This window comes from Gossypium hirsutum, chromosome A07 (assembly GCF_007990345.1).
Source record: "Gossypium hirsutum isolate 1008001.06 chromosome A07, Gossypium_hirsutum_v2.1, whole genome shotgun sequence".
Taxonomy (NCBI): domain Eukaryota; kingdom Viridiplantae; phylum Streptophyta; class Magnoliopsida; order Malvales; family Malvaceae; genus Gossypium; species Gossypium hirsutum.
The window spans coordinates 939,312-1,083,490 of record NC_053430.1 but is presented as its reverse complement, the minus strand read 5'-3'; the positions used below and the strand labels follow the sequence as shown (position 1 = coordinate 1,083,490).

Below are 144,179 nucleotides of genomic sequence, written 5' to 3'. Positions count from 1 at the left end.
GATGATACAAAAGTCATTGTGTTCATATTAGTAGTATTTGAAATTCAAAACCAGAGAAAAGGGAATAAAAATTATAAAATACTGCCATCACATTGGGAGAAACTGCATTACATGACAAAAACATGCCTCTGAAAGATTCAGAGGGTCTTAAAAGGAAAACATAAATTATTAATAATTATAATGTAATTATAATGTGATTAATACTCCAAAAAGAGTTCATTTTTAATATATTGATTGTAAAAAAGAAGAATTAAGAGCTCCAATGGGAAACCAATGTTTGAGGTTAGTTTGGGTTTGGCAAGAAAATAAAACAAAATAAAACGGTGTCTTAGCAGTGTGAAAAACAGACATATAAACACAAAGATGCCTTTAGGGACCTCAGCTTCTGACAATCTCGTGAAACCTATGTGCTTACGCTTTCTTCTTTACCTATTTGCAATTTTTTTTTTCAATATCATGGCATCCATAGTTGATGGTAGGAATTTCTCGTAAAAATAAAACGGCTGATTATTAGATATATCTTATTCTTATAAACAAGGATTGAGTCTTGATCTCATGATTAAAGGGTAACAAATCTTTGCATTTGTTTTTATTTTTGTAACAACATAAAATGTAAAGGTGGCTTCTTATGGAAGTTCACATCGTTAAGAGCATGAAAAATTGCTATAACGAGAGTAATTTATATGGTTAGGGGTATAGAAAACCACTATTTATAGTGATAAAAGTATGTTGTGTATCTATAAAAGTGGACTTTTTCCATTTTTTATTTATCTTTATTCCTTTACAGGGTTGAAGCCAAAAAATTATTTTAGCGAGATAAAAAGTCAAAATGTAAATTTATCATCATATTAACTTGTAATTTTTTAAGCTTTGAAATGGCTACAAGACAATTTTACCATTTTTGAATGAGCTAACAAAGTTTTTATAGATGAAGAAGGGTTGAAAGTGGGTCCTTCTTTCATGATGGTCACTTTATAAAGTCTGATTTTAGGTATTTACTGTGTGAACTGGGTTTGATTATGAATCAAATGAATTGGTAAGTCTAATGAGGTGGGATTATTAAATGAGATTGAACTTTATATCACAGTTGTCCTTAATTGGGCCATAACAACATTGCCTCCATTTGTAAAATATAAAAATGTTTCGACTTAAAAATATAATAACTCTTTTTAATTTTTTTTTAACCCTAGCAAATAAATTATATATTTAGTTAAAAGAATTTCATTACCATTAATGAGAATAAACTCATTCATTTTGGTAATAAATAGCCTCATTTCAAACACTAATAATGATCTTCCATCCATTGATGGTATCTCATGGACAACCTCATTCTTACCTTTTATGGCCCTAGGTTTTTAGAATTACATGAAAGCATAACTTTAATTTTAAATTCTAATTTTTTTTCACTCAAGTCCAATTAAATTTGAACAATTACAATTTTAAAATTTCGGTTCATTTCAATTTGAGTTAATTACAAATTTGGATTAATTTAAGATTTTGTCAATTTTTTTGTTCAAGTTATCTCGAATTTTGCTCACTTCAAGTTTAGATTATTTCTTATTACTTATTCACGTTATTTTTAATTAATATCCTTTTCAAGATGATGATTTTTTGTAAAGATATATCAACCTCATATTCAAATTTATCAAATTGAGTTTTCAAATTCAAGTATGTCGGGTTTGTGAAATTGAACTTTTATGATCAAATTGAGTTTGAATCAGAATTCACAAATATACTCAAATCAATAAAGATTTTAACTAGAATGTAAATTGTTTGATGGAAGTGAAAACAAAAAAAAGCCAAATGATATGTCAGTGTAAAACTTCACAGCATGAAAACAGTAAAAAACAAACACAGCCAATGAAATTGGGTAGCATTCTGGTGAATAGTTTTTGTTCTTCTTAATTCCCTCTGTAACGTTGACCCTATTATATATTTATATAAACCCCCCCAATGTATACACTATAATATATAGCTATACTGCCCCTTGGCTGCAAAATTCAGCCCTTTCTTGCTTTTGGGGGGGGGGGGGTTTGGGAAACATTTCTCTCAATTGCTGCAATTCCCAGCATCTATAACTGTGAATTTTGCAGGAAAAAAAGAATTATTTTTCACTGTTTTATTTCATTTATGGATAAAACAACATGTAGTCCCTAAATTAGTTATTTTTCTTCAATTTGTTCCCTTAATTTTCTTTGATCCACGAAAGTCCCGAAATTTGACGATGTTTTCCAATTTGATCATTGAACTTGAATTCCGTTCAGATGTAATGACTTGGAACTCTAAGATTGTGGTTAGGGATGGCAAGGGAGCAAGGCGGGGGAATATTACTAAATTCACCATTGCTCTAAAGTTGGCACACTCTCCTTTACCACCCACCTTGCTCCATTATGGATGTATAATCTTGAATATCACTATCACTTCCATGGATGTTGAATGTATCTATCACTTGCCGTGCTCTGCTCCACCCCACCCTACTCTACTTCAATTTAATTTTTACTACTTATCTTTAATATTTTCAATGTTTTTATAGTCAAGTAAATATTTAAACTAGAATATATAATTTTTTTTCTATATCATGTTATTACAAATTTATCATTTTAATAATAAGATAAAATAATAATTTTATATAGTAGAACGAGTCAAGAAAAGAAAAATAATTTAAATTTTATTTGTGGGCGACACACTACTTCACCCCTTTCATTTATTTGTGCTCTAAATTTAAATTTCTTTTGAATGTTTATATTTCTTTTGGACACCCAAATTGTGACCCATGCTTAAAGGATATGTACAACAAAGATCATTATACTGTTCATGTACCTTTTTAAAAAAATTTAAACCCTATGTTCTCAGTCTTTTCACAATCATGAAAGAATCCAAATAAAAATTTTAAAAATTCAATATAAAAAGAATTTGATAGCTAATGCTGAATCTTTATGAATTTTCCTGACTCTTTTACTGCTACCACTTTACTGATTGTAACCAGACAAAATGAAAAACAAATGACGTCCCTTAGATATCAAATTCAACTCCATTAATTTAAATTTAAATTCCTTTCAATTTAAAGGGTTAAATTAGGTTTTGAACAAACTACTCATAATTAATTAAATTAGGTTAAAATATTTTTTTATAATTTTTAAAATTGATTGAGCCGATTAAACTAAAAATTAATAGTTTAACTGATTCGATTATTTTTTTAAAATATTAATTTTATTATAAATGATCTAGTTTAAAAGTTTGAGTAAAATACGTGAATAACTTCAACTTTAAATGATATAACTTAAAATAATCTTAAAATTTTTAATACAAATTAATCTGTAACGCAAGTTGTACATGTTCAATTGATGTATCTAATTTCTTTTTATACTAAACTGGTGCAAAAGATTGGGATGCTATGGATGAAAAAAATTAAGAGCGTAAATGAGAAATTAGTATTTGTAGGGTATTTAATTACGGATAAATTTAATTGAGATTGAATACGAAACTTAATAAATAAGTTTAATCGAATTCAAGTAATTAGATTATGTCTTAAGCCGAGTTGAAACTTAAAAATTGATGTTCAATGGAGTTCGAGTTAACTATTGAACTCCAAATTTTAAATCGAATTTAACTTTGCCACTTATTCAAATTTGGCTTGATTTAATTACACCCCTAAAAACAATCCGGAGCTAAGAGAAAGGGTAGGATTGTAACTTGGTGGATGATACGAGATCTAGTTTCTGAGCTGGCCTTAGTCTGATGGCAATGGCGGATCTCAGACAATTCAGAGACAATATCCAAAATGAGGTCTGGCATATTTGTTTCTAATCTTTTTTACACAAAACTCATTTTCGTACGGATTTACGGAAAAAAAAAGAAGAAAATAAAGACTTCATATTGGGCTGTCTAAGATGACAGCGGAGAAATTGAAATTGTCTCTTGAATACATATTTGATTAAAGGGCAACATTGAAATAATTGTGTTTCAAATTTACTCCCACTTCAAAATCGAGGATCAACTATTTTGTCAAAAGAATATTTGAGAAGGAACAACCATGATTGCAAGACCGATGAACTGGTATCCATATTCACTGCAAAAAATAAAATAAAATTTACCCACCCGCCTTGCCCTGCCTCATCCCTCACCATTCATTAAAAAAAAAAATACTCACTCCATTCAATGGGAATTAATTCAAAATCCGTCAAGTGATTCAAAAATTGTTATCTCTACACATAATTAAAGCTATCCATTTCATTATCTTATAGTAGGTAAAAGTATTTAGATTATATTTTATCTCTTCCGTTAAAAAAAAGTAAATTAATTATTATACGTTATATTAAAAAGCAAACTAATTTTTTATTAAATTTTCGTCCATCTTTACTGTTAAAATTTAGTTTCTATACATCAGTAAGAGGTGCACGTGGCATACCACGTGTAATTGCTCGATTATTTCATTTGCTATACCCTCTTGTAACAGTAGAAATAAATGAAAATTTTAATTGAAATGACTAATTTACTTATTAATTTAACGTATATGAATTAATTTATTTATTTTTTAAATAAAAAAATTAAAATATAGTCATACTCTCTATAGTTTTACCTCCAATAATATTTTTATTAAAGAGAATATCCTTAAAGCACAAATTTCGATGTCCAAAAATACCTTCAAGTTATTTTCAATAATCATACAATAATTCATCTCCTCGGAGAGGAAAAAGTACCCAAATTGATATGAAAGGTGAACTACTACAACAACAACAATAATACTCCCAAGGTGGAGGAGTTAATAATTGCTGTAAATGACACATTTCATGACACCATAAAGTCTTACAAACTTAAGGAGGTTTTCATACAAAAGTAGAGGGGAAGGAGATGGCTAGTCAATTACAACTTCTCAAACTAGTTTTAAAGCAGAACCTACACAGCTACTTCATCCACAATTTTCAGACCATTATTTAGAATGTTTTTAACACAATATTCTTTTCACTTTCTGCCAGAAAAAAATCATCCTTCTCCTTATCTGCCAAAAATAATGCTTTAATTTTTCTTTTTAAATATTTGAGACTTATAAATGAAGTAAAAGTATGAAGGAGGTATTTGTATTAAGAGTTGGATTATATTTTGCCTTTTTTACTAAAAAAATGGGGCAAATTAACCCTATATATTAGATCAAAGAGCAAATTAATCATTTTATTAAAAATTACACCTATTGTTAATGTTAAAAAATGATTTTGTACGTCAACATGAAGTACACGTGACATGCCATGTGTCACCATTTAGTTATTCTGTCAGCTACGTCAGTTTTTAATAATAAAATAGTGAAATTTTAATATAAATAACCAATTTACTCTTTGATTTAATATACATAGACTAATTTGTTCATTTTTTAAATAGAGACTTTACTTTTATCCTGATTTATGCAGAGATAACCCAATTTGTAGTAATTTATGAATGTAGAGTGCGAAATATGGTTCCTAGGAACCTAGGAATAATGGTAGTTTTTGTAGATGAAGTATAGTTGGACATTGTTACAAAATTTGTCTCGTCTTCATCTGGCAACCTGTGCTGTTCAGAAGCCATTGTCTTGTAAGAAAAACATTTAGAACTGCCAAAACCATTTATGTGTACAACATTTCATTTATTTTAGGGTAAGGTATGAAAGAATCTGAAACTTATCACGAACTTCAAGTAACAATCCATATTTGTTTAATGATAGTGATATTGGACCATTTTGTTCAAAGCTTATCTTATGAAATTCCATCTCAATAAAATGATGGGGTCATCCCCCCTACCAACCAAGCCAGGCACTATTATCCTTCTAAGAAAGTTAAATCGGAATATGGGTTACATTGGTTGGGTTAAAAAATTTCGAAAATTAATTTAAATGGTCTTGCAAAAATAAAAGTTGATAATTGAATCCATTTTTTAAAAATTAAAATAACCAAACCGGCTTAAGTTCATCAATTCCATTAATCGATTGACTTAATTGAAAAAGAAAACTTGAAATTTTGGTTAAAATATTGGTGATAAGTAATTGAATTTGGGTTTGGGATGTTATAATTTGAAACAAAGATTTTGGTTAGAGTTATAAGAGGGTAACAAATATATGTTCGAGTAAGTATAAAGTAGAATCTAAGTTAACAAAATATTAATAGATGAATTGAGATGTAAAAAATTTACCTATATGAAAAATCGCACATGTTGAGATTAAAATCCCACATATGGAAATTACATATAATGGGAATTAAGCCTAATTACTCCAAGACCTAAGGTTTTAGCCTTTGTCAACAATGTCAATGTGTTGTTAGCTAATTGGATTTGAGATTTAAGTAATGAGTGTATTTATTTGGGTTTGGAGAATATTATAATGGATTTGAGTTTAGGAATTATATTTTAAAAATATATAAATTGTCGAAATCATTTTTAACTTAAAAGTAGTTTTGACGACATTTGAAAAAACATGTAAAAATTCGTTACAATAATGGATGTTATTAAGAGAATAAGAGTCGCCACTAATCTTTTTGATGAGATATGATCGGTCACATAATAATTACCTTTTAAAAAAGAATAAGATAATTTTGGATCCACGTTAAAAAACTAGAGTAAAATGAGTTTGGGTTCGAGAGTAGATTACATGTAAATAGTGTATTAGCACCCTCACAAGACCAAAAAATTAGTATCTTGACTAATACATGTTTTCAAATTGGGAAAAAGTTCAATATTTAAACATAATCTCGTAAAAATTTGATATGGACATAAAATTATATAATTGAGTGAATTTGATTTTAGAACTTGATAATTTGTGAAGCGTGACATTTTTTATTATAAAACAAATTTTTTCTTTATTTGTGTTTGAAAAGAGTATTTTAATAATTAAAAAAAACAATGAAATCATGGTTAAATACATACATGCTTCACTAATGTAGGCATGAATTATACAAACATAAAGTAGCCACAAAATCTATAAAAAAAAGATGATGAAATGAAAAGGTGTAGGAACCAAGTATTTTCTCACATATTACATAAATAACTAATTATAACATGACAGCATTATGAGCAAATTATGAGACATGGAGCAACCCAGCATCGAAATTTCTCAAAGATATCGAACAACTAAGCTATGACCATGCTAAAAGTATATGAAAGGTAAATGATTAACTCGAGGTATTTGTTTGCCAACAAACTCATCACTTTGAGTTGCTCCCGCTTCTCTACAGAGTCATCAACGCTCGAAAGTCTAAAGCCATCTTGCTTTGCCATTCAAAGTCCACATAGCCAGCGAATGAGTATATCTTCTTGTTCTTCTGTATCTTAATGGTTCGGTTAAAGGGCATGACTTGAATCGAGTGCGGCAGCAAGTCTTCGATTGGGAGAATGATCTCAAAAATTGGGCTGCTGAATATCCCTATTGGACAAAGGTTTATTATCAGGCCTAGGGCTCATAGTTCAATCCAGTCCAAAATATGACCCAAGTCTTTGTCTGAAATTAATTTTCTAAATAAATATAGAGTTAATTGCACCATATCTACAAACAACAAACTATGACCCTCATTTTAAATTGATCTCTGAACTTCAAAATATTTTAATTATATCATAAACTATCTGTGTTATATCAATCATATTCTTTCATTAAAATTATTATTTAATTATTAAATGACATGTCAAATCTTGTATGGCATTCTTTAAACTGAAAATTTTAAAGAAAATTAAAATGTTGCATAACTTTAAAAATTCAAATGTAAAAATAAGGTAAAATAGAAAAAAAGAAAGATTCAGTATTCGATAAAGCTGTAAATGCTTCAAAAACCTCAAAACTAAAACTTTTACATCTATTTTTATTATATTCAATTTTTTTTAAATTTTCACTTTAAATTATAGCATATAGGATTTGACGTCTCATTTAACAGTTAAATTAATGATTTTAGTAATGTAAAAGTCTTATGGATATAACCTCGATAGTTTGAGGATGAAATTAGAATGTTTTAAAGTTTGGAGACCAATTTAAAATGAGTGTAATTGTTTAGGGATGTCCGGTGCAATTAACTAATAAATATATACAAATGTTGTGAATCTCAAAAGACTAGACATGTACAAACATAAAAAAAAATCTAGTATATTACACTCCACACCCGACACTATTGTTGAATCCAAATGTGTGACATTACATTACACTATTGGAGCAACTCATATCAAATCAATCTCAGACAACAATTATTTTAACATTCAAGCAGTTCATAATATTCATTCATTCTTATAATACTCACAAATTAATTAGAGGTTGTACCGGGTCATTATGAGATTAGGATTTACATCCACTCTTTTTATCAAACTTCAACATTGTGTCTCCAAACAGGATTTTCATGTCTTGAGACAGGCCTCATTTTATTGTTTGTATTTTTGTTTCGATAATATCATGTCTCGAGACATTAAAATTCATGTCTCGACACAATACTTTTCAAGTCTCGAAACTGGAGATAAATTTTTCTCTATTTTCTTATTTTAATTTCGATGTTTATATATGTTGAAATTTGAGGTTGTTATTTCAAAACCTCTAACAGAGCAAAATTATTTTAGCCATTTGATTATGAAATTTCATAACTGATATGTCAAATGCTGATCGTCAACAAGAAAAGACAACACTCACGTTTGGGTTTTCCTTAGAGCCTGTTATGCCCATATTCATTGTTCCTACTTTTATCCATTTCATATAAAGAATCCCCTAACTAAATCAATAGTATGCTTTTCGATCCCTTAACGAAAATTCAATAAAGTGGGGTTCCAAAGTTGACGTTTGCAAGCTATTCATGATATTGTCCTCATCAATATCTACACCCATCAATTGGGTAATTCGAATTAATTTAGAGGGATCATTAAATAATCATATCAGTTTGAATTAATTTTAAATTTGAATTATTTAAATTTAAAGTTTTAATTCTTCAAGTTTATTTATTATAAACTAGGATAATTTCAGATTTTGATAGCCAGTTTGAATTGTATCCGGTTTATTTATTTTTGCGGTCAAATTAAGTTGGATTGGATTTAAAATTAGATTGATTAAATAAAAAAATTTTGAGATTTTTACAAGTATATATACAATAAACAATCACAAATACATACTTGAATAATTATAATTTAAAATCAAAATAAACAAAAAAAAAAGTAAACGAAGAATGAAAATATAATCGAACAAAGCTTACGACAATCATACGCGATAAATTTTGAATTTGAATAGTAAAAAACTTATATTCTCTACCTTATTAACAATTACAAACAGTAAGTTTCTCATTATAATTATCATAAAAGAAATTGCTTGTGACGTGAAAGGAGAAGCTACTTTTAGCCATTTTGAATTTGGTTTCTATGGCTGCATACGCCAAGTAGGCTTCTGTTTGAATATTCAAACAAATCAAACCCCTGTAATTTTCACATTGAACAAGTTTTAATGTAGTAGCTTATAACGTTGATAGTTTAGGCATGAAATTAACCGTAATTGTATTGTCGGTGAATAACCTAAATATCTTTAAATAGTTGAAAAAAAGAATATACGTCAAAGATTGTATCTTTCAAATGTCAAAACACCTTGTCTTGACGATTCCCTAATCAAGTCTTGATTGGTAACTTTCTAAATAATTGGTCTCTTTCCTTTCCCATCCCACCGCCATTCTCATGTATGCAATATTTATGGACTAATATAAATATAAAAACTATACCAACGAGTGTCCCTTGAAATGGGGGATTACTTACTTACCAAATTGAAATTATGGTTAAAATGGTGCTTCATATTGTAATCGCAATTTCAATTATGAAATAGAAAGTGCAGAAAAAGTAAAAATGTAAAAATAAAAATCGAAATTGTTTATGCAGTTCGTTTGCAGTCTACATTTGTGGGCATTGCCTAGAACAATGATTCACTACTTTTCTCATAGTACAACTAATGATTTAAGTCCTAAGACTGGCCTAATACTCACCAATTTAGCAACCTAATCGTTGGACAAAGACTAGATCACTCTCCGTCTAAGCTCCCCCTCAAAAGCTTAGTTTTGAAACTCAAGAGACTCGTTGATTGCTTACAAAAACAATACACACATACCCGTTCCTAACTTGAACAAATGTGTACTATCTCAAAGTCTTTTTTCACTCTTGGTTAACTTAAGTTTATATACGACTTAAGTTTTATTTACATAAAGAGTTATAATCTAATAACTTTTTTATAAAGTAAGGTTAAAAATCAGCATAAGATAATACTTCCACAAGAGTCTCAGTGCAATCCAAAGTTTTCAACTATAAAAAGTGGCTTTACTTAATCTACAAGTAATCTGACCTAATCTGCAAGTAATTTGACTTAATATGCAAGAAACCAATAAGTTAGTCTTCATGTGTTGGGTTTTATTCGTTCAAATATGTCCAAAATAATTAGCTCAATACTTTTATTCTAAAATTTATTATCTCTGAAAATAGATAAATAAAAAAATAAAATAGTGCCTAAACTCATAGTCACCATTTCATCACAGATATTTTTTATCATAAAATATGTCAACGATATCAAAAAGGATTAATTCAGCAATCAATGAATATGCTTCAAGCAGTCCGAACACTAAATATAAACACTCGTCTATGACCCTTTCTCTCATTGTCTTATGTGCCTAAACTATTTTCTTTACTTCAACAACACTTTTTACTGACTTAATTAAGTATGAGAGATTGTCACGTTTTGTATTTGCCAATACATTGAATTTCCATCACCGTCGACCACCACCACCATGAAATTTGGTTAGGTCTATAAAAACTTTTGCTTTCTTGCTAGACCCACTTGGACAATAATAATGTAGCAATATTTTTTAGGTAGGGATGGGACCAAATTTCATAGAAACCCTCCAAATTTAACTGTAACATGAAATTAATATACCATTGGCTTACCTATTGTGCCTGATAGAAGTCAACACAAATGATGTTTTAGCATCTATGGTTTTCAAATCAAAATTTCAACCCTAAAACTTTTGGTTGCCTTTTTGGGGTAATAAGCTATTCACCTCTTCTTTAATTTTAAATGAAAAAACATACTACTTTTTTGGCTAAATCTTGCCTTGTGATGCCTATTGAATGACTCTAAAGTGCCTTTGTCTCTAGTTTGCTCTACAAATATCAAAATTACTCGTCTTGTCTCAATCTTTGAAACATTTACCTTCATTTCTCCTTTTTTTTTCTTAACCTCTTTTTAATTTAATTTATTATATGAATATTATTAATTTAATCCATTATTATCTCAATTAAGTCAATTAATTATTGAATCAATCAACTTAATTTGACTAAATATATATATGTATGTTATATATAATTGAAGTAATTTTTTATAATATATAAAAAGTAAGTGAATTAATCGATTTAACTGATCGAACTAACTACACTAAATTTTTAAAAAAAATTGATTAAACAAATCGGAAAAAAAAATGCTAACCTTTATTCATATAGGAAATGTTGTATTTTCTTTTAAATAATTAAAATTTCTATAGTAATGTTTTCTCTTGAGGATGGTTAAGAAAAATAACCTCAAGATGTAAGAACGAACTTATTATTTTCTTTAAAATAACTTATGAGGTAAATGAGATACTTGTGCGTTAATGTTATTTGAGTTTGATTTAATTATTTTTTTAAGCGAGTTTAATTTGAACAATTTGAGCTATTGAATGATTTAAATTAAGTTTTTTATTTATAAATATATTTTTACTATTTTGATATTAATTTATTAATTTATCGAAATATATATATGAAATGAGCTCAAGTTCGAGTTTAGATATATAAATTTTGTAAACAAATTTATAATCGAGTTCAGTTTGAATAGTTCGATTTTTTTTTAATCAAACTCAACCTTAGATAATAATATCATATTGAGTTCAGCCCCGAATTTCAAATAGCAAATTTTGAAACTTGCTTAATTTGGATCATGAACTTCTTTTTTTTTTTCTTCATTCAAGCTACTCTGTAGTCAAAAAAAGAACAGAGCTGTATCCAAACAAGAAAATTACAGTAGATAAACAAAAAACATAGTTCCAGCAACAAGAAAACACTACTCTAAGCCAAAATCATCACCATGTGGCCTATTCACACCAACCAATGCCAATTGGAACGCCATGTCATTTCCATTCCTATCCGCCAAAGAGAAGACAATGAATCCGATCTTACACTTAGCAGTTTCAATATCTGAAAAAGTTGCATGAAGCGTCCAAGGTCTCAATTCCTATTTGATACACCAAGAAAACAGCACCGAAGAACCTACTTTAATAACCAAAGAATTAGAAGACTTCCAGTTCATAGATGCAAACATTTCGAGAGCAAACTTCACCGCTCCAATCTCAGCTTCCTCAGCAACATTTGTACCAACAACACCAGAGAAAATCCCTCTTGCAATCCCCTCCATATCTCTCAATATTCCTCCACCGCCTTGTCCTCTTTCGCTAACCACATGCATTTGAATTTTAGTGTTTTTGACAAGAATGGACCCGAAGGCCACTACCTCAGTTAAAGAGAATAAAAAATTATACAACTATGGATATTGCTTGGATACTTCATATCAAAAGATGATTTGACTCGATTATTATTGTAATCACAAAAGGAAGGAATTTAAAAGAGAACAAAAAATCTATTTTATTTTTGACAAATAAGCATCGCAAAAATAACAAAATAATTCACAAAAATAGAAAAAAAAAAGTAGAAAACACTAAAATAAATAAATAAAGGGAGTATCATATAATCCTCTAATAATTTGTTTTACTACTAAACTTGGTTAATTAAGCAGCCCGAAGTCACCATGATACGAATCCAACGGCTCTTGTTCATCACCCTTACTCTCATCACAATCATCTAACAGCTTTGTATCTACACACGTCAGCATCTGGGCCCTCTTCGCTTGTAGGTCCCAATCAGTAGATCCCACAACATACAACATAAGCCCGGCACAACAAACTTGGGCCGAAAGTAAGCCCAACCAAAGCCCCGAGAACCCGAATCCGAGATAAAATCCGAGTCCAACCGCAACGGGCATGCCCACTAGATAAAATGCACCAAGGTTCACGTTTGCTGCGGTGGAAGGACGTGCGCTTCCTCTAAGGACCCCACATCCAACGGTCTGCGGGCAGTTCCCGAGCTCGCAGAGCCCTAGGATGGGAAGGGCAATGGATGTCAAACGTAGGATCTCAGAATCTGATGTGAACATCATGGCCCACTTATCTTTCATGGATGATGCGAAGGTGGATGCTGATAGGCCCGTCATGGTAGATACAAACACCGCCACCACAGCGGATAACCGCGCTTTGTAAGGACGGTTAGCCCCTAGCTCGTTCCCAACGCGCGTTGAGACCGCGAAACTGAGTGAAGAAGGGAGAACGTAAATAAGCGACGTGGCTTGAATCAAAATCCCCATTGAAGCAACCGTCGCTTTTGGATTTACCAAAAGTCCACACAGAACAATCATAATCTCATACCACCACCATTCTAAACAAACCGAAACACAGCTCGGCGCAGCTAGCTTAAGCAGCGGCCTCCAGCCGGTCAAACATTCGAAACTCGGTTTTTCCCACGTGGGTTCATGTAAACCGGCGGTCCAAACGTAGACAACAAGTGAAACAAGGACGAAGAAGTTTGATATAGAAGCGGAAGCCGCTACGCCGGCGACGCCGAACCCGAACTGGGAAACGAGTAATAAATTGATGGGCAAATGAAGGACGGTGGAGATGAGTGTTGATAAAGTTACCGGATGGGTAATACCTTGTGCACGAAGGTAAATGCGGATGGGATGAAACAATGATTGTGTAAATAAATCCGGTAAGGCAAAAAACAAATAATTTTGACCAATACGAGTAATATTAGGATCTTGATGAAGATAAACAAAGATATTAAACATGTTCACCCAAAGAAATGATATTAAAATCGATATAAATAATAAAAAAACAATGTAACGATGAAGGGTTAATGATAAAAGTTTGGGTTTTTGAGCACCGAAAGCTTGTGAACAAAGTGGTTCCATCCCTAACGCGAGACCTGATAGAACTGAATAACCAGTAATGTTGGCAAATGCTATGGCTAATGAACCGGCGGCGAGTTCTATGTCGCCGAGATGACCGAGGAAAAGCATGGAAATGATTGAACGTGAATAGAGAATGAGACCTGTTAAGATTATAGGAAAAGCTAACCGCAAGAGTGATTTAGTTTCATTAATGATCTCTGATACTGAAAGATAGTGTTTTTTTGGGTCTAGAAGATGGAAATAAAGGTGGGTTTGTTGAGTTTGGTTACACATGGTGACGATCAAAGGGTTATTTTGAGGGTTTGTTTTTTGAGCTGAGATTATACATACATATATATAAACGTATGGAGTTGAATTTTAATGGGGGGTAATCAAATAGGTAAAGGACTGATTTTGTGTAAAAATATAAAATTGTTTACTTTTTTATTAGTGGTTTTGTCAGATTGGTTCAATTTCCGATATGTGAAATGCTGTAATTTTACGAGATATTGCTCTGTTTTTTTTTTTTGGGGGGGGGGGGGAGGAGGGGGTGATTTTATGATTATTTCTCTGTTTTTACTACATAACATTATTACTACAACTAGTATTTTACTCTCTTTTTTAAATACTGGATGGTAATTTCGATTAACTGAAGCTCTATTGTAGTGAAAATGGCATGTTAAAAGCTTAAGAGGGGCGTGGACTAGGGTTACGAGGGAGGATGAAGAACCAAAAACAGAGTAGGGATGGAAATGGCTAATGTAGTTTTGGATATTTATATATATGTTTTTATAAATTTGGATGATATTTTAATTTGATTAAAGATTTCTATACCTTTCACAAATTTTAAATTTTATTTCTGTATTTTTATTTTGAAGAATTTAATCATTTTATTTTTTAAATTTCAAAATTAAAATTCAATTATTAAATTTGGTTAGTTGATTTCTCGATGCATATAGGGTTAACCTCAATGTTTCGTATTGAAGCATGAGCTTTGTATGAGGAGTTCAAGATTGCTTGGGACAAGGGATTTTGAGAGGTAGAGATTGAGATTGATAATTGTTTGCTTGTTGAATCAGTTCATATTAAAGGTGTGATAGGTAGCTAGTTACTTCAGTTGCGGTTAATTTATCTGATTCTTCGATGTAATTAGTGCACTTAGTTGAGATTGGTTCCAGAAGATGTTAATAAAGCGGTTGACCACATGGCAAGGGTCCAAGAGTTTACTCTGGATTGGTTAGTTCCTTTTGAAACGCCACCGGTTGATCAACGATATCTTAGAAGAGAATCGAGCTTTAGTGCAAGTTAAGGAGCATATTGTGTGGTTGTTCAATAAAATATAATGATAGTAAATTAACATAAAAAGTCACTTAATTTTAACAGTGTTTGTAGTTGAACTTAAATTTTAAAATATAAAAAGTAAAGAAACTAAATTCTAAATTTATAAAGAATATAACAACCTATAACATATTTTAACCTTTTTATTATTATCTACCAAATTTATTATCCATTTATTCTTTACGCTTATCAAACTCGATATTTAGTAGATTCAAATACTCGACGGCAAAGGCGAATCTAGGACGCAACAGCAGCCTTGCCCCCCTCAAGTGGAAAAATTATTGTTTAGTCCCCTTGGAAATGATGTAATTATAAATTAATAACATTTTGACTCTCAAAAATGAAAAAAATTTGTTAAATCCCTTAAAACACGATAAAATCATAAATAAATATATGATAAAATAATACTTTAATCTCCTACAAAAATTATTATTCAATTGGGTCCAAAAGTTTTAACTTTCATTTTTTGGGGGGTTATTAACGCTGTCTAGTATTAATTACCCACAAATTAAGGACAAAGGTATCCCAAAAATTACGAACTTTATATTAACTGTTGAAATGGAATGTTGGTATTTAGGTTATTAATTGATTCATTTAATTCTTTTTGAACTAAATGACCATTAAATTAAGGTTTGAATTTAGGAAAAAATTGAACTTTTAACCTACGTTTTAAATTAGGAATCGCCATGAATGATGGTTAACGACAAGCTTTGGGCTAATTCTCTGTTCAGTCCCTATACTTTTTTTATATACATTTGAAATTTAATCTATCTATTTTCAATTTCACTAATATAATCTCCCAACAATTTTAATTTGATAATTGAATTTCAATTGACAATATCATCAAAAACTTACATTGAATGTGATTACGTGTCGTTTTTAAAATAAAAAAAAATACCAACTTTCACTTAGCTTCTCTGAAATAGCATTGAAGAACCTTGCAACTTTGTATTCAAAATAGAGAACCTTACAACTCGATTCAATATTTTTATTTACTTATTTGACCTTTCACACTTGAATTATTGACCACTTAAGCAAATTATTTTATTTTAAAAATACCACATAATTGAATTCAATTGAAATCCTTTGACAGTGTTCTTAGTTGGACTTCAAATTACTAAATCAAAAGAGTAGAAGTTGTAAATCCCTGTGAACTAGAAGTAGAGGGACTAAATTTTAAAAGTATGAAGAGTATAGTATTGAAAGCATAATTAGACCACTAGATTTTTACATGCACTCAAAGAGAGAGCTGGATATATGTAATAACTACGTGATCAACGGAGGACAAAGAGGCAGCGTAAAGATTAAAAAAAAAAGTTGACATTCATCCCCCTTTTATAAATTTTTACTTCACCCCCATAATATGCACAAATTCTTTTATATATATATACATATATATATATGATAGAGTTACCGGATTGTTTCAAAAAGTTATATACATGACAAATATAAATATTTTGATAAAGTTAACAGTTAAATTATTAAAATATTAATCATACAAAAGTATATAGAATGATGTGAAACTACTTTAGTTTAGTTTCAGACTGATATAAATGGGTCAATATATATATATATTGTACTTGTCATGCATGTAATATTCTAAACCTATCTAATATCCCTATCATATCAATTTAAAATATTATTTATATTAATATATATTTACTGGTTAAAAGCTTTTTACATAAAATAAATAGTTCAAAAATTTTAATTTATGACAACCTTGATATGCATTATCTACATTAATAGAGCATAAAATATAACGGTTCAATTATTCAAATATTAAACGTATAAAAAATTACAAAAAGATTACATCTGTGTAAGCGAATCTCTTCTATCTATATATATGGTGGAATAATAAACGTTATATATGCGGCAAATCATTGATGTTTGAAGGAGAGGCTAATGATAAACTTGGAAGATGGTGTATAGAAGGCTAATATTCTCATATTATTTTCCTTTTGGAGTTTACAATTATAGTACAAATTTAATATATGTACAACCAATTAAAATTAAATTTAATTCAAGATAAATAATAACAAAGTAAAAATTAAAATATATACAAATCATAACAGAATAAATTTAAATAAGATTCATACATGATGAGACTTAGATTATAAATAATCATAATGATTGTTATACTATTGATATGGTCATTTGGTGCACGATGACAAGTGATCGATGATCATTTCATGAGTTTTACAAAGTCAACAACCTAAATTCATTCAACCTAAATTTGAAAATGACTTGAACCCAATTTTGAAATGACACGACCATAAAATAATTTGAACCAGTAGCATGAAATGATATGAACCAACTGTCAAACTTGAATAATAAAACCTAAAATGACCTAAGTCAAAAATGATCGGACCCTACCAACAAGTGATTGGAAGAAGTGGAAGTAGACTTCTTTCCAAGGTATTTGAATCAACCCAGACTCAATATTGTTGGGAGGACATTACCTGAATACCATCTCCGGTCCAAGCATGACTAGGCTCAAACCGTAAAACATATGATGACAATTGTGGTTATACCAAAAAAAAATGATCCAGCCCTAAAAACCCGATTGATAAACTCGACCGAACCCAAAATGACCTAAACCCAAATTATCTCAATCTCGAAACAATTTGAATTTAAAAATGATTCAAACCTAAAATAATTTTAAATTTTTAAAATCAAAATTAACATGATATAAATGAATTTGAATCCGAATGAATTCAAACCCACTATATATATATGGTTGTTTTTAGTCCAAAATTTTGTGTCATTGAGCATGTATTGTTATGAGAGTTTCTCTCATTACCAAACTTAGAGAAAATCAAGAGTTTATTTCTCTTTTTTTGCTGTCCTAAAAGCGCAAAACACTGTTTTCAATTGCTTCTTGAATGGTTGGAACATTGAAATTTAAGTGGGGGCTGCCCCATTTGATAATAATAGCTTTCTAACTGATCCAACTTACTAAAACTACTACATTTTCCTAATCTTGTGCTTGAAAACGGTTTTCCAAATAATGCTCCAATTTTATAGTTAATTTAGATATGTTTTTTTTTTATATTTTAAGTGAAGGAACAAATTTGCTTAAGGTTAAATATGAAATTATAAGGTTTTCAGAATTGGATTTGTAGTTGAATTGGTCTTATCGATTCAATCGGTTTGTTCGATTCGATTAAATAAATCATTATAAATTTGTAAAAAATAAAGTATTAATTCGGTTCAACCGCCCGATTTAATTGATCCATATCAGTTCTTGAGTTAACCAATTTAAAATCTCTTTCCAGATTGGTATTCCAGCCAATTTCTAGTCCAGTCGATCAGTTCAATCCAGTCCAAACAACCTTGACAAAAAATGATGATATAATTGTTATCTAAAGGGAAAAAAAACATTTTATATATCCTAAATTATATCATATCATGTGGGTAAAAAATATGTAAAATTCATAATTTAAATTAAGCTTTAATTCAAATTATATTTTAATTTATAGTGTTTTAGGTTCTAGATTTTTATTTTATTTAGATAAAAGATAAAAAAGATAAAAATACTCTCATAATAATATAATTTAATAAAAATATTAAATTTTGATAATTTTTCAATTGAATTAATACTTGATTTAACTCGTAGCACCAAAATAAGGAATTGAATAATAATATCGACGTTAAAAAGAAAAGTTTAAAGTATACTAAAATATTTTTATATTTGTCTTGACTTGTATGGAATAATGATTAAAATTCCTATTAGACATCCGTTCGATACGTGTTTGAACTCTATTACCTTTTACCATCCGTATTGTATAAAAAAATGCTTTTCTATAATGTATACCCATATAATTTTTTATGTAATTGAATTAAAACGTTAAAAAAAATAAAAATTGAAGACCACACTAAATTGTTTCCCTTTCCCCATCTGCTATGTGCATGGGTCCCTTGTGCATTATTTCCAACATAATTTAGCAGATAACTTAAAAAAACATCTTCAAAATTAAATATCTTAAATTGACTTTCTTTTTTATCACTATGTGATGCCAATAATCACTTCAAACTTCACTTTGAATATGAAAGAAAATTAAAATATATACTTTGTCTCCAACATTCCCTCTCTCCCCATCAACAATCACCATTATTTGCTTGGAAATAAATTTCTAATACAACCTTATTATTTTGGTACTTTAATTATGAAAAATTATAAATTAATCATTAATTTTATCGAAATCGATACTACTCATCTTTTAATTTTTTAACGGAATGTAGACATGGGTAATTTATTTTAAGTTAAATTGTACAACAGATTTCTATGCTACGCATTTGATTTCTAATCAATCATTTTTTTCAAATGTTTTGTTTTCTTTCATTTTTTTTTTGACTCTACTAAGCAATTTTTTTCTTCAAAATTTTCATATTTCTTACCAAGCATATTTATGGAAAGAAATTTTTATTTTTCTACCCCTTTAGTTTTTCATCTTTTCAATTTTCTTCCATTCTATTAAGCAAAGCCTAAATCCGTAAAATGCAAGTATTGGGACCTTTTGTATGATTTGACCTTAAAGGTATGCTTGGTTGAGTGGAAAAGTGGAATGATTGATAGAATGAGAGAACAAAAAAGTGAAAAAAAATAAATTTTGAGTATTTTTAGTAGGACAGAAAAGCCAAAGGAAAAAAGAGAGGAGAGAGAACAATTTTCTATCATAATGCATAAATTGAAATGATAAGATGAGAGAGAGCAACGTATATTAGTTCGAAATTATACATTTTTCGAATGTTTTATTTTATTTATTTTCGTTTTTATATTTTACCAAACAATAGATAGAAATGAAATTACTTTTTCTTTCAACTTTTTCATCTTTCCTTCCATACGAAAAAAAAAATATACTTTTCACATTTCTATCTTTCTATCCCTTTAATTTTTCACATTTTTAAATTTTTTCACTCTATAAAAAAAAGCCTAAATCCCAAAAGTGCATAGTACAAGACCTTGTGTACAATTTGACTTTAAATGAACAATCCACGTCAGGCATTGTGAGTGACTAAAGAATTAATATCCATAACATTAATGATCAATTTATAACTTTTTATAATTAATTAACTAAAATAACAATTTATCAATAATTAAGTAGGTGACCCTGATATAGTTTACATACCCTTCTATTAATGTTTTATAATTACAATGGTAAAAAGATAGATATCACTACAACTTACGACGATTTGCTTCTAGATTTCCATTTCTTCATACAAACATACATGCTTGCATGCATGCTATTGAGAGAAAAATATATATAAGGTAAACTACATATAAGGTCGTTAAATTATTAGTAAGTTACAAAATGATTATTAAATTAATTGAAAATTTTCATTTAAGTAATTAGGTTGTTAAACTCGTTACTGTATGGTCTTCTCTATTCGCACCACCTGTACCAATCAAGAGCTCTCTTTCCCCTTCTCTTCTACTGTTTAGTTTTTTTTTTATGAAACAACTTTGAACATTACGGATCTACAAATTGAAATTCAAACAACTTTCTTCTCCGATCTCTTACACTAATTATTAGATCAATTTGGACTTAAGGTATGTTCTTCCATTCGTTGATAGGGTATTAATCTATTATACTAATCGTGAAATCGTCGCTTAGAGCTCACTAGCTAGACTTTTTTTTAAAGAAAAACCCTTAACAACCTAATGACTTAATTAAAAAACTTTCAAATGGCTAAAGACTTTTGAATAGTTTAGTAGCCATTTTATAACTTTTTAAAGTTGAGTGACCAAAACACAAATTTACTAATAGTTTAATGACCTTAAATGTATAATTTACCCAAAAATTTATATTCATATAGGATAGAAGAGCAGGCACGAGCATAAAGCCAACTGCAGCATATCAGTTGAACATAAATAAACCCAACCTTAATCTCTGATCAGATTTTTCCTTTTACTTTTCTTTAAGTAATGATAACAACTCAACAACTTGATCAAGACAATGCAGCCTTTGGTTAGTCTTCTGCAGTACCATTACTTACACCCTATACATACATTGCATGTTGTAACTGTTGAAAAGTCAATTAAGGGGGTGTTGAAAAGTCAAAAATGGGAGGTGCAATTGGCACCGAAAGAAAAAGTGATAGGCAAGTTGTTTAAAGTTGAATGGGATAATTGCAATTTTGGTCCCTAATTTTTTAGGCCATTTGCAAGTTGGTCCCTGAACCTCAACTATAAATAGACCTAATCTTTCTCTCTTAGTTTTCTCTCTTCTCCCATTTGATAATTCTTAAGGAATTCTATTTGTTTGTAATATTTTGGAGATAATAAAGTTATCATCTGGTGTTAGTGCCCGATGACGTAGGTATAATTTACCGAACCTCGTTAAAACTCTTGTGTTTTTTTCTTGTCCTATTTTTCTTTCAATAGTTGAGGGTATAATAATAGTATTTAATTGTACTATTAAATTACGATAGAAGGGATGTTCTGACTAAGGAAAGACTTGGTACTTAAGAGATCCTTGTGATCCACCTCTCTTTCCTGGGAATCGAACTTTGTGTGATTTTTTAGTACAATAATTTACACGCTTCCGACCCTATTGTAATAACAAGTCGTATCAAGAGCCGAAGGTTAATCGTAGTATGCTCTGTGGTTGTAGTTTAAACTGATCTTCCACATCAGAAAAGATTTCCTTAAGTATATTGAAAGATTATGGAGAAAACGGTCAGTTTAGGAGCTTCAACATTGTCCATATGGACAAGACCGACAATTGCAAATTCAAGATTGGCCGTGAAGATCTTTGATGGCACAGGCCATTTTGGTATGTGGCAAAGTGAGGTTCTAGATGCCCTTTTTCAGCAGGGTCTAGACATTGCCATTGATGAAGAGAAACCAGATGATGTACAAGAGAAAGATTGGAAGGCGATCAATCGGTTGGCATGTGGCACAATTCGATCATGCCTTTCTCGAGAGCAGAGGTATGCTTTTTCAAAGGAGACTTCTGCAAATAAGTTGTGGGTGGCACTTGAAGAAATTTTTTTAAAGAAAAACAGTCAAAATAAGCTCCACTTGAAGAAAAGACTGTTTCGCTTCACTTACGTCCCAAGTACCACAATGAATGATCACATCACCAAATTTAATCAGTTAGTCACTGATTTGCTAAATATGGATGAGACATTCAAAGATGAAGATTTGGCTTTGATGCTGTTGGGGTCACTTTCTGAGGAGTTTGAGTTCCTAGAAACTACTCTACTTCATGGCAGGAGTGATATATCTCTGAGCGAAGTCTGTGCGGCCTTATACAGTTATGAACAGAGAAAGAAGGACAAACAGAAAAACTCAATCAGAGATACAGAAGCTTTAGTAGTCCGAGGTCGTTCGTACACTCGGAAGAAAACTCAGAAGAGGAGATCAAAGTCAAAGTCCAGACTTGGGAAAGATGAATGTGCCTTTTGTCATGAGAAAGACCACTAGAAGAAAAATTGTCCAAAGCTGAAGAACAAGGGAAAAGCTGCTGTAAATGCTTGTGTTGCAAAGCATGATACTAGTGACTCTGAACTATCACTGGTTGCATCATCATCGTCGTTCCATTCAGATGAGTGGATTTTGGATTCGGGTTGTACCTATCATATGTCCCCTAACTCGGAGTGGTTCTCTGATTTAGTAGAACTAAATGGAGGAGTTGTTTATATGGGCAATGACAATGCCTGTAAAACTGTTGGGATAAGTTCAATCTAATTAATGAATCAAGATGGATCAACCAGAGTTCTGACTGATGTTCGGTACGTGCCCAGTTTGAAGAAAAATCTCATCTCATTGGGAGCCTTGGAATCCAATGGTTCAGTTGTTACTATGAGAGATAGGGTTTTGAAAGTGACATCTGGCGCACTTGTGATATTGAAGGGCATCAGGAAAAATAACTTGTATTACTACCAAGGTAGTACAGTTATTGGAGCAGTCGCTGCAGCTTCCGATAACAAAGAATTAGACTCAATGCAGTTGTGGCATATGAAGTTGGGACATGCCAGTGAAAAATCCTTGCAAATTCTGGCAATGCAAGGATTGTTGAAAGGTGCAAAGGCTTGCAAATTAAAATTTTGCGAGCATTGTGTTCTGGGAAAGCAAAAGAAAGTGAAATTCGGTACTGCTATCCATAATACAAAAGGTATTTTGGAATATGTTCACTCAGATGTGTGGGGGCCTTCCAAAACACCTTCGTTGGGAGGAAAACACTATTTTGTTACTTTTGTTGATGAATTTTTCAAAAGAGTTTGGGTGTATACCATGAGAACTAAGGATGAAGTGCTTGGAGTTTTTCTTAAATGGAAAACTATGATCGAAAACCAGACTGGCAAGAAAATCAAGTGGCTTAGGACGGACAATGGAGGGGAATATAAAAGTGATCCGTTCTTCGATGTGTGCCAAGAGTATGTTATTGTTCGACACTTCACAGTTAGGGATACACCACAGCAGAATGGAGTGGCAGAGCGTATGAATCGAACATTGCTGGAGAAAGTTCGATGTATGTTGTCCAATGCTGGGTTGGGCAAGAATTTTTGGGCTGAGGCTGTGACATACGCTGGCCATCTTGTTAATCGTTTGCCATCATCTGCATTAGAAAGAAAAACTCCTATGGAGGTATGGTCTGGAAAACCGGCTACAGATTATGATTCCTTACATGTGTTTGGATCCACTGCATATTACCATATGAAGGAGTCAAAGTTAGATCCGAAGGCAAAGAAAGCTCTCTTTATGGGAATCACTTCTGGAGTGAAGGGATTTTGTCTTTGGTGCTTAGACACAAATAAAATGATCTGTAGCAGAGATGTTACCTTTGATGAATCTGCCACATTGAAAAAGGTAGCAGATAAAGATATTCAGACGAGCGATACTCCACAGCAGGTGGAGTGTACTTCAAAACAGGTAGAGTTTGAGCAGATGGGGATTTGCCCAGTTAATAAGTCTAATTCTCCAGCCGCAATGGAGGAATTAGAGGTTGAAGAGGTTCTGACCCAAGAACCGTTAAGTACACCAGAACTAGTTGCAGTTGCAAGGCCACGGAGGGAATTCCGAAATCAATCTGACATTGTCTCATAAAAATTCAAATTCATACCAAATTATTCAAATCCTATTTTATACCATAACCAAACCTTAAATTTATTTATTTCATCCTTACATTTACAATTTCAAAATGACACACACATAAGACATCCTAGGTACATGCCATTACCCATAATTAACACACTTTACCTCATTGAATTTAGGATCGGCCTGGGATACTGATTCAACGTTCTATCTTTACTTAACCTGTGCACGGAAACAAACCGCACGCTGAGTATGGTATACTCAGTGGTATTTCCATAATCCGAACACTTAATAATATAACAATTAAACTTAAAATCACAATAGCAATTTAAGTATTCATTTATTTATTTTATAGATGAATTTCATTTACTTACCATATAAATTCTATACAATATATTCACAATTCACTTGTATTCACACTTTACTTCTTAACAATATACCATTTTAATTCATTCTAACATCAATCATCATCCATTTGAACTTCACTCATTTCATGAACCTTTTGGTTCATGTTTTCAATCTCATATCTCAATTTCAATTCTCAATTCAATTTCTCATTTCATTCCAATAGCTCAATCAATCAAATTCACTCGATTTATCTTTTCACTTATTTACCCCTATTAACAAGACTCAGACTCTGATAGATACGCGGATTCCTTCCAAACACACCAGAATATCCAACCCAAACACACCCGGAATATTATAAATCCTCCATAACACACCAGTATATCATATCCTCCCAAACACACCAATAAGGCATTAAATGCCTCTTCGAATAAACCGAAGTATATAATAACAGAAACATCTTCTCGGCCGAACTACAAATCTCCTCATCACATCACAAACCCAATGGCATGCCATTTGTATCCAATCTGGTCCAATACTGTTAATAGGGTATTTGATTCACTTTCTCAATTTAATGAATCTTTCATCAATATACCATTCTAATAATCACATATATTCACACATTTTCACAATTTCATACATTTTCATTCAATTCAACAAATATATTTCAATTATTCACATCAATTCATAATCCAATACAACTTAATTCACTTTTCAATATCAAATATTCAATTATCACAAATCTCATATATTCATATCAATTCCCTCATATTTCCAATCAATATAATTTTTCAATATAACATTCATTCAATATTCAAATTTTTACATAGATCATATATATATATATATATTATAATTTCAATCAATATAAATTCAATCAAAATAATTTCAATCAATATAAATTTGATAAATTCATCACATACCAAAATCAATCCATTTCAATTGTAAAACATTATAATTCTAACACTAACAATTGTCATATGTATATAAATATAACAAATAATGACTGAGTTCGGATTATAGAAATACAAACCGTATTTTTCGAGCTTTTCCAAGCTTTTCCTCGTCGACTTTGCTATTTCCTTACTTAGCCGAAACTTCTCGAGACAACGTTAGCTATGGAAATTAAAACAATTCATATTTATTAATTCACTACTAATTTATATCTAATTAATTGAATTTTCTATTCAATTTTCTACTTTAATTTCAATTTAATCTTAACTAATTTTCACTTACGTTTCTAATTCAATTCACATTCTATTTCTATTCAAATTTCATCCATACTCTCATTTAAATATTAAATTTCCAGCATATTTTCCTAATTTCAAAATTTCATCAATTTAGTTCCTACAACATAAAACTTATAACTTACTTTACAATTTGATCCTATTATCAATTCTAACTTGAAATTCACTCAATTAAACCCTTAATTCACTATTTTATTCAACATGAACTATACTTAAAAATCTATAAACTCTCAAAATATCAACTTAATTTCAATAAAACCTTGTTTTAAAGCTTCTAAAACATCAAATTTAAGAGGAAATGACTTAATTGACTTACCAAATTAAACTTCAAGCTTCAAACCTTAAATTTTCCCTTTTTTTTCTTTCTTTCCTTCCTTCCCTCTCTGTTTCGTTTCTACTATTCTGGTTCTTCCCTTCTCTTTTTTTTTTCTTTTGTTTTATATATATATACATATATATAATATTATTTATACTTAAATAATAAGTAATACTTATTTATTATTTATATATGTGTATATTATTAATACATGTGTATCTATTTAAAACCATACATTTGTCACTTTTCTTTTTTTAATTTATTTAATAATAATAGTTAATAATAATTTATAATTTATAATTCAACAATAATCTAGAAAAATCTTTAGATTTTTCATTGTTTGCCGCCTCAACTATACTAAATGGTCTATTTTCCATTTTGGTCCTTTTATTTTCTTTTAATCTACAATTCAACTTTTATCCTTTATTCAATTTAGTCATTTTCCTAATTACTCTTAATTAAGCTAAATTCACTTAATTAAACTCTAATTAACCACTCTACTAACTTCATAAATATATATATATTTACTAATCAATTTTTCAAAAACGGAGACCCGAAAATACATTTTTCGATAACTTTAAAGTTCGGGTCGTTACAGAAAAATCGTAGATGTTGGTTTAATTTTTAAACAGGATGAAGCACTTGGTCAGTTTGTAGTTGGATATGCTGATTCCGACTTTGCTGATGATTTAGATAAACGTGTTCAACTACGGGGTATCTGTTTACTCTTGCGAAAGCCCCAGTGAGTTGGAAGTCTACCTTACAGTCTACAGTAGCAGTGTCTACTACAGAGGCAGAATATATGGCAGTTACAGAAGCTATTAAGGAGGCTATTTGGCTTAATGGATTGTTGAAAGACTTGGGAGTTGTTCAAAGTCACATTAGTCTATATTGTGACAATTAGAGCGCTATTCATTTAGCGAAAAATCAAGTCTATCATTCAAGAACCAAGCATATCGACGTAAGATATCACTTTGTACGGGAAGTCTTTGAAAAAGGAAAAATTCTATTTCAGAAGATTCCGACAGCAGATAATCCCGCAGATATGATGACCAAGGTGGTAACAACAATCAAGTTTAATCATTGTTTGAACTTGATTAACATCCTGATAATTTGAGCACCTCCAGGTGTATGGCGCTCGAGAGCGCATTTGGAGGCACTACAAAAGATAACTTTATCGAATATGGGGAGTTGAAGGAAGTGTGTGAAGATGTGATTATCCTAATCAAATCTTCGAGGTGGAGATTGTTGAAAAGTCAATTAAGGGGGTGTTGAAAAGTCAAAAATGGGAGGTGCAATTGGCACCGAAAGAAAAAAGTGATAGGCAAGTTGTTTAAAGTTGAATGGGATAATTACAATTTTGGTCCCTAATTTTTTAAGCCATTTGCAAGTTGGTCCATGAACCTCAATGATAAATAGGCCTAATCATTTTTCATTTCAACCATCCCAACCAATCTTTCTCTCTTAGTTTTCTCTCTTCTCCCATTTGATAATTCTTAAGGAATTCTATTTGTTTGTAATATTTTGGAGATAATAAAGTTATCATCTGGTGTTAATGCCCGAGGATGTAGGTATAATTTACCGAACCTCGTTAAAACTCTTGTATTTTTTTCTTGTCCTATTTTTCTTTCAATATTTGAGGGTATAATAGTAGTATTTAATTGTACTATTAAATTACGATAGAAGGGATGTTTTGACTAAGGAAAGACTTGGTACTTAAGAGATCCTTGTGATCCACCTCTCTTTCCTGGGAATTGAACTTTGTGTGATTTTTTAGTACAATAATTTACACGCTTCCGACCCTATTGTAATAACAGTAACTTGCTAGATTAACATTACCTTTTAGGGTTGCCTAGGGTTACTTATACACATAAATATATATTTTTAGGATTGTCTAAAGCTGACCTTGATAATTAAAATTTAAACTAATCTAACACTTTAAGTTAATTTATATAAACTTTAGCTATGAATCTCAACCTGATTCAATACAATTTGAATTTATTTAATTTAAATTTAAAAATATCAAAATTTAAAATGAGTTAATCTTATAATGAATTGAATATGAGCGTCACTCGTCAAATCCTACTGATGAAATCTGAAATGATCGATAAAAGTATCATGAAGGCCCTTATACTATAGTTAAATTACATTTTGTCTCATCTACTCAAAAAATAAGTAAATTAGTCTCTATACATTAGATCAAAGAGTAAACTAGTCCTTCTATTAAAAATTAGCCCATGTACGAAAATATGAATCACACATGACACATCACGTGTAACATTTCTGGTTATTTCATCATCCACAACAGTTTTTAACAATAAAAATAGATGAAATTTTAATAGAAATGACCAATTTACTCTTTAATCTAACGTACAAGATCTAATTTATTCATTTTTTCAATAAAAAGAGTAAAATATTATTTAACTCTTAATATAAAAATATCTATAATACTTTTATCGAAATGATATGAACTTAAAATAACTTAAACTCGAATTAATTCGATCTAGAATGATAAAAAAAACCCAACCCGACTTTATGTCTAAAAGTGTAAGTAATGGTCTACAAATAAGAATCTGATTAAGATACTGACATCACAAATGGAAAAGCTAAATGTTGCAGATGGTGTGGGTAGGTCCCATGGACGAAGTTGCGGCTGCAGATGGAATGGTTGAAGGAGAGTTTAAGGAAATTAAGCAAAATACTTGAAATGGAAAACTATACTTTTATATATTAGAGAGAGATTCACTTACACATGTATAAAATTAAATATTTATTTATATAATTTATATTTTAATAATTAATTATTAAATTTATTAATATAATTGTACTTGTTTATATATAAATTTTTATAACGATCTGATATATTTATCATATTAATCTAAAGTATTGCATAAATTAATATTTATTGAATGGTTAAAAATTTATACATAAAATAAATAGTAAAAAAATTTAATTTATATTAAATTTAATATGCATAATATATATAAATAAAATATAAAATATAAGAATTAAATTATTAAAATATTAATTATATAAATATATAAAAAAAACTACTTTAATTTTAGGTTGATATAATTATATATCTCCTTTTATATATATATATATATGTGCGCTTGCTTTAACAGCGCAATTTGCATTAATGAAAAGTGCAGTTTAATATTGGATGTTGACGCCAAACCAAATACAATTGTTTCCTGGCTCTTCCGGGCAATTAACTTGTCTTGACTCGAGAAAGCTGACCCAAAATACATGATAAATTAAATTATTTCCTTTCAAGAAAAAATGGGTTAAATTACGGATTTAAACTCTCTTTGAGATTTAGATTTTATGTTTTTATTAATATCATCTACTTTTATTATATCATTAGTTAATTTAAATAGTTATCATGTTAACTATCATTAGTTAATCAAAACTCTAACTTAGATTTAAAAACATACACAAAAAGAATTCATGTCAATGTGATGTGTTGGAAGGGTGTTTTTATTAAAACTAAAGATAGTTAACAATATTAACTATTTGTAATGATGTTAAAATTAAATCAGAATAATTGATTGAATTAGAAATTGATAGTTCAACCGATTGAACTAGATATAAATCAAATCATTGTGAATATGTAAAAAACTAGAAATTTGTACCAAAAAACCGATGGTTCTATCAGTTGAATTGGTTTATGGATTTTTTTTTATAATTTTTTCCTAAACTTTTTTTTTAATCATCGTTGAATCGGTCTAACCAAAAATTGTAATTTGATAGATTTAACTACCAGTCCACTTTCGACAATGTTAGAATGGTTGTTAAAATCTCTAGTGCTTCTATGATTCCCCTTTTGTCCTTGTTTTTTACCATTTTGACTATTAGGACTAACTAATGAGATCATAAAAAGCAATTAAATCAATTTGTGACAATTATAGAGACTAGACTCACTTTTGAGCAGAATAAAAGGACCAAAATCATAATTTGACCAAAAAAAGTAATATAATACATATGAAGATTGAATCATGCTCAAAAGCCGAACTTTTTTGAACACCTTTTATTTTTTCTGAATAAACTTTTGAAACAGCTATATCAGGCATTATCCTTTTGAGGGGGGAGGATTCCTGGTTCATAATATATATCAAAAACTCAAAAGTTAAAATTTGCAGCCCTTGCTGGTTCTACTATCAAAAGCTATATACATACATATATAAACACAATAGGCACGTGGATATGTATAAAAGGTTTTATATAGGTGCTTGCCTAATACGCACTGGCAAAGCTTATATATATATATATTCCACCATTTGCAAATTATTTTAATGATGCAGTGAACCTGTAATATTCGTATTGTTATTTGCATGCAGACATTGATACGAAACGCAACATGGAAAAGAAAAAAAAAACAAAGGCCCTTATGAGTATGAACAATAAGCTTTGCTTTGCTTTATAAGGCAATATGTATTTATATTAGATATATGATTTTCCTAGTATGTATTCGAATATCCTTTGTGTATGGGACTTGAAATCCTATCCTTATTGGTGTTTTCTTCATTGAACTGGAACCTTCTAAAAACAGGTCCCCCAAAAAAGAATATTAAAACCAAACAGGACCAATTTGTAAGAGACCCACACGCATGCCCATAGCCCACGTGGGGCGCATTTTCTGCACATGGTTTGTGAAACATTCTGGTCTTTCTTAAATCCCCCCACCTTTATATTTTTCTCACTTATTCTAGTTTAATTGGTAAAATTATTATGGAAGCCCTTTATGAGGAGTAGAATTACATTTTACTTTCTTTTGTTCTTAATCTAATAAACAAAAATTAATTAATCCATTTTTTGAGTAGAGGAGGTAAAATGTAATTTGACTCCTAGTACAAGGGCCTCTATGGTATTTTATCACATACTATTATTTCCATCCCAGACCGACAAAAGTACCATAGAGGTCCTTGTACTAGAAGTCAATTGCATTTTGCCCCCTCTACTAAAATAATTGGTAATTTAGTCCCTATACATTAAATCAAATAGTAAATTGATCATTTTGTTAAAAATTTTATTCATTTCTACTGTTAAAATTAGTCATTGTATGTCAACATAATATACACATGGCATGCCACGTATTATATCTGGTTATTCCATTAGTTATACTAATTTTTAACACTACAAGTAAATAAAATTTTTAAAAAAAATGATCAATATACTCTTTGAACTAAAGTACATAAACTAATTTTTTTATTTTTTATATAAAAAAGATAAAAAATAATCTAACTTTTAATATAAAAATTTCTATAATATTTTTATTCTTGGATGGCATCCACTTCATCTTTATGTTCAGCCTTTTTGAATAATAATTATAATAATTAATAAAAAAACAGCTTTAATTTGATTTTTAGTAAGTTATTTTAATAACTAGTTGATCATCACACCACCTTGGACTAGGAGCCTAGGACCTTCACTTCACAATCACCCACAATGTTTGACCCACTTCGTCTCGTTTCTTCAATGACTCTCTCTCAATAAGATGAGAAAGCAAACAAGAGAGCAAATTGGCAAATGGGGTTTGCTTTATAATATTGAATTTAGAATTTTAGACCCTCTTTGGAGAGAGGAATTACAGTCATACATTGTTTTTGGTGTTCCACAAAGTGAGCACATTCTCCTCTATTGTGCTTTGAATTTCCTTTTAACTTGTAATTATGTTTAGAGGTTGTATTTAATAATTTTAAAATTCATACTTTAAATCTCAAATTGTAATTTATTGATCGAGTATTTATTTTTTTAAAAATAATTTAAGTTTAAATCATAGTTCTACCCTAACATTTATGTTTTAAGTGTATAATTGATTTATGCCTAGTTATTGACCAAACCGAATTTTTGTATTTAACAACTGGCGAACCCAAAAGGAAGGTATTGATCTTGGTCTTTAGAATGGTATAATTATTTTCTAAGTCCCTTAAAATTAATAAATTTACCTAAAAAATTATAATCCAATTTTCATCTCCTAAAAGTAATTTTTTTCTTACACCCTATATTTAACCCAAATTAAATTTCGATTGATTAATCCGGTCAAAACAAAATAATGAATACTACCATGTGATTATAGAGAATTGCAAATCCCTCTCATCATGTCATTAGTGGCCCTAGCTCACACTCCAATTAATTACCAGCTGAAATCTTCCATTAAAGAAAGAATATATATATATAAACATATCTTCATCGTACAATTGAGATTCTTGCCTTTATATTCATGTCAAATATAAAGGAAAAAAGAAAAAGTATACAAGTCAACAAAAATATATTAGTTTACGACTATTTTGAATGAAACAAAAGAGAGATTAGATCCCCCTCCCATTTCACATAGATGATAGAAGGCATGTTCGCCATTAATATACCAAAAAGAAAGAAAAAAACCTATGGGAATGATGAGAATTAGATATGATAGGATTTGGGGGGTCTCACCAAAGATGTTGGAAAAATGCCATAGATAACGTTTTGTTCTTTGGGAGTTACAAGCATCATTTTTTTTAGTTAAATCTATAGATCCCTTCCCACCATTTGGTCACTAACTTTTCCCACCAAAATCAAAGGACACACAATCCATATATATATATATAATATTTGTCGTCAAGGTCATGTGCCTCACCTTTGTGAATTGATTCCGTTGTTTCCGTCAAAAAGTTGTTTTTTACAATTTGGGAGATTATATTTGCCCTTGTTTTGGGAGGAGATGATAACAACAGGGTTTAAACCTATAATCTTTAGGGTGCCACCCGCTGCTCCTTCTATTAGCCAAAATATGATTAAAACTCAATGCAATGCTTTCATTTCTTTCTTTCGAATAAGGAGCTAGAAATGTTATGGTCTAGAGGTTGAGGTAATATTGTAAAATTTTGGAAGAGGTTAAAGCTAAGGCTTTTGGGTGTAAAAAGGTCTTAGGTTGAATTATGAATTTTTTGTAGGACCAAAAATGGAATTTTTCATTTAATAAAAAAGATAAATAGGACTTGAATTGAATTTTTTTAGAGCGGTTAAAATTGTAATTTTCCGTTTGCAAAGGGCCAAGGCTAACATCTCTTCTAGTTACAAGTGCAGATGCAATCACAATTATACTTACAAATAATAAGTATCCAAATAACTATATCCATAATCAACCATTATAAAGCATAACCGGATTGAAACTAGAATAATATTATGATTTAGAATAGAATAAATCTAGATAAAACCTACACATAGTAAGATTTAAACTAAACTAAAATATGGATAAAACTTACAAATTATTTACATGGGTGGTACTCAAACCTAAGTTTTTAAAGTTCTGAAAGCTTGAATCTTGCCATTAAACTAAATCCTCATAGACCTATATTTTTAAACGATGATGTTTTTCATTTGAATTTTAAATGGATGATTTGTCAAAGTTTTCGGTCTTTGAAATTTAATCCATGTGATTAAAAACTTAAATATATTTTTTAAAATTAAAGAGCTTGATCTAATTATTGTCAAAATTTAACTAATTATTGTCAAAATTTACTTACTATAAGATATACTTATTGAGTTCATAATGGTTTATTGAAGTTCGTCCAATTGTATAGGTGTAAACTTTGACAAAAAAATACTAATATTTTTAAATTGGAATAAAAGAAATTTAAAATATTTTTAATTACTTTTTAAATATAAGAATTAAATCTCAAACTTCATTTTAGTATAAGGAGTGGCGATATATTTTGACCAATATTTAAAAAAAAATTATGAAAGCCAAATTAATAACATTGTTAATGATCTTTCATTAAATTTGAATATTTGGTATTCTGATATTTTAAGTTCCGGTTTAAAAATTAAAATCCAATTGGTAACAAATTTAAATTTAATAGAAATCAATTAATAATGTTATCAATTGGATTTAATTTTCAAATGGATAAATCCTCAAACTACACATAAACTTTAGTTCAATGTGCAATGTTACGTATAAACTTTGATTTTCTACAATTATATACATGACATTTTAATTTGATTCAGTTTTTATAAATGACTAATGCCATTATCAATAAAACATCATTTTATGTTTACGTATTACATACACAAGTATTTATATTTATCCAATATAAAAATAAATTGATGTATTTATTTCATTCATTATGTACAGTTGAATCAAAATAAAAGTTTTATGTATACATTTGAATCAAAATCAAAATTCATGTACATATTAAATCAAAGTTTATATATAATTTTGATATTTAAATCGTACTCGATTATTAAAATTAAAAGTAGATGGATGAATTATCCTAGAAAACCTAGGGAAATCTAAATATCAAGTATATATAAGCTTAAAGTTATAGTGTTGATAGTTTAGATTATCTTTCAAGGGTAGGGTGATTTAAGAGTAATTAAAATTATAAATAGTGAGAAAATCTAAGGTGGGGTTGAAATGAAAGATCTAAAGGTTAATTGATTAGGAATCTAATGATGGTTTAAATCCATAAGAGAAACGCAATTATTTCTTGGAGGACATGCTTAATTTAAGGGAACCAACCCTGTTGGGTTGCCACATGGACCGACCAATCCCCTAAAGTGAAGATTTCTTTTTTAACATTTAAGGGTGACATTCAACAATTACAACTAACAAATAGCTACACCTTTTTTAAATTTTTACACAATATTTACAATTAATTGACAGTTAACTTTGATTTTGAAGTAACTTTTTTTTACCGACTATAATATTAAAATATTGATTAAGTTTTAACTCTATTCGTATGGGTATTATTGTCAATACAGGAGGACGTGAGTTTCAGTGCACTAAAACACATTATTCTCCTATTTATTAGTTGAGGAGGCGTTATATGTAGTTCTAGATATTGTGTCAAAAATAGCATAATTTTTCAAAAAAAAAGTATGATATTTAATGGGATAAATCTCAAAATTATTCATAAACTTAGATTTAATGTACAATTATATACATGAAACTTTTATTGTGATTCAACTATACACATTTAAAGAAAGAAATATATCAATTTATTTTTATGATGGATAAATATAATTATATGTGTATGTAATATATAAACATAGAATTATGCTATATCAATAATTGTTTTAATAATTTGTGAGAATTTGGTCACATCAAAATTTCATTTATAAAATTACACAAAATCAAAACTCGTATATAATTTTGAGATTTATCCCTATTAAAAATAGCTTCTATAGAATCAATTCTTACAAGCATTGAATTGAGTGATTCAATGACTAACTCGTCCAAATTAACTAACCATAATAAGTTTGGGAGAGAATCTATACATTTAAATTAGGTGAGACTCGAACCTGAAATTTTAAAATTAATAAGAATTATTATTTGATAAACCGGTCAAGGACGATATCAACAGGGTAGGTAGCCTCAGAATGGTAAAAAAAAATAGCCGCTTTAAAAAATTTTGAATTTTAGAGTTAATATAATAGTTAAATTGCACTTTAACTCCTCAAAATGGTAAAATTTCAGTTTAACTCATTTAAATTATGAAATAATATGTTAATATAATGATAAAATTATACATTAACTTCTTAAAAGTATAATTTCATCTAGGCCCCCTAAAATAAATTTATAATTTCGGCCCTGAAATTGGTGGTGAATTTTTTAATTCCATAATTTTTAAAATTTTTAAAATATTAATTAAAGACATGTGGGATTTCTTAATCTTGTTTATAAAATTCAAAAATTCATCCTCATTCTATCAAATAATTATCATAAACAAATATAAAAGGTTGGAAAAAGAAATTAAGTACTAAAAAATAAATGAAATGTATTGTAATTTTTTAAGTTTTCTTAATAAGATTACAAGGACACAATAGAAGAGACATGGGCTTTAAGTTTAAACACCAAATTAAAGCCTAAGTATGACAAACTTTATAGCTTTGGGACTCCCTCTAGCTTTCCTTAGGTCGTCAGCTTGCAAAGTAAACTATGGTTTTTTAATGAAGGATGAAATTGCAATTTAATTTAGAATTAAGTTCTCTCAACAATTGTTTTTATAGGATCCTTTGCAAAAATAAAATCGTAAATGTAGTGTCGATGAATCGAGCCAAGTTGAATTTATGTATGGTATTTATATTATATATAATTGTTTAAATTTAGCTCGACCAAAAATATGAATCTTAACTTTATTCACATTTGTCTATATTTGTAAATAGTTAATTTAAATATGTTTAAGTTTGTTTATATTACTTTAAACTTTTTTATAAGAAAAATGTTACATTTTCAGTTAACATAAAAATTATATATATTTGTTTTATTAAACTTTAAACATAAACAAATTAAAAATATTGTTAGAACTATATTGCATCAATTCGCTAATTGAATTAAGAATCGATCGGCTTGAAGATTCAACTATGACATAAAACTATCATTTTTTTATATTTTTTTTGTTGTTGTTGTTGTTGGGACTAAATTTATTGTAACCCAATCCAATTTTGAGCCCAAATTATTATTATTTGGTTTGATTGACTTTCTCTCATGGATTTATTGACTTTGCATTTTATATTGGATAATTTATAAACTTAATTAGTTTTTATAAAAATAATGTTTATGTTATATTTTTTTTCTTCTAATTTTAATGATATTTTAATTCACTCACTATTGAAATCAATGATTGAATAAAAAAATTGGTATTGATTAATTCAATAACGTATTTTATTGTTGTATTTAAATTAAGTGTGTTTTTCCATCCTGTCCTTTAATTTTGTGATTAGGGGTTCGATCATTGTTCATGAGCATGTAGCACGTTTCATAGCAGTCATTTATTTTTTTGAAAAAAAATTGCTGCAAGGGAATTAATCACTATTATTGATGGTGAATAATTAAAATTCTTATTTTTACGTATAAATAAATCAAACGTAATAATTAATAAATATATTATAAATAAAATAAAATAAAAACAATAATAGTGTTATTAATAAGATATTAAATGATTTATTAAACGAAATTCTTCATTAACATGAAAGAATACAAAAAGTCTTAGTTGTGTTCACTAAATTTCAAAATTTTGTTTCCAAACGTACTTATTTATTTTTTAATTTGATAAAAAAATATAAATGAAAATTTTTATTCATACGTAGTTAAAAGTAAGCAAAACTCGATTTGAATTGTAAAAAACCTTTTTTTTCTTTAAATTTTGAGTTAATCTAATCGTGTTATTCAGTTTTTCAAATCAACTTGAATAATTAGTTTGGTTTTTTGAGTTCGAGTCAAGTTGAAATCGAACAATTTAAATAATAAATTAGTGCAAATGAGCACATTTGTCTTTCTAAAAAATTACAAAATAATATTTAAAATTTTAATATATTTATAAAAATTTCAATATTTTTACAAAAATATATTAAATTTTTATTTCAAATATATAAGGTCTCAAATTTATATGCTCTAACATAAAATTTAATCATATTGTCAGTCAAATTTAAATTTAATTTAACTTGTACAGATTTATTCGACTTAACTCGAATTTTATTTCATTTGACTCGACCAAAAAATATTTAAATCAAATTAAGATGATAAAATAAAGTCCATCAACTTCAATGAACTCAAAAAAATTTCACTCATCTTTATTATTTATACTTAAATAACACTAAGATAGTTACAGTTTAGCAAGCAAATACCTTTAAAATAGTAACAAAATTAAACAAAAGTTATACAATATAAAAAAAAAAGTAACAATAAAATAGCAACAATATAATAACAAAACAACATCAAAATGGTAGCAAACAATAATAAAACAGTAGCAAAACAACAATGATAGAATATTTAGACAAAGTTCAAATCAAACTAAGCTTGAGTCAATAAATTTTTGATTAAGACCCAACCTGATTAGAAAATGACCTAGCCTAGATAAGTGACATATCCCATGATTAGTACTATTCAGGCCCTATTGTTGGGTTATAATTCATTGGTTTCAGACAATTGAAGTCACCAGAAATTTGGAGTGTTTGACACTCCACTTTAAGAATCAAAAGACTGGGCCAGATGGGTTTTTATGGTCCTACTTGATAATGATTTTTTTTAAAAGGAAAATTTTTTCTTATCAAATATAAAAGAAAAATCATATTTATAAATAAAATTTATAATGCTCACAATGAGAATTTTTATTATATTAAAATACTATTATTAAATAATTTTTTATAAATAATAAAAATTAAGTTTTATATTGAATTACTTTTTATTTAAATTATTATATTTACATTAATAAAAGAAGAATAAAGAAAAAAAACATATTACAAAATTTAATTATTTATATACTAAGCAACTTTATATTCCATATATAAAATTTTACATAAAAATATATTTATATAATATAATATAATACATTACATCATATTAATTATATATTATCGATGAACCATTATGATCAATTTATTAATTATTGAAAAAGGGAAAAAATAAAAATTTAATTGTGAAAAGTTTAATTTACAATTTTTTTATATTTTGTAAAATGTTTTTAATGATGATTAAAAAATTTTATTAGTATTATATTTAAATTATCAAAATAATTGACTATTTCTGATAATGTTACTTTGCGTTAATTATATAGAACAAAACTATATTATATATTAAATATAGTATAAATGTTCTAATTATGATTTTAATTGTTTGTATTATTAAAAAATTTATTGATCTACAATATATCAATTTTTTTAACATCGTACATGTGCTTTAATTATGATTTGAAAATATATTGTTATAGTATCTAAATTATTAAATAAATTAATACATTTTAATTATATTCACTAATTTGAATAAAAAATATTACTTTATAGTTTGTATTAATTACAATAATTAAAAATACATTATTTAACTAATTAATTAAAAATTAAATGCATAAAATCATGTGCAATGCACGTGAATAATCAATAAAATTTTGAAAAGTAAACTAAACATATAAATTTATGAAGACAAATAAAAATGAACAACCAATGAATAAATTTATTGAATTCAATTTAATTTTGAAAATTAATTTTTAAATATCAAAATAATATACATTAACTATATATAAAAATGAGTTAATATATATTTTGTACCTATGTTTGGTTTTAATGTCAATTTGGTTTGAGTTTTTTTTTTTTCAATTTGGTATTCAAACTAATCATTATGTGGTCAAATAAATATTTGACACGTGTATTTTAGTAAAAAAAATATGTACTTAATTGTGACAAAGGAAAAACTCAAGTACCAAATTGTAAATTGAAATCAAACTTAGGAGAAATCTTAAAAATCAAGTATCAATTTGAAACTAACTCATATACCAAATTTAACATTGAAGTTAAATACAGGTATACCTTTGAAACAAAAAAAAAAAGAAAAGAAAACTTAAATATCAAATTAAATATTTAAACCAAATATAAATACCAAACAATAAATAAATCTAATAAAATAAAAACGAATCGTTTTATGATCATTTATATCTTCTAATATCAAGAATAAAATCATATTAGAAAAAGTATCACCAAGAAAAAGTGAATCATGATGAAAGAAAGGTCATTAAAGTTAAGGAAACACATGTAATGTGGATAATGGGACTTTGAAATTAAGAAAGTTACACTTTGAACAAAATTAGGTGTTGCAGGGCTAAATTAGAAAATGATTTTGGGATGGAAATTAAATATATTTTATAATAAAAAATATAATTTTATTAAAGGTTAAATAAAATTTTTATCATTTTTGATAAAAAATTATAATGCAATTTTATTATTATTAATTTAAAATTTTATAAAATATAAAGGAATTTAAATAAAAAAAGAATTCTATTTGAGGCCAATCACGTGGTGAAGACTTTGCGACGACTTAAAAGTCTGGCCCGTGAGGAGCACTCACAACTTTTTATGGTTTAAAAACAAAATCTCACCATTGAATTGTTTGTCGACTGATTTGGTATTTGGACTAACCTTTTTGACTTCATATTTGAATGTTTGATTAAATGCACCATTTTTGATTCCACACCTGTTAGATTATGCGCTGTCCTTGTCGTGAATTTGTCTTTTTAAGAGAAGACTGGAAAATTAAAATAAAACATATAAACGAGTATCCAGTTCAAAATTCATGGAAGTATACAGGTGAATTTTCGAGTTTGATCATGTGATTGTCATGTATGAGTTTAGTTTAATTTATCAGTTTTATTCTAAGGTTATACTTAATCTGTTTATATCGTAATAATTTGACTCTTTTTTGTGTTTACTTGGGCAATTCATTTAGGTTGTAATAGTTATGTACTTATGGTTTTAGTCAAATACTTTGATTGTATTACACTTATAACACTTACAAAAAGATTAACGATATTCTGATTTAATGATAAGGTTAAAGTCTTAAAATTTTCGAGATTTCAAGTTTAAATCTCATAATTTGAGTTCTTATACATTTTAATAATTAATTTTAATTGTAACTTATAATTATACTTTAAGCTGTTAAAATTACATCAAGTTATTGATATAATTCAGTATAATTTCTTTAAATTAGTTAGTGTTAAAGAATTAGTAGTTTGGACTATAGATTATTTTGTAAGAAAAAGTCAAATTGGGTAGTCAAATGTCATAATAGTAGATTTTAGAATTAGAATAAGAATTATGAGAGGGTTCCAAGGGCATTATAGCAAAATACTGATTGAGAAAAATCAATTGGAAAAATTCTCTAAAATTTTCATCAATCTTGGATCAAAATTCAACTATTCTAGTGAAGTAGGAAAAGTCTTGAGTCAGATTAAGTAATCAAATCCCTTGAATTGTAAAAATTAAATCAAGACAGCATTGAAGACATATCTCTAATAGTCTACTTTACATTGGTCTTTATTATTATATTATATTTTTATATTTTAATTGTTATTTATAGGGATTCGAACGTAATTAATTTTTGTTTTTACAAGTCTTAAACTTCTATATATTAAATGCTTTTGTAAGTTTGAAGGGGTACTTTTTATAGAATTTATTTGTTCTTTGAGGAACTTGTATTTGAGAATGCATTAAAAGTGTAAAATAAGTTTGTTATTATACAGAAGTGTGACGGACTTAAGTCACTTGTTGTATTATGAATAAAAATGGTAAAATTTACTCACCGAACTAATATTCAGAAAATGTAAGGAGATCGAATTGTATAAACAATTTTACAAGCCCTATTTTTATTGTGTTTATCATAATGCCATATTCAATGGTCATTGCAGCCATAACTTACGCGCTCTATTTTTCTTAAGTAATTGTGCAATATATGTTCCAACAAAAGTTTATATTCATTATTACAAAATCTTGAAAACATTTTTATAATAAAGTAATTTTTAAAAAAATAAAAATGAAAATTTACCATTTTGACGACATGATCATGCGTTGTATAAATTTTCCTTAATTTTTAATATCTTTTAAATATTTTTAATTTTTAGTTTTATTAATTTTTACATTTTTAAAAAATTTAAATAGTTATATGAAATCTTATTCAACCTCTAATTCAATTTTTACAACATTGATGTACGAGTGATAAAAGGTTTGTGTTCAAGTCTTGAGTGTATCTCAATCTCGGGTTCGATTTTTGGACAACTCATATTGATTATCCTTTATAAAGAGAATTCAATTATTCATTTATTTATATAGCCCTTGTGTAGTTTTAACATATTCAAAAGGTTAAATTTTGCTATTAGTTTTTATATTATAATTTGATAAATTTTAGTCCTTATACTTTTTGAATTGGTCAATTTTAATTTTTGTATTTTTTTAAATTTTGAAAATTTAGTCCAAACCTAAATAGTAGTTGTTAAATTCAATTGCTAGTTCTGTATTATGCGTACAATTGTAGAATTGGTCCATATTCTCCAATTAGATTATTCCTAGTCCATCTACTTTTCACAATTTGCAATTTCAGTCTTGATACAAATGACAGTCATTACTCCAAGAATTAAATTTTTAGTGAGTAATATTTAGAAATGTCAAGCTAAAGTGACATTATACATATGATAATATGCTTACCACATCAGATTTTGGAAATAGTATAGCTTAACTTAATGAATTTAACAGTTATCGTTTCACAAAGATTGAAATTTTAAAATTTAAAAAGTATAGGGACTAAAAATGATCAAAACCTAGTCAAAATATGAATTATAACTAACGTGATGGTCATGGTGGATTATATTGCACTTTTCCCTCGTCGAAATTAACAGAAATTTACTTCTCGTTGTCATTGGTTAAGGTAAAGAAACGTGTGAACTCAACAAATTTTTTTTAACGAAAAGGAATTGCCTTTATTAATATCAATTTTACCCAATTTATAAATCTAAACCAGTTTAGATTTAGATATCAAAATTAAAAGGTATACTCGATGCAATTAATTCAATAATTTATTTGGAAAAATATATTTTTAATACCGTATAATTTGATATTAATATTTACATGCAAAAAATACATATTCACGTCATATACGCATACATTATATTTAAAAAAATCACTTACTGTTGTGAATGGACTATATAAGTAAACATTCCTTAACCACAAACCAATAAAGTAAAATATATATTTGAATTAGCTTTTAGACTACAAAGAATCTATAGATTTGAACTAAAATAAATTTAGAAATAACCCGAAACATAAACTTCTCTGTACCTCAGCCTTCGCCAAATTTTACACCCACACCGTGTCTTGAGGGAAGGTCGTCATCACCTAGAGGAACAGCCAATTTCATGGAAGTATAAATAGTTCTGCATTCCCTGCCTTGTTTGATCATCAATATTTCTCTATTCCCCCCCCCCCTCTCTTTTTGTTTCACGTTTGAAGAAATGGAAACAACTGCAGCAGCTCCATATCATAGCAATCAAAAACTTGTTATTCATCTGGTTCCTGCCTGTTTTTTACTTCAATATTTATCAAACAAGAACATGCATGTTGTAGTAATTTCTTTGTTTTATTTATCAAGCAAGCATGCATGTTTGTAGTAAAAACAATTTACATTAATTATATTAACAAATGTTGTTTTTACCAGATAAGGCATGCACATGGGCTTCACAATTTAGAATCAGAGAGGCATCGTGATCCATTAAAAAGAATTCAATATGCTGATCCTGAACTCTCTCCTCTTGGTTGGCAACAGGTCTTGAACTAAGCTTTGCCAATGGAATATTAAATTTTCATCAACTTTTTTGACATTTTAGCGGGTTTTAACAGGTTCGTGAGCAACGGAAAGATCTTTCTGCAAGTGGACTGCTGGAAAGAATTGAACTAGTCGTAACTTCCCCTCTGACAAGGTATCAATCTCTCAAAACAACAATGTTCTGGGTTTTGGTTGATTGTTATTAAAATGATTCATGTCAAATTTTACGTGTCTAGTCACAAAGTTTCTAATGATTTGAAATATCACAGGACATTACAAACATCAGTTGGAATTTTTGGTAGTCCACTAAAGGACGAAAATACAGTAGGGAATGGCTATCAGAATGGGATTAAGACACCCATTTTCAATCACCCACCGATCATAGCATCCGAACTTTGTCGTGAACGTTTGGTATGTCGGGTCAAGCTTGGCTTTGTTACTTTTCCATACATTTATAATTCAATTCAAAATCGTATGGTTGAATTCAACGCAGAGCAAGGGTCGCAGTAGAGGATCCATCAGCCAGTGCCGGTCTCGATTCCCTCAAATTGATTTTTCATTGGCAAGTACAACTTGCTTTTCCCCTGCACTCTACTCATACTTGAATGTTAATTATATTTTATATATATATATATAAAATTTTTGATATAATTTGAAAAAAAATAAGATATAAGGTAATTGTTTTATATAATCAATTTTCTGAATTTCATTAACAGTAAACATGGAAGCTTGAACCTGTTCAAAAATAATTTTATTTCAGATTGAACGTGAAGATGACATTTTATGGGAAGCTGATGAACGTGAAAGCAATGAATCAGTTGCTGCTAAGGGAATCAAGTTTATCAAATGGTGTGTACTAAAAACTCAACGCATATATATCTTTTTAAAGGGTTAGGTTATTCGTCTAAGCCGAATACTTTACCTAAAATATAAAATGGTTCAAACAAAACTGTTATACTCGAAAATAAGTTTGCGAAAAAAAAATGGTTCAAACAAAATTGTTATACTCGAAAATAAGTTTGCGAAAAATTTAAGTTTGCTTAAAATATGAATTAGGCTTGAACTTAAAAAGGCTGAAGCTTGGATAAGTCTAGATTAATTTTCAAAATTTTACTATATTATTTTTTAAATTTATTTATATGGATAATTATTTAATAAATTGGCGATGTAAAATTTTAACATTATAATTAGATTGAGATTTTGTCATGTATCTTTAAGATTTATTTAAAAATTAAAAGATAAATAAATAAATATTTGATAAAATCTCAACCCGCTTATTAAATATACTAAATAATTAGCCTTTTGATATTTTAATTTTACGAGCGATGATGAAATTTACGATATTTCATATTTATATAATAAAAATAATGTATTTTAAAATATAAAAAAAATAATATGGGTAAGTTTTACAAATAAGTGCTAAATTTAGCAAAATTTGATACATATTTTCTAGCCGAATTAAGTTTTAGCAATATGGGTATGCATGGGCCTTGGCCCAATTTGGTTGAATGATACAATTGCAGCTTTAGTTTCTCCCAAATGGTAACAGTTCAATTTAATCCCTTCTATCCTCTTTGTTAAATGAAAGATTTCCATTTTTCACCCCAAATTTTTAGCTTTGGCCCCCAATTTTGTTAATTCACCTAGACTCTCATCACACAATTACTAACTTTTCCCTGTTAACACCCATGTAAAATATTAATGTCATACATGATCAGGTTTGATTAGCTTAACTTAGCATATGAAAAATTTTAGTTAAAATTTCGAGTTAGTTTAGATGATTTTTAAACACTATAATCTAATATTTCAGGTTATTGGCACGTAAAGAAAAGGAGATAGCAGTGGTCAGCCATGGAGTTTTTTTGCAGCAAACATTGATCGCACTTAAAAATGAGTTTGACTCCTCGATAGAAAAGGAGTTTCTTACTCCGTTAGTGTATTTGTATCTCCATATTTATATCCGACACATATTTAGATATGAAAAATAAAACGATAAACAAAGAGGTATCTAAACATAATGTTTCTGCAGGTTTGGAAATTGTGAAATTCGATCGCTGAAGTTTTTTAGAGAAAGGTGAGAGGTTTCGACAAATATAAATTGGCGAAATTTTATTGTGTTTATGCTTCATCTATTTATAACCATAAGTTCTCATTTTTTTCTTCTTTTTATGAATTTTTGTAGTGTTGTGAGATTGGGACAAGATTACAAGAAAAACTAATTACCACGGTGGAAAATTCCCTTATTGTAGACTTAAAATCCATAAAACTTCTGCCAAGGACAATGTCTCAATGGATGAAGTGACCAATTAATAGTTAAATCTCTGCCGTTGGTTTATTCCTGATCCAAAACTGTTCCTTACATCTTAGGGATGAGCTAGCTACGTACTTTGTAATAAAATTAATGTTTGATGATATATGTATATTGGTGAATACACTAATAAGTTTTAATATGTAGTTTGAAGCAGATTGAGTCTTAGTTCAGTTGATTTCGGTATTATTATCAGTGTAAAATAATGTAAGTTTGAGCACACTATAGTGCATTTAATTTTATCCTCCTATTTAAAAATTTAAGTAAGAACTATGAGTAGTTATAAATATTATATAAAAGAAAAGTAGTTTCACCCATTAAGAAATTAATTCACCAATAAATTTGTCTTTACATGTTAAAAGAGTTTTGGTTGTTGTAATTCAATCTATAAATGCACACAATGTACTCTAACTTGACAAATTGTTATTAGAATTTCTTCAAAAGCTTGAAAACCCCATTTTTTTTTGCCAATTGGGTATTGTCCAAAACCCTCCCTAAACCCTGCATTGATGAATAGCATCCACTTTTTTGGATTCATCAAATAGTTACAATTATTTGAATCTTTATTATTCATTATCATCTCTATGCATAGACCTCAAACACCGATTTTGCTTCTTTCGCTTTACTATCTTGTTGATATGAGTAACCAACAAGGATGAGAGGACGGTAGATAAGAGTACTAGTTTGCCTATGATAGATGGAGAGTCGAATTAAGGAGAAGGAGAAGAAGATTGCCAAGGTTGTTGTGTAGGCTTTTTCAAAGTACGAGGAAGTATGTCCTTGGTTTCTCGTACACTCAAGCTTATATAAGAGTACCCCTTTCTTGTAGTGCAACATAGCCAACAATGTAGTGGCCTGCAAAGTTGTGCGTGCTAGTCAGATGTCAGGGCCGTTACAAGTCAATTGTCGTCATAGAGTGTATTGTCGGTTTTGCTCCGACATTCTTGTCTGTAGGGTTGTACGAGATGGTTACAATTTGGTGGTTCTCACAATGGTGCATAGCAGGCCATTACAGGTTAGTTGTCGCCATAGAGTGTAATGTTGGTTCTACTCTAACATTCTTGTCCTCAGGGTCGTATAAGGTGATTTAACTTTGGTACTCTCTAAGTTGGTTTAGATAGAACATACAAGGGGTCATCTGCGAATTGTCCTACGCGAAAGGTCGCTACAGACAGTTTCTTGCTAAAGGTTGTATGTGGATCACTCCCAACTAAGAGTCGTTAGCTGATTACCGCATATCTTGCCATGTGCCATGTTGAGGTGGAATAAAACATATCTCTTGCATTGTAACACCCCTTACCCATATTCGTCGCCAGAATAGGGTAGGAGGCATTACCGGAGTTTACCGAATTAATTTTCCATTAATACGAGTTAAATACTATTCATTTACTAAAACATGTCATGGCGTCCTTTAGATGGGCCTCCAAAGCCCAAAACATATTTCGAGACCAAACCAGAATTAAATCGAAACAATAGGGAATTTTTCGCAAAATGCCAAAGTTTTTTTTTTTTTGCTCAATATAACCCCTTTATAAATATCTAACCTTCCCTGCAAATTTTAAAACCGAGACCAATCCAACCAACCAATTCATTTCAATCAATTTGATACCAAATTATACTACTATTATAATTATACTATTTAACATATTCATCATTCTTTACTTTAATGTATATTTCTTAAACAAGTCTTAGTATTTATATAATCATCAAACCTTATACATGCCATATAAATCAAAAAGAAATTTACAAAAGCTACCGGAGATAATCTGGATAGGGTGATCCTCTGTGTTGATCCGATCCTCCGTATATTTCCACGTCAATCTACAAGAGACATTGATTACACTCATGTAAGCTTATAGAAGCTTAGTAAGTTCATAGGCATAAAACATAAATCTTACCAAATATTTATACACTTATACAATATACACAATTATTAAGTTCACCTGTCAACCACAACCATTGGTGAGTTCCCTTGTATAAACTTACTACTACTTATCCATTTCCTTTAATTCTTTTGGGCCCATTTGTCACATATCATTCTTTAACCAAATTAGGGAATGGTTACGGAAAATTGAGTATTTCACTTTCACTTTGCCATAGTATAACTATGGTCTTGCGTATGATCACTTATCACCTTTTGAAGTCATAGTCCTGCCACGGTCTTACACTGATCACATTTATCACTTGTCACTGATCAGATAAGTGTAGCTAAAACTACTACTTATCACTTATCACTTGTCACTGATCAGATAAGTGTAGCTAAAGCTACCACTTATCACTTGTCGCTTGTCGCTTGTCGCTTGTCACTTATCACTGATCAGATAAGTGAAGCTGAGGCTACCACTTATCACTTGTCACTGATCAGAAGTACTCAAATCCGATATTCCGCTCAATTTAATCATTTATTCGATTTTTGTGTTGTTATTTTATTCTCTATTTATCTATAAATATATTTCATCATACATACTACATTATATAATTCATAAAATTAACATATAATCATTAAACTTCAACCATATGAACTTACCTGGGTCGATTTGCAAAATTTGTGAAAGTTCAGGGACTAATCAGCTACTTTTTCTTTTCCTCGACTTGCTTCGGGTTCTCGATCTATTATTGTAAAATCATTCACTTATCAGTATTGACTTCATCTTCAACCCGCTTATAAGTAATATTATCTATAATTTCATTATTTACTTATGTATATTCCAATGCTGCCCATCAGTGCCATAGTCACTAAATTATTTTTATCTTTAGCTACAGAACTCCAAATTAGGATCCGCTAATTTTTCCTGAAACTAGACTCATATATCTTCTTATCATAAAATTTTTAGAATTTTTGGTTTAGCCAATAAGTATAGTTTATTCTTTAAATTCACCCTTGTTCTGCTGTCTGACAATTCCGACCCTTCTTCACTAAAAATTAATTATCTCTTCGTACAGAATTCGGATGATGTCCATGTTTGTCTCTATTGTAAATAGACTCATTAAGGATTTTAAAAATATAAATTTAAGCCCCTAATTATTTTTCTCCAATTTTTTATGATTTTCCAAAGTCAGAACAGGGGAACCCAAAATCATTCTAACATTGTATCACAAAATCTATTATATCTCATGATCTACAACTCCGTTGCTTACACCTTTTCTTCTATGAGAAACTAGGCTCAATAAGCTTTAATTTCATGTTTGTTCATATTCTAATTCGATTTCTAAAATTTATGGCGATTTTTCAAAGTTAGACTACTGCTGCTATCCAAAACTGTTTTAGTGCAAATGTTGATTTCGATTTTTGCCCCAAATTTCACAGTTCATACAATTCAGTCCTTGCTCAATTAATCCCTCAATGAAGCTAATTTTTTCCAATTAATGCTTTACCTAGACATTATAAGTTATTTCACAATTATTTAAATTCATAATTTCCATATAAAACCCTAACTTCAAACTCTTTCAACATTAAGTCCCAAACATTGACTTTCTATTTAATTCTTTCAATAAAATCAGCATATAAACAATTTAAAACTCTAATTCCATGCTAAATCATCATATACTTCCAACACATATTCATAAAAACTTTCAATCTCTTTCATAGAATCAAAAACTAATGAATTCAACAAGTGGACCTAGTTGTAAGAGTCATAAAAACACAAAAATTTCAAGAAATAATCAAGAATTGAACTTACTTGCAGTAAAAATATGAAAAACCAGCTTAAGAAAACCCTTCTATGGTGTTTTTTCTGATGAGAATGGAGAAAAATAATGAGAATTCTAGATAATTCCACTTTAGTCCTAGTTTATTAAGTAAATTTTGCCATATTCCAATTTTGCCCTTAATTCATCAATTTTCCTGCTGATTTCATGCACCTTGCCGTCCAGCCCAAATAGACCTTGGGTCTATTTTCATTTTAAACCCTCTTTCTTTTATCATGTAAGCTATTTAATCATTTCTCATAATTTTACATTTGTTACAATTTAATTCTTTTTATTCAATTAACTATCGAAACTTTAAAATTTCTTAACGAAACTTTAATACTAACTTATTAACAGTCCATAAATATTTATAAAAATATTTATGTCTCGTTTTTAAAATTTCAAACTCTTGATATCTCATTTCCGATTCTAATTTTTAAAATTTTTATTTCTAGTACACTATTCGCTATTTCAAAAATTTTCCTAACTTCACACTTAACTTATATTCACTAAATTATTAATATTTTCTACTCATTTTTAGGATTTAGTGATCTCGAATCACTGTTCCGACACTACTGAAAATTTAGGCTATTATATGCATGATTAGATTAATTTGCTTTCGAGTTTTAGGAAATCTAAAAGCTTCTATTAACAATTAAAATTTTGTTCATCAAAAAAAAAACTCTTCTTGGATAATGAAGTTATGGAGGCAGCTAGTTGATGTTCAATCTAAACAAGTTGTTCAAGAAGCATTGGATCAAATCATGGTCGGAAGGATGACGATGACGATGACGATGACAATATCATTCTTTAGTCTAAGGTGTCGCATGGTTAATTCCTTTTAAGAATATTATATTTTGAGTTAAAAAAATCTGACTAATCAAATAAATAAGGGTGAACCCAAAAAATTCTTAGGGTCGGAATTGAATTGTAAATGAATTTAGTTTTTTTTTATTATGTATAACAAAAAAAAATTCTCTTTTAGGAAGGCCTAAGTGTAATTTTATATTAACATAAATTTATCATTTTTGAAGGGGCTAGCTAGTTTATAATTTTCCAACCCCTCAGTTAGGGACTACTTAAGACAAAAATCGTTACGGGCCAATCTTAAAATCGAAATATAGTTCCATACTATTTTACCATTAAAACCTTTTTTTAAAAATAAAATATATTGGCATTAATTTCCTTTTAGGATAAACTACCCAATTGATCACCCAACTTTTAGGATTTTCATTCTAATCACCCAAAAAAAATCCTTGCAATTTTGTCATTGTTGTTAGAGAACGCTTTCATTTTAATTGTCCAAGCGCTAAATCTCTAACAACAATTAATTGTAAATGCCACATCATATTTACACTTTCATTTTGGTCAGGCAAAAAAATCATTTTTTATCCACTTGATGTTTGTAAACATGATCTGATTTGTACAATCAACAGTTGTTAGAGACTTTACCCTTAGGTAACTAAAATGAAAGTCTAACAACGATGATAAAAATATAAAGATTTTTTTAGATCAAAATAAAAACACTCTAAAATGTAAAGATTTTTTTTATTAAAATGTTGAAGTAATTTAGTTTCTATATATTAAATGGGCAAACAAGTCAAGACATGTAAAGTCAAACTTGAAGTTTTAATTTAAGGATAATATACAATTTTACCCCTATTCTTGGTAATTAGGTTCATTTTGGTACCTATATTTTTTGTCCACTTTAGTACCTAAATTTAGTAACTAGATTTATTCTGGTCCATGAACTTGAAAATTTTAATAGTTTGATAACGTGACACTCTGAGATTGTACCACATTGTCACTTGAAATTATAAATTCATATTACTGGACCAATGGTTGAACTGATCAGACCACCAATTCTCAATTCAATTGATTTGATCGGTCAATTGTTAGACCAACAATAATTAATTAATTAATTAAAATTCATAAAAAAATATAAAAATGGTTCAACATGTTCAAATATCTCAACTTTCAATTTTTATCGGTTTCGAGCAATTTCTGATTCAATCAATTCAACACCTTCGTTTGGATTATTATATCGGTCGATTCTCAATCTAATTGGTCCAACTGACCAATCTAGTCATATTTCAAAAACATTAGTCGCATCATCAAATAATGACAGAATCCAAGTTTAAGTATCAAATTGAACAAAAAAAATACAAGTATCAAAGTAGACCTAGTTACCAAATTCACGGGCCAAAAATTAAATTATCTCTTCAATTTAATCACAAAAACTAAACCCTAAATTTAAAAATAAAATCTGAATTTAAATTCAATTTGATAACAAATTTTATAACTTTATTTAAGTACACCCTTCGAAACATATATACTCTCAAATATTAACTTCTCGATTAAAACAAAAACAAACTATTTGCTATACTAACTCTGTTAATGCTAAAAAAAACCTGAAAAATTTTAAGGTTGCTATAACAATGAACAAAAAGATCAATGTCATCAAGAGTTACATGCATGAGGTTCAAATGTAATGGAAAAAACAAGAACTTAGTTCTGGTTTTGAAACCAAGAACAAAAAAGCTGTTAATGAAAAAACACCCTGTAATGTTTATAAATTTAATTCCAATCCTTTTGCCAATCCCATTATCAAAATATCTTTGTAGCTTTGTACCAATTTGCAGGACTATCCACCATGGCTTACAATTCAAGCTCCTACACTACTGGCATGGATAGAACAGCAAGATCAGAAGAGGTTTGCCTTAAATTCCCACCCAAAGTCATCTCACCAGGCTTGGCTGCATTGCTTGTTCAAAAGGACAAACTTGGTAAACTCATGGACTATTCTGGGCCAAGACTTCATTTTCAAATGGTGGTCATTTTTGTTCTCACTCAAATCAACCATAGTTTACTAAAGCTCTTTGGTTTGCCATTGTTCATCTCCCAGCTCCTTGTAAGTGCATGTTCATATGTTTTGTGTATGTGTATTGGTAATATAATATAAACATTAAAAAAATCTACGATAATTATATATAATTTTTTTAAAAAACATAATATGGGCAAACCTAAAATGAGTTTGGTTAGCTACTTATAAATATAGAAGGGATTAAGCAAAATTTTAATATCATATTTCAGTCGAGCCAAGCTTGGGTAAATATAAAATATGTTAATATCATACGTAAACTCAACCCATCCCATAAACACCTCTAAGTATATACATACACTAATTTACTCTTTTTTTTTAAGTGAAAAGGATAAAATGCAATCTGATTCTTAAGACAATAGCCTCAGTACTTTTACCCTTTTATGCTGTTTAACAACCCACGTATATATGTTTTGCAGGCAGGGATACTAATGAGTCCTGTGATAGTCAGTGATGAGCATTCATTGGTTACCATATCAGAGGATAGTGTTGCAGTTTTAGGGTCAGTGGGAGCATTAGGGTTTATGTTCTTCATGTTCTTAAGTGGGGTAAAAATGGATCTTAGGTTAACATGGAAATCTGGAAAATTGGCCATAGCTATTGGTTTGTTCCCCGTGTTGGTATCATTGATATTTTGGTTGATGACAGTCAAGACACTTCACCCAGAAGGCAATGTGTTTTCCAACAAAATCTTTCACCTTGCGGTAACGTATTCTGGGACGTCATTCCCGGTCATACATAGCCTTCTCAGCGAGCTGAAGATACTTAATTCGGAACTCGGCAGGCTCGGATTATCCGCGGCACTCATAGGCGACATGGTGACATTAGTGCTCACCATGTTTAGCGTATGGGTCAATACCGGGATCCAAAAGGGCAGCAAAGATGTTCTATTTGATGTTGGAATGGCTATGCTCTATGTTTGTATCCTCGTATTCGTTTTACGGCCCGGTATGAAATGGATGGTGAAACGTACACCTGAAGCTGGCCAAATCAAAGACACTTGCTTTTATATCATCATTTTGGCCTTCATGATATCACCTAGGTTTACTGAACTATTTCGTGTATATTTTTTATATGGTCCATTTATTTTCGGATTGGCTGTACCGGATGGTCCGCCATTAGGGTCAGCATTGATTGAAAAGCTAGACCCTGTTGTTATGGGCTTGTTTATGCCTATATTTGCTACAACATGTGGTATGAGGTTTGATTTATCTTACTTTAAATACTCTACCAAATATGCATATCATCAAGCCGTTGGAGCTGTGGTAACATTGATTATCAAATTTGGGGTCTCTTTATTGTTGCCTTTATTATGCAAGATGCCCACCAGGGACTCTTTTGCACTTGCTTTTATAATGATATCGAAAGGGATTGTCGAGATCGGTTCTTACAGCATCATGAATGATTCTAGAGTACGTGTTTCTTGTAATATTTTTCGAGTTTGGAATGGATTTCGTTATGTCTAATGCTTTGTTGTTTTGATTTGGTTAAACGAATGCAGATTATATCGGAGGATATATTCGCTCACTTGACTATTGTAATCATTATTGTGGCAAGCATTGTGCCAATAGCCGTGAAAAAGCTTTACGACCCATCTAAGAAGTATTTATGTTTTCAGAAACGGACCGTCATGAATTCCAGGTTGAACCAAGAGTTGCGAATGATCGGTTGCGTTCACGTGCCAGGTAATGTTAATTCCATTATCAACCTATTGAACGCCTCTTGTCCGACTAGGGAATGTCCGATTGCTTTGGATGTACTTCACCTTGTGAAGCTTAGCGGACAAGCCACGCCGCTATTCATCGCTCATCACAACCAACAGAAAGCGTCATCTAACAAAGAGTACTCTGACAATGTCGTGGTCGCGTTCAAACAGTTCGAGCGGGACAACTTGGGAGCTGTATCTGTAAACGTTTTCACTGCGGTCTCTCCATCGAATTTGATGTACGAAGATACATGCAACCTCGCCATGGACCGCCTCACATCCTTTATAATACTTCCGTTTCACCGTAGGTGGTACAGTGACGGGACCATCGAATCAGAAGATCAAACCCTAAGAAGCCTCAACTTCGACATCCTCGAACGAGCACCTTGCTCAGTAGGGATCCTCGTCGAAGGACGTCGCAATATAAAAGGCTCCAATTCCAAAGACACACTATCACCATCCAACTCCTCATCCTACGCCATTGCTGTAATTTTCCTAGGAGGCGAAGACGATAGGGAGGCTCTAGCATTAGCTAAACGCTTTTCGCAAGACGAAAGCGTTAGCCTCACCGTAATCCACCTCAAAGCTGTGGACAGCTTAGAGTTCTTCCTAGCCGAAGATGAACGAATGCTCGACAAAGAGATATTGAAAGACATCAAAGCAAGTGTGCTCTTAATGTACATCGAGGAACATGTAAAAGACGGACCCGAAACATCGACTTTTCTTCGATCCATCGTCAAAGACTACCAACTTATTATTGTTGGGAGAAGATACAGGAGTGAAGATGCAATAACCTTAGGTCTAGAAGAATGGTGTGAATTTCGGGAGATTGGGATAATTGGAGACTTGCTTTCATCTTCAGATTTCATTGGTAATTTTTCTTTGTTGATTGTGCAACAACAACGAAAAAGGAATGGTTAAGCACTAATATAGAGGATCCATCCTCAATAATAATAAAAATTCTCAGTCACTAATTAAATTTGGATGGGATTTGTGTGTATATATATATATATGTATGGTAATTAGTTTGACTTATATACAGGAAATAATCTTTTTACTCCGTAATGTACGAGTTTGGTTGCATATATTAATTAAAATATTTTAAAGTTCTGTATATGTTTAATTTTAATATCATAAATAAACTTAAATAATTTATATTTTTTATATATTTTATAATTTAATATTTTATTTAAAATAACTAAAAATAACATGAAAGAAAAAGACTTTAATGTAGAAAACTAAACTACATCGATAGACTTTGATGTCCCTTATTTTACTGTGTTTGTCACAGTGCTTACCTGCTCATACTTTGCTTATTACTTAACAAACTGTATTAGATCAACAAATAATTTAAAATTATAAAAATATTCAAAAATAAAATAAGATGGAGTACAATTACCATATAAGTTATCATGTTAAAAATTTAACGTCAACAATTCGACTCTCTGAAAAGATTAATTGTCAAATTTAACTCTTTTTAAAAGATCGAAAGTCAAATGTAACTAAAAAAAATATTAAATTGATAAAAAAATATAAACTTTAAAAACTAAATTTGACATTATACGAAACTTATATATACATATTTACTAATTTAATCGCATATAATGTCACATCATCAAATTATAATATGGCATAAAATTTTACTTGTAAAAAATTAAAATTATATTAATTATATTAAATTAAATTAATATTTTAAATTTAAATTTTAAATATATGTATAGCAGAATATTAGTAGAAACTAAATATATAAATTTAATTTTCTTATATGCATTTGCACATAAATTTTTTGAAATGAAAATTTATTATATTGGTTAAAATATATCATATCTTAGTATTTCTTGTAAATTTAAAATTTAATCCTTATACTTTCAAGAATCCCTTTACTTTTTATATTTTAGAATTCAAGTCCACTTGTGAACACTACTAAAATTATTTTATTAAATTTAAATTCATTACGTCATTTTTTGTGATTTTTATTTCAAAATATCATACAAAACAATTTAAAAATGTTAACAATTGCATCCGAATTTTAAAATCTTAAAAATAAAATAACTAAATTCCTGAAAATAAAAGTAAATTTGTAAAGATGGTATTATTATTCAATTATAAAACATGAACATAGAAACACTCTCATAGTCTGCTTCAAAAACATAATAATACAACAAGTTTCAAACACTCATAACAGTAAACATTTCACAACCCAAGTCATATTTTTTGGTCTATTAGACAACATATACAGCATACCATGAGCTTCAAGATGAAGCTATTATATACGAAAATGGTGCACGAAAATTTACCTGTAACTACGGTAGACAGGCGAGTACATGCAGCTCTCGGCATACTTCACAAGATTGGCAGGACGGGGGAGATGAGTTGCCACACCTAGAAAGCAAATTACAAACAGTTTCAGTCTTAAACGAATTGAAAACACCTATATATGTGTCTGTAATTCGACTAGAAGTGTCAACTGACCGAGTTCATATGCTTTGGCAGCAACGTTAGCAGCTATATTAGCTGAAATTTTCCTAATGTTAGAGAATGGTGGATAAATAAGGCCCTTGTTGTAGTTTTCGTCAGATACTTGTTTAGCCAAGGCTTCCGCTGTTAATACGAAGACAGGCAAGAACAGTATACAGTTAATCTAAATCCCAGCGAATTTCGGTATGTATATGTTGTTGTGTTGTTCATAAGTTAATTATTGTTTACTTACAGGCAGCCAAAAGCATGTTGTCATGCACACGAATTGCTCCGGAGATGACCAAACCCAGACCAAATCCGGGGAAAATGTAAGCATTGTTGGCCTGAAATGACAGAAGAAAACACGGTGATCAGTTCCTGGTATTCATGAGATATTGCATATGGGGAGAATTTGCTATACTATACTAAACAATCAAATAATGGTCGGACCTGTCCAGGAACAAAAACTTTGCCATTGTATTCGAAAGGATCAAATGGACTTCCACTAGCAAAAATTGCACGGCCCTGCAAGATGCGGACAACGTTAATAAGAATGAGATTTTGAAGCAAATACGGCAACTGAACTTTCTGGTAGCTTTTACACCTTAGTTATGAGACTTACAGAGTACGAACTAAGAAATGAAGAATGTTACCTGACTCCAAGTATAAGCTTCTTCAGCAGTGCACTCAGATTGTGACGTCGGGTTGGAGAGAGCCATAATAAGAGGTTTCTGCATCATTATCAATATACAACAATGTAAATATTTTCCAGTTCCGGTTGGCAGAAAGTTATATTATACCAGAAAGCATATAGATACAAGGACTTGGTAAAGTACCTCATTGAAGGAGGCTAGAGTCTCGATAATTTCCTTCGTAAAAGTTCTTCCAACTCCAGATGACCCAATCAAAACAGTTGGCTTGATAGCCTGAAAAAGTACGAGAAAAGTAAGCACCGGAAATTAGTTTAAAAAACATGAAAGTAAGTAATATCTTTCTTACCTTGACAGCACCTAATAGATCCTTAACAGGTTCATGGTCATGAGCCCATGGTTTCTTGAAGTGTTGAAGTGATTCTCTACGAGAGTTAACAATCAGTCCCTGAAAAGTTTTTCTCATGCCGATTTAGGTGAAAATGGATGTTCATACGATATATTTATTTCTACAACAATCGAGACCAAGCTTATAGATACCTTTGAGTCCACAAGCCAGATTTTCTTACGGGTCTCTTCCACAGGAATTTTTGTCTGAAAGTTAACAAAAAAATAATCACTCCGAGCACTGCAATGGAATTTACGATCACTAAAAAGATCTGTAAAATTCTTATTAGTATGCTTTTACCTGCTTTGACATCTCGAGAGCTATAAGCTCTGCTATACCAGTCCCAGCCTGCAACAGTACAACAAAAGCAACAATCAGTGACTCGATCTAGAGGTATTTCCAATTGGTCCATTAAAAGTAAATTATTTCAGCATATTGCTCCCTTCCCTTCCCAGGAAAAAAAAAAATGACGAGGCAGAGATTGGTGTCTTACTTCCCCGGCACCAAGGAACAAGAATTTGTGGTCAGCTAGGGTACCACCAATCAACTTCAATGCAGCGACAACCCCAGCAAGAACAACGGATGCCGTCCCCTGCACCAAAAGTGATCATAAATTAAAGAAAAACCCAAACAATCGTAATGAGGGAGCTCCCTACAATGTTGCTAGAATAACCAACCTGTATATCATCATTGAAGACAAGGTGGGTTGTGCCGTATTTCGCAAGCAATGTAAAAGCATTATGATTTGCAAAATCTTCAAACTGCGTGACGTTTGAAGAACATGGTTAGGAAAATGCAAGAAGAAAATACATTCTAAAAGACAAAAGGAAGTGTCCTACCTGTATAAGAACTTTTTCCCCATAGTTCTGCTTGACAGCACTCATGAACTCGTGTAGCAAGTCAGCATATTCCTAAAATGTAACCAAAACAACCTCAGAATAACATAAGTTATGTTCATGATGATTAAGATATTAAAATCTGCAAACCTGTCCGGTTGCCCTCCTTTGTCTAAGTCCAATGTAGAACTCATCTTTCAACAACTGCTCATTATTTGTGCCCACATCGATGGTCACCGGTAAACACTATAGGGCGGAATCAATCATTATGATAGCATCATTACAAGTGCCGTTTATATCCAAAGATCACTTCTCCTTTAACTATGTAAAATTTCATCTTAAGAACATAACAATGCTTACCGCTGAAGGACGAACCCCTCCGAGTGCTGTGTACAAAGACAATTTCCCAACAGGAATTCCCATCCCCTGAATTTCCAACAGAATCATATCCAAACTAGTTACTCATTTACATTACAGAATACAAAAACCGCATTAAAACATTTCTAATTTAATCAATTTACCTGACAGCCAAGATCCCCAAGTCCCAAAATACGCTCACCATCAGTTACAACAATAACTTGAATACTCCTTTCAGGCCAATTCTTCAAAACATCAAGAACTTTTCCCCTGCAGGTTATTGTCAAATTAAATTGAGCCAATCCACTAGGATATTGAAATTATACAAAAGCAGAGAAACATTCATACTTCTCTTTCAAACTTATATAAAGACCCTGCGGTCGCCTAAAGATGCTTCCATACTTCTGGCAAGCTTCACCTACAGTTGGGGTGTAAACAATTGGGAGCAACTCCTCAACGTTATCAATCAAAAGCTTGTAAAACAGTCTTTCATTCCTTTCCTGTTAATGGTGAAAAACCAATGAGCAAAAATGAAAAAAAAAAAAACCTGTAGAGGGGAGGTCGGACTCTCTCTTTGGAGAAGTCTTAGAAGTGTCATCTATCAAGAGCCGACAGACCCCTCAACGGTGTAAGTATTGTGCCTGGGGTGTCTATGCTCGGTTTTATCCCTTGTTTAGTCTCCTTACTCCGCGAAGAGTCCCAACGGATTCACAGTGTGAAAGCACCTTGTCAACCAAAGAAATGTGAGCATGGAGGCCAAATGCTCACATTTCTTTGGTGGGCGAGACGCTCCTTCCCTGTGAATCTGTAGAGTATGAAGACAAAACCCGGGATAAAACCAAATTACACACCCCAGGCACAATTCCTCCAATGTTGCGGGGTCCGTCAACTCTCGATGGACTCCAAAGAGAGAGGTCCGACCTCCCATGACCCTCAACAAACCCTCTTTCCCAACAATTCCAAAGCTTGAAGTGAGACCTGAAGTTCCATCATGGCCATATATTTTTGCAGTGGAACTTGATATTTCCGGAGGTTATCCATCAATTTTTTCTCCTAGGAATTAAAACAAACAAAAAACATGCATTAATACCACTCCTCAAAATCTGATCATAAAAAGGGGTTTCAATATAAACCTGAAGCTGTTGAGTGACAACAGCAGGAGGCAGTAACCCAAGCAAGTAATGAGAATCCCTTTCTTTCTCAGTGAATGCAAGCCCTTTGTTATGATGGGGATCCCTCAACAATGAATATCCACTGTAACCATGGAAGAGATAGTTAAAAAAACTTTGTAAAAAAAACCCATAACCGAAAACAAAAGCTTTTACATAAAAAAGGTGACCTTGCAACAGAGTAAGCCCAAGGGGTGACAAGTTGTTCTTCGGTGGCACAATCCTCACCGTAAACATCCTCAACACCGCCACCGACGGTGGCTTTGGGGGACAAGTCAAGTACTGATTCACCACCTCTCATCTCCTTCAAGGTGCTCTCCATTTCTCTCTGCTTCAGCTGATACTATGATCACTTGGTCTTTTCTTTTAAATTTAGTTCAAGTGGATATTATACAAATAAATAATCAATCCCCTGAACATCAAAAAGAAAAACAAAGAACACTTTGATCAGCTGCTTTCAGTGTAGTTAAATTAGAGCATGAAACCAAAAAGTCAAATTGATGACTAAAAATTTTATATATTTTTTTATTTTTTAAATTTGTGTTTTTATAAAATTTAACCCTCTAATATTTATTCTTGCACTAAAATTTGAAATGTTGAACAAACAACCACCATTAGAAATGTTGCCCAAGCACCTGTTACTACTCAACAGAAAGAGTAGCTTGAGAAAGAGATAAATTTTAAAAAATTAAATGAGTAAATCAAAAAATTAATAGTTAAATGATCAAAATGAAATTAAAACCATAGTTGAGTGGCTATTTTTAAATTTACCCATAAAAATTTTTAAGATATTATACCACATTTTTAAATATGCCACGGCAAATTATTAAACAAAATTAGCATAAAAAAAAGTTAACAAAATTACTCTGCAAATGAAAAAATGAATAATAATAATAATAAATTAAAATTACGAAAAATTACATGAGGTGTTTTTATTTATTTTTTATTTTGATAATTAAAAGTAAAAAATAAAATTAATTGAGATCCATTCCAAATTCTCGTACCCAGAATTTCATACTTTTATCATTGTGTCGACTGTCTTTTCTAAACTTTCACCCTTATAAAAATATCACTGTCATGGTCAATTTGTCATGCACTAACAAAATGTGGAACAGACCTTAAGAGGAAAACAGCCTTTCCAATAATAAAAAGGAAGTGTATTCTTTTAGTGAAATCATTATCATATTAGGGTTTGAGTTTTTTTTTCTCTTAACGCTAGAAATTTGTTCTGATTTAAATTTTAAAGTTTTCAAGGATAAATTTAGAAAAGAAAAGTTTAAGATTTAATTTGAAAAAAAAAATTCAGACTTCAATGAGAGAAAAATTATCAAATTTAAGCATAAAATATAATTTAACCATTTTTCCGTCTATCTTTTATGCTGATATTACCATCTATATTTGAATTCTGTAGTTATCTTTTATAATAATTTTATTTTTAATATTCGAACATTTATTTTTTTATTGGAATTACAATCTTTAATTGTTTTTTTTTAAAAACTGGTGCTTTAAAATTTAATAGAACAATGCTTTAAATTTTTTTTTTTAGAAATGCTTTTAAAAGAAATTGAAAGAACAAACAAGAGTGATTTATTGATTTATTTGTTTTAAGAAAAATTATACGAATAACAATAGATGATTTTTTGACTTTATATTTTTAAACGAAATGGGTATTAAGAAAAAACATAAAGTAATATTTAGTCTCTAAATTTAGTGTTTTTCAATTTAATCTTTAAATTTAAATTCCGTTAAAATAAAAATAATGTTATATTTAAAATTATGTTACATCATCATATGAAAATTTTATATAAAATTAATAAAAAATTTCAAGTGATGATATGACATAATATCATGATATTCTAAAGAGGATGAATTTTCAAGATTAATGTAAGTGAAAGAAACTACTAAGTTTAGGGGTTAAATGTATATTTCTAAAAAAAAAAGTCTTTGTTGGAAAGTTGAGGCACCGTCTGAGCTGCGAGCTCTATTAATACTTTAACAAATAACCTGTGTTGTCCTATTTTGGAAGGTTTCGAATATTAAAAATTATATGAAAACAGTGGGGAGAGGCGGCTAGGTGACAGATTTAGGCCAAACGTGGTAGCCAAGTGGTGGTGGTGGGTGGCGGAGTTTTGTCATTTGTCAATAAAAGAAAGGCTTAGCTTTTTTATGTTTCTTTATCATTTACAGCACTTTGGTCATTGAGGTCCCATGAATGTTTATGGCATCATTCATTAGAATATACTCCTTTATTCAATAACAATACAATTTCGACATTTTTCAGTATCTCATACATATATTAAGTTTTAAATAAATTCAAAGTTGAGATATCGATTTTATTTTTGGTTAAATTTGTTAAAGTGAAAAGTTTTTAATTTAAAATATAAAATTAAGATTTATCATGTAAAATTATTAATAAAAAAAATTAGATGCAAAACTATACCTCTATTGATATCTTGAGGTCTTTGAGTCTTGAGGTTTTGATTTTCAAATTGAAAAATGTAATTATTTTCACTAAAGATGGGATGTTAGAAAAATTACGTGGCTGTAATTTGATAACCATAACACTGATATATAACTTTTGCACGTTAAGATTAATTTCTATTTAGCTCATCGTCAATTAAAAATTAATTATTAAAGTAACTACACATATTTCACTTATACATTAATATTAATTATTCTTATTATATATGTAATGTTTATATTATCCAACAATATTATGCTATCTGTCAATGTACTTAATGAAAATCGTAGATTTAATTCATGTACTTTAATTTGATCAAACTTAATCTCTGCACTTTTCGAACTAGTCAATTTTAGTCTTGGCCCAAAGTAGTTAAATTTATTTAGTTAAATTCAATTATTAGTCTTATACGTTAATCTAAGTCTCTATATTTTTTGAATTTTAAAATTTTAATTAATTTATTAATTAAATTTTCAATGACTAATATGTGAAACAACAAATTCACTCGATATTACTCTATGGTAACATATTTACCGTATCAGATTCTTGAATTTTAATAGCAAAATTAATCCCCTCTTTTGTACGCGTCCCATTTATTTAGTTGCTAGTGACTCAATTAGGAAGAATTTGTCGGATAAGACTAGGGAAGTAGATAGATATGATGTTTTTGTAAGTATATATCTTGTCTTTTATCATCGGTTTTTTTTTCATTTTAAAAGTATAATATAAATATAGAATAAATTATTAAATATTTAATATTTTAAACAATATGAATAAATGGATATTGATAATTTTATCTTATTTTAATATAGATATATTCATGGGTCAAGTTAAATTTAAGGGTTTAGACAAAAATATTAGATTTGAAAAATAAATTTAAACAAAAAAATTAGACTTATTTAAAATATGGGTCAAGATTAAGCTATGGCTTAGACATTAAAGCCCCATACCCTTTTTTAAGTTTATTTATATGTTATGTTATTTTTATATATTAGGTAAATTATAAAACATAAAAATTAAATGTACAGTAATATATAATATTTCAATAACGTAAACATTTAAAAGTTGACTATATTTAAAATTTTAAAATATTAAATATTAAATAATATAAAGTAAATTCAAATGGACTTGAGTTAATTATTTATAAAGATGAGTGAATTTAAACAAAATTTTAAACTCATATTTCAGACCAAATCAAGTTTAAACAAATATAAAATATATTAATATTATACTTAGGCTAGAAGCAAACCTAATCCGACCCAGGCCCGTGAACACCTTTATTTTAACATATATCCTATTTTATTTGTTATATTTACTAAACGTATTAAGCTTGTCCTTTAATATGATATTTAAAATTGTTATACTACGATTGCAACACTCCCATCCGTCTACCTTCACATTACTTCTATTTGTCACTCATGAACATCATGTTTTGGGGCACATCTTCACCACAAGCTACCTCCGTTAGAGATGCCCAGAGCATTTTAATTACCATCCTACTATGTCACGCCCCTAATCTACAGAGTCGAATCACCGCCCAGCTAACACTATGCTTACACGTGATGTCTCTAGTATTCCATATACTTGTCTTCACACCTGAACAGTAGGGCAAGAAACAATCTTCACTCTCTCACTAAACTGAGCAGCTCCCTCTTCTCTCATCTCCCGAAGTCTACTTCTCTTCCACCATTTTATCCCAACGGCTCCTCGCCCTTTAAGATTGAACTGCCACCTTTCTCTGCCTATCTTCTTCCATATTGATTCTTACCATTAAAAAGAAAAAAGAAAAAGACATTCCGTGTTTTAGGGAAAAAACACACAATATATTGATTTTTAAAGTATTGAAGACCCATAAGGGAGACAAACTACATAGTATATATACATACACACATACACAATTAAATTTCAAATTAAGCTCATAATTGCAAAACACTTAAAGCTATTATTATTACATACAACATTATTAGTTCACGAGAAAAGTTCTTTCAACACTGATGGAGCACATGAGAGTGTCTTTTCACCCAGCCCCAAGACATGCAGATTCAAAAGGGCTGAGCCAGCAACTTTCCAAGCGAACCCACATTTGCCAACATCGTCCTTTTTTATGGCATATTCATAGCAAATGTTGTAAATGGCAAGAGCTTCCTCACTGATTTGGTTCATTGGTCTTTGTCTCTCTACCAACTCTGCACCTCCATACAATACCTAATCCCGCAACAATATATGTATTCAATTAGATTTGTGAAGCTAAGAATCGACTAGAGCTACCTAATCCCGCAACAATATATGTATTCAATTAGATTTGTGAAGCTAAGAATCGACTAAAGCTACTAATCATGACCTGAACTTGGAAACTTAATCTGAATAACTCAAATATAAGCTCGGATTTAACTTGATTTGATCAAAAAAGGTTAACATCAAGAAAAGTCAGTACCCCAAACCTGAAACGACCTTGAATCAAGTGGCAAATCAAATGATAAAACCAATGTTTGTTTGAACCAGACCAGACTGACCGATCAAACCAAGAACCAAGCCCAGGTATCAATTCAGTGAGAAGTAAAAATCAATTGACTCGTAAACCGGCACAGACCAATTAAACTGATCTAAAAACCGGTAGCTGAACCGGTTTTTATAGTTTTTAAATTTTTTTTCTTTGAACTGACCAGACCATTCAGACCGAGAACCGGTGGTATGATCAGTTCGACCACTGATCCAACTCCATAAACCTTGGATAAAACCCGAAATGACCTAATCAACCAATCCAAAAACTACCAACGTAACTGAATGACCTGAACTGAAATGAGCTGGACCAAAATTGACCCAAACCTAAAGTTACTTCATTTTGAAATGATTTGGAAAAGAAATGACTTAAAAAAAAAAAAACCAAATTGATCTACCAAGATCGACTTGAACCCGAAAACCTAGTTTGATTAACCCCAAATCTAAGTCAGACTCAACTCGATTTGTCTGTAAAAACTCAACAACTTGAACCGTGAAATCGAATCCAAAATCACTTGAGAACTAATTGTCAAGCCAAAGGATAATAAGCCCAACCCGATAGCCAACTAGCACAACCAAATGTTCCGAGCTTGAATTGACCCAAACATGAAACAACACAAACCAGAAACTGACTCAAACTTGAAATGATTAGAAAAGAAAATGACCCAAAATTTAAAAACTCAAATTGATCTACTAAGATTAATCCAACTCTTCTAGCTAAATGAGAGGTCTACTAATCACCTTTTTGTACACGTCATAAAGTGCATTAGCAGCTGCATCATTTTTTTCTTTGTTACTGCTGTTCAGGACATAAGTCATGTCTTTCCTGTATTGCTCGTAAAGTACTGTCCATTTAGAACGGCATTCTTCAGAGACCTCAACGTTGAAACAAGGGAGCTTTTGAACTTCTGAATAGGATTAAGGTTTAAAAATGTTATCCCACTTTCACTTATTCCATAATAAGCACATAACATAAAAACTCTAAGAACATGCTTTACCTTTCCTTGATACTTCTTCTTGATATGCTTTGACATGATCATAAATCTTCCCCAGTATCGAAGTCGACTTAAATGAATTTTCCCATTCCATATAATGAGGAAATACAGCTACTCTCAACTCTTCCGGAACAATGACCTATTCGGAAGTAGGGAAAGGTTATACAGGTTTCTAAGATAAGCATCAATCTCTCAGAAAGGCTCACTTTCTATTTCGAGTCATTTCGGAGCTATTTAGGGTTTGAGCTATTCAGATTTGAGGCTCCGGCTTTCAGTCCGATCATTATGGTTTCAAACATTTCATGTTCAACTTATTTCAAGTTCGAGTCTGTCAAAGGTTAGAGATCATTCTTCAAATCAATTGCTCACTATTGATTGGCTTCACTTAAAGTATCACATTTAACTGTACTACAAATATCAGTTATATCGATTTCTTTGTCAAAAGTAACTTACTAACCTTCTTTCCCGTCTTTGGTGCATCCAAAGCTTCATAGTATAAATCAATCAGCTTTTTCAGGTTTTCTTTCATAAGAGTTTTCTCAGATGAGTTACTATCTTCAACAGTAAGAAAGCGGTCCATTATAGCAGACCAATTATCTGCTGCCATACCCATAGCATAACTGAAAAAAAGCCAAAAAGCACCATAATATCAGAAATTAATCTGAGACTAAATTATATTAAGGTATAAAGTCAAGTGATTACCTTGGCTGGAACCTAGTTTTCAAGAATGATTCAAAGAGCTCACTCTCCAACTCCTCATCTGAAAATTCACTGGGCCGCCGACTGGGACCTTCAGGAGTAGTACAATTTTCTGTCCAGGGCTCACTGACTTTGAAGTAATCCAATAACTGAAGAAAGTATAAAAACCGGTATCCCTCGTCTCAGAAAACATTAAAGTAAAGCAAAATATGTTTAAAACCGAAAATTTACTCTATGTAGTTCACAGTTGTATCTGTATCTATAAAACCATAGTCCTTTTTGAAGGGTAAGTCGAACTTCATGTTTTAGAATTCAGTGGCCAAAACAATAGGGTGAAAAAATTACCCAACAGACAGGGAAAATGCAGAGGTTGAAGCACCAGAACTATCCCAACACAACAGTTAAATTTCTTTTGATTTGTGTTTTGTAAATGCTTAAAATTGAATAAGTAGGACAAAAAATAATCCCATCGTTTTCATGCTTGATATCTAAGAATGTCGTTGAAATCTAGACCAAAGGAAATGCAATTGACAACAGTTACCACCAACCATGTAGGAATGTAAAGGAATTCTCATATGTAAGAACTAACGAGAAAATTAAATGTCACCTTTTATCGGATACTGAAATTAATAAGTTCATCCAATTGGAATGAAGACGGAAAAATCATAGTAAACTGTTTGAGTACTATTAAATGATGATAGCAATGACTGAAAAAAAATGTAAGAAAGAGGTAAATAAACTCTTTGACCAGATACTATTTCAAAATGAAACCAACCTGTGGATTTTTTGATACGAAGAACATATCACCATCAAAATCACCTCCAGCCATCTCATCAGCCAAACAGCGTGGGCCATTGGAAGGAAAGAATATGGCATACTTGGCATGACCTACATATTCATCCAATTCTTTAACATATCTAGCAGTGAGAATATGAATATCTCCAAAATGTACACCAGGATGGCGGTACACAAGCACTTTTCCAGAAATCTGCCCATTATCCCTACACATATCATCAAAGACCCATAAGTTCTATTGGATTAGAGAGATTCATGTTGTTGCAAGTATAAACAGAGTTGTCAGGTGTCTTAACACACGACCATAGTACCCACTAAATGAAAAGCCCTTTAAAAATTGTGATGCTCCAAGGGATTAATCTTTTTGTTTTCTACTGAAGAGAATATACTCGATGACACGTTGGAGATTATTAATTATTTTTTTATGTAGCCATCACAAACAAAAATGAGACGAACGACAGAAAAACCCTACTTACAAGATGATGCTGACTTCGTCACTTTCTAAGACTCCAGATGGATCTACAGTACCCATTAGATGATAAGAGTCGGTTATAGGGAGTTTTCCACTGAGGAGACCCTTCCTATCCTCATTCAACATTATAGACATCCGATATTGTAAATATGATTCATCAAGAGGAATCCCTGATAAAATCATTTTTGCAGCCAAAAGCTCATCCAAGCCACCACGGTTAAGAGCAACTGCATGTGATAATTAAGAATATTGATTAAAATTGATCACACCAGCGAGAAGCAGCAGATAAGCAAAGGAGCATCAATTAGACAAGACTATTGGTGACATGTAGATAAATACCAGGATATTGTGCAAAGCCAACAAAAGCAAAGAACAACTAAAACATTCGAGTAGAATTTTTTTCTCTACAACAGTATAATACATTCACATTAAGTTAGTATGATCTTCAAAACAAAAATTGGAGAGAGGACAAATTTGTAAATGCTACAAGTTATGGTGACAAAGAAGTTAAGAAAACTACCTCTGAGAGCTGTTCGCTTGTTGGAGAAAGCACCCTGTGACTCTTCTAAAGCATTCTTCAATAGGTCCATAAAAAAATTGTCTGGGACACCTCCATAGCTAAGGAGCATAATCAAATTCTTTGAAAGACTAGTTCTCTTTGGTTGGTTACTGCAGGAGATGACAAAAATCATATCACCCAAAACTGCAGCAAGGATCATTTACAGCTCACAGGGCATAATCTCATCAAAGCCAAATTCATCAAAATCAAGCCAGAAATAAAAGAAATATTGCATCTTCAGTTGCAGATTGTCTTATAACAGAGAATGAGCAATTTAGGCTGAAAGACTGACTTGAGCAGCAAATTTTTCTGCATTCATGCTCTGAACTTCTAAAGCACAATCTCATGATCTTCTGGTAAGTTCTAGGGATGTTAAGAAACTTAAAAAGGTCATGTGAAGTCATTGGCTTCAAAAGAGTGGCTTTATGCCCACAAATTAGGTTGCACACAAGCACCGGAGTGATCCAACATCTGGGAATGGGAACACACTCCTGATTTTGCACACATTGGGACATGTTCTTAATTGCGATTACTAAAGAAGCAAGAGCTGCCGAGCTTCAACTTTTGCCAGCTACAGTTCATACTTCAATGAAGCATTCACCTCAAGAATAAAGAATAAAAATGACAATTCCAGTAAATGCTTAGGACCGGCCTCAACATGTTGTGACAGAGAGTAAAAGAAGAAACCGGTATTGGATAGATATCCTATCAGAACAACAATGCTACATTTAAACAGACATGCATAAAGATTAACATAAATGAGAAATTCAATCCTTTTCCTTATTTATCTTTTTTTTTTCCCCTTGAAGATTCATTCAAGTACTGAGAATGTTATGCAAAACCCAACTCAGCTCACATATTTTGAACTCAGAACATATTCAATTGGGTACTTATTATTCAAGGATTTGGAAGGGAAAAAACTAAACGGATGATATACAAATATATTAAACAGATATTAGAAGAATTAAACAACGGCAAGTACCTTGTAGTAACTACTTCCAAGGAATTCCTAGTGCAGATATTTGATAGATTCAAATCTGGCTCAACTTTAACCATGGAATCCCGTACTTGAATGGTTCTGGGTGGAAGCTTCAAAATTTTGGAATAAAAGTTAGTACAAGCATGCAGCTTTTGAAAAGCAGAGAAATTGTTAGCCAACAAAAATATGTTACAGTAGGTACTATCCTAGACAACAACAAATGGATTATATTGAACATTTTCTTTTTAAGGGAAATATTCATTTGAGGTGGTCTCACTTTTTTTTAAAGGTTATACTGCTGGAAACACAAATCTAGATTATCTGATGTAATAATTGTCATAACTAATTGAACCAGGCTAATATCTCGGATGTTTGCTCGGCTGTTCCAACTTCTCCTAAAAATTTTACACATTTTGTTCAGCAATAAATTAACCAGTACTGTATACTTCAGGATATACTCTGCAAAAAACTAAACATTGCTCCTCATTTCAAGAATGGACTTTTCCATTGGAGTATGGTTCCAGTTATAAAGGGAAATTTGTTTTCATAATTCCTCAAACTAACAAAATTATACCTTTTTATTGACAAGCAAAGTTCCCTTAACAGCATAACCTTTGTAAAAGAAGCGGATCTGGATAAGCAAAGGCTGGAAAGAAAATAAAGAATGAAATGCTAATCAGTTTATAAAATTGGAGAAGAGAGCATCAGCTAGTTGTTCAATGCACATACCGGTACCCTACGGTAAGAATCTGCCTGCATTGTGTCTGGAGACTCCCCCTAAAGTTCATTGAGAAGAAATTTACAATCATAGAGAATCATTGAACTGACAAACAGGTAACAATAAAAGGATCAATAGACAAAAAGCTTAACATCCCAACTATAAAAATTGAGAGATACAGATGGAAAGAAAGTAAAACAAATTGCCAAACTAGTACCATGGAAACTAAATGGCAAATGAATAGTTGGAATCCATGTCTTTTAAAATGACCAAGATATTACAAGCATGCATATCCATTCCACCCCAAACATTGTGAAATTTTAACCAATTCCAGAAATCAGATTTGATGGAATTTTAATGCAAAAATCGTCTATCAAACTGATTTTTGTCCTGCACAACACGTTGATGAATTACTGGGGTAACCATTATGCAATGCTTTCACAAGTTAACATACCAGCAATGCACCAATTGGTCCAATCTCAACACTGGCACCATTCATAATGCTTCCTTTGAAGACATCTTTTGGGCATTTCAATGCCAAATCCTCTGAAATATAACCAGTCCCATCAGAGTGAATACAAAGTTTTCCATCTTTATAAACGGGCTTTTTATCTTTATCCTGCAAAATTTATACAACTAAAATATCAAATTGAACTCGGAAACAAGATAAGATAAAAGAACTAATGAAGAATATGAAAACTTAAATCCATATACCATACTTTGCAAGGTATATCTCCTTCCACCATAAAATTTAAGTTGGACAAGTCATCTTCCAACTTCATGGTCTTAGATAAGATTAGTGAAAATCTACAGACCAAGAAAAAGAAGCCACTTAAAAAACAAAACAAAAAACAAACAAAAAAACTGTAGAATCTAAACATGGATATCTGTATCATCACTAACCTGGCCATGTACTTGGCCATACTCGGTAGGGTATGTACATGCATAAACACACTTCTGGCTTCTTGAACTGTTTTCCCGGATAAAACATATTCTTTACCATCATCAATGGCTGCATTAGACTCGAATCTAACAAAAAAGCATTTGACAGGTGAGGTACTCCGGTCTTTCTTTTTTGCTTCTTTACCTCCATCCTTGAATACTGAAATTTTACATGGTAAGTGTTCAATGCCATGCCCAAATCCTAATAACTAGGGTATTCCAAAAAATAAATTCCACATTAAATGTTTACTCAAGAAACGAGAGATGGAAGATCGTTAATAACCCATATGCTGCAGATAAAGGTAACAAACATATATGTGAATCCCAGAAGCTGCAAACCGGAAAAATAAAGTAATTCTTTCTTACATGCACAGATACACACTTAACACCATAGTGGAATGGAAGCTGGGGACTGAAATTAATAGCTGTCGCACTAGATCATCCTAATTAATATAAAGACAGAACATAGGAGTGGCATAGGAAAAGTAACACATACATTCCACCAACATTTTCTTTTTGCAACTTACATTTTACCAATATTAAAATGGTGAAACCATCAGGTAATATTATAGCACAGTAAACAACCAATTCCTTCATTTAAAAGCAGCTCTAACATCGTTCCTTGGTGCTGATTCTCTTAGACAAGTTGAACAAAACACCTAAACCAATGCTGAATAAAGCAACTAAAATGAACTGGATGATGTCAGCATTCCTCATTAAGACATGAACAAGAGATGCATTTCAGCTGGCAGATGATTATTCCCCTACTCCTGCAACATGGCATATCATGGACATGCATGCCTAGAATACATTCCGAGATGCATACTGCTAGCAGAAAATATAAAAGCCATCAAGACATGCTAGCTTGAACACTTTATGTATGCTGGAATAACAATTCAGAATTAAATGGAAGGGAAAATAAGAACAATAAATAGTATATTTATTATTCCAAGAATGCAGTGCAGAAGACGCACCAAAAAATCGATATCGGCGCAAACCAACAAGAATTCCTTCTTTTGCAACTTTTTTGAACCCTACATAACCACTGTCAAGTGGACTTTTACCTTCTGTTTCAAACTTAACAGAAAGAACGTTATCATCTCCTAAAACCCTTTGCAAATGCCTTCTAGTCCTTTCAAAATAAGGGCCCTGATAAACCACATGAAAATAATAACACATTCAATACAATAAGGAGATGTTAAATTACAATAAATTTGGGGGGAAAAGGGTGGCCAAGGAAAATTAATGCAGAAATAATAATTATTAAGCAAAGCACATTTAATACTCTGTGAATCCATCTACCCCATAAAAAGACGGATCAGGGGACTTAAGTCCCTTTGATAGAAACAACCACAACCATTTTATGAGATCAATTGCAGCCAGAAGCCCAGAACTACAAATCATGACCCAAATCCAGTAAGGCAAGCAACAAACAAATACACACTTGCAGTAGATGTTTGGGGTATGCTAGTTCCAACGTCATGATAATTCCATATCACCACTTATTACCATAAAAGCTTTACAAAATCGTATTTTGATCTGTACCACCATACATGCCTACCATATGAAATAGAATAAGTTTTCGTAAGCATGAGATAAAAAGGTAAATCTCATTAAACTGCCTTCAGCTACCTCATAAAACTGTCCATATCCAATACATGTTTCTATAAGTGTCTATAAACTTAACCCAATCCTTTTGTCCTATGAATGTAAGTTAACATATATACATGCCAAAAACAAAGAATCAAGACAATGCAAAAGCCTAGAAACTGAAACTTCCAATTTACCTTGAACCTATATGTCCCGTTTTCTTGCACATGACAATGATACTCAGTCGTTTTTCCTTCCCACTCAAGCAGCTGCAAGACAAAGGTATGCAACGGTAAGTGAGAAAAGCAAAAAAAGAGAGAAAAAAAAAAAACAATTTCACAAGGCATCAAAAGCAGGGAAGGTAATATGCCCACATGAAAAAGGGTCGAATACAAGTTAGAATTTTCGGAAACATCTATGTTCATTCCCTTCATAATTAGCACGCCATGTAATTCAAAATATGGCTAGAATCAAACACAGCTAACACCGTTATGTTTACCTTAACACGGTCAGCTCGAGCATAACGTTGACCCAGGGAATCCCAGATCTCTTTTTCAAACTCATCCATCCCCAAATTCTTTAAACTTTGAATGTGATCAGCAGTGATTACTTCTTCCAACTTATTCCTATGGCAAAATATATATGGAAAAGGGTCTTAAAAACACATTATTAAAAGCAGTGAAAGATAGACATAGCCATAAATTGGAAACTTACTGTCCAATGTAACTTAAAATAAGAAAAGCTTTACGAAATTCAAGCTCCCCTAAAGCTACCAACTGTGGACACACTTCTTCTCTACCAACATTTGTTAAAGAAGTCAGAATAGGAGTAGCTACCGACTGTGGACCAAACCCTTCTTCTCTATTAGCATTTACTGAAGAACTCTGAATAGGAGTAACTGAAGCTGAAGTAACATTAACATTATTTCACCCTTTTAAAACCAATAAACACAAAACGTCAAAAACAACTACCAAAATGAAAACAAACCCATGGTTTCAAAGAAGTGTAAAACCTTGAGAGTTCATCATAAGCCGGCAAGTTTTGGAGGGAGAAGAAAAGGGGCTACTATTTAGTTGAGCAGAATTGGATCGTTTTTGTGGAGAGCCATTGCCGTTTGATTCGTTTCTTATCATATACATCACGAATCGATCAAACGTAGTACGAATCTCCGTCCGTTGGATTTTCTCTAGAATCCTTAGGGATGCTTCTTCACCTACCTCAGCCAATGCCTGCCTCGTTGAGTAACCAAGTCGTGGCTGTTGCTGCTCGTTGCAAATTCTGGATATCAATGCTTCAACCGCTTGAGGTAATAAAACAACGTCTTCATGGGAATTGTTAGCCATTGTTAAACTAGAGTAAACATTTGATGAAATGCAGCAACGAAAAAAAATATTCAGTGGGGGGCTTTTAACAGGTCGTATCGCTTCAAAATTTTCAAACTTTAGAATTGGGTTCTCAATTTTCTTCAACAAAAACATTTGATATTTATTGTCAAATCAAATGTACGTGAAATGTGAAAAGAACCAAAAGAGTAAAATTTCATAAAGATGAATGGTACAATAATCACACCGTGTAATAGTACTACTTTGATGAAATGGCCAATGAGCAGAAAAAGCTTCACTATTATAAAGAAAATTAAAAAGAAAGAAGAAAAGGTAAAGATTCCAATTTTAATGAATAGTAGAGTTAAAAAAGATTCAAAAGGCCTTCGTTTGGGCTGTTTTGTCCGTGAGCCGGTCGGCCAAGTAAAATAAATTAAGTCTGCATTTTAAGGGTTAGTTTAGTAATACTTTTAAAAAGTGTATTTTAGAAATGCTTTTGAAAATTTTGATTTAAAATTTAATTATTTAGCATTGCTGTTAAAAAGTACTTTTGACAAATAAAATGTCTATTTTAAACATGTTATTATCAAGTAATAAATACACATTTAAATAATACTTAAATTAGTTAATATTATTATATTTTAGTAAGAATATAAAAAATTATCATAACTTCTTGTTAATATTTTAATATATAAAATATAAATTTAAAATATTTTTAAGCAATAAATATTAATTATTTATAAAATTTAATTAGAATATATAAACTATATTTTAAATATTTAAATATAATTATTAAATATTTTTAATTAGTATTTTAAAAAATATTTTTTATTTTTAATTAGTGATTTTAATATATTTGTAATTAAGTACCAAAAAAAAGGGGAAAGTACTATGTTATTGGAGGGGTAAAAAAGTAATTAAGCACTGAAAGTGCTTTTGGAAGAGGAAAAGCTAAAAATTTTAGCTTCTCCTCCTCAGGAGTGCTTTTCAAAAGCACTTCTAAAAAGTTAAAAATTTCAGCCAAAAGCAGCTTGATCTGCACAGCTTTTTTTCCAGAAGTGCTTTTCAAGCCAAAAGTGCTTTTGAAAAGTAATGCAGAACTGGCCCTAAGTCTGATTTGAGGTTAAAATTTTGTTTTTAATTAAATTTGATTAGAATATATTTATTAAAATTCAAGTTCAGATAATCTGGATTGTATTTAAAGTTTTTATATATTATTTTTTTATATAAAAATAATTTTTAAAAATATAATAGGTCAAATATATTAAAATTTAATATAATTAAATAACACTAAAATAAATACAATTTAGCAAGTAAATATTTCTACAATAATAATAAATTTAATAATAAAATAAAAATTATAAATATCTAAAAAATAACAATAAAATAGTAACAATATAATGACGAAATGATAGCAAAACAATGAAAAAAATAGTAACAAAATAGCAACATCTTTTTTTTTCAAATTCAGGCCAAATTGGGTCTAGCTCGGGTAAAAAAAGCTTACCCGAGTTTCAACCCGTTTAGAAAATAAATCTTATTTTTTTTGTCCAAACTTATTTTTCGATCATATATTTTTATCCAAAATTTTCAACAATCTATTAAATCGATTTTCGGTTTTAGAATAATACCATGTCGAATATTTTTTTTATCTAAAAGTTTGAATTTGTTTATTATTTGTAAATTATCTAAATATTTTCAACTTTTTCCAATCATTTTTTGGATGTTGAAATACGTAAAAACAATTTGAATTTAAATATGCTGAAATTCTTTTATATATAATTAAAATTGTAAGCATTTTTTAATTAGTGGAGTATAAATTTAAATTGATGAAAATTTATGTATGAAATTCCAGATTGAATTATAATTTTGAAATTTATTCATTTAAATTAAGAATAAATTATTAGAATACTTGTTTAAATGTGAAGAAAAAGGGGTGGACTGGGGGACGTGCATGGAAATTAAAGGACACGGATATGGGCAGCCACAGTATTCAAAGGACAGGCTAAAGCCCTTAAGCCCATTTATAAAAGTTCTTTACTGTTCTTTGCCTTTTAGGCTTGTGATGCAAACATCCTTTATTTGGGTTTTTACCTCAAACAATACCCAACCCATATTGAATATTTGGAAGAATCCGAATTTTTTTTGTATTATGCATGTCCGTTATATTGTTTATGTTCCGGGTTTGGGTTGTCCCTTTTAACAACTTTGTCTCTAAAGTTCAAACTTACGTTCTCTCTTTAGGATTGCAATGTACCTTACCATTGCATCTAACCATTTGTTGGTGAGAATCCGAAACATTAATTCTACACTATTGGAATATGAATTCACATAGTACACATTATAAATAAAATATTATAAATTAATACTTAAATGTTATATTTGTAAAATAATCTCGAAAAGTGAGAGATAAATTGATAACAATTGCAATACTAGATAATTTTAGAAACAAATTAGATATGCATCGCTTTGATCAAATCGTTAAAAATTGCATCCTAATTTCGTCGTCATCAGACCAACTTGAAAATGAATTTCAAACATCATCATTGTGCTCTATCATGACGGAACCCTCCAAGAGCGATTTCAATAAATTTGACGATACTCTTACCTTAACAAATCTCATATATACACTAGAAAGATGACAAGAAACTAAAACTAAAACTAGTATTGCTCTAAGAGTAAACAAAACAAAAATTAAAAAAAAATTATCATTTTATTCTTGTATATATAAACTATTAAAAAGGTAAAATATAGTAACGTAATATAGAAAAAATGATATGTTTTATGCTTTTTTTGAAGAATTATGTCTAGAAATTTAATTGCCTTTAAAAATATTAAAATATTAAAGATAAGAAACAAAAATTAAATTAAAGCGGAGATGGATGCATCCAACATCCATAGAACTGGTAATGGTTTTTAATATTATACATCCATCGTGGAATGGGGCAAGTGGTGAAACAAAGCATGCCTATTGTGGAGCAATAGTCGATTTAGCAATATCTACTCCCACCTCGCTCTGTTGTCATCCCTAAGTAGTATTGATGTTTTCTTCTATTGTGGATGCCTCATCTCCTTTTCCATTATTTGTTTTTTTTAATGTAACTCAAATTTTGACTCTCGTTTTAAAATTCCTCTAAACTTCAAATCATTCAAATACATCCCTAAACTGTCGAGGTTATGTTAATTAGGTCATTCTATTACAAAAATCGTTAATTGAATTGTGAAATGACATATCAAATCTTATGTGACATAATTTAAATAAAAGATTTAAGAATAATTAAATATTGTGAAAATCTCAGTTTTGAGATTTTCAAAGCTTTTACATTTTTTTTCATTTTTATTTTATTTTTAATTTTTACTTTTAAAAATTGTTCGAGAACATTTTATTTTTCTTTAAAATTTTAATTTTAAATTTAGTTACATAAAATTCGATTTACCGTTTAATGATTTTAATAATAAGAAAGCTTGATGTAATATCGATACTTTACTAACAATATTTAATATTACAAAAACTTATCACATATTTCAACCTAAAAGAAAAATTACATTTTTTTAAAACGTTTACCAGCAACTTTTAAGAAAGAAAAAGAAGGAACTCATCTCAAAGGAGTCCCACTTTGGCTTTTAGTCTTCTTTATTTTAGTTCTTATCCACATGTTTTAATTTTATGATTAAAATATTCTTCAGGTGCTTATATTTTTTTTACATTTAAAATTTAGTTTTTTTATTCTTTATTTTCAGAATTCCTTTTTTTCTTTATACTTTTCGGATTAAAAATGCAACTTCAATTGTTAACACCGTTAAAACTTTTTTATTAAATTAAGGCCTATTACATTATTTTGTTTTTATTTTTTTGCATATCTATCGAGTATATTTTTATTTCGAAATAAAACCAGGGTCGAAAATAAATTGTAATTTTTATGATAGTAAAAATGTAATTTCACTATTTTAATAGCATATACATTTATAATTTTTAAAAAATTAAACCAAATTTTTATCACTTTTAGAAGGGACAAAGTACAATTTTACCTTTACTAAATTAAAATTTTAAATTTTTTAAAAGAATTAAATAAAAAAATTTATCTTAAGGAGGTCAAGCCCTATCAATCCCTTAATTACTCCCCTAAATAAAACACCAACATATTTAAATGATTAATTTTGATAATATTAAAAATTGGATTCGAGTTTTTAAATTCGTAAAGTAAATAAACTAAAATTTTTAAAAATAAAATTATATTTACAGAAACTTAAAAGTGTATTTTAACCTAATTTTATATTGCGAGATGAAAAGTTTGATTTGTAATAAAACTTCAACGTTTCATCAAAGGGACAATAATAGGAGATTAAAGCTAAAGCAAAAGAGCGTTATGTTCGTTAAAGTGTTTATGATTATCTAATTAATTAAATACGTGGCCATTAACAATATGGACATAAGAGATTATTATTGTAATAATAACAATAATTGAGTTTTGTAAATACATAAATGAAAGTAATTATAGGTAAAGCTAAAAAAACATGAAAATACATAGTTCGATTTTTTTGTGGAGCTTAGTTTAGTAGGTAAATTTGTTATATTTCAATTCAATATAACAAATTATTTAAGTATCACATTCTAATATAACGACTTAACTTTTGTACTTAATAATTTGGATTACTCACCTCTAAATTTTCTTTCTAAAAATTTAGACGATAAACAATACTTATTTACTCTCTCAGTTGTACTCTAAAAATAGTTCCACAATGATTAGATTAGTGCTCTCAATACTCAGTATTAAACCTATACAAGTTTCTCAATGTATAAAAATTTTCAAGATTTGTTAACATAATTATAGTAGCTAAAATAGCAAGATACAACGTACTAATAAATATCAATGTAAAGAGGATTACTAGATATATGTCTTCAATGCTATCTTGATCTAATCTCCACAATCCAAGGAATCTGATTGCTTGATCTAATCTTCAAAATAAGTTGCTTTAAATAAATTGATTTTCATAGTCAAGCCTGCATACTTCTACAATATCAACATCATTCATAATCCCAAAGATTTTATTTCAAAAATTACCAACTTCAAAAATGATAAATTACAACTCTGTCGCAATGCTAACCATGGTAGTCACTACTAATAACACTTTAACAACCACATCAAAACACTTACCTCAACACAACGTAATAAGTTTGTTTATGTAATTCGGATTCAACAAATCTCTATGAACCCACACTTAAAAAATGATTTTACTCAATAATTATTAGGCATATCTCTCAATTGAAGCCCTATCAACCTTTATACTAATGGATAATTGCATTTTCGAAATTGTCCCCAAATTATTACAATAACTCTCCAAAAAATCGCATTATAATAAATTAAACTCTCCAAAAGATACCAAAATCCTCACAATACAACCTAATTAATTTCAAAGAAAAACTTGTACTTGTAATTTCTTCATAATTGCCTCCACATGAAAAACAACTCAAATAATCGAAATATACAAAAACCACTTTAAATTATCACAAACTCCTCGAACAAAGAATAGAACAACTAGATGAGTCAGACAATAAAATATTTTAACCAAATTTTATGGTTGTCTTACAATATGATAACTTTTATCTTGTAATAGAACTTCTATTTTGAGAATAATTGTAATAATTAATACGTCTTTTCTCAAAAGCAATAAAACTTCAATGTCTTATAAGGGGACAAATAACAGGAGATTAAAGGTAAAAGCAAAAGAGCGTTATGTTAGTTTAAGTGTTGATGACTATCTGATAAATGAAATACGTGGCCATTAACAATATGGACAGCAGGGATTATTATACAATAATAACAATAATTGAGTTTTGTATTATACATAAATGAAAGTAGTTTTAAGTAAAGCTAAAAAAAACATGAAAAAGATTGATGTAGAACTCACATTTTGGTGTCTAAGTCAAAGAAACGGTCGAGCAGGGTACGTGTCTGCAATTTGGAGTGAATTCTTTTTATCCAAATAAAAGGAAAATAAAAAGGTGATAATCACAACTATATATATATATAACATCAAAATTTTTAGGGTAAAATTGCTGTTAGTCCCTCTATTTTGATAAAATTAAAATTTAATCTTTATACTTAAAAAAATAAATTACCATATTTTTTTTCTATTTAAAGTTTCTAATCAAATTAATAATTTTCTTATAAAAAAAATTAAACTTAACATGTGGATAATTATTCTTTACACCCCAAAATCTATAAAATTATAAGTAAATACATAGTAAATTTGTAATTTAATATCAAAAAATGATGAAATTTTAATTTAATCTTTTTCAAAAATATAAAAATATAAATCAATATATTTTAATTTTTATAAAAATATATGTAACTTAATTTCTAACTCTGGAGGAAAAAATTCGGTGTCAATTAAACTACCTGGATATGATGGGCATATAAGAGTGGTATAAGCGGCATATAAGTCCCTTGACCTCCTCCTTAGTTCGAGAAAATCATCTGTTGATCCTCCAAAAAAGTGTAAAGTTGTAAGCTAATCATGAAAAAGAAGAAAAAAAAAGTATTTTAGCTCCCAAAATTTATAATTCAATCTCGATCCTCTTAGTATAAAACTTCTAACTTTTTCTTTAGTGGCGTATGATTGACGAAAAATACTAAATTTGCTAGTAATCGAATTATAATTTTTAAGTCAAAAAAGTGATGAGAGGATTTAGTTTATATAAAGATCAAATTTCAAACTTTATTAAAATATAAGGACCAATAAAAAAATTTGACCAAAGTTTCATTCATAATTTATTGCTTGGAGGAGGAGAAAAATGAAACCATGGTTTAAGTGGTAGAGATAAAAGTGATAAAGACTCAAAACTTCAATCATTTATGGAATTTAATGGAAATAAATATAACCTCTCACCCACTATTAATTAAAATTATAGCCATTTCTTGGACCAGCAAGTTCTTTGTTATTTCCTATTTAATAATATTATCCAAATTTGCTTCCATATCTAGAATTATAGACCGACAACATGTTACCTTACTATATTAAATAAAAGAACCCTGTTAATATCTGATATTATTTTATGTATTATCGATAAATTTAATTTTTTGAAAAATAAATTATTTTCATTCAGGTGTTATGTTAATATCTAAATCATTAATTAATAGTTATACACCGAGCGAGAAAATTACTTTTAAAAGTTAGAGAGAATCATAAATTTTTGAAGGATCAAAATGTAATTTTATAATTAAATATTTCATAAAATTTTAAGAAGTTAAATGAAAAAATTATTATTTTGTGGGGCCAAGGTCATTACCTGCCCTGTTTTTCTTAACCACTGTGGAAGAGTTGACATATTGGAAAAAATCTTTAAAGTGTTGTTTGTTGGGTAATTGACCTATCCTCCATACGGAAAGGTATTGTCCTTGGATTGTGTTAATGTTTTGTCTCTTGATGAAATCTAACACGACTCGAAGACAATACTTATTATTGTTGAGAGTTCAAACGGTTATTTGTCAAACGGTACATAAAAAAACTTTTTAAAAAAATTTACCCTAAACAAGGAGATAGTTTTTAATGGAAAAATATAAAGATAAATATATTTGTTTAAAAGTAACTTTTGAAACATTAATTATTATTAATTAAATATATTGAACCGTATTAATTGTTTCCAAAGCAACTAACCACTTGAAAATGAAATTAATTTACTGTTATAAATATTTACTTTCATGCATGGCAAACTCCAATAGCGACGTAAAATAAATCAACAAAAATTAACGACAGCCATCACTATCAAAAATTAAGACAGCTACACAACAAATACAAGAAAAATATATTTTAAAACAAAAATAAAACCCTAAAAACCTAATAAATCCAAGACATCCCACTCTCCATCAACCTCCAAAATTATTTCATTAAATTAATATGATTTCACATATTTTACGGAAATTAAAAATTGATATTTTTTGTGAATATCAATAATTGAATTTATTTTATAATTTTCGTAAAGTAATGATATTCACAATTAGACGAAACTCAAACACATTCTATTTTCTCTTTTTTCAAGATTTATAAGAAAAATACAGTCACCTACATACTCCTTATTTTACAATTATTAATAAAAAAAACCTTCTTAATAATCAAATTACAAAAAGGCAAAATTACAGTGTAAAACCCCTTTTGTAATCAAACTGTTGTCAGATCAAAACAAAAAATTCACATGAGCAACCTTGCCAAATGGATCAAAAGTGTATATATATATGCTTATGAACTTATGATATATATATATGCAGCAATCGTCATCACCATCATCGACCCCCTGTTTCAAAAGGCAGACATTCTTTTTTGCAGCTTAAGATCCTTATAAAACCTGTTAATGAATTCTTCAGCCGCCATATCCACTTGACTATCATCCCCACCTTCATCTTTCAACGGGAACGGCGAGTCCGTCACCCTTAATTGCCTCACAAACGGACTCTTCCCCCCAAACCCCGGAAAAACCAAAGGCGATACCGCCGCCTCCACCGCCTCATTGTTCAACATCTCAAGAACCTTCTGCACCGCAGCCACCGTCGTAACATCATCGTATCTATACTTAGACGACTTCCCAAAATGATAACCATGGTGGTGGTTCTTACCGCCACGCTTGTGGTAAAAAAACGCCGCCGTAGCCGGGCTGTTACTGCAACTGAACTCGTACTCCCTTGGTGAAACGAAGGATAAGTGAGCGTCGTTCGATCGGCAACTCAAAGACGACAAGTGGTCATGGAATTTCCGGTGGAAAACCAAGTTTTTTATCACTTTACTGGCATTGTATTTTCCTTTCTTCACCATGAAATGAAGGTCCAACATAAATTTGCTCTTGGATATCCCTGTCTTCAACATGAGGAAGACTATCCGTACAATGTTCCATAGTTTCTTTTGGACAACTGGTGGGCTTGCTTCCATTTCCATCTTTGAAAAGATTTCCATGGTGGCACTGAGAAATAGGTTTTTTGGGGGTGATTTTTCAGAGAGATAAAAGGGAAGAAGGGATCTTTTTTGTTGTTGTTGTTGTTTGGACGCAATGGATGAAGGAGATGCAGTGATATATATACAAGCATAAGAGCTTTCAAAAAGGTCCAATTTTCTTGTTGGTCCCTCTATTATGTTTAAATTTGGGATTAAGTTTTTGTACTTTAATTTGACATACTTTGGGTTAGGGGAGAGCAATCGGTTTAATCAATCGGTTCAATCAGGTTTTTTTTCTAACCGACTTAAGAAAATCGAGCCATCTGACTAAAGTTGAGAATATTGATCAAATCGAACCAACTTTGATTTGGTTGGTTTGGTCGGTTTTTCAATTAACTAACATTGGGTTATTAGGTTGGATTTATATGATTATATTTTATTATATATTATAAAATATATAATAAGTATGTTTTTCTTTAGTTGGTTTGATTCAGAGATTCAAAAATTGATAACCAATCAATGTAACACCCCTTAACCTCGAACCGTCGCCGAAACAGAATTACGAGGCATTACCGGACGTATCGAACGATTTACAACAATTCTTAAATAAATAACCAATATATTAAAATAATTCATAAAATTTATTAGTTTGTTTACCAAATGACTTCATTTTTTTTTTATAAAAATTTCGGCAGCATTTCTGCTTATTTTTACATAAAACCCCCTGCAAATTAAAACCATATAGTTCCCAAATATCACCAATTTAACCAATTCATTTCACATTCACATTTTCTATTCTAAATACTTCTAATCAAACTCAATCTACACAATATCAATTTAAAATTTAACAATGTACTAATTAGATAAAATAGATAGACTTCTTTCATTAAAATCCATAAACTTTTAATACTAACATTTTTAACCATTATATATTAAAACATAATAACCTTTATACACAATCTATGTACATGCCACCTTTACCAAAGGAAAAATACATCACCAAGTTTTGCCGAAGCCGGGATTAATCTGGATGCTGAACCGGGACCTTTGACTTCTATCGACCTGCGCACGGAAACAACTGTACGCTGAGTAATTTATACTCAGTGGTATTACCGTAATTCAAATTATAACAATAATGTACATGTAATGCATAAATCGTATATACAATTTAAATTCAATATTTCAACAATAGCAATTCATCAACCAATATCGTATATCCACAATTTGAGTTTGAATAAATCACGAACCTTAGGTTCATTTCTCAATCTCATTTCACATTTCAATTCACAATTCAACTTTTTCATATCATTTCAATAGCTCGTTTGACCAACTCGTTCGGTTTATCATTTCATCATTTACCCTATTAACAAAACTCGGACTTTGGCGGATACACGGATCCAACCAAACACACCAGAATGGCACCCAGTGCCTCATCGGATAGTTCGAAGCAATAGTTGACACCTAGTGTCTCATCGGCAAAGCCGAAGAAAGTTGGTACCCAGTACCTCATCGAATCTATCCGAAGAAATATAGTGACACCTAGTGTCTCATCGACTCGAGGTCGAAGTATCCCTGAACTCTTCCAATCCTATGGCATGCCAACTATATCCGACTCAGCCCGACTAGTTAATAGGGTATTTAAATCACATATATTCTCAATTCAATCACAATTTCTCACACTTTCAATTCAATCATTTTTCCACCTTCAATCAATAATTATTTCACAAATTCACACATTTTCACAACTCAATACATTTTCATACAATTTAATACCATTCACAATTCGATTCAAATTCATTTCCCGCTTTCAATCAACAAACAATTCAAATATTAATTCATATAAACTATTCAATTTAATTCCCACTCATAATAATAATAATAATACTAATAATAAGTTAATACTAATATTATACTTACCTCACATTTCATTTACTAGACACATAAATTAAAATTTAGCATTTAATAATAAATAACTTGAATTATAGTAATACAAACCGTTATTCTCCCGTTTTAGTCCTCGATAACTTTCTCGTTTCCTTTTGACGCCGATGCCTCGGGTTCTTTGTTAGCTACGAAAATAATAATTTGTAATATTAATTACAGCACTAATTATAATAAATAATTGAATTTCTATTCAATTTCTTCCTAATTCTCAATTTAATCCTAACTAAATTCACTTACTTTCCTAATTCAATTCACACTCTATTTCTATTCAAATTTCATCCAAACTAAAATTTAACTATCAAAATTTCAGCATATTTTTCTAATTTCGAATTTCCCTCAATTTAGTCCCTAAAACATAAAACTTATAGTTTCTTTTACAATTTAATCCCTTTTTCAATTCTAACTTAAAATTCCTTCAAGTTAATCCCTAATTCATCTCTTTTGTTCAACATAAACTATACTTGAAAACCTATGAACTTACAAAATATCAACTTAATTCCATCAAAACTTTGTTTTAAAGCTTTTAAAACATTAGAATTAAGAGAAAAGGGCTAATTTGACTTACCAATCAAAACTTTAAACCTTAAACCTTGAATTTTTCCTTTTTCTTTCTTTTTTCTTCTTTCTCCCCTGTTTCTTCTCTGTTTCGTCTTTGGCTATTCTGTTTCTTTCTTCTTTTGTTTCTTTTATTCTTTTATTTTAACTTACTTTACTTTATTTCCTTTATTTTATTTCTTTTGTTTTCTTTTATTTAATTACTTTAATGTAATAATTAAAACAAATATCTATTTAGTAATTAAATATAAGTATTACAAATGTATGTATTTTATTAATACACTTGTATTAAATATCACCATACATTTGTCTTTATTTAATTTATTTCTTAATATAATATTTATAATATAATTAATTTAATAATATCCTTTATAATTAATTTATATATTTATATAAATAAATAATATAAAAATCTAAGATTTTTACAATGTTATGTCGCCTCAACTTCCAAATGTGGCTTAATTGCCCATTTGGTCCCTCTTATTTTCTTTTGATCTATAATTAAACATTTACCCTTTATTCAATTTAATCCTCTTTCCTAATTATTCTTAATTAGATTAAATTCATCTATCTAAAACTTAATTAAACACACAACTAGTCTCGTAAATATTTCTAATAATTATTTTCGGACTCAATTTACTAAGACGGAGGCCCGATATTATACTTTTTCGATGCCCGTGAATTTTGGGTCATTACAATCAAATTAATCGATTAAATCAAAATCAAAATCAATCACCCCATTTAACTATGACTCCCCTTGATAAATAGAAAAAATTGCAATTCTAAATAATAATTTGGGAAAAAATGTATTTTTGGCTATTTCTAAAAGTTACTAAACCAGTTTAAGGACTTTTCACAAAAAAATGTTTAGTTTTGTCGCTTAATTAAATTATATGTTTTCTTAAAAGGGCCCAAATATAAATTTTGTTATTCAACCAATGGACTAAAGAACTTAAATTATTAATATTTTGGAAAAATTAAAAATGTAGTGTTCTTATTTAACCAAGGGGAAGTTTTGGTTTTGCTTTTGGGTATTTTCAAGAACACCTCGAATAATTAATAATATTAATTATTTAAGTTACTTAACTATATTATCGAATTTGAATACCGAAGTAAGTCAAACTAAAATTTAGGGACTGAATCACAAATTTGAGTATAGCAGTAGAACCAAAACCAAAATTTCACCTTTCGAAATACAAAGTCACACGCTTCTTATGATTTCAATGCAATAGGGAATTCGAAAGAGTAGTTGAATTTTTTTTTCTTTTTATATATTTAGCCATTTTTGCCCCTTTGATTAGAGGAAATTACAACAAAACCCTGGGGTACAGTCAAATTACATAAGTATATCCTTATAGGGTTCAATAATTTAAAGATATTTAGCATCGACGACGTCGTAAAAGGACTCCTTTTGCCTTGGTCAATGGACATTAAGTTTGATGACTTAATTTAATCTCATACAAAGTCTAGACCACATCTCAATTGGATTAAATCCTAACCGTCCGTTCATCATATTAAATACCCCATGGACTCTCCTAGCTAACGTTAATGTTTGAGAGCATTGACATAGCTAATCTGAAAATTCAAAGTCTATCAACTAGGATTAATACCCAATATGGTACATATATATTTATTTATAGTTATGGCATTTTCCTTTTTTGTTTGTTGTCTAGACTATAATGGAATGAAGAAAGGTGCTTTTCCAAATAATAATATTGTTTTACACTTATATTAATTAAAATATTTATTTATTTTAAAATTAATATTTAATATACTGACAGCGGAATTTTTTTATATTACAAGTTCAAATGCTTTTACATGTCTCATTTTCATTAATACTTAATTTTTTTTGCACCTTTTGAATCTTATTTGTGGAGTTCAAATATTCGTATAATTATTTATTAAATAGTTTTAGTCTATTTGGTACATAATTATTTATACTATTTATAAAGTATTTCATTAAGTTAGTGTTACGAGTCAACCATCATTAATTCGGTTAGGAAATTTATGGAAATGTCCTTCTGTAATTAAGTCTTCTTATTTTAACAAAAACCAATAAAATATGTATACAATGAGATTTGAACTGATGCTAATTGGATTAGTAAAATATTAAATTTACTATTAAACCAAAATTTCGTTTTATTATTTTTTCTATATGTTTTTATTTTAATGTGCACAATTCATTACCTTAATCAGTTGTATATATTAATAATGTTTTTGATTGAGTTGGTGTCACAAGTTCACTCGACATCAACTCAAGATTGATGACAACATCATGATAGACAATTATACTCAATTTAGTATTCTTAATTTGATGTATTTATGTGTTTAAATTTCATCCTACTCATAATTTAATCTATTTTTTCTATTGTAATATCGTACATATTTTATATGTTATTATTCATTAGTTTTAAGTCATACGTTTTATTATTTATTATATGTTATTTTCAAGCACACCTTTGTGCTCTTGGTAAATATTATTTACACATATAGATATGTGATAAAATTTCTAGTGATAAATTAAAGAAATGGAAGTGAAAAGGTAAATATTCAACTCTTGACAACCATTGCTTGGATAATTATTGTACAAAGTGAACCCCGTGTGTTGGCCTTATGGTTAGGATGTTCACCACCCTATGTATGGTTTGGATTCGAGTCACACTAGTCGTCTTGTTGTTAGAACTTTGCCCTCCACTTGTAATTCACTAAAAAAAAATTTATTGTACCAAATAAATATAAATGAAATGGCTTTTTACTTTTGGCTTTAAAATTATTTAGAGGAAAAAACTAGATATATGTGCATGCTTGTATTCACAACTAGTAACTCATTAATTATCTAATTGGATCTTGTAATAATTTGTATTTAAAGATGTTTTAATGTTATAAATGAATTATAAATTTTTGAGAAGGTAAAGTATAATTTTATCATTATGTTAACTAAAAGTAGAGGAGGGAAGACATCGAGCAGCTTTGACTTTCAAAAAGTGAAAAAATAATTATATAGTCTTTTTAATTTTTAAGAAATCACAAGTTAATATAATGGTAAATTTTAACTTTGGCTCTAAATTTTTTTTATTCATTTCTAGCATCAAAACAAAATTTTGGCTTTACCCCTTGTATTAACATGTAATTTCACAAATTTTAAAAGGATTAAACGATAATTTTACTATTTCTAGTCTCTATAAGTTCTTCTCACGCTATTTTCTCTATTCAAAATCTATCTTAAAGACTATTCAACTTTTAATTACTCCACATGCATGGATGATATTGGAACAATTTATTATGAATATCTTTGATCAAATATAATCATTTAAGATTTGGACTTGAATCCAATCATTTCATAAGCTTGTAGAGAGGCGTTGATGTAGGATATTTGATATATATTTTTGTTACTTTGGAAGCTTTTGTTTCCATGACAAGAGAGATAGAGATGAGTTTTCAAAAAGAATGCCAGGCTGGCAGAAATGAATAGCTGCACCTACTTGGGACACATGGCTATTGGTTGAGGCAAATATCAATCTAAGGTCGTACATGCAAATATCAACATTTTGCTTACTCTCATCTCCACCATATAATTGGTGATAGAGAAAAGGAATTAGTGAAAAGAGAGTTTAAATTTTAAATTTTTATTTTTTCTATGAAATTAGGGTTATGGTTAAAATTAATTATTTTAAAATTTAGAGTTTAAAGTTAATGTTAAGATTTAAGGTTTAGGATTTTGAGTTTGAAGTATTCGGTTTTGTTTGTTAATTAAAGTTGGAAAATTTTAATAAGAGTTAAAATTTGTATTTATAGATGTTAGGGTTTAATATTTAGGGTATTATTAATTAGAGTTAAAAAGAATGTTGATTTTGTTAGGATTTAGTATTTAGGGTAAATTTAAATTCGTAATGTATTATATTAGTGAAGAGACTCTAAACAATATGAATTATTTTATTTTATTTTTTATGATTGCTTCTTCTTCTTCTTCTTTTTTTTCTCTTGAACCGAAGAAATAAATAGGAAGCATATATATTCAATATACATTATACATACAATATTACAATATTGGGGCATGCAAAATTAACATGATTGCCTATATATTCTCTTTCAAACCAATTGTGTTGAAAATGACAGTGTTAGCCAACTTGGACAAGCCAAAACTATGATCTCCATTCATTTCATTGAAAAAACCACCACCAACGTGTTTGCTTCCATGAAATTGAAGTGTAGTTTTGTGTCACTTTCGAGAGAGGCTACCATTTCATTGTTTGCTTCAACTTTAGCTTTTGAATAGTTAGACTTCATTTTAACTCTATTATGTAAACAATGAAAGCAGCTTTCAAGTTGGGTCCCTAATTCGAAGACATATTAGAAAACTTGAACTTAACAAAGAGGAATCCAAAGCTGGTTAGGAAATGCTAACTACAATACTTCAATTTGAAATCTAAATTTTCTCATGTGTTTCATGGAAATTCCTTCTCTGATGCATGAGTTGATTTATGGCGCGTGGCAATTTTTCATGATCTTTCCATTTTCAGTCATTGATGAAGGCTTGTTTAATATCACATGTTGTTCTTAACTTATTAAGATTTATGAAAAGCCCCCATTGATTGAATCGATATCTAATTAACCGTTTGACCGGTTTTGTTCATGGGTGTTTTGTCATGTTATTTTATTGGTGTTGAGTGTTTTGATCTCGTGGCTCATATTTGTTTTTGGTGTATTGTTTGATTTGGATATCTTTGTACACAATATGTTTGTGTTGAAATCTCTTTGGGGTCTCGTTTCATTAATAAAATTTTTATTTTCCAAAATAAAGACCTGGTTAATATAATAATGATACTTTAATAGGTTAATTAGAATGCTTTAAAATTTAGGGATTAATTTAGAAATTAGATGATAGTTTAAGAACTTTTGGTGGAATTAACCCTTATTTTTCATTTATTTCATACTTTGGAAATGATATTATTATTGGATAAATTATCAGCACTTATCAACAAGTATTTAGTGTAATGGTAAAGCATATTGCAAAATTTCTTTTTTTTTTTTTAATTTAGAAAAAGACACAATTCAATTTAACGAAATACTTTTGATGGTGTCATCAATTGGATTTTAATTATTAAGCCAAAAAGTAGAGAGAATAAATTCTTAGAATTAAAAGTGTAGGAACTAAATTTTAAATGTGCAATGAGTACACAGAAGGAACATAATTAGACTTAAAAAAGTTATCAATCGAGTCTTATTTTGGTCGGTGGGTGTAATACATGAGTTTAAATGCGTTGAAACACATTTATCATTGTATAAAAAGAAAACTTTAAAAAAATTTAGTTACACCAAACATCTCCAAACTTCAAAACGTTCTAATTACATCTCAAACTATCAAAATTATATCAACCAATTTTATTTTTAATTTTTACTTTTAAAAATGAAGTGCTAATATTTTACATTTTTTAAAAAATTATCTTAAATCATGCTATATACAATTTATTGTAATATTTAATTATTAAATTAAAGATTTTAACAATAAAAAATTTGATTAATATAATAGCAATGGTATTGCTATTGGTGGAATCCCTTTCCTAATTAAAGTTCTAGTCGGAAAGGGAAAAAAGTAAAGCAAACCCATCTGCATCAAAGGACCACTTGAATGTTTACTTCTTTTAATAAATCACCAACAAATGGACTCTCACTTTGATGTGGGTTTGCTTTAGTGCACACGTTGATTTTTATATTATTTTATTCGAAACCTTGCTACAATAAAATAAAAGATAAAAAATTAATTATATCAAAACTTAATTTATTACTTTTTAAAGAAAATGCTTAATGCATTAATTTTATATAAATATATAATAAATTAATTTTAATGTATATGCATAAACATAATACTAATTATCATGTCTAAGCAACAAAAGGTATACATAACAATGGGTTGCTTTTTTCTTTTTTATTTTTTCCAATTCGATGATGGTTTGACTGGTAAATGTTTCTTTTTCCTTTCCTTTATAAAATAGTCAATACATTAAGATTAGTGTTGTATCTAATTAAAACGAAATTAGGTCCATTAATCAAGGATTGTAAACTTGTGATGTGAAGTGTAAATAAGCAACAAAGATCCTTGTCCCGTCCAGTATATGAATATTTAGAGCAGTGGCAAAGTCTGGAAGTTGGTAGAGGTTGTAGTTCTCCAAAAAGGGAAAATTAATTTTCACTTTTTTTTATAATTTATAAATTTTAAATTAGTAATAGAAAAATTGTATTTTAACTCTTTAAAAGTGATAAAATTTTGATTTATTTCCTTTAAAATTTATAAAGATATAGGCTATTAAAATAGTAAAATTACATTTTTACTGTCGCAAGAATATACAATTTTATTCCACCCAAAATAATATTCTGATTTAGCCCCTAAGCTAGAGAGGTTTGTGATAGATTTGTGCATGAGTTAGGTAGTTCGATTGGTTTGGTACATTTGATTTACATGGGATTAGTCTAGTATAGTTTTGACCTAAATTTTGATTAAATAATACAAAAGATATAATTTTAGTTATAAAAGTAGTTTAAAAATATTTTATAATTCATAAAACATAAAAGCAGGTCGCTTGACTAAGTTGAGATAAGCTCGGATTTGAACATGATTTTTTTTGTCAAAATTGGGTCGCGATCTAACCAATGATCAAATCTAGTTAGGAAGGTCTAATTTTAAAAGTATAACGTAAATTGCATCTAGGAAAGATAAAACTCAAATTGTCCAATGAATTTCGCATAGATCCACTCTAAATAAATAGGTTTTTTTTTTCAAAAATAGTGGAGGAGGGACGATGTGAGGTGGTTTTTTTTTTATTGAAAAATGAATGTGGAATGGTTTTGGTATTTGCTCCCCTTCCCCCTTGAAACCTTTTGATGAATGCATGATTATTACTATTATTGCATTATCGTCCTTGTTTCATTAGCTTTCTTAGTTATAATTATGGCCGATTAATTGTTGATACAAATCCTAAACTCAACATTGATGGTAAGGTTTTTTTAATAGTATAGCTTCATGTGTTATACATGTTTTGTTCAACAATTACTAAAATGGGATATTATTGAAAAATATGGAATAAATAAGATGTGCTTGAGGAAGTGTCTATTTTCTGAAACACTGCGACAAACTGACTTGTTTCCATATTTATGCGATTGACAATTTATTGAACCACGTCTTTGGAATGTGCTGAGATTTTGGATTGTATCTAGTCTATCAATAAAGATCATATCACTTGGGGAAACATATTTGGAGAATTGTATCATATCTATCTAATCCCTTAGATCAAGGAAGTTGGATTGGAATATTGAAAACTTAGCTGCCAACAATCTTTATTTACTTTGTTTGTTATTATTATATTGCATTCAGCTAGTTTATTTGTTGTTTAATAAGGATTGCGATAAATCTTCATCATGCCAGCAAGTCTTAAAAAATTCTATATAATTGAAAGACTTGTATATGTTTATGTATTGATTTTTTAGAGCACTTAATCTGTTCAAGTGAGAACATTATTTGTGAGAGCGCATTTGATTGTAAAACATTTGTGCCGTGGTTTTACAAGCTAAGTTCATAGTGTCGAATTTAGGGGTGAGAGTTCTAGTCTTCAAAGGTGCAAAAGTGAGGAAATTGTCACTCGGGTGTGATAGATTTAGGTTCACTTGTTGCAGTTGTTTGCAGATAGTGAATATTTCTCACCGAGTTAGGCTTCACAGTTGTAGGGAAACCAAACTATGTTAATAATCTTTGTGTCCCCTATTTTTGTTTCAACTTCCTTAATCACTTCTACCAGCACTTAACTAGATACTTAGCAACTATTTCTGGTTAATAGTCCTTCAAAAAATTATAAAGATATTAGCTAATACAATTGTGAAGTTACATTTTAACTCTTATCAAAATATATAACTTAATTATGACTTTCTTAATTTTTTTTCTGGCTTCACCTTTGGTTGAATGTAGGTGTTTTCCCATTAGTTTTTATTTGTTTTTTTTATACCAATACCTAATTAAAACAAAAATGGTCTAGATTGAATCTAATTTGGTGAGAAGATTCTAAAAAATTATACAAATATTTTTGTGATGTTGAACATTTTTTCATGATTAAATTTTAAAGAAAAATCAAAGATGAACAATTTGTGATAGATAGGAGCTAGTATTTCATGGATTATTAATTCCAAGTTTCCAATTAGAAGCCGGTAGCCCCACATAAGAATTAAAATGAAAGGACCTTAATATTCCATATATATACACACAAAGCAATAAACCTGTTCCACAATTTTTCCAGAGGAATTGAAAAGGACTATGAGGTTGCATGCAATATGAGAAATTAAGTAACACAACAAGTTGATTGAAAGCAATAGCTTTTGTTCTTAGCTATAGAGAAAATTCAAGTTCAGATCGATATCATGTTTATTAAATCGATCCCACATCAAATTGAACTCTTGTATTGATAACCACTAATCTCACTATCATATGGATCAAATGTGTTTTATAAATTGGGTCATTTTTAGAATAACTCGGAGTTTTTTCTTTTAATTTGTTTTATTTTATTATTTTAAAAATAATAAAAAATTAAATTTATTTAAATTGAATTTGAATTTGAATCAAGTAAGATAAATTACGCAAGTTATAGAGAGATATGTTCCAATCTAACTAGCTTACGAATCTATAATATGAATTATATTTTTCAAAGATATTTCCTGGCATTTGCCCCTTTGAATTATTGGTGGTCGGACCACATTTTTCTAAAGCTATATGTCTTCATGTCATTTTCTTTGCTATTATTCATTATTTTTCAAAGGTTGTTTTCTTGGTATAAAACCTCGGATCACCCTTCACTTAGTTCAAGTACTTTCATATTCTAGTTTTGTCCTTTTACTAAATTTAATTTTTATATTTTAATTTTATATAATTTAATTTATTCATTTTTATATCGCTATTAATTAATTTAAATAATTGATATCAATAAACTATACCTTCTAACAAAAAGAAAAAACAGGTCAACATAATGAGTTGGAATGGATTACTTTTAAGAAAAAATTTACATAAGCTTTTTAATTAGACTTATCTATGGGCTAGGCCGAGTAGGCCTGCAAGAAAAGTAGGAGAGTTTGGATAAAAATATAGGTCCATTTTTTAAACAGGTTGAGCCTCGGGTAAGCTTCTTTTAGTCCAAGCCGGGCCGAATTCGCAAAAAAAAAATGTTGTTGTTTTGCCACTGTTTTTATTTTGGGCTTGAGGTTATTTTATTTTGGGCCCGGGCAAAATTAGTTTCTACAATAAATGTTTCTTTTAATAAAATAAAATTTAATCATTATATTTTTATTTTAAAAATTTAGTTTCTTCACTTTTTAGATTTTAAAATTTAAGTTTAATTAATAACACTATTAAAAATTTTAAAACTCATTTGATCGTAATGTAACTACAAACTTAAATTTACACAAAAAAAAATACAATTTTAACAATTGAACTCGAGTTTTAAATTCTTAAAAGTAAAGAGAATAACTTCTTAAAAATAAAAATACATAAACTAAATTTCAAAATTTCAAAAGATACAGAAACTTACGACATATTTTAACCTTTCTAAAACTTGGGTTAATATATGAATAGCTAGAAAAGCTATAGACTAAATTGTAAAGATGTTAAAGATAGAGAGGTAGTCATTAAGGAAATTGATTGAGATTTAGGTGGTGATTTAATCATTGCTAATTGTCTTAATTTGACCATAATTAAGATTTAGTGGTGAGAAGATTCATATCAATCGTTAAATTCCACTAATCCAAATCAGATTTTGCTCTGCCTTGGATTAAAGCATTTAACCCTAGCCCACAACAATTAGAAAAAAAAGAAAACTAAAAACCCTAGTTAGCCGCCGCCCCTATGTCCGACTTTCGGCCAACTACCTTCTGACCACCTACTCCATCGCTTGTCAGCCACCTGCTCCTCCACTTGTTCCACCTGCAAGAAGAAAAGACAACAAGTAATAAAAAAATAGTGTAAAAAGGCTATAAATGTAACGCCCCCACGCCAGAGACCGTCGCCGGAGTCGAGCTTGAGGTGTTACCGAACATAATTTATCGAATTAAGAACTTCGAATCATTTATTTCTACATTCACAGCTTTCTAGCTACATGCATCACAGTTACAAGAAAAATCATATCTCGAGTTACAAAACTCGAAATCAATATCCTTAAATTTTCCTTAAATCTAGACTCATATATCTATTTACTAATTTTTTTCTAGAATTTTTGGTTGGGCCAATTAATACAGTTTATTAGTTAAAGTTACCCCTGTTTCAGGACTTGACTGGACTGACCTCTGTTTACTATGAACCATATTTCTATTTGTGAAAAGTTTATATGACTATGCCGTTTATTTATTCCAAAACTAGACTCAATAAGGATTCCAAGAATATAAAATGCACCACCTAGTTATTTTTGTACAATTTATGGTAAATTTCTAAAGTTGGAACAGGGGATCTAAAAATCGCTCTAGCCCTGTTTCACTAAAATTCAAATATCTTATAACATATAATTCCTTTACTTGTTTCATTTGTTTTATATGAAACTAAACATACTAGGCTTCAATGTCATATTTAATCCATCACCAAATTCAATTTCTATGATTTTTAGTAAATTTTCAAACTCATGTCAGTGTTGCTGCAATATTCTGTTTATGGCAAATTTCATCTTTTCATGAGTTTTTATGATCTAGATAACATATTAAACTTCCATGACATCAAACATGATCTAACTTAGCATTTTCCATGACTTATCATTATTAAGCATTTTCTCAACCAAATCATGGCCATATCACAAAATTATTTACACAAAATAGGTGAATTGCTATACATGCCATACTTAAGTTTTACAAGCCATTTACCAAAAAGAGTCCTTCGGATAGTGTGATCGAACCTTCGACCTGTCCCGATTCCTAAGCCAGTTTGTTCAAAACTACAGTGAATGAAAAGGAGGGAATAAGCATAAATGCTTAGTAAGTCATATGCAAATAACAAGTAACATAACAATACAATTATACCGAACAACCTTAGCATGGTATCACCAAAACATATATCACATTTCTAAACATCATTAATCATCTTACCGCCTTATCGTTGTTGTATCTATTTTCAACCCGAAGGTTAAGTACATACCTGTCCAAAGTGTCCATTTCACAATACTTACCAATAAGTCACCTGCATCTTAAGTGTTCTTCCATTTCACTAGAAATTTTACCCGTTGAACACATCGGAATATAACTCGGATACATGGATAATTTGCACATAAGTGCCACATTTGTAGCCAAGCTACCATGTAACCCGCCCATAAGTGAACTCGGACTCAACTCAACGCGCTCGGGCGTTCGCATCCATAAGTGAACTCGGACTCAACTCAACGAGTTCGGATGCCTAGTTACATCTCACGAACTCGGACTCAACTCAACGAGTTCGGATGTTCAACCATCCTAGTGACATGTCACTTGTATCTTAATCTATTCCTAAGGTTCAAACGGGATTTTCCTCGAACACATCTCCTTGCCATCTTCCGTAAAATACCAAAACCAATACTCGGTAGCACTTAATATTTAACAAATAATACACTTAATTTGCATTTTATTCGAAAATAACCACAAAGCATATATTTCATGATAAAAATCAGCATATCATATATTTAACATCAATAACTTAAAAATAACAATTATGCTACCTTACTTACACATGAACTTACCTCGGTACAAAATTTTTAACAATCGAGCCTATTCCTCGTAAACTTTGTTTTTCCCTCGATCACGACTTGAATCTCGTTTCTCTTGATTATGAAGTTTGAAAGTTGAAAAAACCCCAGCTATGGAGGAGAACAAAAATCGACAGAACAATATGGAGAAGATGATCATTTTGGGTTATTTTTCCTATTTTTATTTCATTTAATATCCAAATGACCAAAATGCCCTTACTACTAAACTTTTCAAAAATTCCTTCCATGTCCTAATTTTGTCCATGAACTTAAAATTGGTCAAATTACCATTTAAGACCTCCTAATTAATATTTCAAAGCAATTTCATACTAAAAACTTCTAGAATGCAAGTTTTGCAACTTATTCGATTTAGTCCCTAACTTTAAATTAAACTCGTTATGCCAAAAATTTCTTCACGAAATTTTCACACAATTATGCAATCATCTCATAAACCTCAAAATAATTATAAAATAATTATTTCTATCTCGGATTTGTGGTCACGAAACCACTATTCCGATTAGGCCTTAATTCGGGATATTACAATAAAAGCCATCAAAAAACATAGTGTAATGATTTTTTTTTTGGAGAATCAATAAAAAAAACATTTGAAGCATACATCTAAACACAAAAAAGGAGAGAGAACATAGATAAAAAGAGAGATTCTAATACCAAACAAATCTCCAAAAACAGATTTTTTAAAAAAAAAACCAAGTTACACGAGGGCAAAAGGTTACTTTTTTTCTTTTTTATTTATTTTCCTTTTCTTTTCGAACGTATTTATATACATACATCAACGCTTTCTCTATTTTTCTAAAAAAAATAGTTACATATAAATATAAAAAAATAAATAAAAATACCTTTTTTTTGGGTGCCCAACGACAGTGGTCGACGGCGACACCACACCAGATTTTCGCTCTGGCCAGAGAGAAATAGGAGAGGGGAGGAATTTTTTTGTAAGCAGGAGAAAATAAATTTTTTTTTGGAAATTTTTACCTTAAATAGCAAAACAAAACGACGTCGTTTTGGGTTAAGCTCATAAGCCTCAAAACGACGTCATTTTGTCCCGATCCGACCTGATCCAACCCGCTTCGACCTAGGATCTGCCTGCTTTTTAACGGAAGGGCTAATTTCACTTTTAGCCCTTCCACCTTTTTATTACTTTGTAATTAAATTTTTTTGGTTTTAATTTTGCCCCGAATTTGTGCTGGGATTTCAATTGGGTCCTACTTGATGCTGCGCGTTTTAGAAGGAGGGGTTATTTCCCGATTTGGTCCCTCATTGTTTTCGCATTCGATTCGGTCCTTTGCTTCTTTATTTATTTTCAAATTGGCCCCAAACTTCCATTTTAGGTTCAATTTAGTCCTTTTTCTGCTTATTTTCCCTTTTTATTTTCAAATTAATATGTCTAACACCATTATTATTATTATTATTATTGTATTATTACTATTATTATATTTTCATCTATATTTATTTTCTTATTATTTATCTAGTTTTTATTTATCCATTTATATTTCTTACCTATTTATATTTTGATATTATTATATTTTAGGTATTATATCTTTATTTATATTTACATATTAATATCATTATTTTACTATTGCTATATTTTTATATTATTATTATTATCATTACTATTATACTTTTATTACTACTACGGTTATTATTATTATTATTATTATTATTATTATTATTATTATTATTATTATACTGCTACTGTTATTATTATGGTACTATTACCATTTTATTCATTGGTCTATCTACTTATTTGTTCATTTGCTTATATATATATATTTCTTTTTTTTTAAACCTTTTTAATAATCAAAGTTCTTTTATTTTCTTCTTATGTACTCTTGTATTTTACTATTATCATTATTATTTATTTATATATTTTATTACAATTTTTTTGACATTTATCCATTCATTACATGTTATATTATTATTATTATTATTATTATTATTTCGTCTTTGCTATTTTATTATTTTTTATATTTTAAAAAAATCAAATTTGACATTTTGTATATTTATTTATTTTATTTATTTATTATTCTATACACTTTATACACGTATTAAAATTCATAAGGTTAATGTTTTATTTATAAATATTTGTTGATTTATGTATTTGTAGCAATATCTACTTGTTTATTCATGTGCTTATTACTTGTTTCCCATTTATATGTGGTTATGTTCGTTTATTTTTTATCATGTATTTCCGTTTTATCGCTTCACTTATTCATCGAGACTAGTTCACTAACATCGTATTCATCTTTACAATTGCATCATTGTCATCGTAACATTGTATCACATATTGTATATCACTTTAAACGTTGCATTAATTTTCACCAAAATTCATAAAAGGGATTCTTTAATAAAAGCGATATTTGGTGTTTTGGGAATTCGAGAAAACGTGCCCTAACCTACTGGGTTTCGATTTTTCTCGTTTAACTAAAATAATCGAATATCCTTTTAAAATTAAAATGCATGTGCTTTGAAAATCAAAAGGCAAGCTTATTTTCGGGGGTTTAAACTGTCGTGTCCTAACGTACTGGATATGACATTTTATTACTTCGAGTAAGAAGGTCTTTTAGCATCTGCTTCGATTTATTTAAACATTTTTGTAAAATTAACATTAATAAACAAGGGATCATGTTTTAAAATCTTTTCAAAATTTCAATTTTCGACATTAAAATATTAATTAATCAATTTTGTACCAATTTTGGGCGTTACGAGGGTGCTAATCCTTCCTCATACGTAACCAACTCCCGAACCCGTTTTCTCGATTTTCGTAGACCAAAATCGTTGTTTTAGTAAAACAAAACATTTTTTAAAACAATCAAATTAGAAGGTGACCCAATCACATCTCAATAAAAAAGAGATTAGTGACAACTCTTTTTTTTTCATTTTTAAAATATAAAGTCAACCCCATTTTTTTTAAAAAATGATTTCGACAATTATAACATATTTTAACTCACGTCTAATTAATAAATACTGATAATTAATACAGAGCTCGTTCTAGAGAATTAATTCGTTTAATCTCCACGACTACACAAACTCCGTAACAGAAAATTTTAGAACGTTAGTCTTTGGGCCGACTAGCACCGACCCTGTGGATGTGTTGCAGTGTAGTCTCAACCATAAACGTATGAATCCAAGCAAATTTGGGTCTATTTGTTGTTCCAATAGGGTCGGAAGCGTGTAAATTATTGTACTAAAAAATCACACAAAGTTCAATTCCCAGGGAAGAGAGGTGGATCACAAGGATCTCTTAAATACCAAGTCTTTCCTTAGTCAGAATATTCCTTCTAACGTAATTTAATAGCACAATTAAATACTACTATTATACCCTCAAATATTGAAAGAAAAATAGGACAAAAAGAACATAAGAGTTTTAACGAGGTTCGGTAAATTATACCTACGTCCTCGGGCACTAACACCAGATGATAACTTTACTATCTCCAAAATATTACAAACAAATAGAATTCCTTAAGAATTCTCAAATGGGAGAAGAGAGAAAACTAAGAGAGAAAGATTGGTTGGGATAGTGTAAATGAGAAATGGTTAGGCCTATTTATAGTTGAGGTTCAGGGACTAACTTGCAAATGGCCTAAAAAATTAGGGACCAAAATTGCAATTATCCCATTCAACTTTAAACAACTTGAAAGATTGGTTGGGGTAGTGTAAATGAGAAATGGTTAGGCCTATTTATAGTTGAGGTTCAGGGACTAACTTGCAAATGGCCTAAAAAATTAGGGACCAAAATTGCAATTATTCCATTCAACTTTAAACAACTTGCCTACCATTTTTTTCTTTCGGTGCCACTTGCACCTCCCATTTTTTTGACTTTTCAACACCCCTTTTAATTTGTCTTTTCAACACTATTTTGGTACCAAAAAAATTTACTACGGACACGAGAAAAACGAGAGAAAAGGACAATCACGAGACAAACGATACCCAACAAGAATGTATGAGTAGAAAACTACTAGAAAACTACTTATTGCTCAACAAGTTCCACAGAAAAAACATGGACGACTAGACATGCGAAGCAAAAACAATACTTAGCCACTTAGCCTTTCACCCTTTAATTTTTTTCGGGGTTAAATTATATTATTAGTCATGAAAAGTTATAAAATTATTAAGTAATTATTTGATTTTATTTTTTTGTAGTCATTGGTCATTAAATGATTACCGAGAAGATGATGAAATAGTTTTTAGAATTGGCATAATAGTAAATTTAACCCTCAGCATTTATATATCATGTAATTTAGTCTCTTTTTTTTAGTTTTATTTCTTCCTTTTCTTTATGATCCTTTCATTTAAAAAACTAAAAAGATAAATTTATCAGCTAAATTTGATTGAAAAGATTTCAAAAATGAAAACACAAAAAAATTCGAGATACTAATTTTCATCTTGTCACATTATTTTAAAATTAACCTTCAATGTCATAAAAAAACAGTAAAAAATACTAAATTACACAATATGTAAATGTTGAGGGCTTAAATTTTTTAGAATAAAGACTAAATTGACACAAATGTATGAATGTTGAGGATTAAAGTTATTATTATGTTAATTTTAAAAGCTGCTAAGTTATCTTACCGTTAATAATTTAACGGCTAATGACCAAAAAAATTTTACTTATAGTTAAGTGACTATCTATGTAGTTTACCCATTTTCAACGGAATCTTTCTATATATAAGGAATAGCTGCTACACCAAAAAAGAATCATCATAGTGAGTTTTATTTATTTTGGTTTTTTTGCTATAGATTTTGCTAAAGAATATATCAAACATATTTACTTATCCAATGGCAAATGTTGGTCAGCAACCAAAATGGGAAGGCAAGGCATGTGCAAAGCTAGCAGGATGCAAAGCAGAACAAGTATGGCTCCTCTTACAAGATTTTTTCGGCTTGGACAAGTGGTTCCCGAGTCTGACTACTTGTCTCCCCGTCGAAGGTGTCTCGGGACAACCTGGGTGCGTTCGTTTCTGTGCTGGTTTTAAAACTCCGGTCAATGGTAGTGATAAAGGAAGTATGAATTGGACTAAGCAAAAGCTATTGTCCATTGATCCAAATAAGATGGTTTTTAGCTATTCTATTGTGGATGGCAATGTTGGCTTCAATGGCTATGTATCAACAGTGAGAGTGTTGTCCAATGAGCATGGGTGTGACATTGAATGGAAGTACGAAGTTGAGCCAGCGAAAGGTTGGACACTCGGGGATTTGGATTTCTTCATTGCTTCTGGTTTACAAGTTATGGCTCAAAGAATGGAAGCAGCTCTCCAAGTTTTTCAAGCTACAATGGATCAATAAGGTATTGTCCCTTTCAAAAAATGTAGTTCACATAAAATGTGAAAAGAAATAAGTCAAAATCATTAAAAATGGGAATAAAAATCACATATTATCACTAAAATATAAATAAAATTATCTTATACTCAAGAATGTAAAATCTTGAGCGAATGACAAAGGCCTCACTAAAAATGGGGAGTATGTAGTATCAAGACTATGTTATATTACTTCATATTGTTGATTCAAGGGAATGTTATTGAACCAAACATGATAATCTGATGACGAAATCTTTACGTTCTTGCAAGTACCGTAAGATGATCCGATCCAAATGCATTAAATGAATAATCCTTGAAAGTGGCAATGCTCCCTTAATATTGTTGTATGAATTGATAAAAACAAAGTCTCTTTGCTTGAAGAAAACTAGCTTACATGAAATGTGACAGTAAAGAAATCAATAATTAGCAAAGTAACTTTTATTCTAAAATGGTTAACATGATGATTGGCCATTGGAACAAACTAAACTCAATTCTAAGTTGTTGCCAAGCTATAACCAGGAGTCTTGGCAAGTTTCATTTGCTTCATGATCCTTCTAACCCTCTCAACATCTTCCCACAAACCATTACTAGCATAGATATTAGACAATACAACATAAACCCCATCATTCCAAGGTTCCAATTCTTGTAAATGCTTAGCCACCCACTCCCCAATCTCCACATTCCCGAATTTCTCACATGCACCAATCAAACTCCCCCATATCACTACATTTGCCTTCATAGGCATCTCTTCCACCATCTTCCTTGCTTCCTCAAGCAACCCGGCTCGACCAAGCAGATCTGCCATGCACCCATAATGCTGCAAATTTGGCTTTATCCCATAACTATTCTTCATCATATCAAAGTAAAATTTCCCTTCCTCTACTTTCCCACCATGCACACAAGCACTTAAAACCCCAACAAATGTAACATAGTTAGGTCTCACCCCGGACTCTCTCATGCAAAGGAAACAACGAAGAGCTTCCTTAACATGACCATGCATTGCGTAGCCAACAATCATAGACGTCCAAGAAGAAACATTTTTTTCCTTCATCCTTGAAAAAACTAAATAAGCTAAATCCATCCTACCACACTTCCCATACATATCAATAACCGAATTCAACATCAAAATATCGGATTTTTCTAAGCGTTTAGCTTGGAATACACATTTGTGTAACTGAAGAGCTAACTCAAAATCCCCTAAACTACCACAAGACGATGTCACACTAACCATAGTCACATCATCAGGCAAAAACCCATTTTTTTTCAGCTCCAAAAACATATGAATCGCTTCTTTAGCACGCCCAGTTTGAGCAAGTCCAGCTATTAAAGCATTCCAAGAACCCAATTTCCTATCGGGATTTTCATCAAACACCTTCCTCGCATTGTTAAACTGTCCCGCTTTTGCATAAAGGCTTATAAACCCACTCTCGCAAAACTCATTCAACTCTAACCCAATCTTCACAGCCACGGAATGTAGTTGACGGCCGATGTCAATAGCGAAACACTGACAGGTAGCCTTCACGACAAGGGGGAGAGTATAACGATCAGGGAGGAGTCCAGTTCTCGACATGGCAATGTAGATGTGAAGTGCTTTAACGGGAGCATTGAACCTGGTGTAAGATCGGATAACGTTGTTCCAATGAAACGGCGAGGAGTAACAATCGAGAAGTCGGGTTTGAATGATGCGGGCATAAAGTTGGTCCAAGTGGAGAAGGGTGGTGCAATTGGACAATAGATTAGGCAATGTCTTGGCTGGGTCTTCAACGTTTGGATATGGAAACGATGGGTTGGTTTCAATATTGGCAGTCGAAGCGAGATTGAGATCGGAAGGGGCTATGGTTGAGTGTTTGGGTGTTGGCGTTGTAGTTCTGGGAACCAGAATCTTGAATCGAATTGAGTTCATAAGTGGGATAGGAGACTGGGATTTCAGTTCCAGTAGATATGAAACATGGGACAAGGAAGCTTGTTTATTGATACATCGATTATCTATATTGTGAATCGATAGGTGGTGGAGGATGTAGATGAAATTTTAGAAGAAAAAAATGTAGAGAAGGATGTAATGATGGTTGCAGAGAGAATTAACCAGAAAGAGAAATTCTTTAGTAAAATTTTGATGTTCTTTCTAACATTTGTATTAGCAGTTACACTTCTCACAGCTGAAGTAATTTAACAAAATAAACAAAAACTAGAATTAAGAGCAAAAATACAGCCCAATAAGAAAATAATGAAAATAACCCAAGAAGTCTTATTCAAAAAAAAAAAAGAAAGAAAATAACCCAAGAAGTGTATAAAATTTCATTTCTTTTATCTAGTATGAATGCTCCCTTCTTTGCTGCATTCTTATCCTCGAGGACGTACAAAAATTCTCATGTTGAGTCCTTTAGAAAACTGTTGCTCCATTGGGTAATGACTTGAGTAACAGCTCGATTACCACGTTTGACCATTCTTCTGCTAAGTATACCTTCATCATTGATTATAGGTAGCTGAGATTGTACAGGCCTTTGTCCAACATGCTTCTTCAATTGAGATACATGAAATACCGAATGCATCTTAGCTCCCTCAAGAAGGGTGAGCTTATAAGTCACTGATCTCACTCGTTCAAGCATCTCATATGGACCAAAGAATCGAGCAAAGAGCTTGAGATTAACTCTGTTTACAACAGATTTTTGTCTCTATGGCGGAAGCTTAAGATAAACTGAGTTACCTATTTCGAATTGCCTACCAGACATTTTATTATCTGCTTGTTGCTTCATATGGTTAGCTGCTCGATGAAGGTAATCCTTCATTAATTTTATGGCTGCCTCTCTAGCCAACAAACTCTTATCAACAGTAGCAGCTTGTGAATCATCGAAGCTGGTTGTCATTAAAGAATAGGCTATTTTATCATCTGACCCCAAAAAAAAAAATATTTATAAAAATATCCTGATTAAAAAATATTCACTTAAATAACCTAAAATGAACAGTAAAAATGAGTTATGAGAACTAAATGACTGACACCACTATCTTTCTATAAAAAAATAATTTTTGAGACTTTGAATACTAGATCACAGGCACTTATATATATTTTTTTAAAGTCTTTGTTTTGGGGTGCTGGCGCCTTTATGGTTAGCATCCCTTTATCTAATTTAAAAAAAAAAAATTTGGGGTGTAAGGTGCCGGACAACAAATACTCAAAAGTCACCCAACAAAAGGGATGAAAATATTACAACATTAATCCCTCCTTATTTTCTCATCTTTTTTTATTTTACAAGTTTAACTACATATATTATATTTCAAAATAATATTGAACTACTTATCATGTTTTTTTAATTATTATTGCATTATTCACATTATTATTAAATTTAAAAATTAATTTAAATTTAATATGCACAATTAAATTAGATTTTTTTATAAAATTAGAATCTACTTTAATGATTTTCATCTTTTATAATAATTCAATTAAACATTGCTAAATTATTGTTTCTTTTATTTTAAAAAATAACGTGTAATATATTTATAAATAACATGTTACTATTTAAATGTTTCTAAATTTATAAATACATTACTCGTTATTTTTAAAATAAAAGAAACAATAATTTAGCAATGTTTATTTGAATTATTATAAAAGATGAAAATCATTAAAGCAGATTCTAATTTTATTAAAAAAATTAATTTAATTGTGCATATTTAATTTAAAAATAATGTGAGTGATGCAATAATAATGAACAACATGATAAGAGTCCAATATTATTTTAAAATATAAAATATGTAATTAAACTTGAAAAATAAAAAAGATGGGAAAACAAGAAGGGGTTGATGTTGCAATATTCCCATCCCTTTTGTTGGATGACTTGGGGCATTTGTTGGCCGGCGCCTCACACATCAAAAAAAATAATTTTTTTAATAAGATAAAAGGGTGTTGACTATCAGTGCACCCTAAATTTTTTTGAAAAAAATATATAGGTGTCACCATCTAGTGTCTAAAACCTCTAAAATTTATTTTTTAAATAGAAAAAATAGTCGTGCCAGCCATCTAATTTTCATAACTCAATTTTACTGTTCATTTAAAGTCGTTTAAATAAATGTTTTTGAACCTAAGTCATTTTTATTAATATTAATTTTTTTGTGTGAGATGGGTAAAATAGCGTAAAGAATCTCATAAGCCGTGATGTTTGTTGAAGAATGAAAGGTGATAATCTGCTAAGGCAAGCTATTTCACCTAATCTCTAGGTCATTCCCCAACCATAAACCTCAAATAGGTTTGATGGCAATAATTAATCACCTCACTTTGTCCAATGAAATTATTCATGTGATCAGCATCAACGGTAGAAAATAAATGAAATTTAGAGTTTGGAGATTAATTTTTAATTTTTAATAAAAATTTTAAAGTATCAAAATGATTTTAAAATTATAACTCAAAGGACTAAATTAGTTACTAACTCTTTGAAAGTTAACAATCAAGTCATAAATGTAACAATTTGATAATATTAGTGACTATTATGTAATTTTTAAAAATTAGGTGACAAAATGTAATTTTAAATACAATTTAGAGATAATTGATGCAGTTTACATTTCATTTTAATAGTTAAATGATTTAACTTGTAAATATTAAAAATTAATAAATTAAATTAGAGTTTTTATTTAATGAAATAAAAACTTGGAAAAAAATACATATATCATAAAACAATAAAATTAAATTTATTTTTATAAAATAACAATTTTAATTTAATTTTTAATATTATATGAATTAAATGATTATTAAATATAAAAATATAAATTTTTTTAAAAAAATTAAATTAAAATTGAATAGAAAATTTAAATTTAGTGAAAAAATTATAAATCCCTTAAATCATGGGATATGGTTAATCTCGTCCGTCAATGTAAATTTATCTTAACCGTCGATTTTGGGGGAGCTCAACTATAAATAAAGAGCCTCCCCTTTTATTTGTACTCACTCCATTCATTGTTTCATTATTCTTTGCGAATAAGAGAATAGAGAGCATTTACTCAAACACTTTGCAAGCGTCCCTTTCTGTTGTTCTTTTGGTTGCTTGTTTTGGCTTAAATCGCTTCCGCTATTCAATTGATGCCTTGGAGGAGTTCTTAAGGAATTCTCATTCGAGTAAAGGCTAACTTAAGCGGGTTTTGTCGAGCAAATCGTCTAAGGCTGCATGGTTTACGAGACGGAAGGGTCTAGCTTCGTGACACTAGGAGGAGGTAATCCTCTTCTTTTCCATCTTCGCTATATTTATAGCCTCCCACAACAATGCAGTCACTAAAAGTGTTGTCGTCGTTAAGAACAATCCATTTAATCGCATCCACTGACAAAAAATATTTAAATAAAAACCGTTCAGTTTTCCTTTTTGATAATTTATGTAATTTTTTAGTTAAAAATCAACATATGATGTGAGGGTGTAAGGCAGTGAAGAACAAAAATGAGACAAGTGATGGCAACTATCACAACTGTTATTGAAGCAAGCTGGCGTTGGATGAAAAAAAAAAGGCTCCAAATTTGTGGAAGTAGTGGACGTGCTGATTCTGATGAAAAAGACAACTAAAATGAACAGAATAATAAAACTACCTTTTATCTTGCAATCCGAATAATAATCAACGGGCTAGCCAACGTTAAAATTTTGTCCTAGGGTCACTCCACCCATCGGAACCCCAAGCCACAACTCGGATGAGAGAGGTATGATCATTTTCTCATTTAAATCAGATGAGAAAACAGTGATATTGTTTTGTTTTGCGACCACAATGTCGCCTATGCCGCTCGATTCCACTAAAAAAATCAAAAAGTAAATATGGTTAGAATTTTTTAAAACATACAAAAATTCCAAGGACTTTTAATGGAATAGCAAATTTTATACCTGCGTCAATGCCATCCATTAGTTCTGTGAGAGATGGGTCAGGATACTTTCCATGGAATAATTTTCCTTTCTTTGTAAGGACAAGGAAATTATATTTAGCCGCCCTTTGCCATAAAATATCCTTAATAAAGCTTGCCTGAGGCAACGGAATCAAATACCTAGGTTCCATATTCTGAAGAACAGCAAAATTCTCCAAATTTCAAATGGATTTTGAGGTTTCAAAATATAGGAATTTCATGTATTACTTAATTTTATATATTTTTTTTATAAGTTTTACAAACAAACAAAAAATTGGATTGAGAACAATTAAAAACAATACTTAATAAAGAAATAGGAGTAGCTGGACCATAAAAAATTCCACATCAAATATATATATAATGTCTGCGATACAAACAGCAAGTAGACTCTCATTCGTGGAAAGAGCTAATATACCCACCTTCCCAATAGAAAGGTCGAGTAATCTACAGTCTAGAAGACTTCCCACGTCTTCCTTAGCTGCCATCAAAACTTGTCCCTTTTCTATTACCAATAAACCTACTCAATTACAAATAAACATTAATAAAAAATAAACACTAAAAAGCGATAATAATTCCAGACAAAAGGTTTCAATGGAGGGCTATTCAGATCATAGCCCTAAAATGTTACATCCACCAATCTATAAGGCGGATAGAAGAAAAGACGTTCTGCTGTCATCCAACATTCCGCTGGCTCCACTTCCTATATTCCTTTCCTGCTAGCGCAATTTTAGTGTTCAATAAGTCATAACATTTCATTTACCAATTATGTTGAGAAAACTTACAAAAGTGGTGATCCTCACACCTCCATAGAGAGTGTACTGCAAAATTTAATTACAAAAAAGTTTAATTCCTTTTCAAGTCTATTTAATTTTAAATACCTTAATTTTAAAAAATTATTGAATATAAAAAAATGTATAATAATATTTTGAAACAATCTTGAAAAAACATGCACCATCACTGTCGTTTATCAATATGCACCCATCAATCAATATATTAAATGAAACCATATCAGCCATCATTCAATACACAATTTCAACAACTTACTTTTGTCCCCCAAATTAGCAGAAGCGTTAAGCACAGCATTATAGCCAAACGTGTCAGTTTGGAATCAGCAACAATTGAAGGATCCGCGAAACGCCTGACGCGGAGAGTCACGGAGTCAAAAAAGTTGATCGACTCAGAGAGTGGCTCGGTAGGGAGCCGCCGAACGACAGCGCTCCATGCTTTGACGTGGGGTAGGTAACTAGAGCGAAGCATGGACTTGATGAGCGAAGAGGCGTAAAGGGTATGGCCGGATTTCGCAGAGGCCAAGGGGAGTTGGCGTCGAGACGGTGCAGCTGGCATTCATTGCGGAGGCGGGTGATGATAGTACGAGCGCGTGAGAGAGATTGAGAAGTGGCTTCGAAAGAGTTGAGCAACGAAGCGGCTTAAGCAAGTAGGGGTAGGGAGGTGAGGGGATTGAGAATAAAGGGTCCAAGCTTGTTCGGTTTTCCTTTGGTGGAGTGAAAGAAGTGTCTGATCATCGTCGGTCTTTTTATCACTGGGGAGAGATAAACCGGTAGCTGTGGGTTGAGCTCGCAAAGAAAAGGGACGAGGGGGCTTAGAGGAAGTAGCGGAGGTGGAGGGTGAAGGCGGTAGAGGAAAGGGGAGAGAGCCAGCGGAGAGCAGAGGGAAATTAGGAGGAAGAAGAAAAAGGGGAAGGAGAAGCAATATTCATAGACATGACTGGTCCATTTGGGGGGGGGGGAGGAACAAGGTAAACAAGGATTAGAAGGATATGGTTGAGGAAGAAGAAAGGTTTTGGTTTGAATGGAGAAGGGAAGTACTAAGTCGACTGGATTATGTTCTTATTATCATTTGTTTTTATTCAAATATAACGAAGAATTACAGTGAAGAAAAAGAAAAGAAAAGAAAGGCATCACCTGACAATTCCTGAGCGTAAAATTGGAGACGGACAGTGAGTGTAGCTGCAAGAAATAAGAAATGAAAAAGAAAGTTTAAAATGTCAGGAACAAGAAAATAAACAACAATGTAAAGCATGAAAAATAAGAAACAGAGTAACAATCTGAAAAAAAAAATGCCAAAATACGGAAAAGAGAAGATAAAGAAATCAAAAGAGAAGAGAGAAGCAGAGAATAGTAAAAGAAGAAAAGAAATTGGAATTTGATTCACGGTGAAGTACTTCCTGGCTGTTCTCTATGCTAAAAAGCCAAGGAAGAAAGGAAAAGCAGGTAAATGTTAGGGAAGGCTTTGTAATTTTGTTATTTCTCTTGGAACTTAGTAGGTCCGTATCAGTAAGGAAGCGCGTGGACCTTTAAAAAATGAGGCTCTTCTTTGTTATAAAGAAATTTTTTGGGTAACCGCATTGAGGGTGTGGAACAGTGAAGGTCCATAGTCTCACTATGGGCAAGTAAAATCGATTTGATGACAATTTGACTAGGTCTCCATGCCAATCGTATAGCATTTTCATTACCTGAGAAAAAAAATGTTAAAATACGCTTATGTAATTAAGTTGGCCTGATTTTCTTCATTTGAAATTAATTTCTCTATTTCTATTTTTATTTTTGAAAATTCAATTTCTTTTTCATATTTTAAAATTTAACTACAATGGTTAACCGTGCATGTTACACCCCAAATTTGGCCTAGATATTACGGCTAAATCTGGAGAAGTTACATCAACTCATAAAAAAAAATTGCTTTCAATAGGTGTTTAGAAAATACAAATATGGCAACAATCATTAAAATCTATTTGTTCGTTTACAGAAAACACTTAAGAAATTACTTAATTTATAGCAAAATTTTTTTCGGAGTTTTAGTTTTAACCGAAATTCATTTTGTCGACTTAAGTGATTTTATAGTTTCGCTTTTGAAAATATCAATTACTGACGAATTAAAAAAAAACCTAAAATAAGTTCAGAAGCATATTACAAACCCAAAAGTTCAAAACAAATAATTATGAAAATCACCATATTTACATTGAGTGCAAAAATAATCCGTCCTCCCACACGCCGTTTGATCCTTAGTCAGAGGGTTACTTGAACAGTCAGAAATAAAACAAATGGGTGAGCTATAAAGCTCAATGTATAACTAAATTCAAACAGAGATCATACAAAACACAATATTAAAATCAAAGTAATGCAAAGAATTTCATAACGATCATATAACCAGAATGGAGCAAATCAGAGTATCACAGAGAATTTCATAACGATCACATAAACAGAACGGAGAATGCATGTTTATGCCAATGCAGTATTTTTTAGGAAATCATAATGCAAATTTTTCAGAAAACTTCCTTCCCAACTTCACGACACCAAAATAGAGTTCCCCAGAGCTCATCCAACCAAATTACACCAAAAGATAATTGTGGACATCACCACCAGAATTGCAGTTAAAACTGCCAGATCAAATATACGTCGTCAAGCCATTAAGTTGCAACCAAGTTGCTAGACAGAATTGTGGATAAACCACTAGTGCTAAGTGATGAAAGTAACATGTTTTAATCCAGTTCTAAATGCGTTTTTAAATGATTATTTCTGTAAATTGGTGAATTTTATACTCCTAATCATTTGAATTCATGTTTCTATACTTAGGTGAACATTTGGAAGCAAAATGAACGAAAATCAGACAAAAAGAGTAGATTTCATGAGCCATACGGGCTGGACACACGGCCGTGTGAGCCACACAGGCTAGACAAATGGCTATGTACCAAACTATGTCGATTTCGTAACCCGCTTCCCAAACACGCTGAAAAACATAATTTTAGGCTTTTTAAGCATTCTAAAGTCTATAAATTCCAAGTAGAAGAAGAGAGAAGGGAGCCATTAGAGAATATTGCAGAAAACAACTTAAAGAACGGCATTGGAGCCAACTCTGAAACAGATTTCCACCAAGATCGAAGACCTCTTTTTAATTTCTTCTAAAGTTTTTATGAGTTTCTTTATTTCTTGTGGTTATTCTGACTTTGAGATATTTTTAACTACAATTATGAACTAATACCTAGGGAAGATAAACCCTATGATGAATTCTATTATTTGATTTATATTTTACACTATAAATACTTGATTCTTGTTCTCAGTTATGTGTGTTTATTTCTTGTTTTTAATATTTTCGAGATATTTGTTGACACCATTTTTTGGATGAAAACGGGGTCGACTTGGATTTTGAAAATGAAACGAAATTGGGAGTCGCCACCAATCTTTTTTTGATGAGGTGTGATCGGGTCACCTCGTAAAATGGTTGTTTTTGATAAACAATTTGATTTTATTAAAACAACGAGTTTGGTCTACGAAATCCAAAAACAGGTTCGGGAGTCGGTTACGCACGAGGAAGGGTTAGCACCCTCGATACGTCTAAAATTGGTACCTAGTTGATTTCTTAATGTCTTGGTGTCGAAAATTAAAAACTCAAAAGAATTTAAAATACGATCCCTCCTTATATTGTTATTTTAAAATTACTCAAATAAATCAAAATGGAAAATACTTCCTTATCTCGAAGTAACAAGATGTCACGTCCAGTAAGTTAGGATACAACACATCGTATTTTCGAGAGTAAGCTTGCCTTTATTTTTTGTTTAAACCTCATTTATTTTAATTTCAAAAGGATGTTCGGTTATTTAAGATCAACGCGAGAAGAGTCGAAGCTCAGTAAGTTAGGGCACGATTTTCTCGAATTTTCTAAATACGAAATATTACCTTATTTTGAAAGTTTAAAAAAGATATTCGGCTATTTGGTCGAACGAGAAACCGAAACCCAGCACGTTAGGGCACGTTTTCTCGAATTTTCCAAACGCAAAATATTTCCTTAATTAAAAAATTTCTTTTTCATGTATGGTGTTAATATGCATAGCAAAACAATAATGAATATGATGGCATAAAAACAACACGAATAATAGCAACGGAAATAAGATTATTAAATATAAATAATAATGAAAATGAAGATAAATAAATAAATAATGAATAGATGTAAAGAACGTATATACATGAATGTACACAAAATTATGAAAATATGAAAATCTATGTATGTATACGTATTGTGAGATTATTAAATATAAAAATATATGTAAATATGTATACATGTATAGGTATATGAATTAAAATATGTAAATAGATAAGTATATATATATGCATGTAGAAAATATGAAATATAAAAAAAATATTTAAAATAAATAGAGAATATGTACGTGTATATATATAAATTATAAGATATAGTAAGAAATGTATATGAATATATATATACATATGTATATTAGAGAAAAATGTGTACGTGTATATATTTATGAAAATGAAAATATGTATATAAATATATAGGTATGTACATAAGTTGTAAAATATATAAAAATATATAAGTATATATATGTACCGAAATTTTAAATATAAATATAAATAAATAGATAACAATAATAATAGTAATGTAATATAATAGTAATAATAATATCTACAATAAAAGAAAATATTAGGAAATGTACAAAAATATATATATAAAATATTTACAATAATGATGTAAATAAACAACATATAAAATATTTGAAATAACATATAAATGAAACATTTAAAAAGGGTTAATAAATGAATTAAATAGATTTAAGACATGGTTAAAAACAAATGAAAATTTGGGATATAAAAGTATAAATATTGGATAGTTAATTAGGGATCAAAACGAAAACCAAACAAGATCTGAAGGCCAAACTTAAAAAAACAAAAGAAGATAGAAAATGGGGGTTAATTGAATGAGGTTGCGAGGGAGGAGGACTAAACACATAAATTTCCCTTTTAGGGAAAGTGCACAGACCCCACCCACCAAACAAAATAGTGCCGTTTCAACACCATTATTTAAAAACAAAGATTTTTTTTGTGTTTCATTTTCAACCCCCAATCTAAAAAAAAACAAAAAAAAAAGCTTCCATGCTCTCTTCCCCTCCCTTAAAATCCTCTCAAGCCTTTTCTTCTCCGGTGAAATCCCAGTCACTGGGCCACCGCCGTTGGTCGCGCCGCCACCGTCGCCGGCCACCGCACATGGTGGCCGGAAGTTCAAAAGGTAACTTTTTTTATTTTTTTTAATAATATATATATGTATATGTATATAGAAAGAAGGGAAAAAAACAAAGGAAAAAAATTCGAAAGAAGAGAGAAAAAGAAAAAAAATGCAAACCTTTTTATTGATTTTTTCCTTTGTATTCGAAGTTCGGAGGGATTTTTGTGTTTGTCTCTTTTTCAATCTTTTAAAATCCCCCCACTTTTTGTGATCGATTTTGGCTTTTTAAAGCCGATCTATAAAACATTCATTTCCTATTTTTTGTTTTCGTTCTTTTGTTTATTCTTTCCCCCATCCCTCGCATGCTTCCTTTTGCTGTTGTTTTTGTCTCTGTTGCAGGTGTGTCAGGTGTGGGTGGTGCACGTGATGGCCAAGGGCAGAGGTAGCATGGGGCGACTGAATCTTGGGGACAGAGGGAGGAGCGGCTAGTTTTTTTTTGTTTGCTGAAAATTAGTTAAGGTTGTGGGCTGATTGGGCTTTTAGGGTTTTAATTTGTTTGGGTTTAAATTTTGGGTCAGAGTTTGGGTTTGTAAATGGGCTGTTACTTTTGGGTTTATTATTTGGGTTATTTTGTTGGTATGGGCCCGGGAAAAAATGGGCTTTTACAGCTGCCCCTCTTTGCTCATTTTCGTGTAACGAGAATAGAACAAAGACATCAAAAGGGCCAGTTTTGCCCGGTCTTGCCGAGTCTTGACTTTTTGGTGCTCATCTTCTTCAAGTAGCCTTATTCTGTTCTGCTGTGTCTCGTTACTTCAATCCACTTCACTGCGCTCCAGAGAAACATGACTTAAATCTATTCTGCTGCAACTCCATGGGAATGAGATTTGTTGTTTTCTTCGTCTGCTCCACTACTGCTTAGGGAGATAAGACTGAATGTTGTTTTCTTCGATCTATTCCACTGTTGTCCAGGGAGATAGAACTACCAGCTTCAATGTACTCCACTGTAATCAGGGAGGTAAAATCCGCCGTCTTCGACCTGCTCCACTATTGCTTAGAGAGATAAGATCTGTAATCTTCGATCTATTCCACTGTTGCCCAGGGAGATAGAACTACCAGCTTCAATGTACTCCACTGTAATCAGGGAGGTAAAATCCGTCGTCTTCGACCTGCTCCACTATTGCTTAGGGAGATAAGATCTGTAATCTTCAATCTATTCCACTGCCAATACAGGGAGATAGAGTTATCGGCTTCAATGTACTCCACTGTAGTCAAGGAGGTAAAATCTGCTATCTTTGATCTGCTTCGCTGCCAAATACAGGAAGGCAAGATCTGCAATATTTAATCTATTCCACTGCCAAATACAAGGAGATAGAATTATCGGCTTCAATGTACTCCACTGTAGTCAGGGAGGTAAAATCTGTCATCTTTGATCTGTTTCGCTGCCAAATACAGGAAGGCAAGATCTGCAATCTTCAATCTATTCCACTGCCAAATACAGGGAGATAGAATTATCGGCTTCAATGTACTCCACTGTAGTCAGGGAGGTAAAATCTGCCATCTTTGATCTGCTTCGCTGCCAAATACAGGAAGGCAATATCTGCAATCTTCAATCTATTCCACTGCCAAATACAGGGAGATAGAGTTATCGGCTTCAATGTACTCCACTGTAGTCACATGGAGGTAAAATCTGCCATCTTTGATCTTCAATCTATTCCACTGCCAAATACAGGGAGATAGAGTTATCGGCTTCAGTGTACTCCACTGTGGTCAGGGAGGTAAAATCTGCCATCTTTTGATCTGCTTCGCTGCCAAATACAGGAAGGCAAGATCTGCAATCTTCAATCTATTCCACTGCCAAATACAGGGAGATAGAGTTATCGGCTTCAATGTACTCCACTGTAGTCACATGGAGGTAAAATCTGCCATCTTTGATCTTCAATCTATTCCACTGCCAAATACAGGGAGATAGAGTTATCGGCTTCAATGTACTCCACTGTAGTCAGGGAGGTAAAATCTGCCATCTTTGATCTTCAATCTATTCCACTGCCAAATGCAGGGAGATAGAGTTATCGGCTTCAATGTACTCCACTGTAGTCAGGGAGGTAAAATCTGCCATCTTTGATCTTCAATCTATTCCACTGCCAAATGCAGGGAGATAGAGTTATCGGCTTCAATGTACTCCACTGTAGTCAGGGAGGTAAAATCTGCCATCTTCGATCTTCAATCTATTCCACTGCCAAATACAGGGAGATAGAGTTATCGGCTTCAATGTACTCCACTGTAGTCAGGGAGGTAAAATCTGCCATCTTTGATCTTCAATCTATTCCACTGCCAAATGCAGGGAGATAGAGTTATCGGCTTCAATGTACTCCACTGTAGTCAGGGAGGTAAATCTGCCATCTTTGATCTTCAATCTATTCCACTGCCAAATGCAGGGAGATAGAGTTATCGGCTTCAATGTACTCCACTGTGGTCAGGGAGGTAAAATCTGCCATCTTTGATCTGCTTCGCTGCCAAATACAGGAAGGCAAGATCTGCAATCTTCAATCTATTCCACTGCCAAATACAGGGAGATAGAATTATCGACTTCAGTGTACTCCACTGTGGTCAGGGAGGTAAAATCTGCCATCTTTTGATCTGCTTCGCTGCCAAATACAGGAAGGCAAGATCTGCAATCTTCAATCTACTTTGCCACCAATATGGGAAGACAATATCTGCATCTTCGATCCACTTCCTACCAATATAGGAAGATAGGATTTGCTACATTCGATCTACTTCACGCCAATACATGAAGACAAGATCTGCTTTCTGCGATCTACTTCGCCACCAATATGGGAAGACAAGATCTGTATCTTCGATCCACTTCCTACCAATATAGGAAGATAGGATCTGCTACCTTCGATCTACTTCACGCCAATACATGAAGACAAGATCTGCTTTCTACGATCTACTTCGCCACCAATATGGGAAGACAAGATCTGCATCTTCGATCCACTTCCTACCAATATAGGAAGATAGGATCTGCTACCTTCGATCTACTTCACGCCAATACATGAAGACAAGATCTTCTTTCTGCGATCTACTTCGCCACCAATATGGGAAGACAAGATCTGCATCTTTGATCCACTTCCTACCAATATAGGAAGATAGGACTTATTTACGCCTAGTGTTTAGGATGACATGATCAGAATGAATCAAATGCTCCTAACTAGATGTGTATGTATTATATTTGTAGAATGTCATGAGAATGATCCATTTTTAATGCTTAGGTTGTCATTCCTCATTGTTCATCAAGGTTCTATCACTGATGCTTTCTTGTTCAGCCAGTACCTTTGACAGAAAACCTAAAGAAATAGATGCTATTTAGACTATCATTTCTCAAATGTTTCCAACCCTTAGGTTTGGTTAGTTCTAAACAATAGTCCTGTTTCAGGTCCTCGTATTATTTAGAAACTTTCAGAGTAATATGCAGAACTCCTTCTGCATGTGTATTGTCAGTCCATTAATCGTTATTTCAATGAAAAATGCTTGAAAAAGATTATCAAAATGGACAAAATGAAATTTTTTGAGAGCAAAGCTCTAAACAAACAAATCAAGATAGCAAATTTTGCTGAGATACGAGAGGAATAAGATGAAAAAGATTATCACAACGGATAAGATGAAAATTTACTGAGAGCAAAGCTCTAAATGAACAAATTAATCAAGATAGCAAATTTTGCTAGAATACAAAACGAGAATAAATTAATCAATATGATGTATTTTGTCAAAAATACAAAAATGAATAAAATGGAAATAGGTGCCCCAGATATCGTAGCATGAGCTTCTCTGCCTCAAACTTCTTAAGGACCCTTTTGAACTTGATATGTGTTTAGAAGTCCTAGAAGGCTTTGTTGATAACCCAAGATGTAGCATCCCTCCTTCTTATTAATTCAGAAAGGGCAAGACTACCGCATGGCCCACCTTTGATCAAAATTTGAACTGCCCATTTCTGGGTTTTCAATTCAAAATCCTTTGGTCTCAAGGCGCCCTTTGCGGGTTTTCACCTTGGCCTCTCATTTTTTCTTTTTGTTCCTTTTTTTGTTTCTTTTTTCGAGTGAAGTATTTATTGCTTGAATCAGAATTCTCAAGATTAGGCAGGTTTTTGCCATCCATCTTGGTCAATATCGACGCTTTTTCAGATAAGGCATTCCACATAAGGTCCTTTCCAGTTTGACATAGACTTTCCTATGAAGTCCTTTTGCATGGGAAGGATCTTCCTCGATATTAGATCCCCTCATGGAATTCTCTAGGGTGAACCTTTTTTTGGTGAGCTCGCATCATTTGCTTTTGGTACATTTGACCATGACGGATAGCTGTTAACCTTTTCTCTTCAATTATATCGGACCTGGATCCATTCTACTTCATCCAACTTCAACTTTGACAAGGCTCGAAGGGAAGGAATATCAACTTCGATGGGCAAAACTGTCCCTATTCCATATGCCAATGAGAAATGAGTTGTCCTGGTAGAGTTTTTTTTTTGTTTTTGCTTTTGTTTTTTATTTGGTTTTTATTTGTTCTTTTTTTTTTGGCCTCCACTGAACTGTTCATTTTGAGGGCAACATGGTGTTAATCTTGAACAAACTGCAAACTTCTGATGTCGTGCCGTTGTTCAAATTCAATGCATTGTCTAATATGATCCTTTTTGGCATTCCATATTGACATATGATTCTTCAAGAAATTTGCCGAGTGTCGACTTTATGATATTGGCATATGAAACAACCTCTACCCACTTGATGAAGTAATCGACGAACACAAAGATAGATCGATGACCGCCAGAAGCTTTTGGCGAGGTCGGCCCAAATAACATCCATGCCCCTCATAGAGAAAGTCCATGGAAAATTCATAACATGAAGAGATAAAGGAATCACATAAATCTTGTCTCCGTAAATTTGGTACTTGTGGTGTTTCTTGGTATAACTGGTGCAATCTCCTTCCATGGTGGGCCAGCAGTACCCAAATCTCATGATTTGCTTGGCCATTGCAAAACCATTAGCACGTGTTCCTCATCCAAGATCTTCTTAACCTCAAGAGCATCCACTTGTCTAAAAACATCTTTGAATTCTTAGAGTAACTCAATGACGTCTCGCTTTGTCTCTGCAGTGATACAGGCTCTAATCTTCACCTTTTTCTCTTCTCCTAAGCTCACAATTCCCCACTGAATTTTTTTGTAAGGTTGGATCTATTTTTCGACTTGCCTTACCATCCTTAACAAATCAGGAGATAAACTACAGTCTTGATCATCTTCGAAGTCTTGAGGATCCTCTAGACACATATCTTGCTTGAAAGAAAGTTCTGAGTCAATAGCAGTGTCGCTCATATCATTGATATCTGGAGACCTATCCTAGGGACGAAGGAAGTCTCAAAGAGCTAACGAATCAAAGGGTAATTACCTGGTGGTATGAGTATGAATGAATTGGAAGGAACAAAAGAATATTTGCCAAAACAAGACACAAAGATGCATTTCGTTGAAATAAAGAAAAGTGGACATGTGCCTTTTTACAAAAGGATTTTCTATTGCTCCCAGGCTTAGAACAATAAGAGCGTTCCAAATATTACTCTGAAATGGTCCTAAAAATTACAAGGATCTCCTCCATGGTCCAGTTGTTTAAAACGCCTCTAGGGATGTAGAAACAAATTCAAGATAGGTTTTTTCATTTTTTAGTTCTTTTTCAAAGGCATACACATCTTCACCTTTCGAACCATCGATATATTCAAAGAATTCCAATCCATCTGGTTTTGTACTAGAGTTCTAAACTCGACGTACTTTTGGATTTTAGGAAATTTATTGTATGCAATGAAATGTAATGTTGATGCATGAACGCGTATTTTTGGATTTTAGGAAATTTATTGTATGTAATAAAATGTAATGTTAATACATGAACGCGTATTTTTGGATTTTAGGAAATTTATTGTATGTAATGAAATGTAATGTTAATGAATGAAGAGATACGTGCAATGAAATGTAATGCAGATGTATGAATGCAAAAAAAGAGACATTGATTCTTGATTCAATTCTATTAGAACAACTTTACTAGAAAACAAATCTCTTTACATAAAGCGGATACATATACGGCTTTGCCGTCATAGGCGGGGACATTCGATCCTCTTCTTCATTCGAGCGTTAAGATAAATCTTCCGAACTCTTCAAAAGGGACATCCCTTCTATCTCTTTTTTCTTCATCTGGGCCACGACTCGTTGCTCACTAAACCTCATGGTGCTCGTTGGCTTCTCTTTTAAGAAAGTTCAGCGGCTCTCGAATAATCCTTGTCACATTAAATTCTCGGGCCACGGAGCAATGGTTGTGTGGTCCTCCATTAAACTATCATCCTTCTCTTATCACGTTTTCTTGGACCACATTCGGACAACCGTATTATTATCCACTTTATCAAGAAACCCATTTCCTTATGACAAGCTCTCTATTTAACAACTGAACGTGAATCAACACCTCTTTTTATGATGAAAATGCAATGCAATCACAACAAAAAAAAAACAGGTTAGTACCAAGCAAAAGCAAGCAAGAATAAATAGAACACCTATTTGGGTGAATACTAGGGGTTCGAAGTGGTTCTACCTAGGGTGGGCTCCTAAGGTTCACTACATGAGGTTTGGTTCTAAAGTAAGGGTACCTGAACCAGCAGATTCCTCGATCCTCACCCATTATAGGCTCATATGGACCGAGTTCAGTTCAGGGGAATACATTTCCCTATGGCCATGCGGAGATGAAAATCTCACGAAGACATAGGTACGGATGTATCCCGGAAGCGATTCACTATCCCATGCGGAGGTGAAAACCTCACGAAGGCGTAGTTTCTCACTCCCACTTAAAAGGGTATGACCAGCGGTCATGCAATGCAATGTGCAGAGGTATAAAATAAAATACAGAAAAAAAATATAACTCAAAACAAAAGAGATGCAATGAGAGGATCGTAAATTTAAATCGAATTTTCCACTTTCAACAAAAAGACAAGAAATAATCAACACGTGGCTTGACTCTCTTATCGTCCCCAGTGGAGTCGCCAAGCTGTTGACACCATTTTTTGATGAAAACGGGGTCGACTTGGATTTTGAAAATGAAACGAAATTGGGAGTCGCCACCAATCTTTTTTTGATGAGGTGTGATCGGGTCACCTCGTAAAATGGTTGTTTTTGATAAACAATTTGATTTTATTAAAACAACGAGTTTGGTCTACGAAATCCAAAAACAGGTTCGGGAGTCGGTTACGCACGAGGAAGGGTTAGCACCCTCGATACGTCCAAAATTGGTACCTAGTTGATTTCTTAATGTCTTGGTGTCGAAAATTAAAAACTCAAAAGAATTTAAAATACGATCCCTCCTTATATTGTTATTTTAAAATTACTCAAATAAATCAAAATGGAAAATACTTCCTTATCTCGAAGTAACAAGATGTCACGTCCAGTAAGTTAGGATACAACACATCGTATTTTCGAGAGTAAGCTTGCCTTTATTTTTTGTTTAAACCTCATTTATTTTAATTTCAAAAGGATGTTCGGTTATTTAAGATCAACGCGAGAAGAGTCGAAGCTCAGTAAGTTAGGGCACGATTTTCTCGAATTTTCTAAATACGAAATATTACCTTATTTTGAAAGTTTAAAAAGATATTCGGCTATTTGGTCGAACGAGAAACCGAAACCCAGCACGTTAGGGCACGTTTTCTCGAATTTTCCAAACGCAAAATATTTCCTTAATTAAAAAATTTCTTTTTCATGTATGGTGTTAATATGCATAGCAAAACAATAATGAATATGATGGCATAAAAACAACACGAATAATAGCAACGGAAATAAGATTATTAAATATAAATAATAATGAAAATGAAGATAAATAAATAAATAATGAATAGATGTAAAGAACGTATATACATGAATGTACACAAAATTATGAAAATATGAAAAATCTATGTATGTATACGTATTGTGAGATTATTAAATATAAAAATATATGTAAATATGTATACATGTATAGGTATATGAATTAAAATATGTAAATAGATAAGTATATATATATGCATGTAGAAAATATGAAATATAAAAAAAATATTTAAAATAAATAGAGAATATGTACGTGTATATATATAAATTATAAGATATAGTAAGAAATGTATATGAGTATATATATACATATGTATATTAGAGAAAAATGTGTACGTGTATATATTTATGAAAATGAAAATATGTATATAAATATATAGGTATGTACATAAGTTGTAAAATATATAAAATATATAAGTATATATATGTACCGAAATTTTAAATATAAATATAAATAAATAGATAACAATAATAATAGTAATGTAATATAATAGTAATAATAATATCTACAATAAAAGAAAATATTAGGAAATGTACAAAAATATATATATATAAAATATTTACAATAATGATGTAAATAAACAACATATAAAATATTTGAAATAACATATAAATGAAACATTTAAAAAAGGGTTAATAAATGAATTAAATAGATTTAAGACATGGTTAAAAACAAATGAAAATTTGGGATATAAAAGTATAAATATTGGATAGTTAATTAGGGATCAAAACGAAAACCAAACAAGATCTGAAGGCCAAACTTAAAAAAAACAAAAGAAGATAGAAAATGGGGATTAATTGAATGAGGTTGCGAGGGAGGAGGACTAAACACATAAATTTCCCTTTTAGGGAAAGTGCACAGACCCCACCCACCAAACAAAATAGTGCCGTTTCAACACCATTATTTAAAAACAAAGATTTTTTTTGTGTTTCATTTTCAACCCCCAATCTAAAAAAAAACAAAAAAAAAAGCTTCCATGCTCTCTTCCCCTCCCTTAAAATCCTCTCAAGCCTTTTCTTCTCCGGTGAAATCCCGGTCACTGGGCCACCGCCGTTGGTCGCGCCGCCACCGTCGCCGGCCACCGCACATGGTGGCCGGAAGTTCAAAAGGTAACTTTTTTTATTTTTTTTAATAATATATATATATGTATATGTATATAGAAAGAAGGGAAAAAAACAAAGAAAAAAAAATTCGAAAGAAGAGAGAAAAAAAAATGCAAACCTTTTTATTGATTTTTTCCTTTGTATTCGAAGTTCGGAGGGATTTTTGTGTTTGTCTCTTTTTCAATCTTTTAAAATCCCCCCACTTTTTGTGATCGATTTTGGCTTTTTAAAGCCGATCTATAAAACATTCATTTCCTATTTTTTGTTTTCGTTCTTTTGTTTATTCTTTCCCCCATCCCTCGCATGCTTCCTTTTGCTGTTGTTTTTGTCTCTGTTGCAGGTGTGTCAGGTGTGGGTGGTGCACGTGATGGCCAAGGGCAGAGGTAGCATGGGGCGACTGAATCTTGGGGACAGAGGGAGGAGCGGCTAGTTTTTTTTTTGTTTGCTGAAAATTAGTTAAGGTTGTGGGCTGATTGGGCTTTTAGGGTTTTAATTTGTTTGGGTTTAAATTTTGGGTCAGAGTTTGGGTTTGTAAATGGGCTGTTACTTTTGGGTTTATTATTTGGGTTATTTTGTTGGTATGGGCCCGGGCAAAAATGGGCTTTTATATTTTACACTATAAATACTTGATTCTTGTTCTCAGTTATGTGTGTTTATTTCTTGTTTTTAATATTTTCGAGATATTAATTCATATTTAATGTGCTTAAATCAGATGAGGACAAATCCTTATTTAAGAGTATATTTAGCATAATTAAGTGGAGTTGCATGCAATCCTAGAAATATGACAATATAAATCTACCGGATTAGAGTCAAATCTAATAGGAGAATCCATAGATCGAGTTAATGCGACGATAAAGGTTTTAATTAGAAAGAGATTTCAATGAATCAACCTACAGTTAGTTGATCTTACTCTCGAAAGAGATATTAACATAATTTAGAGATTTTTATGTATCAAGATACCAAGTGAATAAATCGTTTAATTCAGATTCATAATAATAGATGAAATGTTAAGTAGATTCTTTCCTGAGTATTGTCTCTTTCATTGGTTATTATTCAATTGTTTTCCTGATTTATTCTCTGTTGAGTTTTTTAGTTAGATTGATTTAGTAAATCTTAATTTAAAACAATCACTCTAATTTGTCAACTAAATAATAGGAAAACGGTAGTTACTAGTACATTTAGTCCTCGTGGATACGATATCTCCACTCACTATAGTTATACTATTTATCAATAGGTGCATTTGCCTTTGCGTATTTTTAGTTAATTTCGTGACACATCAACTAGATAATGTAGATCATTAAATTGCCAGAAACTTCCTCCTTTCACATTATCCCAAACCCCATGCAATGTGTCATGGCATGCATATACAAAATTAGAATGATAAGGATGTAGGACATGCTGTCATACAATAACAAAAATAGAAAGCATAGGAAACCATGTTTTGTCGAACAAATTTATCAAATATCAATGAATTGTAACAACCCGAATTAGGGCCTAAACGGAATGGTGGCTTCGAAACCATGAATCTGAGGTTAAAATATTTATACCGATTGAGTTTTACATGGTAACTCTTCAATGCCATGCCCAAATCCGAATAACTAGGTTAAAATATTTATACCGATTGAGTTTTACATGGGTTATCTCCCCGTAGGTTATATATTACCTAATAAAACAAAAGAAAAGGTCCTTAGAAAAAGCATTTTACAAACCTACAATTACTTTTTACTTATAAACCCACTCTCGCAAAACTCATTCAACTCTAACCCAATCTTCACGGCCACGGAATGTAGTTGACGGCCGATGTCAATAGCGAAACACTGACAGGTAGCCTTCACGACAAGGGGGAGAGTATAACGATCAGGGAGGAGTCCAGTTCTCGACATGACAATGTAGATGTGAAGTGCTTTAACGGGAGCATTGAACCTGGTGTAAGATCGGATAACATTGTTCCAATGAAACGGCGAGAAGTAACAATCGAGAAGTCGGGTTTGAATGATGCGGGCATAAAGTTGGTCCAAGTGGAGAAGGGTGGTGCAATTGGACAATAGATTAGGCAATGTCTTGGCTGGGTCTTCAACGTTTGGATATGGAAACGATGGGTTGGTTTCAATAATGGCAGTCGAAGCGAGATTGAGATGAGAAGGGGCTATGGTTAAGTGTTTGTGTGTTGGCGTTGTAGTTCTGAGAACCAGAATCTTGAATCGAATTGAGTTCATAAGTGGGATAGGAGACTGAGATTTCACTTCCAGTAGATATGAAACATGGGACAAGGAAGCTTGTTTATTGATACATCGATTATCTATATTGTGAATCGATAGGTGGCGGAGGATGTAGATGAAATTTTAGAAGAAAAAAATGTAGAGAAGGATGTAATGATGGGTTGCAGAGAGAATTAACCGGAAAGAGAATTTCTTTAGTAAAATTTTGATGTTCTTTCTAACTTTTGTATTAGCAGTTACACTTCTCACAGCTGAAGTAATTTAACAAAATAAACAAAAACTAGAATTAAGAGCAAAAATACAACCCAATAAGAACATAATGAAAATAACCCAATAAGTGTATAAAATTTGCTGCATCCTTATCCTCGAGGATGAAAGTAGGATACAATTGTTGAAGATCGAACAAAAATTCTCATGTTCCTTTAGAAAACTGTTGCTCCATTGGGTAATGACTTGAGCAACAGCTCGATTACCACGTTTGACCATCCTTCTGCCAAGTATAGCCTTAGCAAGTAGCTTAGATTGTACAGGCTTTCAATTGAGATACATGAAATACCCGATGCACCTTAGCTCCCTTAGGAAGGGCCAACATATAAGTCATTGATGACCAAATTCACCTGTAGATATATACAATATGTAAGCAGAATGTTATGTTGCACAACAACTCGGAAAGATAAAATGAAGTGATACCTGTTCTTGGTCAAAACATTAGCAAACATTATCATCTGCCCTATACGCTCTCCGAATTCCAAAATTTGGTCCTTGATCACCATAATTAGCAAGTTCATCTGGACAATCCACTTTATACTGGATCACCGATTCCAATGACAGTTCTTCCTTCTTGACAAATAACTGGTTGTTAAACTTCTTAACAGATTCATTGAATGTAGCAGAGAACAGAAGAACCTAAAACCAACCCTATTAACTGTTGGGTATGGGTCCCACTATGTGGGAAACCCATAGTTTCTGCCATAATGTTTTGTCTTTCTTTGATTTTGTCAAAAGCCAATTTTTTGGCCTTTTAACGTGGGAGTGGGCAGCATTCTTAATTGAGAGCAAAATTCTCAATTACATCCAGAGAGAAAGAGAGTGAAATTGAAGCTCGTTGGAGAAAAAGAGAGAATAGAAAAATCAGTTTTTCAAGCTTGGTGCAGCAGTGATCAACTCTTCGATCGAAGGTCCATCCGTGGTTCGATTGAGCTGATTTTTGGACAGCAGCTAGGTGATAAGGTGTTCTTGACTTTGTACAGTCGGATTTTTCATCCGAGACTTGTAGCATCGGAAATACCCATTTTTCAGCAGCTACGTTTTTGGTGATGTTCTCTCATTTTTCTCTCTTTTGCTAAAGATTACATATTGTTAGCCTTGTCGGAGTTGAATGCTTGTTGTAGGCTTGATATTGTGATCTTGTAGTTGAACATTTGATGATAGTGGAGCTCTTTATCGGACTCTAAAGTCCCGTGGTTTTTACCCTTGATTTAGAGGGGTTTTCCACATAAAATACCGGTGTCTCTATTTATTTTTGTTGTGGTTACATTAGTTGATTTGTGGTTGATTAAGGTTGCTAGAGAACATATCTTGTGCTATTGTGCTTGCCACAATTTTTGACAGGAGTTATAGGGAGAGAAAGAACACCGGTTGTGCTTTCGCTTTGTTTCGGTTGTTCGGTTTCTTCCCAACAAACTGGTACCAGAGCTTGGTTATTGTGTCAGGTAATTATGGAAATTAATACGAGCAAGATGATTATGTTGAATGGCACAAATTATCAACTTTGGCAGAATAAAATGAAGGACTTGTTGTTTGTGAAGGCTTTGCATCTTCCGGTCTTTACTACTCAAAAACCCGATTCGAAATGTGATGAAGAATGGGAATTTGAGCATCAACAAGTGTGTGGCTTTATTCGGCAATTTGTTGAAGAAAATGTTTACAACCACATTGATCAAGAGACACATGCTCGAACATTGTGGGAGAAGCTTGAAAGCTTGTATGCTTCGAGGTCGGGCAATAACAAGTTGTTTTTGCTGAAGAAAATGATGGCGCTGAAATATAAAGAAGGAATGTCTATAGCTGACCATGTTAGTGAATTTCAGAGTGTGATGAATCAGTTGCTTGGTATGGGTGTCAAATTTGATGACGAGATTTTAGGACTTTGGTTGCTTGTTACTCTACCAGACTCTTGGGAGACCTTTCGAGTCTCACTCATTAATTCTGCCCCACAGGGTATTATTACTTTGGATTTGGCTAAGAGTGGTGTGTTGAATGAAAAGGTTAGAAGAAGATCTCAGGGTTCTACATCACAGTCCGAGGTGTTGGTTATCGAGAACAGGGGGAGAAACAGAGACAAAGATGGAAAGGGTAGAGATAAAAGCCGAAGCAAGTCAAGATCGAGATACAAGAATCTTGAGTGTCATCATTGTGGTAAGAAAGGTCATATCAAGAAATATTGCTTCAAGTGGAAGAAAGAGAACAAAGGTGGTGGTGATAAACACGATCGGAATGACGATGAAAAATCCGAGCGTGTTGCTACTGTTACTCGTGAAGATCTGTTAGTTATTTGTGATGAGAATTTGGTCAACCTAGCATGCGACGAGACTAGTTGGGTGATTGATACTGGTGCATCACTTCATGTCACGTCGAGGAAGGAATTCTTCACATCTTATACTCCTGGTGATTTTGGGGTATTGAAGATGGGTAATGATGGTTTGGTTTCGGTTATTGGTATGGGAGATGTTAGCTTGGTGAGTAACAATGGAACAAAGTTAACTCTCAAGGATGTCAGACATGCACCGGATGTCCGTTTGAATTTGATTTCTGCAGGAAAGCTTGATGATGAGGGATTCTGTAACACCTTAAGTGAAGGGCAGTGGAAGCTGACTAAAGGCTCCTTGGTTGTGGCTCGAGGAAAGAAGAGCTCAAATTTGTACTTGATGCAAGCTTTGACTTCTCGAGAGACGGTGAATGTGACACTGAATGGCAACTCAACTGAGTTGTGGCATAAACGACTCAGTCACATGAGTGAGAAGGGGCTTAGCTGTTTAGCGAAGAAGAATCAACTTTCGGGTTTAAAGAATGCTACACTGAAGAATTGTGCTCATTTTCTAGCAGGAAAGCAGAAAAGAGTTTCATTTAGAAGCCATCCTCCTCATAGGAAATCAGAGTTGCTAGAGTTGGTCCATTCAGATGTTTGTGGTCCGATAAAAGTAAGATCACATGGTGGTGCACTTTACTTTGTGACTTTCATTGATGATTGTTCAAGAAAGCTATGGGTTTACACTTTGAAGTCTAAAAATCAAGTCTTTGAGGTGTTTAAACAGTTTCAAGCATCAGTTGAAAGGGAAACTGGGAAGAAGTTGAAGTGCATTCGTACTGATAATGGTGGCGAGTACACAGGGTCGTTTCATGAGTATTGTCTGCGACAGGGAATCAGACATCAGAGAACACCACCAAAGACTCCACAGTTAAATGGGTTAGCTGAAAGAATGAACCGAACATTGATTGAGAGAGTCAGATGTTTGTTGTCAGATGCAAAGTTACCAAGATCATTTTGGGCTGAAGCTTTGAATACAGTGACACATGTGATAAATCTGTCTCCTAGTGTTCCTTTGAAAGGTGATGTGCCAGATAAAGTTTGGTTTGGTAAAGACGTGTCGTATGATCACCTACGTGTGTTCGGTTGTAAAGCATTTGTTCATGTTCCAAAGGATGAAAGATCCAAGTTGGATGCCAAGGCTCGACAATGCATTTTTATTGGTTATGGTCTAGATGGTGAGTTTGGTTATAGACTCTATGATCCAGTTCAGAAGAAACTCGTGAGAAGCAGAGATGTTGTCTTCATTGAGGATCAGACCATTGATGACATTGATAAGACGGAGAAAGTGGATTCACAAGGTAGTGGTGACTTGATCGATGTGAATCCGGTTCCCCTAGACTCTTCACCAGATCCTATCCAGGATGATGTGCATGGTGATGTTAGTGGTAACCATCAGACTATAGGTGACTTTGATACTCCCATGGATGATGTTGTGAATGATCAACAACAAGCACCTATAGCTCCACCAGCAGTTCCACTTCGAAGGTCTTCCAGAGATCGACGATCTTCTGTCAGGTATTCTCCTGATGAATATGTTCTTTTGACTGACGGGGGAGAACCTGAATGTTATGAAGAGGCTATGGAGAGTGAATGCAAAGATCAGTGGGTTGAAGCGATGAAAGACGAACTTCAATCCTTGCATGAGAACCATACTTTTGAATTGGTGAAACTGCCTAAGGGCAAAAGAGCTTTGAAGAACCGGTGGGTTTACAGGTTGAAGCAAGAAGAGAAGTCTTCATCTCCACGATACAAAGCTAGATTGGTCGTCAAGGGTTATACTCAGAAAAAAGGGGTTGATTTTGAAGAAATATTTTCTCCGGTTGTGAAGATGTCCTCTATCAGAACTATACTGAGTTTGGTAGCTTGTTATGACCTAGAGGTTGAACAAATGGATGTGAAAACTGCTTTTCTTCATGGTGACTTGGAAGAAGAGCTTTACATGGAACAGCCAGAGGGTTTTGTTGCACAAGGGAAAGAGGACTATGTGTGCAGATTGAAGAAGAGCTTGTATGGTTTGAAGCAAGCTCTAAGGCAATGGTACAAGAAGTTTGAGTCTGTTATGGGGGAGCAAGGCTACAAGAAGACTACTTCTGATCATTGTGTGTTTGTTAAGAGATTCTCTGGTGATGATTTTATTATTCTTTTGTTCTATGTTGATGATATGCTTATTGTTGGTCAGAATGCTTCTAGAATTGAGAAGTTGAAACAAGAGTTGAGTAATCCTTTGCAATGAAGGATTTGGGGCCAGCAAAGCAAATTCTTGGCATAAGACTGACACGTGATAGAAAGGCTAAGAAATTATGGTTATCACAAGAGAGGTACATTGAGAAAGTACTTCAAAGGTTTAGTATGGACAAAGCTAAAGCGGTGAATACTCCCTTTGCTATGCACTTTAGATTGAGTGTTAAGCATAGTCCTTCCACAGAAAAGGAGAAGGAAGAGATGCAGAAAATTCCTTACTCTTCAGCCGTGGGTAGTTTTATGTACGCAATGGTTTGCACGAGACCAGACTTGGCTTATGCCGTTGGTACAGTTAGTCGGTTTCTTTCTAATCCAGGCAGATAGCATTGGAATGCAGTGAAGTGGATTATGAGATATCTTCGTGGCACTTCCAACATGAAACTTTGTTTCGGCAATGAGAAACCTGTTCTTGTTGGGTATACAGATTCAGACATGGCCGGAGACATTGACTCGAGGAGATCTACTTCAGGTTACTTAATCACTTATGCAGGGGGAGCTGTGGCATGGCAATCGAGACTGCAAAAGTGTGTTGCATTGTCCACCACCGAATCAGAGTTCATTGCAGCAACCGAAGCGTGTAAGGAGATGCTTTGGATGAAGAAGTTTGTGCATGAGCTTGGTTTTACTCAGGAGAAGTATGTCCTGTACTGTGATAGCCAGAGTGCTATTCATCTTGGTAAGAACTCAACTTTTCATGCTAGATCTAAGCATATTGATGTGAGGTACCATTGGATACGAGATGTTCTTGAAGCTAAGCTGTTAGAGCTTGAGAAGATACACACTAATGATAATGGTGCTGATATGTTGACGAAGGCCTTACCAAGAGGAAAGTTTGAAGCATGTTGTTTGACCTCCGACATGGAGGCATTCCCCACATAGTTGGAGGGGGAGATTTGTTGGGTATGGGTCCCACTATGTGGGAAACCCATAGTTTCTGCCATAATGTTTTGTCTTTCTTTGATTTTGTCAAAAGCCAATTTTTTGGCCTTTTAACGTGGGAGTGGGCAGCATTCTTAATTGAGAGCAAAATTCTCAATTACATCCAGAGAGAAAGAGAGTGAAATTGAAGCTCGTTGGAGAAAAAGAGAGAATAGAAAAATCAATTTTTCAAGCTTGGTGCAGCAGTGATCAACTCTTCGATCGAAGGTCCATCCGTGGTTCGATTGAGCTGATTTTTGGACAGCAGCTAGGTGATAAGGTGTTCTTGACTTTGTACGGTCGGATTTTTCATCCGAGACTTGTAGCGTCGGAAATACCCATTTTTCAGCAGCTACGTTTTTGGTGATGTTCTCTCATTTTTCTCTCTTTTGCTAAAGATTACATATTGTTAGCCTTGTCGGAGTTGAATGCTTGTTGTAGGCTTGATATTGTGATCTTGTAGTCGAACATTTGATGATAGTGGAGCTCTTTATCGGACTCTAAAGTCCCGTGGTTTTTACCCTTGATTTAGAGGGGTTTTCCACGTAAAATACCGGTGTCTCTATTTATTTTTGTTGTGGTTGCATTAGTTGATTTGTGGTTGATTAAGGTTGCTAGAGAACATATCTTGTGCTATTGTGCTTGCCATAATTTTTGACAGGAGTTATAGGGAGAGAAAGAACACCGGTTGTGCTTTCGCTTTGTTTCGGTTGTTCGGTTTCTTCCCAACATTAACCATTCTAAGTTAGAATATAGAAAAAGATTATGCATTCTAGACCAATTTTTGAAATAAAAACCTGACTGTGAGAAGTGACACGTCTAATATCCTATTATCTTCAAAGAAACAGCTTTAAATCTATCCTGCAACAAACAAAAAGTGAACACTAAGTTCATATGATTGAACAACATAATTAAAACAGTGTCGCCCATTCTTCCAATAAGGCAGGAGGAGGCAATTTAATTAAAGATGCGAAGCTTTTGGAATTCTTAATACAAAGGAGGGAAAATCAATACTACCATACTTGTCGCAAGTCATTCATAAACCAAGTAAAGCTCGCAGCAAGAGAAATCTAAATTGCAAATTCCAAAAAACCACAAGCAAAAATAAACCATTAACACATAGGTTAACTCTGCAAGCATGTGATCAGCCTCATCAAACACAAGCATCTTGAGATAACTCAAACCCAACAGTTGTGGTGACAAATCCAACTCAAACGTAAATGCCGATGTGTACGGTGCATCTCCTGATGCAATCTGAAAAGTCCAAACAAAAATATTACTCAAAATCTTAAATCTCTCGATCAAAATAAACTTTAGATTCAGGAAGGTATACGATTTTGATGTTGGAGTCTTCAGTTTCATCAAAGAACTTATTGCTATCGTCGATTGTTAAGTTCCGAATGTCGATTTCGGATACAATTTTTTCTTCCGATGTTGAGCAAGTGCTTCCCGGTGCATGGTCCTTTTCCTTAGAAATGGCGGGCATAGCTGAGTCTGCAGCAGTTTCAGGTAGGGGAATGCTAAATTGGCAGTAAATAATACAATTTTATTATTGCTTACATGTATCATTATAACATAAGAAACAAAACTAGTTGTTTAGGTGTTACTTGTTGTGTTGCTTAGTGATTATCTATGCCGGATTAGAGTGTGATTTTTAAAGATTATAAATTTATAATAGTTTGAAAAAAACTTAAACTTGTAATTAATTCTCACAACCAATTTGAATAAGATAGAAAATTATTGGTGGTACATTTGGCTTACTTTTAATTTTTTATTTTGCACTACACTATTTAATTTTGGAGTTGGGAGGATCGCCATTAGTGTAAGTTTTCTCAACATCTTTTTATATAATTAGTAAATGAAATGGAGATATTTTCATGTTAAACTTATTAAATACTAAAACTAGATTTGGAGGAAAGAAGTAACGGAAATAGAGTTAGGGAGATATGTAATCATAGACGATTGTTTTACTTCCATCTGTATGGCAAATTGACCGATGTAACATATCAATGCTATGATTTGAATAACCCTCCATCAAAACCTTTGATCATCTCACAATGCTTACTACTATTATTTATAGACTATCCCACATGTATTTTTTTTGTTGATTTTTTTTTATCGCTTCCATTTCTTTAAGTGTTTTCTTTTTATTAATACTTGTGTGTAATTGGGTAAGGTTATTGGGGTCGAAAAGAAAAATGTTTTCATGGTGGCTAAGGCAAACGTAGGAAGTCTTATAGGGTAGAGTTTAGTCAACCTTCGTATTGGCAAGGTCGATATATTTGCTCTTTCCATCGACGAGAACCTGCTTGTTGTTTGTTAATTTTTACGGAACAAACAATGAGCAGACTCTCGTCGGTGGAAAGAGCAAGTATATCGACCTTGCCAATACGAAGGTTGACTAAACTCTACCCTACAAGACTTCCTACATCTACCTTAATCATCATGAAAACATTTTTGTTTTCTACCCCAATAACCCTATCCGATTACACACAAGTATTAATAAAAAGGAAACACTTAAATAAATAGAAACGACCAAAAATAACAATCTAAACTTAAAAAAAAACATGCGGGATAGGCTAAAATTAATAGTCAAAAGCGTTACAAAATGACCAAAGTTGTAACGAAAGACTTTGATGCAGGGCTATTCAGATCATAACCTTAGTATGTTACATGGCGAATTTACCATACTAGCGGAAGAAAAAATAATCGTCTATGATTTCATATCTCCCTAGCTCCATTTCGGTTACTTCTTTCCTACTAACTTAGTTTTAGTGTTCAATAAGTTGTAACTGAAAACATCTCTATTTCATTTACCAATTATATAAAAAAAATGTTAAAAAAACTTACACAAATGGCCATACTCCAACTCCATAGATAGTGTAATGCAAAATAAAAAATGAAGTAATTCAAATGTAAGAATCAATAATTTTTCATATTATTCAAATACCTTAATGGAAATTAATTACAATTAAGTTTAATTTTCTTTCCAGAACTTTTATAAATTTATTGAGTCTTTAAAAAGATCATACTTGAATCCAACACCCATATCCATAATGAGAGCAGCATAGATAGTTAAGTATCAAAACAAGGATTAGCTAAACAATTAGTTTTTTTTTTCCTTATAAACGATACATGTAAACAATAACATTATATTATTTAATGTCAATTTAGCATCTGTTTTCTTCATTTGCCCATTATGTCAATCATTGAGCAAACAAACAAGTCAAACTTCATTATCTTAACTCAAATACCCCATTATCCATCAATTGGCTCATCAAATCAACTGTTAAAAAAGAACACAAAGTCCAAATTACAGTTTGAAGAAAAAAAATAACCAGAGCAACAATTTTGAGAAAAACAATACCAAAATACATTTGCAAATTTTGCGTTTAATGTTCTTTTGAGACATGAATATTACCCGTATGACTTAGAAATTCCTAATTTGGAGAAAGAGTGAGTGTAGGGACAAGAAATAAAAAATGAAAAAGAAAATTTTAAAATGCCCTAAAACAAGAAATTAAACCACGAATAAAAAACAAGAACCAGAGCAAAAATCTGGATAAAAAATACCAAAATACAGTAACCAACTTTGCTTTCATGTTCTTTCCAAACATTAAGATAAATATTACCAGTACGGACAAAAGCATTACCTGCGAATTCCTGATTTGGAGAAAGAATGAGTTTAGCTGCAAGAAATAAGAAATGAAAAAAAAAATTAAGAATGTGCTGAAACAAGAAATTAAACAACAGCTTAAAGAATAAAAAACAAGAATCAGAGCAACGATATGGAAAAAAGAAATACTAAAATACAGTAACCAACTTTGCTTTTCATGTTCCTTCGAAACATGAAGATGAATATTACCATTATGAACAAAAACATTACCCGGAAATTCTTGATTTGGAGAAAGAATGAGTGTAGATGAGTTGAGAAGAGAGAAACAGAGATTAATAGAAGAAGAAAAAGAGATGAGAATTGCATGCTAACTGCTCCCTGGCTGGTACAGTGACACCTGGGGGGGCTTTTCTTAAAATAACCCAAAATTTATTTGTTTAGTTAATTTTTATATGGTTAATTGAACTCAAATTCTATGGTCTTTTTCATAGGAAGTTAAGGATGTGGGTGCTGGACTGTCAGCTGCTGCTCTCTTGGCCATGGTAAATCATGCAAGAGATTTGTAGTATTATGAAGGTTCATTGATTATAATTATTGTATACTTAAGTTTCAAACAGCAGTGGTTGATATCATTTTATACTGTGCTTTGATACGTAAAACCTACCATTGTTTCATCAGTCCGAATATCTCGTATTACAGGTCTGTTACTGTCAACCTTTGAGTTCATATGTGGTTTCGGCCTGTGTTGTTCTTAGCACAAGCACTTCATCCCTTTAATTACATACATATTTACGGGTTTGTGGAAACTGAGGAGAAATTTAATTGCATACATATTTACAGGTTTGTGGAAACTGAGGAGAAAGGCTATGATATAGTTAGGCATACAGAAATTGGACAGAAACATTTTAAACTCACTCATTTTGAGGAGGTTAGATAATCCTAATTTTCATCTTATTCAATAGTGTCAAGTTTGCCTATAATATTTGACAAATAATTCCACCACGATCCTTGTGATTTTTCGGCCTAACTTTACAAAGGTTGTGACAAACATTTGGAATGAGAGAAATTTCCATCTTTTTTCCCTTTGCATGCCGATGTCTGCAAATTTCTATTACAGATGTGCTGCCACTCAGATTCTTTGGATTCAACTGGTTTGTTGCCAATGCAGTTATTCAAAACTCATCATTGGATGGTTCGGATATATAAACTAAAGCCTCCAAAGAACAGGATTCGAGGAAAGACAAAGAAATCAGAATTGGTACATATAATCGTTAGATTGTATTTGTCGTTATAAGCATGCGCAAACATACACAGATTAAGTGTCTTTCATTGATGTGCCAGGGAAATGCTAAATTGGCAGTAAATAATATAATGTTATTATTGCTTACATGTAGGACAATATAACTTCTAGATAAAAAACTAAATTTATTTTGGTAAGATTCTAGAATATAAAATAAAGAAATAGGATATTATTTAGAAGATTAGATATTCTAGATAAACATTTCAGCTATTAGATATTTGTAAAATTAATGGCAAGGATGTTGACATTTGTCAACAATCCAACAGCCACTAAACTCTATAAATAGGGGTAGAAGCTTTCATTCAAGTAAACGTGTGAAATTGAGAAATGTATCTCATATTGTAATTGTATTATGTATTAATAAAATTGTTCTTTTCTCTTGTAATTGTAAGTCTCAATTAAGCCTTACGTTTCTAAGCACTTAATGCACTTGGATTAGCTTTTATTAAGAACTAGAATCTGAAGGAGTAACTGTAAAACCACTTTGTATTAAGAACTTGCTGATCTTCCCGTACCATGTTCCCGAGCAATTTTTACGAAACAAACAATAAGTAGACTCTCATCGGTGGAAAGAATAAGTATATCGACCTTGTCAATGCAAAAGTCGACTAAACTTTACTCTACAAGACTTCCTACATCTGCCTTAGCCATCAAGAAAACATTTTTTTTTACTCCAATAACCCTAACATTTTTTTTTACTCCAATAACCCTACCCAATTACACACAAGTATTAATAAAAAGGAAACACCTAAGAAATGGAAGCCATCAAAAATAAAAATCAACCAGAAATTAAAAAAAAATCCTATGAGATAGACTATAAATAATAGCCGAAAGCGTTGCGAGATAACCAAAGGCTTTGATGGAGGACTATTCAAATCATAGCCTTGGTATGTTACATTGGCCAATCTGACATACCGATGGAAGCTTCATCATCTTAACAATTTCAACTCAAATACCAAATTATCATCTAATCAACGGCTAAAAGGAACACAATACCCAAATTATAGTGTGAAGAAAAACAAGAACGAGAATTATTACTAGTATAAATAAAGCATTACATGAGAATTCCTGATTTGGAGAAAGAGTGAGTGTAACTGCAAGAAAATAGAAATGAAAAAGAAAATTTAAGAATGTCTTGAAACAAGAAATTAAACAACAGTTTAAAGAATAAAAAACAAGAACCAGAGCAACGATATGGAAAAAAGAATACCAAACTACAGTAACGAACTTTGCTTTTCATGTTCTTTCAAACATGAAGATGAATATTACTGGTATGAACAAATGCATTACCTGGAAATTCCTTTTTTTAAAGAAAGAATGAGTGTAGCTACAAGAGATGAGTTGAGAAGAGAGAAATAGAGATTAATAGAAGAAGAAAAGAAACGCGAATTGCATGCTAACTGCTCCATGGCTGCTCCAATGCTGAGGGCATTTTTTTTAAATAACCTAACATTTTTAATTAATTATAAAAATATCCAACTTAAAAATAATGTAAGTAAATTACTTGATTTCTACTGTACTTGTTGGTGCGCCTGATACACCGCGGCACCAACTTACTTTTCCTTCAATCATGCATTAATCATTAAAAAAAACAAATTCTCCTATCTTGCATTGCCTAAAATAAGTACACCCTTGTTCTATCTTTTTTTGTCTTTGTTCCATTTTTGAAAGTATCGACTCTCGATTCTCAACCATATTTCTGCATTTAAAGTTAGAGATAAATCTTGAAACAATACATAAACTTGATTTCATAAATTATTAACGCAATTATTGATATAGCATCATTTTATGTTTATATATTGCATACTCAAATAATCATTATCTAAAACAAAAATAAATTGATGTATTTATTTCTTCAAATGTGTATGGTTGAGTCAAAATTAAAGTTTTATGTAAACATTTGATTCACAATCAAAGTTTCATGTATATAACTACACCAAATTAAAGTTTATATATCAAATTACACATTAAATCAAAATTTATGTATAATTTTAAGATTTGTCCATTCAAAGTCAAAACAATAAAGATTTTTTTTTTGGATTATTCAAATTAGTCACTAATCAAATTAATCTTTCTTCTTTCATCTCCTATAATAAAATTTTCAAATTTTACATCTGACTTTTATTGTAAAAATATTTCTTTTGTACTACTAACAAGACATAAACACAGTTGTGTATATTTAAAAATATTAATAATATATAGTTACCATAAATTATATTATTTTAAGGGGATTTTTATCATTTTATATATATATAAGAAATTTATATCCATATCTTTTTAGTTTTTTATATCTATACTTTACCATTGAATTAAAATTTCATTTGTTACTAAAATCAAATTTTTATAAAATAATTTTATTTTTCAATCGTATCATGAATATGACATAATTTAGTATATATGACATTATTTAAATAAAAAAAAAAGAGATATTCTTTATATTCTAAAAATTTTCATTAAGTTACGAGATTATTGCATATTTTAATGAGATTACTTTGTAAGTATATATATGTCCATTTCTACTCAGATATTTATACAATAAGCTTAATTAGTGGCTTAATGCTCTTCTATTGTGCTACTGTATATAAATGGCTTACCAATCTTCCTACGTTTTAATGCTACAGTCTGATCTTACCTTGGCTACATTTGGCTGTAAGCACCACGAAATTTCCTTTGCTTTTAACTGTTACGAAAATTTTCCTTTTTCTTTATATTCTATGTACATTACTATTAGCATCTTTCATCCTTGTCTAGGTTTAGAACATATAATTTAATATATACATTGTATATTATGTATTATTCTAGTTTAATTTTATATGTTCTAAATTATGTAATATATAAAAATAAAATAAAATATTCGAACTTTGAATATGAAAATTTAAACTCTATTCATATTTTAAATAATTTTTTTCTAGTCAAGTTTATATTTTAGATTTAATATTTTTATTCAAACTCTTGCTAATTTTAAATGGGATTTCAAGTTGCTAATTTTAAATGGGATTTCAAGTTTGATAGATAGCTTGTTTGTTGAATAGATTTACTCCATAGTAATAATTGAAAAAGAAACTACAGCTTGGGAGAAAAACGTTTGGAATTTTTTTTCTCTTCTTCATTTCATTCAGTAAGCAACATAATTTTCCATATACAGGCAGCTATATGAATCACTTGAAGCAGTTTACACCTAAGAACTTGCATCATTCGACTGTTCTTTTTCACCAGGAACAAAAAATGTTAAAGTCTCTTTGGCAAATGGTAAGTCTTCTTAAGGAACTTAGCTGCTGTTTCATCATTCCGATAACACAAAACGCGCAACACCGTATTCGGTTCCGTCGGACTCCACTGCCCGGTTGTCGGTGGCAACGGAAGCTTAGACTTAGCAGAAGAAGAAGCACAACTCTCTAATGTTACTTGTTTAAATTTCTCAATCAAGCTATCAGTATCAGTATTAAATAAAGGTAGAATATCTTTAACTTTAGTTGAAAATTGTTCTATTAACTCAGCAGGAAGTCCATCACCATTAGACCAAAACAAATCAGTCAAGAAATTAAAATCCTCATCTATGATTTCATAATCTTGCAGGGTAAAAGCACGAGGAGGGCCTCCAGCCAGTAAAACCATTAAGAAACCATCAAAAGAAACCTTCATCACTTCAGTTATAACTTGTGTTCTGACTTTATCATGTACAGTTATCGAAATGACCTCCAAGTAATGATCAAGCTCTTGTAGGAAAGGATCGATCCTTGTAGATGAAACTTCCCCTATATACAAACCGTCCCAAAAGAAATGACTTAGGTCTTGGAATATGACCTTATTTGCAGTTGCTTCACATAATTGTTGGATCCCTTCAACACATGCAGCAGCTGAAAGTTCAAATACTTTCTCCATCCGATCGGCAATATCTTGATTGGTTCCAGAATTGGAAAGATGGGTAATATCTCTTTTTGCTAATACATTCAATTCGTTTTGAATATAGTTTAGGGTATTAATACGACAACACATTTGGGGTGTTCCGAATGAGTCATTTTCATTGCCATTTACTGTCCCAGCTTGAGATTTCTTAGGAACTTTTTCTTTTTTCTTAAATACACTAGGAAGTTTGGACCGTCTAGAACATCTTGTTAAAGGTGGCATTGTGGGAACGTATGTACTTTGAGTCCCTGTAGACCAGAAGATAGTATATTCTCCTTTTAGTTTTATTCAATATTTGAGAGCGGTTCTGCTGTACGCAAGCACGAAAAAATGAAAACCAAAATTCCTAACCCTATACCAAAATTTCTAAATCATGCATTATGTAAATACGTACCACAGCCAAACTTTGCCATGGATATATAATGTTGAAGACAACTGTTAATCCCTGTGGCTAAATCTGGAAGCAAGGCAGAATGCGTTGTTATTGGTAACAAAAAGAATGCTTCAAAAGCTTCATCTACAATCCGCAAAACTTCAACAGCTGACAGTGCAAAGCGCTCTCTATTTGCCCGTGGATCCCATACCTACAAAGAGATAGACAATACACAATGCATAAAAAAAAGTCAGTAATTAGCAGCTGATGAATTGAGATTCAAGCCATACCTGAAACTTGCACTTGAATATTCAATACACCGGGTTATGATTTTGATCTCTTTACCATGTTTAAATTTAAATTTTAGTCTTTATATTATGAGATAAAGCAACAATTAATCTCTGAACTTAGTAACAATTAGTCTCAAGATTTGACAGCTTTTTCCAGTTTTGATCCATGTGACAATAAGACACTCTGATATTATATCATGTCATACCCTAAAAATATTAAGTGGGTGTAATACAATCTCTAAGTATCATGTCATTATAAGGACTAAAATTGAAAAAAGTTAACTAGTTCACAAACTAATGTAAACAAGAAAAATGTTGAGTGATCAAGTTGAAAAAAAATGTTAAGTTCAGAAGCTAAATGTTGCATTATTTGTTGTATTATTTAAACATCTTTCTATTTGTATAACATCATTAGTCTAAATAGTCAATTCCATTAATTGTTATGACTAAAATGCTTATTTATATTTATTTTTGTTTTAAAAAACACCCCTTATGCTGATAAGGATGTTTATAGAAAAATTCCAATCAGCATCTTAACGGTTAATAGTGTTAACTATTAGGAGGCTAAATCTCAAATTTAAGGATCAAAAACCCAGAATTGCACCATATTCAACCCATAAATTACCTCTTGTTGCAAGTTCCTATCAACCCATTCCTTCAATCTATCAGTTCTAGTCTTTATCCATGACTTGACCAAATTAGAAGTAACAGAGTCAGCCTCATAAGGAAGCATCTCTCTTATAATTGATTTCCCACCATCTTCACTATCCTCTGAATTCTCAACTGCAATTTGCACCAAATCTTTCTCCAACTTATCAGCACCTTTCATTACCTCCAATACATCTGGTGTTAATTCATCAATGCTTGAAACATATTGCTTTAGTTCATTCCCATAACATGAATGAAGTGTGGCTACTGCTACACCAGCTGCAAGTGGATGCCACCTTTTCAATATTGGACTGAATGTCTCTTTCTCTGTGAATGCTAGTGTACTGACATCTTCCGCTAGTTTAGCCATGAATGGAAGCTCATTTTGTTGACCTGTTGATGATGACTTGCTGGACTTTACCGTCTCCATTATCTGTCTAAATACATTATCAACAGATAGAACCTTGAGTCTTTCTTTCAAATAGAAATTGGTCAAATTTTATAAATATTAATTCTAATTAGACCAATTGATATAAATTATTACTTGTAACTTTAAGGAAAAAAAATTATATGACCTTTCTCATCTTATATTTTGCACATTGAGTTGCACGGACATAATTATAATGAAATAAATACTGGAAACTTGCCTGAACAAAAGCAGCACGTAACGATGACTTTATGTATGCATCAACCTTCTCTTGACCCACATCCATTTCGTTTCCTTCTATATGATCCTCATTTGAGATACCTTCTCCTCCTTCCATTATCTTCACCGACAGAACCGCCATCGAAACAACACACCCCATTGTCGACTCGGCGTTATCGCTTCGAAAATATCTGTGGTAACCAAGCAACCTTTTCTCAGCCCAACTCGAAATCGCACCCAAAGTAGAACTCAACATCCTACAATAATTCTCATCTCCTTTCATCGCCTTGGCATCATTTTCGACTTTGATCAATAGGTTATTGCCGGCACTCAATAAGTCGCCTTCAGCTTGATCCATCGTCGCGTAACGGTTAAATAGTATCCACAAGAAACAAAGGTTATGTAGCATTTGGTTCATTCCTAGGACTAACCATGTCTTTTTAATGAGCTCTAGGACTTCATCTAGCTCCTCGATGACCGATGTTTCGTCGTTGACATCGAAACAAGCTTCGAGTAGCATTTGGTAGATTTTAAGGTTCATTGGGAATCCATCTGCCCAGTGAGTACTGGTCTCGGAAACTGACCCGATATTGTTGCTTGTTCTACAAGCAAGTGATAAAACAACAGTACGGAGGGCTTGCATTGTTTCATTGTTTTTGCTGGTTTCCAAAGGCTTCTCCAATGCTCCGTCAATGATCCCTCGGAGCTGCTGAGGAGCAGTGTTTTCGTCATCGAGTGGCACTAGAGGATGCAAAAGGAGTCCGGCTTCGAGGAGCTTTAAATTTCTTCTTTGCCAAGCTTCATATTCTTCTTGGTTTGGAAAATCAGAAGGCTTGAGTTGCTGCAACATCTCAAGTGGTAACACCATTAACTCTATTTTCTGATACAAGAAACAAAGTGAATTAATCTGAAATCCCACTCGATCCAATCCACTTTGATAAAAAGAAAGCAACAACGAGACTATCAATTTATGTTCATTAGACCTATCATTTTTTATTCAGAATTCGAAAATTTAATTTAATTTATCTGAATTCATATTCGATTTGATTCAATTTAATCATAAAAAGTTAACAATTCTAACTTGTCTAACTTAAAATAAAAACTATTCAAATCCGAAATAATCCAAACTTAAAATGGCTCGCCTTGAAATGTCTTCAATCCAAAATTACATTAACCTAAAATAACCTGAAATAACCCTAACTTAAAATTGACTCAAGCTTGAAATATCGTCAAAATAATTTGAACCCAAAATAACTTGAAGATGTTAAAAATTAAATTAACTCGATCACAATTGATTAGACCCTCCCAATTTAGTATCCACAATTTAAAAGCATAACTCATAATTTTTCCTTAATAAAATTATAATATAGTGAAAGAAATTAATTGCACTAGACATCCTTAAATTATAGATTAAATTTTGAATTCATCTAAAACTTAAAAAATTTCAATTAAATCTTAAAGTTAAATTTTTGTTCCAATCAAGGCATTACATAGTCTAACAATAACCTTTAGGATTAAATGTGAGATTAGATTTGATGTGTTCAAAAATATTATTAATCTATATGTGTTTAGAAAAAGAATTGTGTGAGATTTAAATAGCTAAAGTTAACAACAATCAAAAGTATTTGATTAAAACGGAACTTGAGTTAAAAAATTCAATCATTATTTTAATAATTAGATTGGATCTGTTGGACTAGGAACCAGTCAAGATATTAGTTCAAATAGAGTTAAAAATTAATTGATTCATGAACTAGTTGAATCGATTTTATAATTTAAATTTACAATATTTATGATTTTTTAATAATTTATTTGATTTAAACTAAACAGGCTGGACAAACCGATTGAATCAGGAACACAGATGGTTTGACCAATTCGACAACCAATCCAATTCCAAAAACAGTTAATTCAATTGGAACAATAGATGTTTAGGACCAATTTAAAATTTAGTTAATATCTTGAGGATGTTTAACGCAATTAACCAAAAAAAAAAAGAAACCGTTAATACAATTTTTTTTTTCTTTAACGAACCTGATCAGCGGCTACTTTGGAAAGAGCTTTTCTAACTCGGGAATCCATTTGCTCTGAAACTCGCATTTGAACTCGCATCGTTTCCCCAATCGTACTCACCTTTTTGACTCGTTCCGACTCGGCCTTCTCACTCGCTTTCTTCCTCCTTGATCTCAATCCCAATGCCTTCTTCACTTTACTCGCCGCCCTTGACGTCAACGTCTGCGGTGTCGCGGCCGCCCTTTCCGAATTCTTTTCCGAATCCGACGCGTAAGTCGACGATTTCCCGCCTGAACTCAGACGCGCTCCGACGAGGATCTCATAAGCCGTCTCTCGGAGCTCCGAGTCCGATAAA

The 144,179-nt window shown here is 31.2% G+C and overlaps 11 protein-coding genes and 3 long non-coding RNA genes across 28 annotated transcripts in view; 4 read left to right on the top strand and 10 right to left on the bottom strand.

Annotated features, from left to right (window-relative positions):
• Window positions 1-12,596: 12,596 nt before the first annotated feature.
• On the bottom strand, window positions 12,597-14,317 carry LOC107940148 (protein DETOXIFICATION 51). The gene has a single exon (XM_016873577.2). The coding sequence runs from the start codon at window positions 14,270-14,272 to the stop codon at window positions 12,761-12,763; it is 1,512 nt and encodes a 503-aa protein (XP_016729066.2). The 5' UTR covers window positions 14,273-14,317; the 3' UTR covers window positions 12,597-12,760.
• Window positions 14,318-24,377: 10,060 nt separating this feature from the next.
• Window positions 24,378-26,354, bottom strand: LOC107923808 (uncharacterized). The gene is made up of 3 exons (XR_005930181.1): window positions 26,265-26,354; window positions 25,735-25,817; window positions 24,378-24,578 (listed from the first exon to the last, which is right to left on the bottom strand). It is a non-coding gene; the product is annotated as an uncharacterized lncRNA (long non-coding RNA).
• A 16,406-nt stretch (window positions 26,355-42,760) lies between these two features.
• Window positions 42,761-45,790, top strand: LOC107940149 (phosphoglycerate mutase-like protein 1). Of its 7 annotated transcripts, none has more exons than XM_016873582.2 (9): window positions 42,761-42,925; window positions 43,219-43,326; window positions 43,401-43,480; window positions 43,596-43,737; window positions 43,820-43,888; window positions 44,087-44,175; window positions 45,137-45,268; window positions 45,356-45,400; window positions 45,509-45,790. In XM_016873582.2, exons 1-9 carry the CDS (start codon window positions 42,920-42,922, stop codon window positions 45,543-45,545), a joined length of 708 nt encoding a protein of 235 aa, XP_016729071.1. In that variant the 5' UTR covers window positions 42,761-42,919; the 3' UTR covers window positions 45,546-45,790. The 7 variants fall into 7 exon arrangements, with proteins under 7 accessions (XP_016729071.1, XP_040973005.1, XP_016729069.1 ...); XM_041117071.1 differs by lacking the exon at window positions 42,761-42,925 and adding an exon at window positions 42,932-43,072 and having other exon boundaries at window positions 45,137-45,256; XM_016873580.2 differs by lacking the exon at window positions 42,761-42,925 and adding an exon at window positions 42,932-43,072.
• Window positions 45,791-51,974: 6,184 nt separating this feature from the next.
• On the top strand, window positions 51,975-54,828 carry LOC107940151 (cation/H(+) antiporter 4). The gene is made up of 3 exons (XM_016873583.2): window positions 51,975-52,232; window positions 52,622-53,614; window positions 53,704-54,828. The coding sequence occupies exons 1-3, from the start codon at window positions 51,975-51,977 to the stop codon at window positions 54,826-54,828; spliced, it is 2,376 nt and encodes a 791-aa protein (XP_016729072.1).
• Window positions 54,829-55,974: 1,146 nt separating this feature from the next.
• Window positions 55,975-60,448, bottom strand: LOC107940158 (NADP-dependent malic enzyme). 2 transcript variants are annotated; one of them, XM_041117070.1, is made up of 20 exons: window positions 60,377-60,448; window positions 59,935-60,176; window positions 59,729-59,849; window positions 59,574-59,648; window positions 58,944-59,095; window positions 58,760-58,865; window positions 58,599-58,664; window positions 58,389-58,484; window positions 58,242-58,313; window positions 58,080-58,163; window positions 57,896-57,994; window positions 57,703-57,750; window positions 57,555-57,608; window positions 57,364-57,462; window positions 57,201-57,290; window positions 57,018-57,095; window positions 56,815-56,889; window positions 56,618-56,708; window positions 56,380-56,508; window positions 55,975-56,289 (listed from the first exon to the last, which is right to left on the bottom strand). In XM_041117070.1, the coding sequence occupies exons 2-20, from the start codon at window positions 60,084-60,086 to the stop codon at window positions 56,201-56,203; spliced, it is 1,776 nt and encodes a 591-aa protein (XP_040973004.1). In that variant the 5' UTR covers window positions 60,087-60,176; window positions 60,377-60,448; the 3' UTR covers window positions 55,975-56,200. The 2 variants fall into 2 exon arrangements, with proteins under 2 accessions (XP_040973004.1, XP_016729079.2); XM_016873590.2 differs by lacking the exon at window positions 60,377-60,448 and having other exon boundaries at window positions 59,935-60,261.
• A 3,603-nt stretch (window positions 60,449-64,051) lies between these two features.
• Window positions 64,052-74,130, bottom strand: LOC107940156 (probable RNA-dependent RNA polymerase 5). Of its 4 annotated transcripts, none has more exons than XM_016873587.2 (19): window positions 73,486-74,130; window positions 73,188-73,377; window positions 72,973-73,099; window positions 72,671-72,742; window positions 71,858-72,032; window positions 70,845-71,043; window positions 70,661-70,748; window positions 70,396-70,560; window positions 69,953-70,000; window positions 69,798-69,869; window positions 69,227-69,333; window positions 68,206-68,354; window positions 67,690-67,912; window positions 67,194-67,419; window positions 66,422-66,567; window positions 66,177-66,339; window positions 65,723-65,858; window positions 65,466-65,632; window positions 64,052-64,430 (listed from the first exon to the last, which is right to left on the bottom strand). In XM_016873587.2, exons 1-19 carry the CDS (start codon window positions 73,949-73,951, stop codon window positions 64,194-64,196), a joined length of 3,156 nt encoding a protein of 1,051 aa, XP_016729076.2. In that variant the 5' UTR covers window positions 73,952-74,130; the 3' UTR covers window positions 64,052-64,193. The 4 variants fall into 4 exon arrangements, with proteins under 4 accessions (XP_016729076.2, XP_040973002.1, XP_016729077.2 ...); XM_041117068.1 differs by having other exon boundaries at window positions 64,052-64,432; window positions 65,469-65,632; window positions 73,486-74,027; XM_016873588.2 differs by having other exon boundaries at window positions 73,188-73,371; window positions 73,486-74,024.
• A 7,671-nt stretch (window positions 74,131-81,801) lies between these two features.
• LOC107940145 (uncharacterized) lies at window positions 81,802-82,852 on the bottom strand. Its single transcript, XM_016873573.2, has one exon. The coding sequence runs from the start codon at window positions 82,739-82,741 to the stop codon at window positions 82,094-82,096; it is 648 nt and encodes a 215-aa protein (XP_016729062.1). The 5' UTR covers window positions 82,742-82,852; the 3' UTR covers window positions 81,802-82,093.
• Window positions 82,853-101,667: 18,815 nt separating this feature from the next.
• Window positions 101,668-102,495, top strand: LOC107940144 (lachrymatory-factor synthase). The gene has a single exon (XM_016873572.2). The coding sequence runs from the start codon at window positions 101,746-101,748 to the stop codon at window positions 102,250-102,252; it is 507 nt and encodes a 168-aa protein (XP_016729061.1). The 5' UTR covers window positions 101,668-101,745; the 3' UTR covers window positions 102,253-102,495.
• Window positions 102,496-102,566: 71 nt separating this feature from the next.
• On the bottom strand, window positions 102,567-105,113 carry LOC107940143 (pentatricopeptide repeat-containing protein At1g77170, mitochondrial-like). The gene has a single exon (XM_016873571.2). It carries the CDS (start codon window positions 104,164-104,166, stop codon window positions 102,757-102,759), a length of 1,410 nt encoding a protein of 469 aa, XP_016729060.2. The 5' UTR covers window positions 104,167-105,113; the 3' UTR covers window positions 102,567-102,756.
• A 1,931-nt stretch (window positions 105,114-107,044) lies between these two features.
• Window positions 107,045-110,517, bottom strand: LOC107940142 (pentatricopeptide repeat-containing protein At3g09650, chloroplastic). Of its 3 annotated transcripts, XR_005930180.1 has the most exons (7): window positions 110,049-110,517; window positions 109,171-109,264; window positions 108,909-108,944; window positions 108,546-108,839; window positions 108,110-108,281; window positions 107,824-108,021; window positions 107,045-107,563 (listed from the first exon to the last, which is right to left on the bottom strand). XR_005930180.1 is itself a non-coding variant. In XM_016873570.2 (3 exons), the coding sequence occupies exons 1-3, from the start codon at window positions 109,468-109,470 to the stop codon at window positions 108,765-108,767; spliced, it is 411 nt and encodes a 136-aa protein (XP_016729059.1). In that variant the 5' UTR covers window positions 109,471-110,429; the 3' UTR covers window positions 108,451-108,764. The 3 variants fall into 3 exon arrangements, 1 of the variants encoding a protein (XP_016729059.1); XR_001695368.2 differs by lacking the exon at window positions 109,171-109,264 and having other exon boundaries at window positions 108,546-108,944; window positions 110,049-110,433; XM_016873570.2 differs by lacking the exons at window positions 107,045-107,563; window positions 107,824-108,021; window positions 108,110-108,281 and having other exon boundaries at window positions 108,451-108,839; window positions 109,171-110,429.
• A 12,094-nt stretch (window positions 110,518-122,611) lies between these two features.
• LOC121231931 (uncharacterized) lies at window positions 122,612-123,587 on the top strand. The gene is made up of 2 exons (XR_005930179.1): window positions 122,612-123,076; window positions 123,411-123,587. It is a non-coding gene; the product is annotated as an uncharacterized lncRNA (long non-coding RNA).
• Window positions 123,588-131,949: 8,362 nt separating this feature from the next.
• Window positions 131,950-134,999, bottom strand: LOC107930828 (uncharacterized). Its single transcript, XM_016862573.2, has 4 exons — window positions 134,925-134,999; window positions 134,692-134,727; window positions 132,372-132,532; window positions 131,950-132,292 (listed from the first exon to the last, which is right to left on the bottom strand). Exons 3-4 carry the CDS (start codon window positions 132,522-132,524, stop codon window positions 132,071-132,073), a joined length of 375 nt encoding a protein of 124 aa, XP_016718062.1. The 5' UTR covers window positions 132,525-132,532; window positions 134,692-134,727; window positions 134,925-134,999; the 3' UTR covers window positions 131,950-132,070.
• Window positions 135,000-136,422: 1,423 nt separating this feature from the next.
• LOC121231930 (uncharacterized) lies at window positions 136,423-137,391 on the bottom strand. Its single transcript, XR_005930178.1, has 2 exons — window positions 137,245-137,391; window positions 136,423-137,048 (listed from the first exon to the last, which is right to left on the bottom strand). It is a non-coding gene; the product is annotated as an uncharacterized lncRNA (long non-coding RNA).
• Window positions 137,392-139,039: 1,648 nt separating this feature from the next.
• Window positions 139,040-144,179, bottom strand: part of LOC107930800 (protein unc-13 homolog) — a 6,431-nt gene continuing 1,291 nt past the window's right edge. For all 3 annotated transcript variants that reach the window (XM_041117066.1, XM_041117067.1, XM_041117065.1), the window contains 5 exons: window positions 143,846-144,179; window positions 141,819-142,697; window positions 141,149-141,604; window positions 140,255-140,444; window positions 139,040-140,108 (listed from right to left, as the gene is read on the bottom strand). The exon at window positions 143,846-144,179 is cut by the window's right edge. In XM_041117066.1, coding sequence (XP_040973000.1) covers window positions 139,183-140,108; window positions 140,255-140,444; window positions 141,149-141,604; window positions 141,819-142,697; window positions 143,846-144,179 — 2,785 coding nt within the window. In that variant the 3' untranslated portion in view covers window positions 139,040-139,182. The remainder of the gene's footprint in view (window positions 140,109-140,254; window positions 140,445-141,148; window positions 141,605-141,818; window positions 142,698-143,845) is intronic.

What these genes read in the sequence shown, in the direction of transcription:
- LOC107940148 (XM_016873577.2), bottom strand. Translation starts at nt 14,272, where the DNA reads ATGTGTAACCAAACTCAACAAACCCACCTTTATTTCCATCTTCTAGAC.
- LOC107940149 (XM_016873578.2), top strand. Translation starts at nt 43,016, where the DNA reads ATGGAAACAACTGCAGCAGCTCCATATCATAGCAATCAAAAACTTGTT. An exon ending in CTCCTCTTGGTTGGCAACAG is followed by an intron (nt 43,327 to 43,400) that starts GTCTTGAACTAA and finishes GGGTTTTAACAG; the next exon opens with GTTCGTGAGCAACGGAAAGA. An exon ending in GGAATCAAGTTTATCAAATG is followed by an intron (nt 44,176 to 45,136) that starts GTGTGTACTAAA and finishes CTAATATTTCAG; the next exon opens with GTTATTGGCACGTAAAGAAA.
- LOC107940151 (XM_016873583.2), top strand. Translation starts at nt 51,975, where the DNA reads ATGGCTTACAATTCAAGCTCCTACACTACTGGCATGGATAGAACAGCA. An exon ending in TGTTCATCTCCCAGCTCCTT is followed by an intron (nt 52,233 to 52,621) that starts GTAAGTGCATGT and finishes TATGTTTTGCAG; the next exon opens with GCAGGGATACTAATGAGTCC. An exon ending in GCATCATGAATGATTCTAGA is followed by an intron (nt 53,615 to 53,703) that starts GTACGTGTTTCT and finishes AAACGAATGCAG; the next exon opens with ATTATATCGGAGGATATATT.
- LOC107940158 (XM_041117070.1), bottom strand. Translation starts at nt 60,086, where the DNA reads ATGGAGAGCACCTTGAAGGAGATGAGAGGTGGTGAATCAGTACTTGAC. An exon ending in TGGCCATGATGGAACTTCAG is followed by an intron (nt 59,096 to 59,573) that starts GTCTCACTTCAA and finishes CACCATTAACAG; the next exon opens with GAAAGGAATGAAAGACTGTT. An exon ending in GAGGGGTTCGTCCTTCAGCG is followed by an intron (nt 58,485 to 58,598) that starts GTAAGCATTGTT and finishes TCCGCCCTATAG; the next exon opens with TGTTTACCGGTGACCATCGA.
- LOC107940156 (XM_016873587.2), bottom strand. Translation starts at nt 73,951, where the DNA reads ATGTTTTTGTTGAAGAAAATTGAGAACCCAATTCTAAAGTTTGAAAAT. An exon ending in ATTTTAAGTTACATTGGACA is followed by an intron (nt 73,100 to 73,187) that starts GTAAGTTTCCAA and finishes ATTTTGCCATAG; the next exon opens with GAATAAGTTGGAAGAAGTAA. An exon ending in ATTCTTACCGTAGGGTACCG is followed by an intron (nt 69,870 to 69,952) that starts GTATGTGCATTG and finishes TTTTCTTTCCAG; the next exon opens with CCTTTGCTTATCCAGATCCG.
- LOC107940145 (XM_016873573.2), bottom strand. Translation starts at nt 82,741, where the DNA reads ATGGAAATCTTTTCAAAGATGGAAATGGAAGCAAGCCCACCAGTTGTC.
- LOC107940144 (XM_016873572.2), top strand. Translation starts at nt 101,746, where the DNA reads ATGGCAAATGTTGGTCAGCAACCAAAATGGGAAGGCAAGGCATGTGCA.
- LOC107940143 (XM_016873571.2), bottom strand. Translation starts at nt 104,166, where the DNA reads ATGAACTCAATTCGATTCAAGATTCTGGTTCCCAGAACTACAACGCCA.
- LOC107940142 (XM_016873570.2), bottom strand. Translation starts at nt 109,470, where the DNA reads ATGCCAGCTGCACCGTCTCGACGCCAACTCCCCTTGGCCTCTGCGAAA. An exon ending in TGCTAATTTGGGGGACAAAA is followed by an intron (nt 108,945 to 109,170) that starts GTAAGTTGTTGA and finishes TAAATTTTGCAG; the next exon opens with TACACTCTCTATGGAGGTGT. An exon ending in GTGTGAGGATCACCACTTTT is followed by an intron (nt 108,840 to 108,908) that starts GTAAGTTTTCTC and finishes TTGCGCTAGCAG; the next exon opens with GAAAGGAATATAGGAAGTGG.
- LOC107930828 (XM_016862573.2), bottom strand. Translation starts at nt 132,524, where the DNA reads ATGCCCGCCATTTCTAAGGAAAAGGACCATGCACCGGGAAGCACTTGC. An exon ending in AAGACTCCAACATCAAAATC is followed by an intron (nt 132,293 to 132,371) that starts GTATACCTTCCT and finishes TGGACTTTTCAG; the next exon opens with ATTGCATCAGGAGATGCACC.